Source organism: Melospiza georgiana, chromosome 3 (genome assembly GCF_028018845.1).
Source record: "Melospiza georgiana isolate bMelGeo1 chromosome 3, bMelGeo1.pri, whole genome shotgun sequence".
NCBI lineage: Eukaryota > Metazoa > Chordata > Aves > Passeriformes > Passerellidae > Melospiza > Melospiza georgiana.
Genome location: NC_080432.1, coordinates 34,338,007 through 34,482,185, shown reverse-complemented (window position 1 = coordinate 34,482,185; position 144,179 = coordinate 34,338,007). Strand labels below are relative to the sequence as shown.

The window sequence follows — 144,179 nt, the reverse complement described above, 5'->3', positions numbered from 1 at the left end:
AAGAAGGAGCAGCTCAGTCTGATACGGTGCTGCATGTGCCCAAGGGAAGCAGTGGGGAAAAAGCAGAGCATTGAAGATTTTCTACAGATACTCCACAAAATAGTATAGGCTCACATCATGGAAGCCAGACCTAGAAAAGCCAGACCCAACACAGCAAAGAAAGCAAACAAGTCCCTGCTCATTTTGCATTAAGGATGGGTTGCAAGAACACAAATTCTACATACACAGAATTCTACCTAGTTTATGAAGAAATCTTGCACTGCTGACAAATTAATTTATCTCAGACAAGTAACAGGGTAAATTTTACAGCTAACAGGTAAAATTCAGCAGCTGAAAGGGCCAAGTCTCAATTTCCAAAATCACATACGTACACAGAGGTCAGACTGACACAGACTCATAGGAAATCCAGAGGATTTCAGCCGCTACCTGCCCAGTGGTATGGTTTTCAACCCAATGATGTTTCTAACTCCCATTACAATCAAGGAAAAGCTGGTACCTTAATTCACAAGTCTGATCATGGAGACTAAACTTCAATCCTCATTTTTAACTTACTTTCATCCTAGTGAAACTATTTGTCTATATGTAAAAGGTCCAGCAATAATTTTAACCCTAATTTAAATAGACTGTCTTCAGTTAAAAGACTGATTTTGATTCATCTTAAACCTACTCCTTGTTAATGTGAAGCAAGCCAGTAGCACTGCAATGTGCATACATAATCTTCTCCACAAGATAAATCTTATCACTTTAAACCCACACATGAAATTCCATGCTTCTTAAGCAGATAAGTCAACTGGCATTCAGGAACCTGGTGCTCAGTAGCTTTATACTCCAAAGGGTTGTCTGGCAGCAGAAGTTGTTTAATTGTGAACTTGGATTTGCCTGATTTGATTTGACAGTTGTAAAGGAAATACCTCCTGAGACATGATCCTGAATGTCAAAGGACACACCAAGTGTCATCAGAACTGGAAAAATCAATACCATTCTTTCTTTGGTTTCAAGGCAACGTTGTAATTTGGGGGAGGAACCAGGGGTGTCTGTTTCTTAAACAATGAAACCTTTTATTTTGTCCTCATATACATATTTCAGAATAACTTTTGGTTTCAAAGGCATTTCTGCAAGTTCACAAACCATATGTTTACACCTTGAAGAAAATCTAAGGGCAGAGGATTTAATCAGGTTTTAGACCTTTATTGATGACACCTGAAAACCTGGCTGTTTCTTTCTGAGAGTGCACTTTCAACTGGTTCTGAAATTCAGGCCCCACACTGGGAGCTTAGTTTTTAACAAAATCACCTGTCTGGAATGGCCTTCTTAAAGATAAAAGGATGCAGGTAACAGAGAGCATTAGGCAGAGAAAACAAAAAGGAAAGATTTCTGAGAAAACAAAGGCTGGAAAGATTTTGAGCAGTGCTTTTTTTTCTTTTTTTTTTCTTTTTTTTTCTTTTTTTTTTTTTTTTTCTATCAGATTCTCTGCCACCTTAGACATAAAATAAAAATGCTATTATATAAATGGGAGCAGAGTAAACTTAATTACTTTTCCTCTGTGCTCATATTTCTAATTGTCATGGGTCCCTAAGTTAATAAAATCATCAAAAGGTCAGGGTTTTTTTTTTGGTCTTTTGAAAACATCCTTCTGTAGTCACAACAGGATATGGGCAAAGAAAGTTACTGCTCTCAAATCCAAGGTAACACATCAAAATATTTGTGTTTTTTTAATGCTATTTGTTTAGTTGTATTTCTTAAGTATTTTTAGTAATGTTTTGGAAAATAGTGGAACTTAATCATGGCTTCATATATACTCGCTAAAGATTTAAAAACAAATTAGTCCAGCTACATCTCATGTATTACTACTAATAATTTTGATTCTTTATTTTGAAATATAAAATATCTCTGGCTTAATATTTTACCTCTTTTGACTTTCTTTTTAATGTCAAACATCTTTGAAAAGCATGAAAGACAGAAGGATATTAAATTGAAAAGAGGTCTTATCCATGTCCAACTTTAGAACAAAGTAATTCTTTATCTTCTTGTGTCAAATCCTACCACTTCAGCTCAACAATGACTCTACAATTATTTGAAGCAGAAAAACATCAGTGGGAAACTGCTCTGAGTGAGGACAGATAAAATGGAAGAAGCATGTATCAAAAATTGTAACTCTTTGGCAAAAGTACATTTAATTTAATAAGTGCATGCTACATGTAACCCATGATTCAGGCACTGAAAAGATGTGATGGAACAAAGTCACAGTAATGGCAGACCTTTAATTAACCAGTCCCTTGCAGGAGCATTTTCAGCAGTTGACTCATAGTAGAATGTTACTGCTGTTGTTTGAACTCTGGTGACTTCCTGAAGTCTCAATCAGATCGCTGTCCCAGGCTCTGTACAAACAGTCAGGCACTCATTAACAGACCCAAGAAGTTTATAACTGAAGTTTGCAAACAAGATAAATAGCAGTTCGGGGGAAGAAAAAGTATTGTCTTTGTTGTGGAGGCTGAAAAAGCTGGCTTTGTTCATTATAACGAGAGGAAGAGATTTAATGGAAAAGAAACACAACTTGATTTTCTGAGTATCAGACCTGTGAATAAACCTCAGGACATCTACTTTTAACTTTGTCAAAATATGCAGAATTTTCATTCTAATGAGAAGAAACACTGCATAGATTCTGTAGCTGCAGCCATGTTCGATTTAGGGAGCCCTACAGTCTCCACGGAATGGTGTGTTTCCCAATAGAAAGCCATGAAAAAAGGAAATATTTTTGGCAACAAGTATTTTGAAAACTGATCAGATGATAGTTCAGGTTCTGAAGATCCATTGGGATGATCAATACCACGCATGGAGGCAGAGCAAAGGCAAGGTGATGCCACTGGCAACATCCTCCAGTTAAGTGCAAGATCAGACCTTAGATGATGAACAGCCTTTTCCAGAGCAAAACGTCTGATAGTGTAACAAGGGAACTGTCTGGCAGAGCTTCTGAATGTGAAAGGCTCAGCCTCTTAACAACAGTTATTTGTCAATGTTCCTTACAAGCCAAAGTCCTGTGGGCTTTACACACAGACTTTGTAAAACCATGCCTTAGCACTATCTTCAAAATAGTTCAGCACCTATTCAGATGCTATTATTTCTGCCTTTTCTTAGAATGAAAAGAAGTAGTCTGCAGCATTTGAAAAGATGGTGTTAATTTTTGTGAAGTTTTTAATTCAAGCCACAGCAGACTGAGAGAGAGCAAAGCTTCTCCCTCACCTCTGCTTAAAATCAGGTACAGCAACAGAAAATGATGTGTTTTGGGATAGTTTCAGAATGGAGGAATTATTTAATCCATCATGACCACCTCTGTTAAATCTGTGTAAGACACAGTAGGGAATCTATACCACACACTCAATACTTACTTACCCAACTATAAATTAAGCCCTGATCTTTGCAGTCATTAGGTGAGGGAACAAGACCCAGATATAGCAGGGGCTCATTTCTATTTAATGATTTGTTTTGTTGTCAACACAGTCACTTCAATTTCTTTGTGTTTTCTGCATTTCAGTAGCACCTTAATCTTTCTCCCTACAGAAACACTGCAGCAGTAACTTTCATCTGTGCCAAACTGCTTTAATTTTACTGGATTATAATAAACCAGTGTAATTGGTTAGCATTATACTTTGCTATTTTACATCCATGCACAGTTCTTTCAAGAGAAGACACAGACTGTAAATTATATATAAAAAATCAGGTCTTTTTATAGCAGACAGATGCTAAAATGCTTTACCTATTGGTTTGTATTCTATAGCAATCATACCTATTGAATATAAAGCACAGCACACCTAAAAAAGTGACAGTAAAAGTGCTGAATGGAAGTTAGAAGAAAAAGAGATGCTTTTTTTTCACATTTTCAATAATTACAATGCACAGATAAGAAATTACCTTGCTATTGATATTCACAGAAAACATAAGACCAACTCTTTTTGAACGTATTAAATAATCTACAATGAAATAGATTCAAACTTACAGCTAAGCATTTGCTGCTGTGAGAGGATCATTCTCCAGAACCAAGGGATTTGATTCCAAAGCTTTGTACTTTCCTCCAGTAAGCTGCTGAGCAGCATCAGTTCCTGGATTTGAGGGCTCTGTGTGTTGAAAAATTTGGCTCTCAGTACAAAAGTTAGTGACAAGTGCAGTTTTTAAGAAGGTTCCAAACATCAGTCTAGTCTCCTGTGCTATTATTCTCTATTGACAAAATATCTTCTTTCACATAGTGGTACTTTAGGATTCATCTCCACATACTACAGCGGGTTAGAAATTTGGGTATATATGAGGTCATTCCCACTGATGAGAATGTGCAAAGTTTAGAATAGTTCTGAAACAGAAACAGATTTGATCACATCCATTAAGCAATGGCATTTGTTCTTGAAATCAGGGTTTTCTATTGATAGAGAAAGTTAGGGTAAAAAGGAGTGGACCTTTACCCACAGGGATATACTCTCACCTGAGTCTATACTCTCACCCTACAGGATAAAGAATGACTCCTATTGGGCTTCTCTTGGGCCAGAGCTCATCTGCAAATTGTTATCACTTACACAGCATCCAAATGAAGGAACTTGACAGCAAGGAGCCTATTCATTAATATATAAACTGTAGTTGATGAAGCACAAATTACATGATTGCCTGATGAGCTACAGAGCTACAATGTCTAAGATTTGCATTTGGCATTCAGGCCTGACCAATACACATGCATTATTTTTCAGCATCCTAAAACCCACATTAATTTCCTAGTGGACTGGGATTAGTCTGGATCCATCTAGGCTTCTGCAGGTCTCAATACCTGCAGAAGCCTAGATCCTTTGTCAGGCATCAGCTATGGAAGCAGCATTTACAAACTTTATCCAGACATTAAAACAAACCCAGTTTGACTATTATTTGTGCAGGACTTTAAAGCTGATCCAAAGATTTCCAGAAAAATAGGATTTTTTGTTGCACTGTTTGTTGGTTTGTCAAAACATAAATATTTTTTGCAGAGAAAGAAGAGGGTTTCTCTAAATTCATAACTATGCTCTGCTAGGAATCCTGCCAGCTGCAGGGGAGCAGAGGCTCCCAAGACTGTCACACCACATGGTCTCCCCTCTGTTGGGTGCACAGCCAGTCCAACATTTGTTGTTTCCAGGCCCACCAGCTTTGTGGAAGTAGCAGGACCATCCTCTCTTGTGTACCCCAAAACTACATGTGGCCTTCCTGCTGAGCAGCATGAAACCTTTGAGAGATCAGCTTATGCCCAATCTCTGAGTCTTGAAGCCCTGAGAGACCCTCCCCTGGGCTTCTTGGGACTCACTCTGATACAAATTGCTAAAAAATGTGAAAATTTGAAAGCTCTTTAACCTGGAAATCGAGATAGACCCTCCAGATTCAACCAATTAAAAAAGAAAAAAGAATGTAAAGGCACAAGCAGAGGGGTTCTAATATTTATTCTAATAAGGCACCATTTATTTTTCTTAGTTTTGGAACTTCCTGTGGAACAGTCCTGTCACTCAACTGCCTCTACTAAAGCTTATCATACTTGTAGGGGATGAACAGGGTGATATTTGTATATTGTGGTATTTATTTATCTGATATCATAAACCACATGATTAACTGTTAAGAGCTGGAGGCACATTAAGCAACTGTGACAGTTACATAAGTGATACCCTAGCAAGCCCCTGTGAAGATGTGCATGAACCCAAACCCAGGCCACCCTCCCAATGATCATGAGATCCAATTTTAGCAGCGTGCCTGTCAGCTGCAAGGCCCCTCAACAGAGCAAAGACACTCCTTTTCAAATGCCTTTGCTGTCACTGGGTGGTATCCACCCAGCTACAGAGAAAACATGGAAAAGCAATGAGAGGCAGATGAAAGCAAGAAAGATCAAGGCAGTCCTTCATCAAATTTCTTTGATGTGTGAGGGAGGTGCTACAGTTTGGGTGTCTATACACCAGAAAAATAAGAGCAGGAGGCAAATAATAAGAAAACCATAAAAGCATGTGGAAAAATTATTACTCTGCTCTTTCTTTTCTATCTCTTGTCATTAGCAAAAGAGAACATGGCGATGCATATTAGGAGGATGTCTTTCTTTTTCTAAGTGCTCAGACATTTTCACCCCTACATGTCATTTCTGCATACAGATCAATTATTTCTTCTCATCCAGGACAGATACATAATTTCCTAGTAATGCTTTCAAGATTCTGAAATAAATAGAAAGAGCACCTTAATTGTATCAGTCCTTTTATCTCAATTAAACATCTGTGGGCTGCTCAAGTACTGATTAGCCTCTACTCTCACCCTGCAGGATAAAGAATGACTCCTATTGGGCTTCTCTTGGGCCAGAGCTCATCTGCAAATTGTTATCATTTACACAGCATCCAAATGAAGGAACTTGACAGCAAGGAGCCTATTCATTAATATATAAACTGTAGTTGATGAAGCACAAATTACATGATTGCCCAAGAAAGTAACTGAGCTACCTCTCCAGTTCACAGCCATGCTGTGGAAGCTCATGGATTTCAGTGTAACACAGTCAAGTACTTATTTTAATAGAGGCAGGAACACTTTTTTGGGTTTCTAAAATAAGCACAATATAAGTGAAACACTTCACATTTATCAACAAGAAAAATGGCCCCTTCCTGGGCAGGTAAAATCAAGATATAAATAAATTTATGCTGTCTCCGCTGAGGGATATGAACTTGCAGCTGGCACTTCGCTTCAGTTATTTTAGACTCCTTTGAAAATTCAAGTCCTGAAATCACATGTACCCCCATCTCCCCTGTTTCTTCCAAAAATCTGTTTTTCTTCTTAGCAGAGAGAACGTTGACTTGAGAACAGTGACTGCAACACAGTCTGTCCCTTCTAGCAATGCCCCAGACTCACCTTGGACACGGTCTAGACCTTGGAGTATCCCTTTCTCTACTGCCTGAGAGGTTTGTGGCAGCATCCAGCCAAGAATGTGCAGCCTACTCCATCAGCATGCTCTGCTCTCCCCCAGAGCAAGCAAATGTTTTCTCTCTATTCCCTGTGAAGAAGGTCGAGTGCAGTGGCAATGGAAATTTCCTTGAGCTTCAAATTGCTATGAAGGGTTTTGCTGTCATGACTGTGCAGCAATGTACTATCTGTCAGATTTTAGGAATGTGTTTATAATTAGTGCCTAACTTAAAGAATCAAAGACCATGATGTGTGCCTTTTCCCCTTCCAATCTGTTTTGCCTAGCTAAACCAGAGGTTTAATGTTTCCTAGTGCAATGGTTGTCCTTCACTCTGTGCAGACATGTGCCTCACAAAATGATCTTGATCTGCCACATGTAAGCCCTAGCCCAGCACAGCCAGCAAGTCACGAGAAACAATTTAAGTACAAATAAGCACTGAAACATGAGATGGTGCAGTTGGAAAACCCTGAGGTTTATGTGTACATCACACTGGTCAGCCAAAGATTGAAGGCCATTTTCCCCAAAAAGGCTGAGAAAGGAAAAAGGGAAAGTATTGTGTTCTTGTCGTGTTCTTTGCCTTTCCCAGACATCTACTTATGGCCAGTACTGGAGACATATCTGACCAAATGAACTTCTAGTCAGGCCACACTGGTAAATTGTTTTGTCACTTTACAGCCGTCCCATAAATGACATTATTTACAGTGTAAGTTATAAATGAGAAAAAGCTATTCAGACTTAGTTTCTTCTGTCATTGTAGCTTGGCTGATAACTCGTCTCCATTGTTTTAACCAATATAAAGTCACAGGCTGCATCAGAGCCATTGACCTACAAGCAGAAGAAACCTCACCTCTAGTAGTCTTGTATGTTTTATTTACTAGTTGCTCTCCTTCTGCCTATAAAGGCTGAAACTGGAAATAATGCCTAGTAGGAAAAAAAACCTACCACAGAGCAGAGCAAATTCATTGTTAATTAACAGGCCTTCATACAACCTATTCCATTAATTTTATCCTAGTGTTTACAGGCCAAGTATAGCAGGACATGTGCAAACTACATTAATTTAGAATTAAGAATGTACCTTAAAAAAGAAATTAAATCAAAAGGTTGAAAGGGAGCACAGAAAGAAATATTTAACTAGAGCAGCTGGTAATTGCTGTCTCTTCTCCCTTGAGTTTTAGATTTTTTTTCCATTACTTGACTGGATTTCCTCTGCTCATGCACATGCTTTGACTTTTTCTACATGACATGACATTGGAATGTTACTGCCTGACAAAGCAAGAAATTTTGAAGCCAACTTCTGTTCTATACAGTGACAAATTGCTAAATTTTCCTTCTTTTTGTCAGGTATAAAGCATTGTAAGATAAAACCAGTGTTCAGAACAGTTGCCAAAACTACAATATTGCATGAATTAAATACATCAATAAGTCTATCATTTATTTTGTTAGGATTTCAACAGGAAAATAATTTCATCCCTTTAAATTGTCGTGCTGTTTAGTATTATAGTATTATTTCTATTTTCCATTTTTCAACCTCCAGAACTGTAAACCATCCCTGATGTGCCATGTGGTAGTTCAAAGGTGACCATCTTGAACATAAGATCTTCACAAGGAACTGCAGTTCCCATTTGAAACCTGCTGGCTCACAGCAGTGAGCTACAAGTTTCTGCAGTTCACAGAGGTACTACGGCCTCTTCCTGCAGCAGCTGCACCAGATAGAAATAACAGACTGACGGCTCAAGAGGGGAAAGAAAAAACTGGGAACTCCTTATTTTCTTTATGTCACATCAGGGGCCTGCTGTGCACTTGGCAGGGTGGCCAGGAAGCTCAGTCCAGCACCTTTGGTGCTGGTGAGGCATAAGCAGTGTCAGGTGTCACAAAGCAAAGTCACCCTCAGCCACAAGTGTGGCCACAGCAGTGACACTGGAGGGTGAGCACTGGCAACTCCAGCAAACTGGAAATTTCTTCAGAATATGCAAAAAGCTCCTGGTGGCCAAAAGCCAATAAAACAGCTCTGCTCCATCGAGTCATAAAGTCTCTAGCACAAGGATAGCAGGAACAGTGATGCTTCTGTTCCTAAATGCCAAGGAAAAAAACCCATATCAGGCTGTATGAAGCACGATTCAGGGGATAACTGCAGAGCCAGTACAAGGCACTGAGGGTACAAGCACTGCCTGTTCAAGAAGCTGAGCTTTCTGTGACATATGTCAATAAAATAATGTTCCTTTGCATCAGAACTGCAGTCCATCTAGTTCAGCACCCTACCACCAGGATACTGCCTTTGAAGTACCTGAAAAAACCCCTTCAGCAAGTGAATACATAACTCAGTCTGTTCTTGTCCTCATACTACATCTTCTAACACCAGAAGTTACCTTCTGAATACAAGAAGAGATTAATTATTCTTCCCAGTAAATCTATCAGAATTTGTTATGGAGTAGTTGATACATCAGTTTGCATCATCTTTAAACACAATTAAAAGGATGAGAAAAAAGAACTCAACATTTATCAATACACTTTTTGTACAAGCAAACACTTCTGCAGCTGCTTTGAAAGAGTTTCAATTCCTCTGAACTGGCAAATAGTATTAACTCAGCAGTTTAAAATTTTCCAAATACTCCTGTGAACTGTATACTGTGACACTTCAACTAATGAGGCCAAATTAACAACTTCAAAGTTTTAAATTAAATAACTAAAGACAGCCACTGGTGTCTAAATGTGCTGAGATAAAATTAAACCCGTGATTTACAGACAAATTATCTAAAGATGCACTGTCACAAAGTTAATGTGGAATTGAAAGACAGGGGAAAATATATTATCAGCTATTAATGATAAACTCAGCCAAGGCTGAGACCAGCAAAGTTTTGGGAGAATAATAGGTGGTAAAGTTATCATCATATGTTTGTGAGATTTGGACTTAGTCAGCTCTTGCAGGTTGAAAAGGATGGTATTTTTATATGTCTTTACTGAGTGACAAACGTCAAAACTTTCAATAGGAATTCACTTCCCATGCAGAATGGGGCCAAAGAGTTGTTAATTACTAAAAGAGTTAAGACTTTCTCATTATCCTAATGGATCAGGCTGCCAGCACCAGCCAGATCTCGAAGTCTCTATTTGCCTAGCTGTACCTGTATATTCCTTGGTGTGTCTTAAAAAAGATCTTTGGACTCTGCATTTTTGGGCAGCTACAGCTCTTCATGTATGAATGAGCATGTCTCTACAACTTCATAGCCATTTCATTTACTTAGATTGGAACTTCTTTATATTGTTGGAATTTCTTAATATTTTCATATTATGCTAGTCTGGAAGAATCAGGATATCTTTTTTGCATATTTTTATTTATTTATAATTAATTTAGAAAAAAACAGTAGGGAGAAAAAACACCTCATAAAACCTGTTTCCCATTTTTATCCTTTACAAGTGGCCCAATAAAGAACTTAAAAAATTTATAATGATTGTAAATGGCCAAGTGCATTTTACTTGTGATTTTTAATCACAATTGTAAATTTGGTTCCTACTCCAGCCCCCACTAAAGTCCACAATGATGCTGACATTGACTTCAATAAAGTCACAATTTGATCCTCTAGAAGCTCAGTAGTGTTTCCAAGCAGAAGGTATGAAGAAATGTGAAAGCAACAGAGAGACCACACCTCTATCTTGTATTCCAAAACTGTGTACCCAAGTAGCTTCTTCAAATAACATGAGGGCTTGGCTGTAGCTCTGTTGACTGCTAAAGCCTTAACAAAATGAACTCTTCAAAATGTGCAGCTGTACTGGACCTTTGCAACTAAATTAATTTTCTGAAAAAAGGCACTTTCTGCTATCAGATAATTAAAAAAAAAAACCCACAAAACCAACCAAAATATCTGATTACAATGAATCCCTATGAAGAAGGTCTGAGTATCCTCACATGTATGAACATTTGCAAGGTGGTCCTGACTGATTGCTACAGCAAAATGCTGGCTGGCTTCATCATGGAGATCAGCTCTTTTTCTCAGTAAATGACCTACAGTGGTGTGGGAAAATTTTTCTGATTCTTATGTGCTCTCTGATCTTCTCAAATGGTGCAAGGCACAGGTTAGATCCGAAAGCAAGAGAGCATTCAGTAGGACAGAACAGCATTGTTTAAAACTGCAGCACTATAAAGCTAACAGGCTTTACTGGCACGGGATTTTTATTTCTTTTTATTATTATTTTCACTGTGCAAGCAAGAGCATTCCTGTTAGAAGGCGAAATTAGTTAACAGAGCAAGATCATACAGCGTAGTAGGGGAGCCCTGCTGTTGCTTGCAGAAAGAACGTCAGCAGTGGAAGGAGGAGGTATTAGATGCGATTCCCTGCTGCTCGCTCTCTCAAGGCACCGGCAGCTCTCCACTGGAGGCCTGCTGGCTGCAATCAAAGCTTGCCCTGAGAGACCTTCACCACAAAGCCAGAAGCACCAGCAAACATGCCAGACTAGAAAGCTCTTATAAAATTGTAGCACGGTCCTGGAAGCCTTACGTGAAGGAGAATCCTCAGTTCTGCTTTTTCTGAGCGAGGCTCTATGGGATTTCACAGAGCACTGGAAGTGGGAAGGGACCTCTGGATGTTTGTTGATCCAGCCTTTGCTCAGGCAGGGCCGCCCAGAGCAGGAGGCCCAGAGCCGTGCCCGGGCGGTTCCAGTGTCTCCTAGGAGGGCGGACAGCTCAGCGGGCAGCTGTACCTGTGCTCTGTCAGCCTCACAGCGGGCAGGCATTGCCGGTGCTCGTTCGGGGAGTGCCCGCTGTGTCCCCGGGCTGCCCATGCTGTCACTGGGCTCCTCTTGGAAGGGCTCCGCTCCTGGCCCGCGCCCCGCGCTGCCCTCCCGCAGGCCGAGAGAGGCAGGGGAGGAGGGAAGGAGGGAGGGAAGGAGGAGGGAGCCCGCCGAGGTACCCCGGCTCCGCACAGCAGCACCCGCGGATCCGCCCGGGGAGGAGCGCCGTGCCCTGCCCCGGCCGTGCCCGCCCCTGCTCGCTGCCCCGCGGTCATCCACGCCCTCACATCCATCCATCCATCCATCTATCCATCCATCCATCCATCCATCCATCCATCCATCCATCCATCCATCCATCCATCCATCCATCCATCCATCCATCCATCCTTCCTCCCTGGCCTCCCCTTCCCCTCGGGGCCCTTCCCTCGGGCGCTCCCCTCCCGCAGCAGCAGCAGCAGCAGCCGGAGCAGCGTTGGCAGGGGCACTCCGGAGCCTCTCCAGGCGCTGCTATTTATAGCTCAGCCGCGCTATTTTTAGAGGCGAGCGCGGTTCTGGCTCGGCAGCCGGGGCTGGCGAAGCGTGTGCGGCTGGGGCGGCGCGGCCCGCAGCGCTGGAACACGGGCGGCCGGCCGCAGGGACACACGGCAGGGACCGCCTGGCACAGTGAACATGGAACCCCTCCAGCGCGGGGTTCGGCCTCTGGGGAGCCCCAGAGGGCACCTGCACCAAAATTCTGAGGTGCGTGCAAAGCCAAAGTGCCCAGAAGGCGGCCAGCAGGCCCTGGGAGGGCTTGCCTCAGTGCCTTTCTGAACTGGGCATCTCTTCGAAGGTGGCACAAAACAACTAGGCCTGAAAGCAGGAATGCCGCCCACACATCTGATGTTCAGAGTGATGTTAATGATGTAAAGAGCTGTTGGCTGAGATGAACACTTGAAGCATAAGTATCAGTCGTAAAAGTGCTTAGTTATCAATATTCAGTCTTTGGAGCTATCTTAGAAGCAGGCATTGTGGGAGTTCCTTTGCTGTTTTGAGAGCGTGCACTCACCCTGAAGGGTATGTCCTCTCTTTGCTTGGTACGTTAAATTCACATTAAACTTAAAGGGAGCCACGTGTGTGTAATGAACCAGCGTATAGCCCAGGGCACACACTCTCTATCACCGGCCTCCATTATCTGCATTAAGTGACCAGAGGATAAATTAGACCTCGAGTCAGCACTACCCTGATATTTCCTGCAGTTTTTAAAAATGTGTTTTTTCAGAACTCTGCGTCCACTCCCTGTCAGATCATGCAGCTCCCCAGGAAGCTGTTGAGAAGCTGTGTGGCAGTGCAGAGCTGGAACCGAAGAAACCTCAGTGGAAGAATACAGGTCATACGATTAGGCAAAAACTTTATACTGAAGGAAAGCATAGGCTCATGTAAATATGAAGCAAATTCTTCATGGGATTGCTAGCAGGGATAAAATCAAGCATTTTCAGAGCCCAGATAGTGTTTTAGCACTTCAACTTAAGGAGTATTTTAATTAACTCTTACTTATTGTGCCTGAGCCACTGCAGAGGAGCAGCTTTGTTTTAGCCAGTGGGTTTCACCCATTATGGAATAAGAGATGAGGAAGGGCACTCTGAGTAGAACATACTGATCATTGATGCCCCTTGTGTATACCTAAACAAGTTTAAACATCAATACCGTGCTCCAGAAAAGAGTATAAGTTGTAGTACATAAATTGTTGCAGTGCCTTGCCAATTTTTATGTAGAGAGTGACCTACCTGCTGTTCCAGAGTCATCTTAGAAGTCCCCTCTCAGAAAGCCATCTTCAGCCCAAGTGGCATACAGGGCAAGAATGGATCTAGAAGGAAGCAGTAGTTGTACAGCAGAGAGGTTAAACTTCCAGCTTCAAAGAATCGTTCAATGTTTTCAGTCACTTCTAAAAACTTGCCCATGTGGCAAGTGGAAGACATACTCTCTATGTAGAAGTCTCCAGATTAATTAAATTGGGCAACTAAACATTTTTATATGCGAACTTCTTGTCTTCTAGCAGATCACTACAAGTCAGAAATGTTCTGAAGAGCAAGCTATGTTTTAAATTTCACCTAGGCAGTTAATTTGCATAGAAATAACTGAGTAGTCCTTTAATTATCCCATAGTTCTGTTGAAGATAGACAAGAGCTATAGCTCATACTCTCTCAGTTATGTTGGTGTATCAAGAATGTCAAGTAGCTAGAAAAAAAGCATTTTTGTTATTGAAGTCAGGACACGCATGTCTGGATTCACACAGAGAACAGATGTCACAAGTAAGAAGACACCATCTATCCACACTCGCCGTTTGGGGTTGAACCAGGAGAAAGTTGCGTACATCACACGCCTGCAATGAAGAAAAGTTTCTCTTAATGTGCTGTTTCTTTTACAACCAAGACTAGGCTCAAAACACCTGCTTTTCTCCCACCAGTCATTGTTTTGATTAAAGAGGAGGAAAACCAAAACAAACATCTTATGTAGAAGACACAGAGCTGTTTTGAAGAGCTTCCTTTACAAGCGCTCCTCTTGAGACCCTGTCTCTCTCATAGAGTGGATCTCCAGTCTGAGCTACCTTTCTCTGTGAACAGGTATGTTTGTGTGCTTTTATTGCCTTTTCATGTAGGGCAGGTCTGTGGCTTGTATCTAATTGGCATATCTTATGCTGGCACTCTTGAAAATGAAAAAAAAGGTTACTTGAAAGAAAACTATTAAAGAAATTCAGAATGCTGCAAGAGAGAAAGATCATCAAACAGCAAATTGCTATTTATCCTCATAAAGAGAAAATAAGCTGTCTGCAGTTCTTCCTTTTCTTTAATTAGACTTAGCAGCTTCTCTTCATCCTGACCATGAGAGAGTTTTGCTCACAGCCTTACTTTTGTTAAACTCAGTAACAAGATTTTTTTGAAGACCTGATTTTGCAAGAAGAAGGCAGTCTCAGTCTTACTTTAAATAACTTCTGATTTGATATGTTTCTGGACAATGTTTGTCTCATACCTAAAGAAAGAAATATAACTCTTTCAAAGTGATTTGGTCAAGTTATACTCAGTGTTTGGGTTTGCAAACATTTAAGATTAAGCAACTTTTTTATTTTAATTCACAAGTGGGAATAAGAAGCTTTGAACTTTAAACTTGATTATTGTGACATGTCAGTTATGTTGTTATTTTCAGGTTTTCTGATACAATTTGGTCAGGAGACAACATAAAATGAGTAATAATAAATATTGGTCTGGTTCTGTAACCTTTTATTTGAGTGAGTAATAGCACTGAGACTGGAGGGACTGCTACTTCTACAGGTAGAAGAACAGTGATGGGAACATTTTGTTTCTTAAAGATTTAATTCATTAATAAAGTACAAGAAGGATGTATAAAAATTTGGTGTTGCTGGACTTTTCAAGAGGCACAGCAACTAAACAAACAGCTGAATGATGTAGCAGCAGCAGGAGACCTGCTAATGCAAATACTTAGTGGTGTGACTCATAGAAAACAAGCTGAAAGAAAAACATTAACCAGCTTGCCCTTTCTCCCTCTGTCCTTCCCTCCCTCCTTTCCTCCTATCTTCTTCCCTCATCTTCTATCTTAAAAGCACAAGCAGATCAACACCACAGAATTTTTCCCTACTTGCGGGTTGTATATCCAAAAGAATTAGTAGGGAAGGCAAAAGTGTGATGTCATTCCATTTTAAATTGTAAACCAATCTATGCCACTCTCCCTCTTGCTGAATCCCCAAAAGAGGTCTGAAGAGCTTTTCTATCTGTTTTACTGCATTTGTTAGTGACCATCTTGATGGATAAGACTAATCCAAACATGGAGAACAGTCCTGGAGTAAAAAAAAGCCATCAAGTCTAAGACTTCAAATGAAGTGGTGCTGCAAAATCTCCTTAGAGGCTTTAGAACCTAATTTTCAGAACCATAACTATCAGACATAACTGTATAATCCCAACCTTCAGCAGTCTTAATCCATCTGGGATTTTCATGTGAATTAATGTTATCCTTTGTTTCTCTGCTTTCTTTCTCTCTGTGTTTCTTTCGGTGGATACTGTTAAAAGCTGGATGTACTGTGATATGTTTGGAGTTTTCTCTGCAGTTGTCTGTGGCTTTATTATTCTAAACTTTCTTTCCAGGAAGCTGCAGTCACATGAGTTTAACCAACATACCTCTCTCACATTGCAAAGTGGTCACATTAGCACAGGGTCACGTTTGAGTCAATGTGAGATTCAAATTATTAGAATTGAAAAGTATTTATTGATTGTAGCTGCCATATTCAATTATCACTCAGGGAGGAGGCCATTCTCTTAAGGGGCTCCCTAAAGCACAGGTCTCACTTCTTTAGAGAAATTACCAACTGTCAATACTGTGAACATCAGGAAAGACTGTGCATATTGCAATGCCAAGCACACCATAAAGACTGCAGAATTAAGATGCTGCTGAGATTTTTCCAGCATCTGTTTTTTTTAATATGGAATGTAAAAAAATCTGCATTCTCACTCACCACCAAGCTCAGCTGATGGGTACTTAGAAATGCACTTACATCTGCTCATTTTTCTCCAGATTACATTTTAATGACACAGTTATAAGTTACTCTTGGTTTTGCTGAAATTTAAAAAGTAAAATCTATCCTTACTGTTTCTCATCTAATATATAAATAGCCTGATTTGTCTCTTGGAAACCTGAATTCTCACTGAAATAAACTGGTAGAGGAACAAGTTTCTAAAATACATGTTTCCAACCACTGGGAGGAAGTCTATCTTACTGATATATTTATCATTAATCTGCAGTAGTGATCCAGAAACTCAAACCAGCAGGAAGGATAAAAAAATAAAGGCAAGCCTTAAATAACCTGTTGACAGAGAAGATTTAGAAGTAAATTTAACCTTCATCTCAGCTACAGTGACCACTTGCCACTCTGGTTTTGCATAGCATTTTATTCTGTGCTCTTTACTGGTTCATCAAATATCTGTAGAGCAGACACTGTGCCTTGAGCCTTCAAAGAAAGCTCCACAGCTGAATTCAGCACCATGAGAGAAGGCAGGATTTGGGAATGGTGCAAGAAGTCTATTCCCTCAGCCTGTTTGAGGGTACACCATCAGTACCTTCAGATCGTGATATGGATTTTGTAGGTAGGGCTGGTTGATTCTACAGGTCCTGAAGTCATGGAGCTAATTAGGCATTACAGTGATGAAGTTCCTCAGCCTGGATGAACCCATCCACGAGCCATATGGAGCACTGCAGGAATTCTGTGTCTGGAGTGACACTCAAGATAGAAATGTTCAGTCTGATGAAGGAGAGTGTCTTGAGGCCATGTGTCAAGTTAGGCTTGGAGTGGAGGAGTTAATCTCTTCACCTGAGACTCTGCTGAGTATTGCTTTTCTGTGTTTGCTGCAGAAGATGCATCTGCACAGTGAAAGGAAAGACGAACACAGATTCAGTCTGTTTTAAAAAAAACCAAGATCAAATATAGGTTTGCAGACTGAGCTTCATTTTTCCAAAATAAAACTGATAATCCAGTGATTCCAAGCCCTTCACATTCAAAGGAAAAACAATATAACTGCTGATGGATGTGCATGATATTTAATTTATGGTATTAGTAAGAATTCAAATTATTACTGTCGTTGTTAGTAATGCAATTATTTCATTAACAAGTTTAAAAATAATTAGATGAATTTGTTTTATAATATTTTTAACAGATCTCAGTCTGGATGTAGATGGATGATCTTTGTTGAAATGCAGGGATATCTGCTGAAATATTTAATATTTGTTACAAGGGCACATTCCATGGCATTGCCATGTCATGTGTTACCTTGGCTGTAACATTATATTGCCTAAATCACTATGAAAGCACAGTTCAATGCATTGTGCAAGAGACCTGGTGACTGCTTCCCAGCAATGATGAGAATGAGTTATGAGCCTCTCTGCTTCTTCCTAAAATAACAGGGAATGAATTTCATGTGGGCAAACACTTGACTCATTCTTCTTGGAACTGATAGCTTACCACACAGGACTTGGAGGCTGCTCAGTGAACCAGTCCACGGTTCACAGGAAGAAGAAGCCTCCAGAGGAGCTCAGACACTCAAAGAATAGCATTCTTGGCCAAAAATAACTCTGAGCACTGAAAACAAATTGGAAAAAAAGTGTTGGTCTACTTGTAAATCTGTTGCAGCAACATGTACCTCCAGTCATATTTGAGAGATGAATGGTACATCCATCTTTGTCTCTTCGCTCTTCTGTTTCCAACCAAAGTTCCTTCCCAACCTGACCAGCACTACATAGGATACACATAGGCTTGTGACCATGAGTCACAGGATCTGTGTCAGCTGCTGCTGGTGAGGACCCTGGTGCAAGATGTGAAGGTAAGAACGGCTGCCTTGGGGCAATTGCAATGATACAGAGATATCTGCACAGGGGCTGAGGACAGGCTGGAACTGTAGCAATGGCAGTATGAGAGAGGGACAGTCCCACATGGGATGCTGTGCAAGCAGGATGGATAGGCATCATTCTTGGAGTGTCCTGAATGAATGTGCAAAGGATGGAATGCACCACATCGTGTTGGGGGTTTCAGCAATGTTTCGTATGGATGTGTGTGAACGTGGGTGTTGGGGTGAGATGTACCCAGAATAGCAGAATCAATACATCTCTCCTATCTGTTCACACCCGCTGGTGAACTGCAGGTCACCTTTCCTCCTGTATCCTTCACAGATGCTGTCTGGCTTGCTTTCGGGTCTGTAGCAGACTGTGAGGAATGGCATGGCCAAGTTTTTGAGTCTATGTGTTTTGTCTTGACTGACAGACTTCTGCAGACACTTTGGCGCAAAGTAGAAAATGGCTCACTGACAGCAGAAGGAATATGTCCTTCTTGGAGATGTGAATTCTTCCTTGGATGGAGGAGCTGCTGTGTACTGCCAGCCAGCATTCTTGCTGAATGTTAAGTTTCCAAATTAAAAAAAATGATTTAACTGTACACAATGCAATATGTGCTATGAAATGCTGCAGTGCCATTAATCTTTAGGGACTATTGTGTAGATAGGGAACCAAGCCCAAACCTACCTACGTACCTTCTTTCCTGCATTTGTGTTCACTTCATTACTCCCTGTGTAACCACTCCTTCATGACAGTAATAAAACATTCATTCCTTGATCACGAGTTTAAATAGGGGGATAAAGAGAGTGATAAACCTGACAAGAGCGGGGAAAAGGGTCTGGAAATGTTTGGTGATAGTAGGAAGGAGAAAAATGGGTCATTTTACAAAGTGTGGTCACTCCTCATTCCCTTGCTTCTGAAAATATGTAATTCCAGTACTGGTATCAGGGAAAATGTAATCTTTGCTATCCCTGGGAAAATTTCAGGTATGTCTGCTCCAAGAAGTATACTTGACATCCTTGTTTCTATGCTGACAAATCAGCCTTCATTCCAGAAATGGCACGCGTCTCCAAGGACAGAATAACTTTTCTCTTCCAGAGTACTCCTGGCCTGAGGCTCATCATTGTAAGCTGTCTACAACTGAGGTTTCTCTGCACTGGGAAATTATATTCATGTTGGAACAGGAATGCAGGAAATTAATGTGGTAACAAACACTGTGCTAAACACAACCATCTATATTTGGACACTCCTTTGTGCTAAATCCTGCCTACCTATACAGGAAGCTATAAAAGGATCTTGAAGTGGACACAATTATAAGAATCACAGCTTTTAAACAATACACGGAATATAGTAATTTGAAAGACGAGTTTAAACATAACTTGCTGGTGTAAAGAGAGCATAAAAAAGTAATCTAAAGGAGACTTATCATTGTCTAAATTGGTCATAGCAGCTTCATGCTGAAGTTGCGTTTGTACTGGATAACAGAGATAAGTAAAATAAAAAACCCTGTGAATATCTTTAGAGACTCAATGAGGATCATGTTTTTATTTTAGTATGCTGGAAGAAATATGATTGACATGGTTGTGTTCTCCTGAAGACACACGTGTCAAAAAAACCTAGGAAGCATCCAACACCATTTGCCCATTCTTGCAGAGGGTTAAGAGGTATCATTTAAAAGTGGCAGGCCCAGATTGACATGAAAATCCTATTTGTTAAATGTCTTTTAGGACCAAACTGCCTCTGTTCTGTTCAGTTGCTGGTTTTGTTCGGACCTGTGCATCACTAGGAGTGCTCCCTGTTAAAATATGTTAGTTTTGAACAAAGATAGGTTTCTCTTTCCATATGTAAGTACATGTAATGGGTTTGAACAAATCATAATAAGACTGGAAACATTAGACAGTAACTACTTAATCCTGCAATGATTTTGTTAATCTTGTCTTTGTTGCAAAGGTAGTAAAAGTAATTGAAATGTTAATCTAGAATATTTACTAGGGCATTATGTCTACTCTGAATTCAATTCATGTTGCAGTGCTGTGGGTTGAAGACAGAATCACTATTAGAAAAAATATGATGTTCTTGGATCTCTGCACTTTTGACTTAAGGGATTGAGCTGCATTAATTGTACTTGTTTTCTGCCCACAGGGTGTGAAGTGATGATCAAACAGTTGGCAAGCCTTATATGGCTTTGATATTGTTGTATCCTTACAACAATGGATCTGCAAAAGTGGGAATTTCTCCAGAAGTCAGCCTATAGGGTAACTATTTTTGCAGGCAGTGTAGTGCAGGTGTAAAAAAGCTAGTGAGGGTGTGACCTTGGGGAGTTCTATACTTGGTGTGTTCAGATTCAGATCATGGGTTTTGTTGAGCTTGGATAGTTACACGAAATGTTTTTAAAATTGAGGGATATACATAGTACAAGGTGGAAAATGCTGGTGTTATTTTAAGTCTGTTTTCATGCAACATAGAAAGTGACACAGCGTTTTGGATATTGTCCTGCAAAGAAAAGCCAAGAAATTCTGTTTCTAAATCCTGATACTGACACTTACTCATAGCCAGAAAAAATGAGGTAGCTCCTGAGGCACAGTTACCCTACTTTTTCTGGAGGATTGCAAATTCCCCTGTAGTTACTGTAGTTTCAAAATGTAGAAACAATTCTTGTATTATGAAGGTTAAACAGATTGTATATGACAAATTGCATTGAAGACTGAGTATTGAAGAAATTACATACTTTTAAATAGGGCTCAGTATTTAATAACCTATCAGATATCTGGCTCCTGCTCCCTCTCCCTTGCAACAATTTTGCAATTTGTTTTAATGACAGTAGAATGACCTCCAGAGTTTCTACAGTTTTCATCCACATTGTATTTGAAGACTGCAATGTCTGTTCTAAATGACTCTTTGTGTTGTCTTCAATTCCAGCTCCATGTAGCACTTTTAGTCCTGTGATGATTCAGGAGACAAAACAGCTACTTAACCCACAAGATCCCTTACCATTTGAGATATTTTATCGTGTATCCAAATTCCAACATTTTGTCAGATGCAGATTTTCTCTACTTTCATTGCTCATTATCCACTATTCAAAAAGAAAGCCAGTGGTTCCATCAGCTGAGTACTTCAGTGATCAAAGTGAAATCATGACAAATAAACAGCATAAGAAAAGCATAATTGTACAATTGCAGGCAGAAGAATTAAGCCTGCAACCACTTACTCTATTTGGACTGGAGAGAACTATTGTTTTATAAGAATAATTTCCTGGCTATGGGAAAATAAAATTTCTGGCATATCTCTTAATCTGAAAATGTAGGGGATTTTAGAGCTGCATGTGAAATTTTTGGTTAAGACCCAGCTCTGGGGAAAGAAGAAGTGTTGATGAAGTAAGTCATGGTAAAATGATGACAGATAAGTCTGTGAGATAAAAGGTGTGATAAATCTGTGAGGGTCTTCCAAGTGAGATGATTTTTGTTTATGCTGTTCTGGTAATCTGTTCTGTGTGTATATGTGTGTCAATTCTCAGAGAGGTGCTCAGGTGCTGAGCTGCCTGTCTCATTAGTCTGGGTGGAAATGGGGGTTATTGGAAGTTGCACCAGTTCCCCTGTGCTTATGGGAATAGGCAATGCTGTATGCCACTCTTCCACATCCTTGACCTGATGGCTTCACTTCAGGAGAGGGGAACAGCAGGGGTGGCCTCAGGTACTTGTAGCCTGGTCCTGAGCCCCTGGCCTCGTGCCATTGGCATTTTGGGGGATTTGTAGCTCTTGCTCACTCTTGTCTACTCCCCAGCTCATTCCAAACAGCATGGTTGGATTCTGGCTTTACACTCTTACACAAGAGTTTTTCTCAAACCTCAGCTGTTGGGAGAATGAAGAGAGAACGTGGTCCAGGTTTCTTAACATGCCAGAGCCCCACACATGAGGTAGGCAGAACATTATATCACCAGGGTATATCTCTCCTCCCAGTGCAGATACCCAGATACATTTCAGTGGGAATTCCTCACTGTTGCCACAGAAACTTATAGGGCTATGGTAGTACTTGAAAATTCAGGGTTGCTCAAACCTCTGGAACAGAATTTGGTCTGTGTTAAGTAAATAGTATTGACTTTAGAATCTGTTGTTGACTTCCAGTTAAATCAACAATTATGAATGAGAAACAATTAAATACATTGCTTGCTAACTGCACAGAAGATGCATTTGTTCTATTACATCTCATTCTGTTATTTTTGTCCTTTGGTTAATAAATATAATAAACATGCCCAACCTAAATACATTACTGCAGGATGCTAATATACTGAGGATATTGAACATAATAGTTGTCCTGGAGAAATCGTCCAACAGAACAAATAAGAAAGTACACAAACAATTTTATATGATTTGATGTGATTATTCTGTCTTAAATTTCTAAGGACAAAAATTATCACTTTAATTACTTTCTCGGAAGTCCTAAATAGCAAGATAGAGGAACAAAGGATAACCACCAGAGTCATAGACCAGTAACAGACTTAGACCATCTATACTGAATTTCACTCTAGTTTATTTTAAAGAGTTGATTGTGCAGCATATGCATACCTAAGGGAGTCTTACCTAAGAGAAGTAAAAATAGTAATGAATAACATATTAGTGCTTTATAAAGGTATATATTCATGACCATAATTTATCTGACCTTGGTCAAGCTTTGTTTATGTCAGAAGACTTCTCATCTTTTATGAAAAATGTATTTTCTGAGAAATAAATTATTTCAGAGCAAGCCAGCTACATTTTTTTCAGTGAAACAAACAAAATTCCCAGATTCAGAGCTTTCAAGCACACAAGAATGTTAAACTAATCACTCAGTATTATTTTGTGTTCTTTTGTAAAGGTTTCAACACTGTAATTTAAATCAGCAGGCTACCTGTTCAACATGATTTTCAGAGAGATTCCAGCTGAGCCCTGATCTGTAAAAGTATATACTTTAAAAAGGTTCTCATTTTTGTAGTGCAAGTACTCAAGGATTCAATGAAAGAGTGAAATCAAGGTGTGTGTGAAGGCCTATTTTTAGTTTTGCATTTTCCATAGCTGGGTTGGTTACAAATAGGATGTGTGAACTCTGGAGTAAGAATTGAAATGCAGAGCACAACCATGTATTTCTTGAAATAGCACATGGTTAAATGGATATTGATACTTTTACTTCTGCATGAACAATGCTCCATGGATTTCTTCAATAAATAAATACCCCAGAAAATTGATGCTTTGAGCCTTCAGAGTCTTCACACATCCTTGCAAGACCAATGCAAGAAATCCACTTACTCTTTCTGTCATTTTTCTGTTATCAATCATGTAATTCATATCAAAGAAGTTGAATCAGAGCCTCTTATACATATACATGGAGCAGATAGCTCTGAAAACAGCTGCCTTGAAATACAAAGTTGTTCTTTGCAGGGAGCAGCTCTAGTCTTGTCTGTGTTGAAGATATTCCCACATAAGTAGTATTTCCTGAGTTTTCCAGTGGTTTTCCTTAAACTTGACAGGCTCGGTTGGTTTGGGGTTTTAGGCTGTCATTGTGTTCCATTTCCAAAATGTGACTGAAAGAGGCCTGTGCTTTAATCTCCATGTGACTACTGGATTTATATGTTCCAAACACCCACCATCCCAACTTCATACATCTAAAATATATTCTATAGCTTCCTGCAAATCTCCATAGATGTTCACAAATATTAGTCATTTTGAGGAACAATGCTCTTTTTAATACCAACAACCATTATGTGCCAAATAACTTTGTGACTCCTTACCTGTGCACTTGTATTGGTAAAAAATTGTATCATGCAGAATTGCAGAGCAGTGTGGATGAGTCCTTGTATGGCCTCATATCACTTTAAGTTTACTGCTTGAAGGCTGTGCATCAAAGCATTTTGTGCATCATTAGCTTGTTCCTTGCCAGATGACGTGGTACCCACAGAAATATTACCATCTGGTAACTTCTGCTTAAAGCAGCTGTTGTCAGAATATTCCAGAATTTTAATCAGTTTCTAGATTTCTACATGCCCAAGTCAAGATACCTTAGATCTCCCTGCAGGAGGAAGAGCTTCTTGGATGACAGAGCTGCACTGTAACTGCTGATCTCCTCCTTGAGCTGTATCCATGCACAAAAGGGCCACGTTCCAGGTGCAAGTCCTTAGATGACAATTGACTTGCTCTAGGATAACTTCCTATGGGAACATCTTCCAGGTCATACTGAAAGAACTAAGGACTACAGAATGCATGAGAACAAGAGTTGTCCACCAAATTGTGATGGTCTAAAAGTTGCTTTGTCTCTTGAGTTTTAAGGTAGGATACAACAGAAAGTATGCTGTTTATTTTTGTGTGATGCTTCTTAATGAATGTGCATTGATAAAAACAGCTACTTTTAGGTTTTGGGATATTTGGGTCAGATAAAAATAAAACACTGAAACAGCCTGGGCTAAAAAGGAAAGGAGTCTTCTATACAGCTTTGCAAATGGGAAAATCCTAAAGAGCAAATATTCAATGTGTGTTTTTTCACAGGGATCTATGTATAATTTCAGAAGGACACAGTAGTGGAAAGATATTGATCAAAAAACTGGCAAAAATAGGTCTTGGATTGCTAACATATAACAGTTGTGAAGTCATCCTCCATTTCCTTGAGTCACCAGAAAGTTTACATTTTAAGACACAGGAATTACTTGTAGACATTTCTGTGTAATATAGTAGCAAGGATTAGTATTGATTTAGTTACAGACACTGGATGTAATTATTTGTTTACCAACACAAAAGTGGATTTTTGTCTGGTGAATTTTGTTTTCCAAGCAGTGGACTTTGGTCATTAAAGCATCATGTAATTAGTATGACCCATAGTTGTAACTGTAGAAAACAATTATGTGTTGCTGAAAATTATGATTCCTTCTCAGAATTTTTGCAGGAGAGAAAACTGGGAGAATTATCACTATAACAGAGGGTAAAATGAAGTCCTCTATAGAAGAATTTAATTGTGATGGGATTGCTGTGAAATAGCAGAATGTAGGTAAAAAGTCAATGGGTACTTTCTTTAAAAGTTTAGCACAAAAGAGTTCAAATATAAATTCTCCTTCATCTGATTTTACTAGTTACCAAGACAAACAAACAACTAAAACCCTGCTCCCCACCCACCCTCCATAATTCTGTAATATTTTATTTCCCTGAACATTAAAAATCTGTGTACTGTTGTTTTTCACATCCCCTTCTTATACTGGTCAAAATTTGTGTTCATATTTTTCATGCAGGCCTTAAAAAAACACCAGCTGCAAAGACTGGGCTACTCTTCTAGAAAGTGCAGATGCTAATGTTGTTCCTGGGGAATGCTCTGTGGAAGTGTTTTCCAGTCTAGACACTGGTGTATACAGATATTACAAATAGAGAGGATAAGTGTTTTACTGTGGTTCTTATGTTCTGCAGATTCTCAAAGCTCTCCTTTCCTGCTGAATTCTTATTAAATTTTTTCCACATTTGTGGCAGCTGGAGTAGTGCGGGATTGATGTCTGTCTGTCCCCTGGAGTCCAGGAAAAGGTGAAGTACTTGCCTCAGCAATGCCACAGAGTCGCAGACAGGGGATTGGTGCCTTCTGCCATTGGCACTGCACGTTTTCTGCTATTTGTGGAGAACTCCCTGCTCAGTTCTGGCAGAGTGGCTGGATACCCTTTCACCTGACAATGCCACTTCTCAGGTGATTAAGGGACTGTATCTCCTAGTTTTTCATAGTCATTGTCACTGGTTTACTTCATGTCAGAGCACAAGTCAAGAGCAAGCCACATATTTTCTGTGTTAAATGGCTGCACAGAAATAGCGCAGGGGATTAATTTGGATGAATATGATGAAACCGAGTATATATGAGGACATATACTTCCTGCATTCCATTCACTCATGTTTAATGCATATTCTTTATTTTGTATGCATATCAGTCCAGGCAAGAGAGTGGGTTTCTGCAGAGCACTTTGTTTTTCCTTTTCCCTGGCTTCTCTGAAGGCAGAGACACGCTTGAGGCACCCACACTCTTTCATGCGTATCTACTGCTGTTCATCTATCAGAGAGCCACAGTCAGATCATCAAGGCACTTTGCAACCTTTGTCATGTGCAGTTGCTGGTGGCTTTTTTCCCCTTCCAGCATATAATTGTTCAGTCCCTACTTTATTATAGATTTAATAAGATGTTTTTCTCAACCATTCAAGTGCTGTAGTTAAAGTACAATTATAGCAATTATATTAAGGAAAGTTTTGAGCTGAAAAAATGTACAAAGACTTATTTTGAAATGAGGTAATATTAGCAACAAAAAATGACATGAAGCTTGGAATTTGACCAAGATACAGCAGATTAAAGAAGACTAGCTTTTGTACCGTGATATTTTTTGAAGATCATAGATGTGTTGAAAGAACTGGGAGTATCACAACAACGCTGATTTGGAAAAAAAAAAAAAGGAATTAAATTGTTTTGTTCTCACACTTGACTAGATCAAGAGTGATTCCATTCAAGCAAATATAATTCTGCCAATAGAAAACCAAATTAAATAGGAGGAGAACTGACTTAGAGAATCCTCTGAAAGCATTATGCACAACTCAACTCCGACATTTTCTAATTACTCTCTTGAAAAAATCAAAAAATCAAAACAAAAATTACTCGTCTTTGTTTGCTTTTGTGGCCTAAACAACACAGGAAAGTGTAGATGACAAATGTAATTTCAGTATGAATTACATATATGCATGCACTCTACTGGTACAGAAATCATGGCACTTTGCAGGGCATTCTGTTGCCTCCTACTCCTCCAGTTTGACAGATTAAACTTCAGAATAAATAGTCATCAGGAAAAAGAGAGCCTGCAAAGCCATAGCATTTCATCTGTACTTGGCTTCTCTTAACAAAACTCTCCATAGGCAGAACACAAACAACAAGCTGTACATCTTGAGAACCATCTGATATGATTGAATTTCTGCTTGGTACACCAGCAGTGGTCTGCCTTGTGCATTCAGAACAGACCATGACAGTAGTCTGATTTTATCAAGCCTCCTTGTGCAACACTCATGTCTTTCTATGAGTTTTAGAGGTTGTAGGGACATATGACTTTCTGAATAATTTTTGACTATTGACTGATCAGGTCAGATATTCTGCTTTCTACAATGGCCATGACCTAACACTTTACACTTGCAAATAGGCACTACTCAGATGTTGCCAGTTTAAAGACAGAAAGAAACTTCTGTCTGCTTCTGTCACAGCTTCAAGAATTTAAATGAATTATCCATATTCCTTAATCAATAGCTAACATTCTTTTAAAGCCAGCTCCGTGTACTGCCTGATCTTATGTACTTCTGTTATCACAACAAAATAATGTTATAGAAGAGTCTCTTCTTGTAAAGCAAAGAGGCATCTATTGTCTTTGAACTCCAAGTTAGAAAAATGTAAGTCCTTTTCTCCCCCTCTCTTATATAAGCATGATAATAAGATCTTAACTGCATGAATCTCAAAAATGAGAGAAGGAGAAACTGCAGCTTGCTCTGCAACACTACTGATGGAACTATTTCTGGTATGAAATTTTGTTCAGTTGTAAATCTGTGTTGGCTTGAGCCCTCAGCCACCAGCTATGGATTTAATCAATGTTTGGAGCTGGATGAATAATTCAGTATGATCTATTCTCTTTCAGCTTGTGAAATCCATCTTCAGGTTTCATCTCTCATGTATTTTTCCAGCTACTACCTGCATCCTTTGAAAGCTGTTCTTGTCTCCCTTTAGGATAATGGTTCAAATAACATGAGCAGTCTCTCAAGTGCTGCAAGGACTTCTGCTTAAACAGCAACGAATAAAAAATTTTGTGCAAGAGCAAACCTGCAAAATTCAGCCCTGATGTTTTAGTCTCTGAGTTAAATGGGAACATAGGTGATCTAACATGGGTGAAGTCAATGGCACAGTTCCCATGGACTTGTAAAAGAGACTGGTTTCAGATTAGGTCCCAGTTCCTGCACATGAGAATGTGAAATTCAGAGCTGTGAACACAGTTTTGAAATGTGTTTTCCATGATCAGCTCTATGGAATGTCTTGTTGGTTTAAAGAAAGAGAATACAAAGATAACTGCAATTGTTGAATTGTAAAAATTTGTATGAATGCTTATTCAAACTCCTTTATATAAGTTTTATGCCAAAAAATTCAGGTTGGCATGATTGAAATATGGCATTCTTACATTAAAGATGTCAGATTAGGTTTTCTATTTTGAATAACCTGGTGTAAAATAATAACAGAGGATTCATTCCCCCTTCCAAAAGCATGGCCGGACTTCATAAATGCAATATAAACTTGGTGGAAAATGCTGAGATTTAGGGGTGGGGATAGTAATTTGCAAGTTTAGAATGTCTTTCCTGGAGAAGCTGTTCTATAGCAGTCCTATGCCTGGACTAAATGACCATCCTGCATCTGGTTGTCTTTGTATTTCGGGCTTCTGGTTTTGCTAGACCTTCATGGCATTATCTGTGTGAGTTGATGTACCTCATGTCTTTCATCCCCCATTAGTAGAAGCCAAGGTGCAGTACTCAATACAACTTATTTCTAACAGCTAAGTAATGTTTCCTTCTTTTTTTTTCCCCTGTTTCTATGTACATTCCACCCAGAACCCACTTTTTTCAGTGAACACTTTTAGCTATGACATCAAGGAAACAAACTTATACATTTTTAAAACAATCAAGGTGTGACAGTTAATGGTGTTATGCTGAAATAGGCATAATGTGGTGATATCATGGGCAGCAGTTTGATGTTCTTAATTATTCATTTTCATGCTTTTAGGTGCTTGGATTTTTAATGTAATGTAATTGGTATCATTTTATCACACTGTTACATTTAGTGCCTTCAGCTGGATTTAGGGATATGTCTGATGATTTGTTTTTTTCTTCTGGTAACTGGGAACATTCAGATGAAATGCAGAAACAACATGTAAAATGACAGGTTGGTGAGAAGAAAGGTCACAGATATAATTCCCACATCACAGGGAAGATATAGGCTAAACAAGGTTGTCAAACAGTTTTTCTCTTGCCACTTGTGTTGTGACAGAGCTGCTGCAAAGATTTCCAGCAATGTGGGAAGGAAAATTTATTTCTGTTGCAAAAGTTAATGGTTGAGGCTAAGACTGGAATTGGGTTAACTGCTCCTTGTCATGATTATAAATGGTGGCAAGGAAATTGAGTTTGGTTACTTACATTGCCCTGTTGACTTATTCCTCAGCTTTCCCTGGGACAGTTGAAACCACCTTAGCTTATAAAGGATTTGGAAGGAACAAAAGGTGTGAAAACTTCTGCACTTTCCCTGTTCCTGTCTTTGACTTGCTTTTTCAAGTTGCTACAGTCCACACAGTGGAGAGTCCTCTCCTGTATTCATCCTAGCCTGTATTTTTCCCCCTATCTAGTATGATTGTTGCTGGCCTTGAAATGTAAATTTATTTGTCTCCCACAGGAGTGGGAGAACACCTCTGTATCCCTGTAAGACTTTTTCTTGACTGTGGAACTAACACTACAGGAGGAAGTAGGAACAGGATCCATTTTTGGTATGACTCTTCCCTCACCTGGTGAATTGGCAAAGAGTAAATTCTTTTCCTCAAGCACTCCAGTTAGCAGCATGTCCCTGTATTGCTGCAGGAGGAAATGCATGCTTTCAACTATCCATGTGTAGAACCCAAATATCTGTAAGTCCATGGAAGAACAATACAGTTTCTTGTTATGAAGTACAGCAACTTTGGAGTCCCTTGTCCTTTGGAATAGTTTGGGTACAGATTTAAACTGATTCACTTTTTAGCTGTGATTCTCTATGCTTTGTATAGAAATGGCTGGAAATATTTCTGTTTACTCCTTTTGCCTGCTGGTCAGGAGATAATATTATGTTTCAGATCATGACCTGAAAATATCTAATGCCCTTTGCTTCAGTGCAATGGAGAACACTTTGATTTTCATGGATGCTAGTTTGGATTTAGCAGCTCAGTACTTATTCATCTTTCAGACCATTAAATCTGACATATGTACTCCATGGGAAATAGAAATCATTTTGTTCCTCGTGGTTATGAAATCGTTAGAATGGATGAGGTACATCTGTAATGGAGGTCCATTAATATAATTATTGTATTTAATAGGCAACCTGCAGGCTTGGATTTTCTTAACGCTGTTACTGAGAGAATTACTAATACTGACCTTTTCAAAGGACCATGGAGCTTTTGCCTTCCTTCAGATGAAGGCAAAGGGAGATGTTCACAGCACCCCCACCATCTGAAATATACTGCTCAGCAGCACTGAAAGAGAAATATAGCTATTAGACAGGCTCCTGGTTCAACCCAGTTATCTGTTGATGTTTCTTGGTAAGATTTTTCACCTCTCTACTATAGCAATGTAGATTTGAGACTTATACCAGAAGTTCTGAGTGGGTGGTGGGGATGTGAACAACTTAGGAAGCCAGTCTTGCTCCAGAGATGCTACTTGGATGGCAGTCAGACTCATCAGAAGGGCTCATTACAATTTCCTAATGTCACATTGCCATCATCCAACACAACAGCTTAATTGAATGCAAACGACATGTGTGAAATGTTTGACTGTCTGGCATCACCTATTTTATGTATAAATATTTAAATACTATCTTACAGGGTATTGTTTTTCTAACATGGAGCTCTGTTTTTCTAAGACAGAGCAGCCATCCATCTGCCTCAAATATACAAAAGCACCCATTTTTTCTATAACTGAAATGTACTCTCATATAATTGAAACAAAGTTTTAGTCAGTTTCTGAAAACTGACAGTAAATAACTCCATTTTCATGCTAGGGATATGGATTTATGCTGTCTAGTCTCTGTCTCTGTCTAGTGATACAGTCTCACAGTCTTCAAATTAATCCTGGCTCCACAGATCTGCTGGGCATAGCAAGTAACTGCAGATCTAGCTGCAGACAGCATCCATCTGATTCTGTTCATCCAGCAGGAACAGAATCCAGCTTTCAAAATCTATCCTTGGCTGGGCTGAAATTGGGAGTTTGTGAGCATGTTTGAAGAGATCATCTGCTTAAGGGAAGGCTGTTTCTCTCTTCTTTGGAAGAGGATGATCTTACAAGAAAAAAAGAATGCAGTAAATAGTTGAAAGCTGTGCCAGATTAAAACAGGGCAGAATTGGATTGTTGGTTACCCAGATTTCTTTTTTCGTACTCCATTCTCTCCTCCAAATTGGCAGCTTTTTCATGAGCACTCATTCCTTCTCCTAACTGTTGGCTGAGGCCATATCTAAGGCTGCTGCAATAGCATTCATGATGAGAGTGCTTTTCTTAGAAACAGAAGTTGTCATACTCCTATCCTTTCCCCTAAAAGCCAAATACATTCTCATGCCACACTGTTCCATGCAAAATGGCTGAAATAGTTCATTTTTCCTTCCCAGACTTTAATGGCCAAAACATAAATATTAATTTACCAGCAATCTGGTGACTGCCATTAACTTACCTCACGGTACAAAAATTTTTTCCATGGAGACATGGGGTGTCTTATTCTTGGGGGGAACTCCAGCTTAGTAAGGTGAGTAGAATGATGTTAATTGTACAGTTTTCCTTATTTCGTTAGACTTCAACCTTTCTGAGTCATCTGTTGTTTCCTTTTTCCCTTGTGGAGTAAGCAGTCTGTATTTTCCTTTGTTTTTCACTGAATTATGAAGTATTAATTGAACCTCCCCTTGGTTGCTTTTTTTTGGTATCAATCGTTGCTTTTAAAACTCATTTTGTTTCTTAGTTTTTCTGATTCTGTTATTGTATTCTAATGCTATTTCCTCACATTCATTCTTGTGCTTTGTTTCCATATCCATCTTTTGAACTGTATCTTTCTTACATGTTTTGCATGATTTATAATCTTAAATATTAATAAATATTTAAATTAAGAAAGAGAAATTTTATTAAGATGATATTAATTTCTTCTGCACCTTTCATGACAAGTACATAAATCTGGATCTACTTCTACATTAAAAATAATCACATAAATACTTGCAGTCATTTGGATCTTTTAAATTATTGTCACACTGAGTGAAAATAAATTTCTCTTTATTTTGGGTTCATCACCTTTTGCTTTCACTGCAGCTGTGGTTTTGGGTCAGTATAATGTGTACCATGAAAACACAAAAAATTCTTATTGTTTAATAATACTTTTTGTGCCAACAGGTGCATATAGATGTCTATGCCTTTAAAAATATGATTTTGCATCTAAAATCCACAATTTGGTTCCTGTGGATCTGTTCCTTATTCCTTAGATGAAAACAAAATCATCATTGCGCATACTTTAATTATACCCGAAATAAATGGTGCTGATACTGCAGTTTTACCTGGGGTGCTACTGAAGGTGCATAGGTTCAAACCCTTATCCTCCAACAGTTTCAGCAGATCAGAATTTTGTAGGCATTGCATGACTTTTCTGTAATTGCAGTGTAAATGAGGGACTGAAGGATTATGCAGGAGCAGTTTTTAACCTTAATTCTTCCAGGTCTGGCACAGTCAAAGTACCTTATTTTGTCCAATTATTTGTATTTCTATAGTAGAATACAGTCAATATTTCCTCAGTGAAATGTAATTGTATGCAGAAGCATTATTAGAGAACCTGTATATAGAGGACTGGTTATTTAGGGTCCATATGTCTTTGGCAGAGGACAAATTTTTATTTAGAAAATTAATTTACATTTCCAACTCTAAAGAGTTGTATGTGGGAATTTTCTAAAATGCTCTTTTTAATTGATTTCTAAAGGAATTCCATTCATCTCATAAGATTTGATAAGAAAAATACTCGCTTTGAATATTTTATTCATGACATAATAATATCACTCTTTGACTGGTGCAGTTTATCCCTATAAATGGCTTATCTGGTATGAATATATAAAACAATACACGTTTAGGAAAGTTGTATCTTCACAGGGCTGATGTCTTTATTTAAATAAGGAAAGCATTCGTCATTTCAATGAAGACAGTCACAGATTCAATAAAAGAGTGCACTCCTGGTTTATTTGCCCACTCTTATTTAGGGTTTGCTTGCTGAAATGCTAAACTTGCACATTTCAAGGGTTAGCAGGTTTACAGCCTACCTGTGGGACAATTTTCAGGCATTGTGGCTGATGTGAGAGGTAATAGCTAGAAGCTAATAGGCAGCAAACAACAGCTCACTAAAAGCTGATTACTGTAAGGCAATATATGAGTCACACAAACTGTGAGTTTGGTTAAAATCAACACCTGCAAGTCCTGAAACTCAGCTGGTTTTGGTCAAGAGGAAAGGACCTAACTTCAGATACCAGAGAGAGAGGAAGATGTTGATGTTTAGGAAGATGTTGAGGTCTGATTATTGAGTTTTCATCCCCTTCACAAGAACTAAATGTGCTCATGGGATGAAACTTTGAGGGAGCAACTTTCCCATGTGCTCAGGTGTCTCTGTGCACTGGCTTTGTTCTGGGCTATGTTTGGAATTGGCCCATTTTTCTCGGATACCAGGCACTGAGGCCAGTTACTCCAGATGATGAAGTGGATATCTTTAGCTTAGTAGTTTTAGTAACTGGACGGTGTGAATTGTCTTGTGGGACATTCAAGTGTTTCCTCTGTCTTTTTTGATAAGTTTTCCATAGCTTAGGTGTGAGGAAAGCATTTGAACTTCGCTGAACTTTGTCAGCAGTAAAGTCTTTTACTACCTTCTTCAGAGAAGGGCAATTTGAGCAATTGGTTTTATTAGTTACAATACGTCAACAGGTTTACACATGATGGTAGAAGGCAGAAACTTTGAATGCTTTCTGTCTTTTATTAGCTGATACAGCACAGTAAAAGTTTCTCTGGGACATTAGAGAAAATGGTTCTGGGGTCAGTTCCAAGGTTGGGTGTAGGCACACAGTTTGTGCTCATTGGGAGTGGGACTGCAGCTGAACCTCTTTCCTAATGGGCTCCAGCGGTGAGCAGCAGGTGAGCAGCATTGAAAGCAATGAGACCTGGAGTGCCCATGTGTGCTGACTAACCACCAAAGGCAACAGAGGGCACACAGGTGCAATGCATGAGCATGAGGGGTGTAAAAGGCTGGGCTAAACAAGGAAGAGAGTAGATGCTTACCGCCTTCTGGTGTGGTATTATTTTGTAGGTAGGTGAAAAATTTTGTAATGTAGGTGTCTGAGGTCATACATCATGTTGCAAATTGTAGGATAGCTCATAATATGAACCGTGCAATGGGGAAGAGGGTAAGAGAGTAGAAGTCTATTTTTAGGCTGATAGGGATTTTGAAGTTTATAATGAGTTCTCATTCTCAGAAGGTGAGGCTTTCTGTTTCAGAGTGGATGTAGATTGCTATTGGGATTAGGCTGATTAAGAAGGAGGTTTTGACTGTGTTTGTAATTGTGTTGGGGGTGTTCTTGAGGTTGTTGGATAGAAGTGGAATAGGATTGGGGTGGAGAGGGTTACTAGGGTTGAGACTATGAATGTGTTTAGGACTAGTGAGAGGACCATTACTTTCACTTGGGCTCTGTATTGGTTGATGCTTTCTGAAATTGTATGATGATGCTGCGTGTATTGCAGCTGTCTCGGCTGTGACATATGCTGTGACAGTGAGGTGTATTCTGCTGCTGTGCTCCAAAGCCTAGGTTGCTGTGTGTGTGCATTGTGTGTGGTTGTGGTCTACCAGTCACAACTGTGTGTTTTCATGTGCTGGAATTCTGCCAAGAGGAACTTGGAATTCATTCATGGAGTTTTTGATGGAAAAAGAGAGACAGGTAAAGTGATTTTAAGGGGTCAAGAATGTTCTTGAACTCCACTGAAATGCGTAATTTGGACTGTAGGGGGAATATATTCACAGCTGCAAATTGCAATTGCCACTGGAAAAAAATATAGAAAAATGGACAAAATTGCAGAATAAATACAAAAAAAAAGGCAAAAGTCTTTTTATAAAGCAGATAAACTTAAGGAACCAATTTTTGTGTGTTTTCTAAACCTAATTTTCTCTATCTGAGGTGAAAATCTTCTGGACCATCTAAGTGAATTCTACAGATGAGATTAAAGAGATCCTGAAAAAATGTTTTTGGTGACAGGGTTGGAGAGAAAAGAGTAGGGAAAAGAAAGGGAGGAAATAGACTGTAAGGACAAGATTGAAATTAATATAGGATATATTACTAGCTGAAATATTTTTTTCTGTTTCTAGAAAATGCAAATTACTAAAATTGAAGATCGTGAAGAGACTTGATTTCAGAGTTATGGCTACATAGTCTTAGACTATGAATGAGATTTGCAGTATTTAATCAAAGAAAAGATAATTTCATCTGCCCTAATTCTCAGTGGAAAGCCCAGCAGAGATCCCATTCCCTTAGGAATTCCAAGAAAACTCATCAATTAGTCTCTTATTCATAGAGCCTAACTCTTCTCCTACTCTAGATTTACACGTGAAGATTTTCATTAACTGTCTCATATGAAGTGAATGTAATTCATACTTTCCTAATTATCGTCAGTCCAAAAGTGCAGGCACACATGATTTACAGGGAATTGTGGCAGTTGCTCACAGAACTGAGATACACAATTTAGCAGAAATGACACCAGGCAATTTGTGTGCTTCTGTAATAACCAAATGATCAAAAACAGCTTCAGTAAAGAGAATCGATCATCTGAAAGCATTTTCATAAACCTGCACCCCAGACAAATGAGTTTGCCTGTAGAAAAAAAAAGGCCAAACAATCAGAATCAGAGCAGAAACACACATTATTTGGAAAATCTGTAATGATCATTTATGCTTTTAGGCTTGCTTTGACCGCCTTTAGTGGTTCTTGCAGTTCTAAGAATTTTGTGTTTGTTTTTTTTACCGAAGATTCCTTGGGCTTGGTTTTCTGTGGTATTGATTTTGGTTGGTTCTTAGGTGGTAGCACATACAGGTTTATTTTCACAGAGAGACTGACGGGTGGATCAAAAGATTTGTATCACTTCAAATTAAATGGGAGCAGAGGAGTATTGTCTATCAGAACAGTTGAGTTACTTACAGAGTAGATGAGATCCTATACTATAAATGCCTAAAAGTAGAAAGTATTCTCTAATTTAAAGTTCTTACACTAGTGATTAGTAACAACATACAGATAAGTCTTGCTGCAAGGCAGATTTTCCTTGAATTTGCGTGTCCATCACCATAGCTATCTGGCTCTTGGTAAGAACAAAGTTTCAAAGTCAACAAAAAATACTACTGTGTTCCTGTTTTGTTTGATCTTTGTCAACTACAACTCATACTTCCAACGTTTAACTGCAAAAAAGATACAACAAAGAACAATCAAAGATAAAAAACAAAACTCTGGTGGTCTACGATGTTTGCCTGACTTCAGGGCTTTAAGCAAAATATCAGAGCTCCTAATAGGTGGAAAGTTGTAAAATTTAGGTGTGTGAAATGATTGCAGTATCTACCACAGAGACTCACACTTGGTGCTTCTCTCTATTAAGAAGTTCTATGAAAACCTTAAGGAATGACATCATATGACTGTGCATGAGCACAATGTTTTAATTCTATTGCTTGTGGTTCTGTTTCTGGAGTCTGGGTCCAGATTAGCAACCTGTGGAATTTATGAGAAAAAGTTCATTTTTCATTGAATAAGAGTGGGAATGAATTCTCTGTGATGCAGACTTCAGAAACAGGTGCTGTTGTTTTCTGATTGTATTATTTTGAGTTCATCTCTTGGCCAAAAAGACTTGGATATTAAAAAGTGGCTTGAAAATGAAGGATGCATAGTTGTTTGGCTACATTTTAGAATCCCAGAGGTCAAGCTAGACTTTCTTTTGCTGATGAAGATATTCCTTTGCTTGTGCCTGCATATATTTACAAATGGATTATATAGCATGTTTAAGAGAGAGAGGGAAAGGTGATTACAGTCATTCTCTTAATCCCTCATGACATCTTCAAGTATTTAAAATAATGTGTGAGAAGTTTAAGAATAAGGCTATATGACTGCCATATTATCGTATTACTTAAAATGCTATTCTTTGTCTGCTTTGTTACGTGATTCTAGTGGCAATTATATTTTCACAAATATTGTGACTAACAGACCAGATTTTCTATGTAAGATTGCTCTGTGTTACGCTTTTCTAGAACGTGGAGTAATTGCAACACATTATTTTCTTTTCAGGAATTCAATGAAAAGATAAGAAATATGCCTGAAATTAATGACATCTGAAATTGGCAAGTCTGTGGACAACTGAAGGTAAGGACCTATATGAATCAGGATCCTTTTTCAAAATGTGTTTCTGACATATTCGTAATATTGCAGCACATGGGAGGGGATGTGAAAGACAAATTAAAAAAAATAAAAGGAAACCAAATTCTAAAGATTGTTACTCCCTTTTTAAAACCACTAACTCTTGTAAGTGTCCTGATCAGTAACTGTTGATACTGTTGAGAAAAGATGCTTAACAGCCTATTTTGTGAATGCTCCTTAGGAAAATCATAAATAAGAAAAGGAATTGCAGCAATGCCCATCTTCCTTCAATAAACAATGAAACAAATTTTCTACTTGGAGTCACACCTGACATCCTGGGGACGTTTAGCAACAATTAGACTGAATGCTGCATATGGTTCATGTGAATGATGCTTAAGAAAGGAAGAATTATTGGGAATGCTAGTTTTCATTTAGTAATTTAATGAAGGTATGTTCTTTCAAACCTTCTGGAACATTTCAGGTACAATTATTCAATTGTTTGAGACCCAAGTAATTTTTGTTCAGGTCTGTAGGCACTTCCTAACATGTTGTATCAGTGACCATCTGCAAAGTACTGTGAAGATTTACAACCTTATATAAATGCCATGTGTCCTAATTACTAATTTACCACTTTACCTTTATTTGTACATTTACTATTTTGGACAGGAAATACAGAGAGAGGCAATAAATGTGCTTCAAAAGAGAATATGTTATGAAGAGATGACTTGTTTAGAAAACTTCTTAAACACAGCAATAAAGAAAATGCTTTATCTTAGAACAAAAGCATGGTGACTCCAGAATATTGCATCACCAAATGAGGAACCCACAAGCAAGACATAATTTTTACTGTAAGTACTGCTATAAAGACAAATACATTGTTTAGTTAAGCTTTAACAGTTCTAATCAGTCTCCATTACAGATTTTCTGGACTTCACCTTAATTTTTTAATGACCATGTATTCTTTCTGGAGTGTTTGTTGAACTCTGTCCTTGATTTCAAGATTTCATTCCCTTACCTGAAAGGAAGAATTTCCTTTCAGGAAAGGGAATGAAAACCAGCAATTTCAATGAGGAAATGAGGATCAATTGGGCAAGCTTTGGTCGATAGTCCTGCACTTCAGGTCATCCCTTTGGCTTTTCCAGTTTATCTGTCCTATTGGTTTTTTTCTTTTTTTTAAAGCCTCAATTCTTCTGTTTAACATCTGTCTTGTTGTTTCCATTCCTTCCCATATTTTAGGGATTTCAATTTGAGTGATTTTGACAAGTTTTGGTTCTTCTCACTTCACCACATTTCATCTCAGTACCCTTAGCTGTAGTCACACCACTTCAATATTCAGGGTGTTTCAATTTTATTTTTGAATTACCGTATCACCTTTCTGAAGTGCTTATTCAACTCTGTCTTCCCATTTCAAGATTTCATTCCCTGAAAAGAAAATTCTTCCTTCCAGAAAAGGGAATGAAATCTTGTGATTTCGATGAGGATCAATTGGGCAAGCTTTGGTCTGTATTCCTACGCTTCAGGTCTTCCGATTGGCTTTTTCTGTTTATCTGTCCTATTGTTTTTTGGTTTTTTTTTTTAATTTCTGGCTTTTTTTTTTTTTTGTTTTGTTTTGTTTCTCATCTGTCTCTTTGTTTCCCTTTCTTCCCAGAGTTTAGGGATTTCAGCTGAATTAATTTTGGCAAGTTTTGGTCCTCACTTCACCACGTTTCATCTCAATACCATTGGTTGTAGTCGCTTTCATGCCAAATTTTCGGAATTTTTCAATTTTATTTTTGAATGACCATATCTCTTCTCTGGAGTGTTTGTTAAACTCTCTCTTTTGATTTCAAGATTTCCTTCCCTTTCCTGGAAGGAAGGATTTCATTTCAGGGGAGGGAATGAAATCTTGAAATTTCAATGAGGATCAATTGGGCAAGCTTTGGTCCATATTCCTGCACTTCAGGTCATCCCATTGGTTTTTACTGTTTATCTGTCCTACTGTCCTATCTTTTTTTTCTTTTTTTTTTTTTTTTTAATTTCAATTCTTTTTGTTTCACATCTGTCTCTGTTTCCCTTTCTTTCCAGAATTTAGGGATTTCAGCTGGATTAATTTTGGCAAGTTTTGGTCCTTCTCGCTGCACCACATTTCATCCCTGAACCACTGGTTGTAGTTACTCAGTTTCAAATTTTCTGTATTTTTCAGTTTCCTTTTTGAATGACACTGTCCTTTTTGGAGTGTTTGTTCAACTCTGTCCTCTGATTTCAATGTGGATGAATTGGTCAAGCTTTGGTACACATTCTTGGCCTTCACGTCATCCCTTTGGCTTTTCTTATTTTCATGTTGTTTCTGTTTGGTTTTTAAAATATTTCAGTTCTTCTGTTTCCCTTCTGTCTATTTCTTTGCTTTTCTTCCCTGATTTTAAGGGTTTCAAATGGAAGAATTTTGGCATGTTTTTGGCTATTTCCCAATACCCAATTTCATCTCAGTAATTGCTGAGTAGATGTTGAACTATCTTTACGTGGTGAACTAGAATGCAGAACTAGATAACTGATTAAGAATTAAATTTTAGGAAATGCTGGAATGACATACATAGCCATTTTAAATAGGTGTGTCCTATTTTTGTTGATGGGTTTCCTTTGAAATGTCAGTTTTGTGGGAAGGTCTTTTTTGTCACTACCCTTGTGTATTTATTTTATGTTTCCTATATCTGCATGGTATTTAGGAAAATTAGACCAGTTATCCAATATATTGTTCTTGAGTGCTTACTTGAGAAGCTGGAGAGATCTGTAACTTTACCCGGATCACAAATATCACTTTTATACTGTGTGTATGTTACATGTAGCAGTGTGATGATTAATCTGAAGCTTGGAAATTAGGAAACTGATAAATAGAGTGATCTTTTTCTAGAAAATGACACTTTAAACAATGCTTTCATTTAAATGCCTTAATATTGAATAGTTACTATTGCAGGCAGATATTGGAAATCTGTGTTTTTATGTGGGAATTATCAGCAGGTATGTAAGTTTGGACAGCAAAGTTTTCTCAGGCCCTGAGGAAATCTCAGTCAAAATCTTAGAATTAATACTTCAGTTCTTAGACCACATGAAACAGGAAAACCTGTTTGCAGATTTGTCAGATAAGGGACAGTAATTTGTACTGTAGTTTCTGAATTAGAGATGAGTCTTATGAGCTACTAGAAGAAGGAGGTGGGTTCAGAATATTTCCCTTACTTTTCCAAGGATTTTTTTTTGCCTTTTTTCTTCCCAAAAATTTAGAAAATGTCTGCTTCTTCCAGTGTAATGTAAGTGGGTTTTTTTGTAAGCAGGAATTTTCTCCTCCTGCTTGTCTTCAGTCCTCACACAAGGGTAAATAGTCTTGGATTGGGCATAAAGAGCTTAGTACCTTCACAGTGGAACCTTTAGTGCTGTGCAACAGAACTCTATTTTCTGACGTAGTTCTGATGATTGCAGAGTTTGTGTCTTCTTTTGCATCACTGTCTGCTGTTCAAAATTTTTGCAAGTGAACTAGAATTTTTCTTTCTTTTGGATGTTTAATCATGCTGAAGTGATGCCTTCCAAAATACTTAACCCTCTTAACTGAAGGGTCACTTCTCCTTGAAATAATAGAACTGTGACCTTAGACTAATTTTACTGTGTTAATGTGTGTACCACAGAGATGGATATTCAGTTTGGAGTTACTGATTAAAAAGTCCCAGCCTGCTGGTGATTTCTCCTTATTACGCTTCCTTTCCTCCATTGAGTTATCAGTGATTATGTACTTTTCTCTAGATTTAGTTTAACCCTGCTTTCTCAAGCAATGTCAGAGGCTTAAGATAACTTGTCAATCATGAACATTAAAGCTGAAGAATGAGCAGTTTTACTTCTTTAGGAAGATAATGCACTCAGTTGTTCCTTTTTAAATACTGAAAACAGATGTTTTCGATCAGGTTTTTTCCTATGGTCAGTTTTTTTTCCCCCATGATTCTAGAAAGCATGGAAAACAGCTGAGGTAAGTTATACTGAAGTACCAAGATTGCTGTAGTATGCAAGTATAGCTGTTCCACTGCTTGAGGCACTGCTATAAAATCATGACAAATGAAGAGTACATTTGCAAAGTCTAAAGGAGACCCTCAGGCAGGTTGAATGTAATTACATAGCTAGAATTCAAGTAAGGCCCCAGGACCACCTGGGAAGGAATGTGTTGCTCACTGTTAGTAGGGTGCCAGGCAGGAATTGTGTTTATTTACTAGATAGAGTAACCTACAGTGCAGCCATAATTTAGAATGATAGAGTACTAAAGAGAAAAACATACTGTGTGAGTAATTTCCAACCTAGTAATGAAGCATAATGGAATAGAGCCATCATGCTGTATTATGCAATCTGCATTTTATAGAATGTGTGAATATAAATTCGCCTATTAGGAGAAATTGCACCAGCTTAATGTTCAAAACCAAAAAGTATTTTTCAAAAGTAAAGGGAAGGAAGTAGCACATCTGTCTTCTCTGAAATGGAAGTTTCATATAGGAGCTTGGATTAGTGGAACACAAACCTTTATCTTATGTGTGGAACTAAATCTATTCGAAAATATTGGAATATATCTCAAAAGAAAGTTGCTGCACCATAGGAATGTGGAAGTAAATACCATAAAACCCTTTAAACACTAAAAAGAAAGCATAATGCAAACAAGTCAACAGGATCAGATAGGATTTGAAGGTTGTGTGTAATGAACATTTAATATGTGTATATCCTTAGGATTATTGATGATTTTTTGGTATTTTCATGATAGTTGCTTCCAGAAAAGACATATTCTAAAATGAGAAACATGAAGCAAGAATAGAAATAAGGAAAAATCATAAACAGTCTAACAGCACAAAATACAACTCAATGTCTTTCTCTGAGGATGGAGAAGCTGAGGTAAAAGTCTTTTAGGAGAATGGAAAGAAAAAATATTTCTGGTACTTGTAAATGCCTTAGAAATAGGTATTATGTTGTAAAGTGGAGGAGAAAGAATAAAAGACTGCCCCAGAATGGGGGTTCTCATTTTTCACCTTGCAAATATTTTTTAGAACATTCTAGATCATGCTCCAGACAAATTAATGATGTTTTATTCCTGTAGCTTCTGTTTCATTGGCCTTCAACCCTTCTAGTTTTCTAGATTAGTTAAGGAGCTGCACCAATACATACAGCCATGCATTTGTCAGCCCCCTACAGCTGTACTTAGTTTTCAAAGATTATTTAAATTTATGTATGCTTACTTTGTGTGTTTGATGTTTCTCCTGGACCTTGGTGAGAATTCCACTTGGTCAAGATCTTGAATTTGGAAGTATACCAAGGGCAGGAACAAGGGAAAGCTGAAAAATGTCTCGAAGAAGATAACGTGTCAGGATTTGGAAAAGATTGAGCAAAAAAACCAGATGGAAATTAATTCCCAATACTTTTCAAGTATGAAGTCAAAAAGATCTGCACTACTGACAAAGCATGTTTGAGGATTTGAGAGGCATCATGTTGAGATTAAGCAGACTTTTCATACTTTTATTTTAATATGATTGATTGACATAGACAAAATAGATGGTAGTTTAACTTTCTTGCTTGTATAACCACTTCCCATCTAAACTAATCTGCAATTAAAAGAGTGGATTTACTTCCTATATCCACTTTTGGAAGAGAAAGGAATCACTCTCTGCTGGCAGGCAAATTGACATAACATTCAACACAGTATAATGCTGAAGTCTTCAGTATGATGTGGTAAGCCACAAAATAACATGAAGACAAATACATTTTTGGCTTCCTTCCACTGTTTTATTTATTACATCCTTCTTTATTTTTCACTGTTGGAGAGGAAAAAGAAGTACATGATTTAAAGTAGTTATGACCACTTTTAAGCAGTTTCAAGTTTTGAGACAATACTGTCTACATGAAACATTACTGTAAATGCATAGAGTTGTCCATCTATAATTTTCTGACTTACTCAAAGAGAACTTGTATTTCTAAAGGGAGGTCAGAGTGAGCTGGGAGAAGGATATTTTTATTGCTGCAGTATTTCCTGTAAAGGCAAAATGCATGTTCAAGGTGCAATGTAATAAACTGTAGTCCAGGTTTCCACAGCACAGTTTTGCTTGGATTTTTTTTCTGCTTCCTCTTTCATAGCCCCAAGAGTTTAGGCCAGGAGCTAAGAACTCTTTTCCTAACTGTTCTGCCGGCTCATGTTGGCTAATAAAACCCAAAAAATTTGGGAAGGATCTGTTTCCTGTTGATATAAACAATCCAAAATTTTTGGGTGAAATTGTCCAATGTGATTTTTTCAGAATAAGTACTGAGTAAAAATTGCCTGTGACTTTTGAGATTTGGCCTTCAAAATCATTGCTGCATTAGCACTCTCCTAAACCAAAATCAGTGGTAACCAGCCTACCTTCAGTGTTCAGCTTCAGGTCCAGTGCTTTGGAAGGAGATGGAGTTTGGCTTTATTTGGCCACTGTTTGTTGTTTCAAATGACATGAGCAGGACTGAGTGGACTAAGTGGATGCTCTGTTCTCCATAAAAGACTGTAACTGAGATAGACAAAGCGCTGCCCTGCAGGTGTGTGAGGATACAGCATCAAAGCAAGGGGTTCTGGTGGTGGGAACAAGGTGTTCCAATGAACCAGCAGTGGCTGTGGTGTTCCTTATAAATTCTCATCAGGCTGAACAAAGACATTGGATCACATGTCTGGGGGCTCCTGTACTTTGTTGTGCAGTCACCATAACTCCACCACCCAGCCCATGTGTAGACACAAAAGCTGTTGGCTCACTAGCTCTTAAATTCTACAGTAGACTTCCACAAGCCCTTGTATTTTGTTCAGTACATTTCAATAAGTTCTCAAGCCCCACAGCAACCTTCTCAAAGGTCCTGGCTCACAAGCCACCACATGCTGCCACAATCTCCCCACTCCCACAACAAACTTGAGTATGGAGCCTGGGGTAGAACATGACAGCCATGTGTGGCCCAGGCAAAGCAAAGGAGGAGAGAAATAAAAGAAAAGGGAGAAAGAACAAAGAATATCAGCAGTCCTTAGGTCCAAAGTTGATCTTGGCGTGCGAATGGTCCAGAGCTGGGGGTGTGAGGCAGAAGTGAAAGAGAGCAAGGGGGGCCAATCTCCTTTTTTTGCCCACCTTGTTTGCAGACCAGATAATTCATGCATTTTATTCGCCTGTACAAAGCCAGCCCTTAGAGCCCTCCTCTAGGAAGTGAGTTGAGGGGGGTGGACTGAGCAAGGGCCTCAAGATGAGCAGTCTCAGGGCAGGGCACACCACCTCTGTGGGACCCCCTCCTCCCATTACATCTTTCCTGCCACAACAGTCAGAAGGTTTGACCCAAAACACACTTATTTCTGGCTCTTTCCACAAGGTGGGTGGCCCAGACCAGTGGTGACAAGGCTGTGACACCTAGTGCTCAGTCTGTATGCTCTGGAGAAAAAGAGAGAAGAATGGAGTGCTTATCTAGGCAAACTAATCTGTGTTGTCAAAAAGGGACAGAGCTTTCTGCAGGGAGAAACTCCTTCAACTCCTGCCTCTGTCAAACCGCACCAAACTGACCTTTGTACAACTCTCTAACTTTTGACTCCTGTATACTTTCTGTGCTTAAAGTAAATCAATCCCACTTCAGTAAAATAGGAAAAAAATCTGGCAGAAAAAGTCTGGATTTTTTTACTTTAATATTTTTCTGGATCTTTACTTTCATCTTTTTTGCTGAAATGCTGATAATTTACAGAGCATCATTAACACTAAGCCTTTTTACTTTATTAAGGTTTAGTGAAACCATCATTCTGAAAGGAAAACTGTATTTTAATTCTTGAAATAAATCCATTGCATTGCAGGGACACTGCAATCTAAATAATCAATGGTTTTTATTTTATTTTTTTAAAAAAGACTCATGTGTTCTATGTAACACTGAAAGAGGTTTTAGTAATTGCCGTCTAAAATATGCTTCAACACACATCCTGCCAGAATCTGGGCTCAGAACAATAAAGACAGGCTGTTCTTACACATAAAAGCAAAATTCCTTTGCCAGTCAATAATGTTTCAAGCAGAAATCCATTTTCATGACTACATTTACTTCAGAAAAGATATGAAATTAAAAAGAGAACTCAGGATGCACAAAACAGAAAAAAAACATTGAATTGCCAACTAGTGAGCTTGAAACAACAAATTTTGCAAATTTCAAGTTAAAGTAAGTTTAAAAAAATCCCCAATATGTTTTTAAAAGAAAAAGAACATCACTCCTTTGCTCCACAATGTTTAAAATGCTATAACTAATGTTGAATTAAAAGGAAGATGTTTTTACCCCTACCTAGCATACATAATAAATACCAAGGTACATAGAGTACCTCTTTTTTCCTTGAATTAAAGCTCAGACTGCAGAGGTCCTTTATTTTCCTGAAAGAATAGTCCTTTTGTAGCAGACAACTTCACATTTTGTGGCCACAAAGTTGAATTTCCACGCAGCTTTCTTGTTTTAAGTGTGGAGTCACATCTTCAATTCTGGCTTGGGAAATGGATATACAAACAAGTGACAATGGCAAAAGTCTGCTTTGAAGTCTGCTTCCAGCAGGCAGGAAACTGTGCTCTGGAAATGTGTTCTCTGTGTAGGGCTGTGCTCTAGAAGTGTGCTGTCTATGTGTTCAAATGTGAGGCCACAGGGCTGGTAAATCTCTAGTGCCAGGAAGTGTAAACAGTAAAACTGTGTCCATGTAAAGTTGGTTCATATGCTCTGCCTGTTTTCAGTAAAAAATAGGATATTTTAAGTTTTGATTTTAAACAAATTATTTAATGCATTTATAGACCCACAAACATCACTTTCCAGCTAATGGAAACTCCTTTGAAATGTGCTAAAATTTGTCACAAAGAATCAAAGGTTGGTTTCATTGCTACAGGGAATTTGTGTTTTGAAACAATACCCAAAATAATTCTGATGCCTGGAAATTAGATATATGTTATAAAATGTTATCAAAACCTGGAGGTTTGGGTTTGAGGTCAAATTAAAGGCTATTATCATCATTTGGAATGTCCTTGATAAAGGGATTTTCTGGAACATCAGTAGATCCCACACAAGTTGTTTAAACATTAACCTGACTCTGTCAGATGAAGAATGCCTATTGCTGGTTACATGTAACAAAACCCCCATAATTTCCATTTAATTTTGAGCTTGGCTATGAAGCAATTTAAAAGCCCCAAATATATCCTAACATCTCTTTGCATCTTGATTAAGTTTTTGTCCTAATCTTGGACTCTTCACAGGTTAAAACAGTCACTTATTTAAAAGCTTGATGGCTAAACTAGGAAAGTATTTTATTTACTTTGGAATCAGAATTCAGATTAAAATATAATGTTTTTTACTGATGGCATGTGGTGAGAAGAGAAGCCCAGAGAAGAACAACGTTTTTTCCACAAAATAAATTGGTAGTTTTAGTTGTTGTTGTTGTACTGGGACAATGTATTGGACGCAAATAGATCAGCTGCAAAACAACTTAGGGAAGCTCATATGTTTTTCTTGTATGTTTATACTAAAAAAAAATGGTATGTGTAGGTTATTAAAGAGAAATATTATTTTGTCTCATTCTCTCCCTCACAGATTTGAAGTAATATATGCTGTATCATATTATAAACTGTCTGTTAATACCAGAAAAAAAAAATTCTTAACAATCATTTGAATAATGGAGTGTTGCTAGCTGAACTGATCGTTTGAAAATTCATTGAGTTGCACAGTAATCACCAAATCTCCAGTTTTATTATCCTTTATGTCACTGAAAAATGCTTGCTGTTGTGTTGTTCTCTTTTCATTTTCATGATGCTCCAAACCAGAAATGTATCACTGTCTGAAAGGTTGTTGGTAGCTAATAGAGAAAGGCAAGTGAAAGGTCAAATCTCTTACAAACTGGTGAAATTAATAACTTAAATCTAAATAGAAACCACATTGCATGACCAGAGATATAGACTATATGGGTTGTAATATGATTTATAAAATTAAGAATGTTATCATTAAGGATGCTTGGAACTATAGCAGTCATGAATAAGACAAAATTCCCACTGACTTGGCTTTAGATTTGTGCTGGATTCTTGGTTGGTTGAGTTTTGGATTTCGTCTGCTCTAATATCTCCTTCATTTGTTCCCACTCTGAACAAAAATACATGTACAAAACAAAAACTCACAGCGACACGTGCCTACATAATGATTTTGTCTTGCTAATATTGCCATTATTCCCTCAAATAGATCTTTCAATTTCCCACCTCCCATTTGCTTTATATTTGCTCACAAAACAAGTTATCATATTGTGAGCACTCATGTACACAAGGGAAAGTAGGTAGAATGGTAAAACAAATGTTGGCACCACACTTGGTTTCCTCAGGCTTGTAACTCTACCTCTAAAGAACTCTCTGGAGGCTGCTGCAGGATCCCTCCAAAGTCTTGTTCTGCCCCAATTCCTTGGTTGACAAGGATACATTCAGGGAAGGTAGAACCACCCCTGAAGAGGCAGGAGGGATGCAGGGCCTGTACCAGAGGTTGTGCAGGTTGATCTTTGTCACACAGAAGACAAGAGCTCAGATCATATCCCCAGCCATAAACACAAGGCCTGAGGTTGTGCAGCCTCAATAGCTGTGAGGGTTGAATCTTCACCCCCTTTGGGAGAGCTCTCATGAGTCAATGAGGCAGTGGCAACTGCTTGTACCTGTGAACCCATCCATGGGGCAGAACAGATCTGCCTTCGCTCCAGTGTTCCTCTCATGTGAACAAGGCAGAGCCCTGAACTCATGGTCACATATTTGTATGAGATTATATTTGCTTATCGCAACGCCACAGCTGCCCAAACTGCCTCTGGCCAGCTCTCCAGAAGAAAGGCAGGCAGATCAGCAGAGTCCATCTGAAACATGCATGTTACTGCCTGAGCCTTTTGATCTCTCCCAGAATAAGTATTTGCTTCTGAAGAAGTCTAGGCAGGCAGAAATGAAACCCTGGAGCTGAGCGCAATAATTTGAAAATCACTATTAACTTATATTACAAAATTTTTGTAAAGATGTACTTCCAGAGTAACTTTGGCTATTACAAAGAACAAAATAGAGTTTGCAGATTTAGGGAGGTGATTCTGTCCCTCAACTACTCTCAGCTGAGACTCCACCTGGAGTGTTGCACCCAGTTCTGGGGTCCCCAGCATAGGAAGGACATGGACCTGTTGGAGCACGTCCAGAGGAGGCCACCAAGATGATAAGAGGGATGGGGCACCTGCAAGGAAAGTCTGAGAGAACTTGTTTTTTTCAGCCTGGAAAAGGCTTTGGAGTGACCTGATTACAACCTGCACCTGAAGGGCATCCACAAGAAAGATGAGAGTCTTTTTACAGCAGTATGTAGAGACAGGAGAGGGAGGAATGGCTTCAAATTGAGAGAGAATAGGTTTAGATTACATGATAGGAAGAAATTCTTTACTATGAGGGTGGTGAGGCTCTGGCACAGGTTGCCCAGAGAAGCTGTGGATGCCCTGTCCCTGGAAGTGCTCAAGGCCAGGCTGGATGGGGCTCTGAGCAGCCTGGTCTAGTGGAAGGTGTCCTGCCCATGGCAGGGGGGTTGGAACTCTGTGGTCTTTAAGGTCCCTTCCAATGCAAACCAGTCTATGATTCTATGAAGTGAATTCTACTACTACTAAACTTTTCCTGAGGCCTTTTGTAGGATGCTCTGGTGCTTCAGATAAGACATTGACTACTTTCAAATGTCGTTGTAATAATTTTAAGGAATTTTGAAAGCCATCAGTCATGAAGAGTATAAAAACCCCACAATTTCATATATAATCTGAAGTGGAAAGGTGTACATATAGAAATAATGTGGTGAAGAATGATGAGCATTTTCACAGTTTTGCCACAACTAGGTATCTTCAGACCATCAGCAAACACGGGCAGGACACTCAGGAGATATCACATTCTACTGCTTCCCTTGTTCTTTGTATGTGCTGCTTGTAGTTGAGTCCTTTTTAAGCCTGTGAAGTTGCTACCTGAAGGGACAGCTGTGGGTTTACAGTGGTTCTGTGAGGTACTGAGAAAGGGCCACTCTCAGCCTGTGAAATAAAGGCCACAAAACCAAAGGAGAAAGTGACAATATTTATCCTTTTCAAGGTGGGGCAGAATTATTGCATTTGCCAAAATATATGATACAATAGTAAAATTAATTGTAAAACTCACTTGAGATCAGTGCTGAAGCTCATTGAAACCAGTATTTCACTGCAGATGCTTAACAAGACAGTTCTGGGCTCTGCACATGACCTGTGATCCCATTTGCCTGTACAGCAAGTGTTCTGGGAATCTTGCTTACAACTGCTGCAAGAGCATTGGTCCTTTTGCTGAATGAATACTGCCTGATATTTAAAATCCAAAAGAAGGTGATATATAACCTCTGCCTTTTTGCCAAAGGTAATAAAAGATTAATTTAAGGAAAAAGGAATTTGTAGCAATCAGTACATTTCTGGTATTCATCAACAATACGTGATATATTTAAAAAATGCATCTGAAAACACTATTCATTATATGAATAAGAAGAAAAAAACTGTTTTAGCATAAGTAAAATCCTCAGCGAGAAGAAACCATATGTTATCCACTTTGCAAAATACACATCTTTGGTCTTTTATGTGCTTCATTCCATTAATCTTGCCTTTATGCAGCCTGTAAGGAGGCTGGGATACTTATATTCAAGAATCTAATTCAGGTTTCTATTCAACTGAGATGAGTACCCAGCTGAAGGGGACAGCCCCATGAAAAGCTCACCCAGACTGCTATTGTGTGGTAAAAAGAAGGCACACAGACGAGGAATGAAGTCCTGTATAGAAGTCTTCTATAAGTCACAGATGCTACTGCTTCCACAGAAAGCTGAACCCTTGTGCAAGGACAAGAACATCCCCTTCACAAGTATAACGGCATGGAGTAGGATGGCTTAAAAGATTGTATTTAAAACAGGTGGTTCTAAAATGTCTCTCAATAGAGATATAGTGACAGGAAAGGAAAATGCTTCTATATCTGGGAAATATTCTCATCAACAAGCTTTGCTAAAGTATTTGGGATTCCTAGAAAAAACTCTCCAGAAATTCTGGGTTGAGGTGTGGGTGGAGAACAGCTTCTCCACAAAAACTCAAGTGTATTCAAAGGTATAAGCAGACAGAACTGTGGATGCCTCCAGCTGTATGACTGGAGAGTGTTGTAAAGCAGCCTCTATGACATCTCCAGGCAAAAAATCACCAGCTCTTCAGCAGAGGAACTTAACCTTCCTTGCACAGGTTATGAATGGGGGAAAAGTCTATTTTTTTTTTTACTTAACTCTCAAACATTCTTTCAAAATACTACAGCTAGGTAGGCTTTTATCTGGGAACCTCTGTTTTGGTTTCTCAAAAATGTATTTACTCATCTATTGGGCATTACTCATCTATTGGGCACTGTGCGCTTTTAAGCAAACATTAAAATGGGCATCAGAAATCTGTTTCCTATAATCTGTGGGAAAAACGATGGGATGGGAACTTTGCTTTTACTGAGCATATTCAACCTTTCAGAGAGCCTTAGCCATGCACAGTTTTTCTGCATGGATGCAATTATACCCTGTAATTTAGCTATAGGTGTCTATTTGCATCTCTGCAGAGAGAGCACCTAGGGATTTACGACACTCATGAAAGATCAATGCCCTCATCCAGGTTGGTGGCAGACAGAGCAAGGCATCAGGAAGGCACATCTGGCAGAGTGGGAACAAGGCTCTGCTTCTATTCTTTGCTGCCTTGAGTTGGAGATGGTGAGAAGTTTTTTTGAGGTGTATTAAAATGTCTTTGATGACAGAAGCCAGTTCTCCAAGAAAAAAAACTTTGCTCACAGAAAAACACTGGTCTAACTGAAGCTTCCCATGGGATCCTACATTTCAGCTCCACCTTGGAGATAATAGGGCAAGACTTGATACTGCCAGGCTAGCTAAGGTGCTGGATCAAGCAGAGTAAAACTGCTCAATATTCCAGGTGAGGGCCCTGACCTGCAGTAATCCATCTTCTGACCACCTGACTACCTGTGCAGTCAGTGCACAAACTTCCTTCTTTACTGCCAGCAGTTGCCTTCCTTTTTCCCCTCTTCATCAGCATTGGCCTCTGATGCCCTTTGGTGAAAGAAGAAAAGGGTATTGTTTATCCAAAGTGAGAAAAATAACTCTTAACAACAGAGAAAATGGAGATGGAAGAGTCCTGAAAATAAAATATTTAGATAACCAAGCAACTTGCAGTCAGCCTATACCCACTTTCCTGATTCATTTTCCTTACTCTATCCATAAACATCTATTTTATTCCCTGTGGCTGCCCCAGAAAGGGTTTTCCTTCTATTCCCAATGATATTTTTTTCCATTTTCACATAGGACAAAGCACAACCTCTTCTGTATTTTACAAGCACATACTATAAAAACAGAAATATATTGTAGCAGAAAGTAACCTTGCTAACATATGCAGATAGCAGAGAAGAATGTGAGGATGAGATTAGAAAGGGTAAAAATGGTTTAGTAATATGAAGAAGTAGCAAAAGCAGAAAAAGGGTGTTCCCTCTGCTTTTAAAATCTGTCTTTAAATTATTTACTTGGCACTTTGACAGCTCACAATTTAAATTATTTCATTCATCTTAATATTTAAACACAGTTTTTAATTATACTAGTAACTTGAGGCTACTTTTTAATTCAGCAATAGCTTCATCTTCTATTAATAAATGGCACATACCCTTAGCCTTGACACTTACTTGCTGTGAGTGTTTCAGCTTTGGTAGAACATGCAGTTCAGGACACTGTTATTGCATTCTAAAGCTCAAATCTTCTTAAATTATCAGTACAGCATTTAACCCTGATGATAATAATTTAGCATAAAAATGTTCAGTCTTCACTGTAGTTCTTAATGCTACTGTTGCTAAAATTGCAGAAGATCAGAGAACAAGTACTTATAAAAAATCTTACTCTGAAAAATATTCTTCCAGATGATTTTTCTTCTCAGTCTGGAGAAGAGACAGTCTGGTACCTGAGAGCTGTGGGCTGGAAGAATATTACATCTCTATGTGTGGCTGGCAGGGTTTGGGATGAAGGACTTGGGGTTTTTTTTGAGCTGCATGCCAGATGAACTCCCTTGCTGGGGTTGCAACTCTCGTGTGGCACTGGGCTGCACTGGTTTGGAGGCTGCTGGGGAACAGGGGCCATCCAGCCCAAACCCACCAGGGAACACTAAAAGATCTGGGGCTTGCTGAGCTATGTCTCTCCCCACAGCTCTCTGACGTCTGTGTGGTTCTGTGATGACCAGGCAACGTGATTTATGGGTTCAAGAAACCTTTCCCCTGAGCCTCTGAGACCAAACTCCTGTTTTTGCAGGCAGCACGTCAGATAAATATTTTTCCTATAAATTGGCCACCCTCTATTTTACAATGTTAAGTTTTTGTTCTAATCCTCCTTATTGAGAGCTTGCTCCAAAAGTTGGCTCTTCTCTTGCTTTTTTGTGATTCCCAGCCAAAATTTATTCACAGAATAAATTCCAGTTTTGTTGCCAACATGGTTCCTTAGCTCAAAAAAGACTCTGTGATTGATCTACGCACAGCAATCAAAGCCTTCTCAGCATTCATTTTGCCAGACTAAGAGAGCTGAGCTCTTCCAGTTTCTTCTGACATGATTCATCTAGAAACCTTTACTGTTCCTCTTTGGGTTAATTTTTGTGGATCACAAATGATTAGAATTAAGTGCATTTTCCCTCTGACACTTCACCAGGGCTGGCACACAGCACTCTGAAAGCACTTGCTGGCCAAATCTCACCTCCTATGTACTGTTGATACTAACAAAAATAATCAGTATGAGCAAAAGTGTGGATTTAACAGAACCTCTAATAAAATTGCTTAAATCAGGCTACAAGGGCTGAGATTATTATGTGGCATATCTTTGTATTTATACAGTGGCAACACGAGGATCAGGAACCAGGACACAGTGGCCCACATGGGCAGTGCTATTTGTAGGTCATCTGAAAGGATCAGTACCACAAATGTGTGATGTCTGGTGGCTTTTTGCTCAGGGAGCTGGCCACTTTGGGTTCTCTTCACAATGTACTGAGTCTCCCCATCCACTTATTGGAGACTTACTGCCCCTGTAAAAATTTCCTTCCTGCCACCTGTAGCCACAAAGATTATCTTAGACTCAGGCTGAAGCAAAGATTTAAGCTCAGCTAGATCCTGAATAGCCTAAGTCAGAAGTGTAACATTCCTTGTGCAATGTGTTGCTTTGAACCAGAACAGATCAACACCAAGAGGAAAAAGAGAAGCATCAGCTTCCATTTCTTCCAAGCTCCAGTGTTAAACATTCTGCTAAATATTTGTTAGTTTACCTGTTAACCACTAGAAAGGTTCATCAGGTTTATAAGATCCAACCCAGGCACTTGCAGTAATTACCACTAAGAGCACGCTATGGTATCTGAAGAAGAAGCAGGAAAAATAACATACATTTGGTGTCAGAACAGCAAAAGAAAACGTGAGGGATGAAGGAGTTGGAATAGCAGGTAACGACTACAGCTATTGCCTCTGGATTTTTTATGAAGTTGATCAGACAGGGATTAAAGAAGTGGTTTTTGCCCTTCAAAAAGAAAAGTTTCTAAAGAGTGAGGTAGGAAAAAGCTAGCTACTCTTCTTTTTCCATTAACCTCAGGCCAGAGGCAGCAGATCTAATTTAATAACCTACAATTAAAGAAGAGCAGTCTAATTACCAGTTTGTGATAAAAAAACATGTCAGGAGAATCACACTCTTTGAAAGAATGAAACTCTGAGAGGATTAATTGCAAGTGAAATACCCCAAAGAGAAATTTATTTAATATTGTAAAAAAACCCCTGAATTTTGCTGTTTATGGGATCCTAATTTTGAGATCAGATTGCAGTAGGGAGATCAAAATTGAGAGAGAAATATGGAATGAAATTCTGACTCACATTTAGAAGCAGCTGTGTTAGTATGCCAGTCTGGAGAACACTTTTGCATGAGAATGCAAGTTTTGGAAAGAAAACAGGTGATGCTACAGATTAGGCTGACAAATCTTAGTTTAAAAAAAGGGTTGACAAAATAATTAAAAACCTCTTCAACGATTAACTTCTCATATGGAGCAAATTTCTAAGAAGTAATGTGAAAGTTTCAACTTGTCAGAACAAATGGGAACAAAGCAATGCCCAGTCTTTGATTGAGCTACTATTTTGCAAGAAACAAAGCTATCTATGGGAAGCTGTACCTAAAAGGAAAATAAGTAAAAGTATTCTGCACAGCAAAGAAGCTTTTCCCATGGAGATTGCTTAGACTGAGCTCTATATGAGATGACTGAAATATGCCCTTGAACATGAGTGGTATTGTTGCTTACAAACTGGATATTGATAGTCAGATCAATATGAAACTTTAAATCAATTTAGATACAGAGAAAAAAGCCCAGGTTGTACAGTGACAAAGTCAGTTCAATAACAGCTGTATACAAACTAAATGTAATTTCAAGGCCATGAAAACAGAATTTTACTTATTAAGAAAGATAGAAGCTAAAATATGTGTGGTGCTTCTTCTCCTACGGAGAATGTATAAGCTAGAAAGCCAGAGGAATCTGGAGATAGAAAGAAAAACATATTTGAAAACTCTAAAATAAATTGTGATATAGGCAGCAAAGGAAAAATTAGGAGGGAAATTTCACATACACACACACAAAAAAGAAAATTAAAATTGTCATTATGGTTGCAAAAGAACACTGAGAAAAATGTAGAATGGAAATTGTAAATATTTAAAGATGTGCATGATGAAAGAAATTTTCTATCCATGATGATGATATCCTTTATATGTTTTGGAGATATTAGAAACAAATGTCTGTTGCAAAGGGAAAAAATGGCTCAGTTCTCTCAGAGAACTGAAATGAGAGAACATTTACACACAAAGAGATGAAACCCCAAGCTGTCAAAGGAAATCCCTTATATAGTGCTCTCTTGTCACTGTTTTCTAGATCCCCTTGATAAAAATGGACATAACAGTACTTTTTCACCTCAAAGAATTAGTGAAACAGAGAGCACTTCACAATGTTTAGCATATATATCCTATTGTAATGAGGCCAGTGCACACATCTTACTACCTAAACCTGGTAGTCTGTACTCGGGAGAAAACTTATATTAAGGAATAAATTAATAACTCACTTTGAATAATTGGCATTCTAATTTAATATGTGACTGTGTTTTGGCTTGATTCATACACTGATTTTAAAAGTGAAGGGTAAATGGTTTCTGTCCTAGTTCTGCTTTATCCAAACCCAAGATGCATACACTTTTTTCAGGCACAGTTTATATTAGTGTTTGCTTTTTGTACTTTCCTGCAGTGAGTATTTTCTAAGACCTGTGCTCTGCTGAACACCCATGGAAACTTCTTCAGTGGGCAGGTTTCTCCTGTGCCATGGTGTGTGTGAGTGCTTCCCGTTTCCTGGTGGTCAGAAGCAGGTGCAGGCTGACTGGCACTGCTGTACTGGGGCAAGACCCAAGGGTGCACCCATGCTTTGTCCCTGAATCCTGCAGACCCAGCTCCCATGGCAAGGGAAGCCCAGGCCCAGCTGGAGGATGAGCCGCAGCACGCTGCAGCTGGGCGTTGGTCTGCAGGATCTGTGCAGCAGGACCCTGGGGCGTGCCAAGGCATGCAGGGCAGACTAAGCACAGGCTCTGACTCTCAGAATGTGAGAAACGACTGCTCCAACTTTCCAGGCTTCCTTTGAAGTCGATGGGAACTCGCCTGAGTAAGGTACACATGAAAATGGAATAGAAGCATACGGTTTTGGCCTGTTAGGACATGGGTGTCAATAGAAAATACTTCATTGCTGAAATCATAAACAGTTTGCTAAATATTTGGGGCTTAAGAATACTCCACCCAACGGCTTGCTGATTAGAATGTTCACAGGGAGGTGAGCGTAGATCTCCTGTCTCCTGAGTGGATATTTCAGCCACTGACTTGCACTAAGTGGTGATTTTGTTCTCTCCCTTTTTCCTCCATTTCTTTCCAGTTTTTACTCTGTCCTTGTTAAGCACTTAAAAAAAGCCCACCAAAACAACACCTGGAATCTGAAGTGTGGACACTTCCTCCCTTAAATCCCAAAGCCTGACAGGGTTTAGTGCCTTCCTTTCCTTGGTGTTGCTCAGTGCCTAGCTGCTAGCAGCTCCTGGAAGACCACTGTGAGTTCCTCTCGTGGGTGACTGACTTTCCCCACACAGGGGACACAGGAACTCAGGAACTTTGGTCTGCATCTGCTGCGTGTAACTAAAACTAAATGCATCAGTGCAGAGCATGGTGACTCTTAAATTACTGTGTTGACTAAGCCTGAAGCCCAGAAGAGCTGAAGTGAAATCACAAGAGAAAATGACCATAAGAGAGAGATAATGACGGCTGATCTTATTTTAGTGATGTAAATAAAATGTGCTGCATCAATACACAGTAGCTGATGAGATGTGAGTCTGGACTGGAAGAAAGACAGGGTCAGTTACCCTTGTCCTCCCTTATTGAAGGCAACTAGACCATGTAATTCCTTTCACAAGCTGGTGATCCTCCAGCCTGACATTATACATTCTGTATAAGTAATAACTAGAGCTTATAGCTCGGGTGCAAGTGCAGTTACATGTAGATAACTATCTAGGTAAAACAGATGTCTTGTATGTGAAAGTGGTATATTGAGCATGCATTGCAGTTAAGACATCAGTAATTGTTACATGCAGATTCAGTGTTACTTCGTTTGAGAGAAACATGGCTGGCTTGGACTCTTGAAGTCTAAGTTGTGTTTTTCCATATATAGCTTCCTGTTAAATATTCTACACAGCAGCCACTATGCTTAGGTTCTTCCCTAAGCGGTCATTTTGAATGGCAAGCGGCTCAGCACTTATTGACAGGTTGCTTTCTTGTTTAAAAATAGAAGAATGTGTGGATCCTTGTACACAGCAGGTAGCCAAGCAATAACGAAAGTGATTGATGATAAAAAGCTTGCTTTCTACTCTCCTGTCATCAACAACCTATTGGGATCAAGAGAACACTAGAATAGAAATTAATCTTCCTTGAGTTATTCTAAACAGTCAACTGATAGGAGATTTCTTTGATCTCATTCAATTGAAATTGATTAATTCTGTTAATTACTCTGTTTGAACTGAGTTAGCAGGAATTTTCTGCGTGTTGCAGCATCCTTGATGGTTTGCCTTCTTGCATGCCAAACAAGAAAACTTGGTAAAGAATGTGAAAGCAGATGATGTCAACCTAGTGTTTGCTGACCTAGACTGATAATGACTAGCAGTGTGAATATCTGTAGAAATGATCAGATGTTATTTGTTCCTGTACTTTGATTTTTTACTAAAACTGTCATTGTTTAAACTACATAAACAGTCCTTGGGGCAGGAACTCATGAATTCTTCTGCCAAGGAAATGCATAATCACTAAGGTAGGAATATTTTCTCTCTTTCTCCCTCTGTCCATTTCATACCTCATGAATCTTTAATCCTATAGGAAGAACTGGGATTACATTAGAGTTCTTTAATTCCTGCTGGACTATGGGATTGTTGTAAATCTAGGGTGTTTCCCCAAGTTTTATGCCATCTCGTTATTCCTGATGCCTGCTGGGAAGGTTCAGATTAACATTAATAGTGCAGGACTAACCTCTTACCTGGAATCTTTTTTTTTCTGGTTGGCAAACTGAATCTTATGAGCTAGAGGAGATATTTGGAGTGCTTGGAAATGTACAAATAGACTGATATACACTGAAGGATTTGCCACATACCGAGGACACGGCTGCTTCAGGTTTGTCAGCCATCCTGAAATCTGTTTTTGCTCTATCTAGCCTTCAGTCAAAAAGAAAACTAATTCATTGTGCTAAAATGTTATTATTAAAAAAAATTATCAGTGAGTATTTCTGGAGAGAGGTATGAGAAATGAAACAATAAAACATGTTGTAGGTACATCTTATTCTAGCTAAGCTTCAAAGTGGTTTGTCTTTCCAACGTAGCTTGAAGGGGCTTGAGCCAAAATAATTTCCAAAATACTTGCCACAGTTCTCTGGTGCTGGGATCCAGTTCTCTTGCATCCTGCCTGATACAGGTAATTCTCTGCTCTGTAAAGATGCCTTTGGAGTGCCTTTCTGTGACACTGTAGCTCAGCTGGAAGTCAGCAGCTAATTGACTCTGAAGAAACCCTTTATGCAACAGGAAGGCAAAACATCCTGACAAGCTCAGTACTTGCTGACGTAAGTAAGCAAACAGGTAAACAGGTCATTTACCTGTTTTCAGTAAAATTCTTTCTGCTGATGGCAAGGGAGGTGAAACTTGCTAAGCGCCCACGTGAGTGTATTGCTATTTATAAAACTCAAGTGTAAAACCTCTTGTGCACAAACATGTAAGTGAGAACAACAAATATAGCTCAGTAATATTTCCTAGAGATCAGATAAAATCACAGGGCAGTGCTCTGGAGTCCAGTAAAGAACTAGGATCAGTGATCTCTGAGTGTGACTTGCTTGAACTGGGCGTACTTGAACACTGGAATGATAGGCTCTGTACAGGAAGGTTAAAGATGTGGATTTAAATGCCTTAATGCAGAAGAAATGCCTTTATGCAGAAGAAATAATTAGAGTTCTTTTTGCTTATCCTGAGAAAGTCTTGCAATCACTGCACTATTATGTAAAATCTGGAGACTTCTGTTTATGTTTTCAAAGAAAGCAGTAACCATATCTACTGTTTGCATAAAGTTTGTTCTGCTTGCCTTCCAAACAAGCCAAGTGAAGAGCTATTTTCTGGACCAATTGGGCATAAGAATTGGGCATAATGCTGAGCAGCATGGTGGGAAGTGTGTTTGTGTCCAGAAGCAGAAAGCTTCTTCAAGAACACCAGTGGTGAAAACTGAGCCACACAGAAATGAAAATAAATTGCTTTCTTCGGGGATCGCTATTTTGCTTCTAGACACCTCTGTCCACGTCAGATGTTACATCTTTCACCTGCAAAATGACATAAAACTCCCAAAGTAGCTGACAAAAAGCTAACTCCAGAGCTGGAGGCAACACTTACATGCAATGGAAGTACCATAATTAAGGGAGTTTGCCATGTTGAGGAGTCAGGACTCCCAGTTTGAGTGTGCTGCTGGGAAGATCATTCCTGCCCTGCCATCAGAAGCTGGAAATACTTTTTTTGTTATGTTATGCACAATCCTTTCCATGCAGGAACTGCCTCTGAATTCCCACATAGCTCCTTGTGTGGGGTTCTGCTCTGATGTACAGCAGATATATCCGAAATCCATCACGTGTGGATTGTATGTATTTTTATGGATTTGCTAGCAGGATGAAGGACCTGCTCCCTGTGACCCTGCAAGTTAGGAATAAGGGATGGGGTTTTTTCCCCACAAATATACTTTACTAGTTATAATATTGTGATCAGAGCTCACTTTTCAAAATATTTTAGGCAATTTTTATGAGTTAGTAAAAATCACCAGATCTTCTCTCTAAAATAAAGAAATTGCCAATAAGTCCCCAAGAATCTGGTGCAAATAGTCAGCCTGAGGCTTCTTTACTCACTGCTTTTGTTGTATGTCTTTCATTGAGATACTCTTACTGGATAAAGCCTTAGGTAAATTTTTTGAGTCATAATCCCCTTAATATCCGAAGCTGTTATGGGAGAGAACATGAAAAGCTAAGAAAGCAATAATTTCAGAAATTGGTTTCTTTATGGATTTTCTATTAACTTTTCCCTGGCAATCATGCTCATTAATTTGGTAGGCTCCCCTTTTTAACACACAACACACACAAAATCACAGAAAGTTTATATAAATTGTTATAGGGGGTCACTTACGCTGTGTTTGTTGCCAATATAAATAATTTAGAAAAATAATTATTTTTATTGAAGAGTACATTTTACACTAACATAATGATTTTTTTTACAATTTTACTCTCCTTTTTTTGTGATGAGGCAATTAATCTTTTTGGGCAAATGATTACAAAAATATTAATCTGCTGAGAATTTTAGAAATAGAACAGCTTTTATGTCCAGGCTGCTAAAATGTAATGGAAATTTCATAATATTAATTTTAGCTGTTTTATGTGAAGGGATCATACAAAATAACTTTCTCACCAGGCCAAGCCCTAAGCGCATCTGGTTCTGTTTGGTGCCTGGGGTATTACATCTGGGGTATATTTATATTTGCTGTGCAAAGAGGAAAATATGGGCCAGTCTTGCCCTGTATTTTCTACCTATATTTTCCTTGGAGCAAGAGTCCAACTTTTAATGTTCCCTCTACCAAGAGAAAATAAAACATAAGACTGTACAAGCCCATGGCTGAGTTTCTTTGCATGCTTAACATCAGTGGCAGGACACAATAGAAACACCTTTCTTCCAGCAAAAGTACGTGGATTAGAAGCCACTTCAAAGCTGAAGAGGTGAGCATGAGTAGCCTGTTCTCCTGCCAACACAGTCCATAACTGCCAGTCAAAGATTAAAACACTAAGCCCTCAATTTCAAGATCACACTTTAAAGAAAACAGAAGGAAGTGCCTTCAAGGATGAAAGTGCTGAGCAATGCCAATGCATGATGCATCTGAATGGCAGGAATTTATGTTTCTTGCTGCCCAAATACCTTATGAGAACTGGGCTCTGCTCACCCAGCTTTCTGCCTGTATGGTGTTAGTGACATCTTTGTCACAGCAGAAAGAACAAGCACTAGAACAATCTACTGAATTAAAAAAAAAAAAAAAAAAAAGAAAGAGAAGACTACCAAAAGTTATCTTTCTTTAAAATACTGTAGCATCCTTTCCAGACATACCTCTATATAGCTGAACATAGAGTTTGCCAAAAAATATTCTCTTGTGCATATTTGAAAATAATTCATGGATTTCATTACACTTTTATGCTTTTATGGCTAAAGCCAGATAGAGTAGAGTCTGGTCGTTTTAAAACATAGATACCTAATGTTCTCCTTTTTCATCACCTCATTTGTATTCTTTATTTCTGCTAGCAAGTTCTTTCATTAGCCCTGCATGATACTTATTTAGTATTGCCAGGGCTATTTTCTCTTGTTTTCTCTTTGTCTGTTTTGTTTTGTTTCTTCCAAATTTGATTTGTGAATTACTTGAAAAGAAAAGCACTAATGCTATTTTAGGTGATTTCCAGTGTCCCCTGTCTGTATTTTATTTTATTTTCAGATTGCTGTGTCATAACTCTGTGCCACTAATTCTAGAGTTCCCTAAAATGTGGATATAGTACTTTACAAATACAAAAAGTCCTCCTCTCCTCAAGGCATGATTTAAAAGTAAGCTTACTGACTCAAGGAAAATTCCTTTTAGAGTCAGCACAAACTTTGGCAATTCTCATCAGGGCTGAGGTGTGCAGTCATACATATGTTTTTTTCTTTCAAAATATGCCCTGCTCTTTTCCAATCTGCAAAGACAATATGGAGATTAGGTTTCCATCTCATCTCATCCAGTAGCACCATGAAAATGAGTTGCATGGTTGGTACTATTGGGTGTGGACAGACAGATATGAAATCTAGATATTCCCACTGTCAGCCTCCTTATTTGAAGAGACTACAATGGCAAAAATGGAAAACAAATTACAAACCAGTAATTTTGCAGAACATTTTGGTGATTACAGAAAAGCATTTTGTAATCATCCCAAGGCACTACTAGCTGTCCATCAAGGACATCAGTAATTCAAAGCAGTCGTAAGATTTTTCTGTGCATAAATAATAAATAAATAAAGATTTTTCTGTGCATAAATAATGATGGTGACATACGGCAATTCCCATTTATCATTGATGAAAATGGCACTGAAAGTTAGTTATAATCATTGCTTCTGAAGCACTCCAAGCATAATAGATTTGTGGAAACAAATATGAAAAAAACAGTGCCAGAACATGTGATAAATAAATCCCATTAGGTCTGATAATACGACACAGGCAGGGAGGAAACCCACTGGGAGATCTGCAAGTCAGTAAAGAAAAATACACATTCACAATATTAATTACAACAGTCAGTGCTTTACAGGTTCTAAAACAACTTCCCTCTTGCCGCAAGTGGATAGATAGATAAGGCTTGCTAGCAATGGAATGAATTAGAACGTAATTAAGACTGACAACTGAGCTGTATAAAAATAGATGAGCACATGTAAACATTTTTTCTAGTAATTGATGAGGTGAGAAACAATGGCTTTTCTGCTGAATAAATAATTTGTCACACTGTAGGACAGACGCTCCTGTAGGTGTAATAACTTGTTAGTGAGGTAGAACTCATAAATATTGTGTGGCGCAGTCGACACGCTGGAGGGAAGGGATGCCATCCAGAGGGACCCTGACATGCTTGGAAGGTGTCACTCAACATGAGCTGGAAATGTGCATCACAGCCCAGAAAGCCAACCAAATCCTGGGCTGCATCCAAGGGAACATGGCCAGCAGGTCAAAGGAGGTGATTCTCCCCCTCTGCTCTGCTCTGGTGAGTCCTCACCTGCAGTGCTGCATCCAGATCTGGGGACCCCAACATAAGAAGGACATAGAACAGCTGGAGCAAGTCCAGAGAGGTAATGAAGTTGAAAATAGGACTGGAGAACCTGCCCTACAAAGACAGGCTGGAAAATTTGGGGCTGTTCAACTCAGAGATGAGAAGGCTGCATGGAGAGCTCATAGCAACCTTCCATTATCTGAGGGGCCCTACAGGGAAGCAGGAGAGGGACTCTTTGTCAGGAACTGCAGTGACAGGACAAGAGGGAAGGGGTATAACTTAGAAAGAGGGGAATTTTAATTTAGATATTAGGAAGAAATCATTTACACTTGGGGTGGTGAGGCACTGGAACAGGTGGCCCAGAGAGGTTGTGTATGCCAAACCCTGGAGCTGTTCAAGGCCAGGTTGGATACAGCTTTGAGCAACCTGGTCTAGTAGGAGGTGTCCCTGCTCATGGCAGGTGGGTTGGGACCAGATGGTCTTTAGGGTTGCTGCCAACACTTAACATTCTATGATTCTGTGATTTGCAATACATATTCTAGTTGCCCTATGTATGCTTAACTAATTTCAAAATGTGAATTAGATGAGATCACATATTTTTCAATGTGTCTGTTTTAGGGCTTTACCATTTTCAGAGGCAGAGGAGGGCTGAGTGCCACTCAGCTGCAAGTGTCTCCTGCCTATTGCCTTCTTCCCAGTGCTGGGAGGGTGTGTTTTCAGCACAGTCACTCAAGCAGCCTGGCATCCTTGCTGCCTGTGAAGAACATGGTCTGCCTTCTCCTTTGCTCCACAGAGAAGCAGGCTGTGTGCCATTAGTATCTCATTTAGTTTAAATTCCCATAGCAGGATACAGCTAATGGTTTATGGTGAAATACAGTGGCATGGCATGGCCTTAATGTCATAATTATCCATAAAGAACTGACAGAGATCTTTTAATGTCTCCAAAGAAGTCAAGGGACAAGTAATTTGTAAGTTCTGCTGAACAAGTAAAATGAACTTTAAAATTAACTTACTATGTAAGTCCAGTAGTGTTTCTGCAAATCTTTCTGCTAATAAAACCTAGCAGTAACAGAGGTTTATCCTTGACTTTAACTGGGTGTACAGTTTGGCCAAATTCTGAAGAGAGGCAGAGGTTTCCTGCTATTATGTGATGAGGAAGAGAGGATGCCGTGTTCAGGAGGTCCCAAAGCCTATAGCAATCCACTGTTTGATCAGAGGCACAGGTTCCCTGTGGCCAATCAATCAGGTGCCCACATGAATAAGCTGCTGTTGAAGTCAGCGAGGCAAATGTCCTCACTGGAACCCTTGTCGTAGCAGTCCCCTGGGAGTACAGAAATTCTCAGCAGCTAAATAAGTTTGAGGAAGGCTGGAACCTGTGGTGCCTCCCATTACACAGCTGCTTGAAGGAGAAGAGCATTTATTGCTCACCGAGGTGGGGGCTTAGCAGAAGCCTCTTGTTCTGGGTGCAAAGCAAGTGTTCTTCATGACCTCCCAGGGAGGGGATAGCTCCTGAATTAGGAAGAGGAAAAGAAAGTGTTACAGGTAAGAGTACCTTTTACTTGAGACTTTCAAATTGGTCTTTATAGGGTAATACTTCTCTGGAATAACTGTTTCTCTGCAAGTGATCTTGTGTCCTATCAAAAGCTATGTTTAGGTCATCTGCAGCTGTTATTTCCATGAATATGGGATTGCTGTGTCTATCATGCAGCTTCAACTTCCTCTGCACGCTGTATGCCTGTCTCTTTTGGCTGAGCCTACTGTTAACATTTCAAAGAGTTGAGCAGCTTCCAGTACCCACCCGCCTGTGAGTATTGTGGTCATCCCAAATTATGCCAGTACATTTTTAGACAGCATTTGACAGTCCTGTACATTGTGAATTTTTCTCATGTTAGCATGAAATACACAAACCTGCTTACACTTAATCTTAGAAAATTTTTTCCCAGTTTGTTCAGATAAATGTCTTTGGCTCAGCAGCAAATCCATTTGCTTGCAAGGCTGGAGCTCTGTGTTTTAGCCCCTTTTATTACTAAATTTTGTGTGTGTTGGTTAGTGGGAAGTTTTGTCAGCACTGCATTTAAGTGTGTTTGGTTAGCAAAGCTCAGGCCTGATGCGTCAAGCTGGTCGAATGTCAGTTCCAAATTTGAGGGCAAAGTGGTCACACACAATATTCAAACAATGTGTGGTGTACATTGCAAAAAAAAAATTGATGGGCACGACTCCATAAAGGCTAGTGCTGTAAAAGGCCTCCAGAAAATAGGAGTTGCTGTACACAATGGTTTTTATTGTAGACTACACAAAGAATTACTGGTTTTCTTGCTGAATTTGAAGATCGATGCTGTATGTGGAGTGTTTATATCCCTGCTAGAAATGAGAATGCACAGCTCAAGTCCACTCAAAGTAAGTGTACGATGAGGATCCAGCTGAGGATTGCATCTGGGATCAAATAGGTGGAAAATATCAACCAACTGAAAGTAGACATTGGAGATGTTTACTAGGTAATTATTGGAAATAACTGCTTCCCCAGAGATAGCTCTTCAGGTCTTAAGGTTAAGGCACCAATGCAGTCATTCCTGGAGCAGATCTCAAAATGGTTTCTTCCCATTGGGTGGAATCACTAAATTTAAGACCTGCTCCAAACCCTCCCGAAGCTATTGGAAGGCTTCCCATGGATTTCAATTTGTAGGCAATAAATATGAGCCTTTTAAAGCTTTTAATAATAACTCCTTCACTCAAAGAAAAACAAAATCTCATTCCAAATATTTAGATTGCTAAAGAAAGGCATGTAGTATTTTCCACAGTATTTTATGGAGACACAGGTCAGCATGGAGGAAAATGTTCACGCCTATTTTTCCATAGGATGTTCAAAGAAATCCTGCGAAATCACTCTTTTCCATGAGATAGGAACAGCCAGTGTTTACATAGGCTAATGATTAAGAAATCTGCTGGAAAGAACGGAGAAAATATTATTTTTTGGGGGGGACAGTATTTTATATTAAAAATATTCAGGTGTGAGAATCTTACATCTTTGAGAATTCCTTGAATGAGGGAGTATCAGCAGTCAGAAGCAGACATTTCTTTTATGTTTGAGTATTAGGTCTATGTTGATGAAGCCAACCCTGTGACTGAAGATCTGCTTGCAAGGGGCTGTTGGATTGGGCCCAGAGGCTCTCAATACTCGACAAGTGCTCTGATGGTTCCCAGGGATGGGCAGCGATGAGCTACAGCTCGCTCTGAAATAGCAGGGGCAGCTTCCTGCCCTGTGCTGCATCTTCTGGAGACTTGTGGACACGCAGCGTGAGAGTGGTGTGATTGATGTTGCTGAAATGGGAGTCCTGAGGAACTCAATATTACACTCATTTGTATTATGTCACATTGATATGGAGAAGCGTTAAAATAAGTGACTTCTAAAGTGTTTGCTGATGGTGCTGCTGATTTAAGTGGGATTATAGCCCATTAAACACCCGATGTATGACTGTCTTTGGCCATTTTACAGATACAGCCTCTGGCTTTAAATGCTTGAGACTTATACCCATTTGTTACGGTGAGTAATTTTTTTAGACTTTTTAGAGAGTGGCTGTGGGAGCAGTTTTTGGTTTCTCTCGGTAAATCCTTTTCTAGGATTTGTCTTCATGCTCTTCACCTCAGTGTGAACAACTGACCCATGGATAGTGTCACAGGTGACAGATGACTGGGAAATAGGGGAGTTAGCCCACGGCAAAGATAGCAAGGATAATTTCAGGCTTTTTAGTGGCAGAAAGCACAGTTGAAGCAGCATTTCTGATGTATCTATCAGACAGAAATGGAAGAAGGCGGTGCGCAGGCGGCGCGTGCGATAGGAGAGCAGCTAGCATCCCTGCCTCCCAGATCCCACCTAGTTAACTCCTTGCAGCAGCACACCCGGGCTGCCGAGCACCGGGTTAAAGTCAGGCCGAGCCGGGGAGGACGGAACCGCCTGGCCCTTCAGCCCCGCGCCGTTCCCCGGCGAGGGCCGAGGTGTCCCCGCTTGTCCCCCATCTCCTGCTAATTCGGTGACATTTCGGACAGTTCAAAAGTTCACGGGGAGTCTCGAGCGAGGCGACCGGGTTGTGGGGCCGGAGCGGGGACCGCCGGCAGGTCCAGCCTCGCCGGCGGGGTTGGCCGGTGCCTTCTCCTCCTCCCTCTGTCCCTCCCCTCTCCTCGCTTGTTTCCAGGCGAGACCTTGCTCTCCTGGAGAGAAGAGCAGGTACCGCTCTGCCTCCCCCGGCTCCCCTTCCACCTTCCCGCGGGCGCCCAGCAGCATCTGCCCAGCGGGCGGCGGGCGCGGAGGGGGCGCAGCCCCGGCGGGCCGGGAGCGGCGCGGAGCTGCTGCCCCCCCGCCGGCGGGGGGCGCGGAAGGGGCGCGGAAGGGCGGGGGGGGCGAGCAGCGGTGCGGCTGCTCCTCGCCCCACAAAAGGCACCGCGGGGCTCGGGCTGCTCCGCACGCCCGGCGCACCGGAGCGCGCACGGACACGCACACACACACACACACACACGGGCGCTCAGGCACACACGGACACACGGACACACTCGCACGCACTCGCACACACGGAGCGCCGCGATGTGCGATGCGCGATGCGCGACGTGAGGCACCTCGCACGCCGCGGGGCCGGGGAGAGCCGGCGGGATCCGCGTTGCCAGCCCGCCCGCCCCTGCCGCTCCCTCTCCTCCAGACCCATCCATCAGCCTCTTCCTATCGGTCTGCTCCTGCCTTTCTTTTCTTTTCCTTTTTTTTTTTTTTAATTCTTTTTTTTTTTTTTGAATTTGCTCTAACTGTATCTATCCAAGCATAGAAAAAATGCCTGCTCGTGGAGCGAGGAGAGGGCACCGGGTCGGTAAATAAGAAGTGAGTACGAGCACAATGGCGTGCCTCCCCGCTCCCAGCCCTGCGGATGCTGCATGCGCCCCTGCTTCCCCCGCACCGGACACCGGGATGCTCCCCGCGGCGGCCCGGGGCTCCTTTGTACCTTGCCTGGCTCCTCTCCCCTCCCTTCCCGGCCCCGCTCCCGCCGCGCCCCGGCTCCGCCGCCGGCCGCCTCGCCCCCGCGCCGCTCCCCGCGGCGGAGCATCCCAGCTGGCGGCAGCTCCGCGGGGGCTACCGGGGCTGCACCCCGCGGGGGCGGCGGCGGCCCCGGCGCGTTGCACCGGCCGCGGGGCGGGGGCGGCGGAGCGGCGGTGCCGGTGCCCGCTCCTTTGTTCGCCGCCGGCGGCCGCGGCGGGTCGGTGCTGCTCCGGGCGGGCTCGGCGGCCCCGGCCGCGCCGAGAGCGCTCCCCGGCACCGGCCCTGGGGATCGGGAGGGCTCGGGGGCTGCCGCAGGAGAGGAGGCGGCGGTGGGAAAGGGGCTCCCCCGGCAAGGTGCGGGACGGGGGGGCCGTGCCCGAGCCGCCGGTGCCCGTGGGGCGGGGGCCGGAGCCGTGGGAGGCGTGACCGCGGCGCGCCTGGAGCGCCCGGCGCCCACCCCGCGCGATGCCAGGGGTGCCCCGGGTCCCCGCCCGGCCCCCCGGGGCTGCCGCGCTGCCCCTGAGCCCTTCTCCCGGAGCAGCGGCGTGTGCCCGAGCCCGGCGGGTTCCCGGGCGGCGACTCTGCCAAGTACCACCGCCTTCCCTGCAGGGACGCATCCCATCTCCGCCGTCCTGTGGGAGACTTTCCTCTCGATTTAGATCTGAGCTTTTCCCACCAGCGGGTGGAAGAGCTGTCGTGGTCATTTAAAACGTACTGGTCATTCAAAACAATTTAAATATAGCTTGTGTGGTTACTGCCGTGACCATCTTCCTGCAGGAGACCTTTATCTGGACTTGATGTGGAGGATTTTTTTTTTAGTGCCCATGTAGTTACTGGTAGTCACATGAGTTATCCAAGTACTTGATTAACACACTCAGCCACTCTTTTCCTAACCCGGTGGGGTTTTTGTAGCTGTAAATAGAAGTACCTGCTGTAACAAATGCACGACTCTTCCAGTAAGCACACATGTGTTGTGTCGCTGTTTTCTGAAAGGTGTAATCAATAAACAATTAGCCTGTTAAGACCAGTATGATGAGCAATGTCTTATTTTTACGATTGTGTCTGGGGAGTTTAGAAGTGATCACACAGCTGTTCTCCGAGAGCATTTGTTGGAGCATAGGATAAAATAGCTGAAGGAGTTGAGGTTTTGTATTTTCCTGATACTTCTGTAGTGCTGAGGTAGAACACAGCTGGAAGGCTGCTCAGCAGTGCTTGAGAGAACAGTGGACATAAAAAATCTCTGCAGCAAAATACTACCTTAGAGTAATTTAATGAAATGCAAGGATGTAGGGGAAGTATGCTTTTGGAAACTATTCCATATCATACGGTGACAGATGTAGAAAATGTTCCAAATGTGCTTATACATGTAGGATGGACACTACTACTCAGAGCAACACATCTGAGTAAGATTTGAGTTGTAAGGTGTTATGGGATTAAGAGAAAGATGAAGCAGTTTAAGAATTCCATTTAGAAGCAACAGAATTTGTGTAATCTCTTGACAAGAGGTTTAGTTAGTGAAATCTGAGTGGCACTGTGAACATTAACTTTCTTTTTCTATTTTTGCCAGTGGCGGCACCTGACTTGCTGGATCCCAAATCGGCCACTCAGAACTCCAAACCAAGATTATCATTTTCCACCAAGCCTACCGTGCTCGCTTCACGGGAGGAAAACGATTCAGCCATTAATGTTATGAAATGGAAGACAGTCTCAACAATTTTTCTGGTGGTAGTCGTGTATTTAATAATTGGAGCAACAGTATTTAAAGCCCTGGAGCAGCCTCATGAGACCTCCCAGAGAACCACCATTGTGATTCAGAAGCAGACGTTTGTATCTCAGCATTCCTGTGTGAATGCAACAGAGCTTGATGAACTGATTCAGGTAATCCATACCAAACCCCTCATCACCTTGCCTTAGAGGAACAAATGATGCATGGCAGTGCTGCAGTGTTAAGGGGCAAACCTCTATTGGCAGGGCTCTGTATTGGCCGAGCGATGTAAAAAGTGTTAGACCAGAAGCTGAGCATTTGCATTTTCATGCAAAGCATCATGGTTGAAAAGCTATTGCTATTTTTAAGTCCAGTATGCTTGGTAGAGGGCCTTTTCACTGAAGCCTCCCATTATGCTAATTAAATGATTATTCATCAGCAATATATATAATTAATAGTTCACAAAGGAATTGGTATATTGATTGTGCTTTACAAGTTCTGTCAATATTTGAAGTGCCTAATTCTGAGGAAGAAGCTACACCATCCATTGCCTTAAAGAACTCCTAATTTACTGTGATTTTATCAAGCTAGCGTTCCTTCCAGCTGTATGTTTCTTTATATTGATTTTGTTTTAAGTACAGGAAAGCACCATGGACTTCCTACTTTGATCTTAAATCTCAATTTTCTCTGCTTCTTAAAGGCACATCCACAAATGATGTACATTGGTTTGTTCCTATTAACATGACTTTACCCTTGCAGGTCCCCTGCCTCAGAACCATGGTAGATACTTATTTGCAGTAGCACAGAACTAGATCTGGAGCCCCATAAATCCCCTTCCAACTTAACTCCCATGTTCTTAGGAATATCCAGTGGCACTAGAGGGAATAGCAGAGGGCTGCCAAATCACATCAGTTCTGGGCATGGGACAACGAAATGGGAGACTCGAGTGAACAGTCAAGAGTTGGCAAGGATTGACTCCTTCCTTAGCAGTGGCCATGGGGCTATCTGACTCTACAGAGCCCTAGATGGGACAGGGAGAGCAGGAGAGGATGTTGGGCACCCAGACTATGGCGAGCAGGAACTCTGGATCATGCCAGATGCATGGGCAGAAAAAAATTCTGGAAGTGTTGTTTGTCAGCAGATACGGCTGGGAGTTTAGAAGCTGGTTTTACCTCTCCAGACCAATCTGCATTGAGCATTAGCATGGACACGTTTTCTTTTTTCAGTTTTAAATATAGAGTTCTGATGTGCTGAGTTATTTTTATGGTACACTACTTCTGAATTTTAAAGGTAAGCTGGGAAAATGTCTTGTATTTTGTGATTTCTCCCCTACCTTGTTGCTAAAACATATTCCAAAACTGCTACCCTTAAAATGCCTGTCAGACAGCTCCTCTCTCCACGAGTCCAACGAGGCATGCCTGAGGAGATGCTGCTGATAGTGATTTAGATGCTGTGTAATAACTGTGTTCCAGTGGTTTGACCAGCAGAATGTGAGATAATCTTTCAGGGAAATACACAAGCACATTCTGATGAAAAATAACTCTTGTAGCTACTATAAATATCCTCCTATGAAATTTTTAGGTCAGATACTGTACTTGTGAAGATAAAAAAAGAAATTTTGAAGCAATATTATCTTACATCATCTGTGAGATGGACCTTAAGGCAAAAACTGTTGAAGTTTGCTCTGGAGTACTTAGATATTTTAGCATTTATGATTCTCTGCCCAGAAGCACAGATTGATAATAAAAAACCACTTCATCAGCATTCAACTTCCATTTGATGTTCTGTGTAAAATAAATGAGTTTCAGTACAATCATCAGAGAACAGATAACCATATCAGCATCAGCTTCCATCTCCACTAATGATCTTGCCACAACCAGAAAAACACAGGTGTGTGAAGCATGGGGAGGTGACACAGCCTCCCACAGCACATGGATGAGAGAGAATTGTGGAAAGAGTTTGCTCTGCTTGCTGGTGGGGTAAATGGAAAACTTAATTTGCCCTTGATCCCCTCTGCTTCTCTGTAAAGAGCACCATGATGTGGAGGTAGGAATGGGCTGTTCCACTCCTTCCACAGGAGCAGAGCTGGGGCACAGGGAGCATCTTTGGGTGCCTTGCTTTATGCAAAGTGTGAGTCAATGACATCAAGTCAATAACATTACGGGTTGGGAAATTTTGCGTTCCCAAAGTAAAATGAAAAAGCAATGGTAAAAGAGAGTCTCAAATTCATTTTTCCAGGTCTAGGCTACTATCTTACTCACTGGGCTTATATTTCTTCCCTAGTTGCCACTTTGCCACAAAAACTAAATTAGTGAAATACATTTTGTCTCCCTGGGATTGTGCCTGACTGCTATTACAATATAATGCAGTGTTTCTTCAGATTTTGTTGGATGTCTGTATGAATAAAAACAAATAGTGCGTGCAAGGAAAAAGTAAATGTTATTTAAGAATTCACTGAAAGCTATAAAACTGAAAATTAATATGTACTAGAGTAGAAGGGAGCTGGAATGATTAGTTTGTGTGAAGAAAATTACAGAGCTTATAGACTGTAATGTCTTCTTTAATCAAGAATTTACTTTGAGTCGAACTATAATGAAATTAATTGCAACTTTTCTTTTTGAACTTTGCGTTCTGGGAATCCAGATACTGTTTTGGCTCTTTCATGCTAGTCATTGCTGAAGTCGTACCAAGCTTTTTCAATCTTCACAAACTTCTGCTCGCAATATGTGGTAGCTCATTCAGGTGAGCACCTCAGAGACCCTAGTTGGAGACAACAAATTCAGCTAAAAAAAAAAACCAAAAAAACAAACACAAGTGGAATGACAGTCCAGTTTCCAGCACCCAGGAGCTGTGGAGTTTCCAGGACCTTGGCTAAAATCTTCCTTTTGTCACAAAGCTGTTTAAAACAGTGTTGTGTGTTTCTATATATACATATAGGATAGGGATTTTTCCCTTCCTGTTTACCCAACCTTATTTTATCTCACCAATCCCCAGAACCTGTCCTGCTACAACAGTATATACTGTTGCCAACTCTTCAGCAGGCACAGGTTTATTCCCTGGGTTTTGAATTCCTGAAACTTTGTATTGTCACATTGATTGTGTGGCTCCTCTGGGTGTACTAGGTGAGAATTATACTTTTACAGACATCATATATTTTATATAGATGTAAAATATGGGGCAACAGAGAGCTGCTATGCAGCCTAGAAAATGTGCAAAGGTATTGGAATAGAGCGCTTTGAGGATGGCAGTGGGGTAAATTCAGCTGCCTCAGAAAAAGGACCTGTGTTTTCCTCATAACTTTTCAGCCCCATCCAGCAGCTTTATTCCTGTGCTGACAAAAAAACCCCCCAAAAAACCGCATGATCTTTATGACTTCTTCTGTCTCAGACTTCCATGGTCCAGCATTGCAAATCTTTCAGTCTAAAGCACTTCAGTTGTTGCCTCACTGTCACAGAATATACCTGAAATAAACAACAGCAATGCATGACCTTGAGAGGTATATCCAGGTACATAACGTGATATTTTGTGAGCACTTCCATTTAGTACCATATTAAAAATGTGCACAAGTCATGCACAGCATATCTGTACACCCAAGAGACCAGTTTTTCCAGGCAATTCCAGCTCCTTTTGCTGTAGCCTGAAGCCAGCATTAACAACAGCATTAAGTGGATCACTGGATGCTGTCCCCAGTGGTGCTGAGGTGGGCAGTGCACAGCACTCAGGGGTGGTATATCTAAATTTACAACTAGAGAAATACCCCAGGAGGGAGGCTTGTAAAAGTACAAACACTACCTGGATGAGTAATGAGAATACAACAGAGCAGCAAGCTGTGCATGGTTTGATGTTAGACTTCACTTTTAAAAAGTTGCAGTTCGAAGGTCTTGCAAGGATCTCATTTGGTAACAGATGAGAAAGCATTGGATTGGTTATTTGTGATATCTAATATATTATAAAACAGCAGAAAGGAATGTGGCCAGGTTCTTTCCTACTTTTTCTTCTTTTGGAGAAGAGTTCTCTACAATTCATCATGAATGGTGATTTGGTTTCTCTGTCTGTGCCTGCTCTCAACTTGGCCCTGCCGTGCAATGCAAAGTGACTGTCAGGTGACAGAATAAAAGAGTAAATGTAGTTTAGACTGTGTGGATTTAATGAATGTGTGATGAAGTATATAAACCTGATCTTCATTTACACTAAGGATTTTTTATGTCAATTTTTCTCTCTCCACTGAGCTTTTTGTTGATAGAAGCTGATAGAAACCTGGGAGTAATCCAGCTATACACACAAATAACAATAAGCATTAAAGAATGAAATAATTCTCTAACTGGAGCTCTTGTATCTAATTATTTCAATCTAATTCTGTTTTTCTTTAGTTTGTTGACTGTTTCCTATAGCAAGCTTGCCACTAAGCATTTAAAATGTTAGAGAAATCCTCCAAACTCAGATGCACAAAATGTAATGCCAATAACTTTGAAAAAATTCCTGCTATGTTTATGGACCTGTGAATGGTAGCAAATGGTAAAGACACCTTAGGTTATGTTCTGGTGGCACTCATGTCCTCATGCAGTGCTGTGCAGCCATGAGACACTTGTGTCTTCCTTCATGGCATCTCCTGGGGTTGTCTCTGGGAACAGGTGAGCCTGACTGAATTTGATGCTCAGCAATGTCACAAAATTGTCATTACTGTAATTTCATACACCTCATTCTTTCTAGAGGATCCCAAATATCCTATGGAGGAAATAAGGTGCATGAAAAAACAGTCAATTTGCTTTCTCCTTGCCCAGAACTCATGTTGTGCCTAGGACATAGGGATGTGGCCAATATTTTGTGTTGTGGGATGTCTTGGCAACTAGAAGCAACTGTTTGTCCCCCTGCCAAAGAAAAAGATTATTAGGAAAAAAAAAGAGAAGAACTTTTTATGTAAATACCACCTAATTATATAATACTCAGTAGTTATTTGTTCACATTGACCTTTTTAAACCAAAATGGAAAAAAAAAATTCCTTTTAATATCCAAGCAAGTTGGATATTCTTTTAATATCCAAGCAAGTTGTTTAATGCATTATAAAAAATAAAAATAAGAAAAATTTTAGTTCTATTATTTTATATAACTAAAATGTCCCAGCAAGCTGGTGTGAATTATTATAATTATTTTAGTGAGTTAATTCTGAAAATTAATAAAGTGTTTTCAAGTAAAGGTACAATGGAACATAAGTTAAGAATAGAATATCGTTAATTTCCTGTTCCTTTAGCAGAAATATCCTTCAAATATATTTATTCTGAAACCCTAACAAGTGGAAAAAATAGTCTTACACTAAAAAGCACAATCTTTTAATGTGTTCCAAGTGCTATGTGTGGTAATTCTTGTCTTTATAAAACCTTCATTTTGAAATCTGAACAAGTTTGCAGAGTGCTGCACCAAGCTGTCTCAGCAGTAATACTTTTGTAGAGTTTTAAATCCAGCCCCTTTCAGAGCATGTGGCTTCTTCTGAAAACTGAATGCCCACAAAAATGTGCTTGCATTTAAAATAAACAAACACACCAAAAGAATAAGTGAGCCACCAGGATGAGCTGAACTGACGTGGATCCCACAATCTGATCTCCCTGGGTTCTGTGCAGACTTGTGGCTGGCATGGGGAGAGCAGCCCTCTGTGCAGGGATCCAGAGTTGTGTGCCATTCCTGTTTTCATCTCACATTTGTGTCAGCTGCACTGCCCCTTTTCTTTCCATTCATCTCTTAGATTATGAATGAGACCAAGAGTGGGGTTTTTTAAAAAAATCTCCCTTGAGGACAAATGCTTTTTTTTCCTCTTTATCTCTCTTGAGGGAAGCCTGACATAATTATGAATGACATGGGAGCAGTGTTTTTTTCTTCAAACTGGCATCACCAGAAAGCCATCATGGCTTCTTCTGGGATTAATTTCTTGTAAAAATATTTTACTTTAAAGTGTGCATTTGCTGCGTTTCCATTTTTATAGCTGAAGGTAGGTAACTACATTAAGTTGCACCTCCATCAATAACTGATTCTGTCTCTTTCACAGGCTTCTTTACAATTTGCCATGTAGCCACAAGAAAATTATATTTGCCTGAAAACAGTTTTTCAGGTATATATTTAATTTCAGTCAGATAAGCTCTTTGATCCCTGATTATATAGAAAACTGCTAAAATAAAGAAGTGTAAATCCTTTTTCTTCAAGTGATTGTAGGGTATTTGAGTATGCTGTATAATTTTTTAAGATAGGAAAACACAGAGATGCAAAGATCTCGTTTTCAGACAAATACTACATTTCCTTAGACAAGATTAACATTTATTAACTAAATCTATTAAGCTTGAAACAAATTTTGTTAATTCTTTTAATCGCAGCATTTGTAGATGTTTTCAGTCCTGTGAGCTGTAGCTTACAAGTACTCTAAGCAGGAACTTTTGAGATAATTTGAATGTATCAGTTTAAACCCTAAATATTCTTAGTCTCTCCTTTTGCAATTCCTTCTAGACTCTCCAAAAGAAAGCAGAAACTATCCCCTGTCATGATCCTAGCCTGGAAGCAGCACTTATGCTCTGTAAAACTTAAAGCCTTGAAAAGACAGATAGACCAGCATAGAAGAAATTGAGGCTGCATTCTATTTTATTTATTTATCTGAGGATCCAAAACAAGATTGCATCAGTTTTTTTAATGTGCCATCTGCATTTCAGTTATGAAGCTAATGAAAAATTGCAAATATCAGTAGCAGAGCTGCCTGTTGATGTTTTCAAAGCAATGAAAGAAGAAATGAAGGACTTGCAAAGCAGTTAAAACACGGGGCACAGGAGCTGTAGTTTGAGTTATTGTGCATGTGTCTGTCCTTGGTAAGATGTCTGCCCATCAGAGCACTTGGGCTTTATGTAGTCCGAGTGTCCTGGCAGTCCTAACTTGTACAGTAACATCCTGTGTCTCTTTTTCTCTTGCTGTGTCTGTGTCTCCTTTCTGCTTCACTCTGTCAGAAATAAATGTTCAAATGCACTTTGAACCCCTCCCCTTTCAGTTCTACCTGAATCTCCAGAGCAGAGAAATATTTATTAAATGAAAGATTTCTGTGAAAGACCTTTGACCACACCCTTAGCCAGACCTGTGCTTCACACAGACACCCACCTGCTGTGGCTGGGTGTGGATGTGTTGCAGCAGCCCCTGGACTGTGTGCACTCCTTGCTTCGCCTCCTGCTCTTCTCCCTCTTTTGGTTCTGTACTCAACTTCTGGAAGGAGGGATTTTGTTTTGGCCAAACTTTCTCTTACCTGGGAGCATTTTCTCCAGGGACAGGACAGCTCCCTAAGCCAAAAGGATTTTTTATAGTGGTTTTTATCCTTCGCAAGCATTATTTGGGAGGAGAATAACAAATAAATTCTAACTGCCCTTGTCACTTTGTTCAAGCAGATTGGTCTCAAACTTTTATTGCTGTTTCCGGTGTTGAGACCCGTAAAGATTCCATTTCCTTCAGATGAACAGTTTTATGGACCCAGAACTTAGCTTAGCCTGATTGCATCTGAATGCCAGCTTTTGTCTTAGAAAGGGTGGCAGATATGACTCATTAGTAAGTCAGTTCTGCAGAACAGCTGTTTGCATAATTCTTCCAGTCTGTAATATCTAGGAGCAAAGAAAAACCTTCTTCTCTGAACGTGCATGTGTAGATACATGCATATATATGTGTATGTACACAAAGAGAACTTATACACATAGAAACCCATGGGGTTTGTGATGCATATTTATAATAGAAATGTTGTTCATTATGTTTCTGCATGTTTTTAGTTTAAGTAGCTGTGAAAGAGTGAAAAGAATCCTTCAGTACTTCAGTATGTGGGGTACTAAGTCCCCAGTGTAGAACACACTCATATGTTATACAAACTGAAAAGAAAAACAAGAAGTCACAGAATTATAATACAAATATTATTGCAATCTCTTTCAACATCAAGGCCCAAAACCATGTGTTTTGAGGCTGAAGAGTTGTTTGTTAAGTGTTAAAAGCATCCTGGTGTGCCTTTGAACTGAGAACTAGGATTTCCATGGCTTGTAAACCAAAGCTGAAATAAAAACACAGGACTTGTGCAGTAGCTGGGCCATATGAGGTGCATCTTTACACTGTAAAGGGAGAGTGCCCTTGTCAAATGGAAGCAGAACTATAGCAGTGAAGGAAGAAATCCAGGCTGAGAAATGGTTTTCAGAAACTTTGAGGCACATCTGACTTTTTTGACACCACTTGTCAAATGGCTGCCAGGAAGCACAAGCTAACTCCTGACAAGCTGGGTAATGAAAAAAAGCACACTCTGGATCTCATCAGAAGCATAATTTGAGGTGATTCTATTTTAATCTTAAGTAGGAGAGCTGAGAGTAATGAACTGTTGTGTTACATCATTTCATATAAGTGAAGTGACTGGAAGATGGTACAAAAACATGTATTCAGAGCCTGGTGTGGAACAAGGAGATGAGCATTGGAGTGACTGGTTTGACACATACTTATTTCTGCCTGATTTCCATGTGAGACAACAGTTGACTACCAGAGGCCAGCCTTCATACTTTATAAACTCTCCCTGTTTTCCTGTGTCTCTGCATCCACTTAGTGGATGTGGCTCTCTGGCCAGCAGGCTGCCTTTTCTCAGTCAATGCCATTGACTCCTTGCAGGGTCAGAGCACCAGAAGATGAAATCCCTGACCTAGAATTGTCTTCTGTTCTCAGAAAATGACTGTGCTGTTCAAAAGATTGCTTTATCTCTTGTTTTGACAGAAGAAAAGCCACAGTATTCTATGTCTTAATCTGCAAAGTAAAGTTCAGCATGGCCTCTACAGAGAGATGCCTGCATGACCACAGGAATAACACAAAGCTGCAGAATGAATTTATTAGAAAGTGTTTCTAAATTATATAGGAAATGAAATGCTGACATTGAATTAAAATGTGATTTGTGTTCTCATGCTCCTTTTCCCCGTGTTCTGATTTCAAGCAAAAAATGCGTGGTGTGAAAATAATGTTAATGTGCTTTTGGAGCTCTGCTCATGCCTGGCCTGTCCACTCTGGGCTCAATCATCTCTGCCTCTTTTCTCTGATACTCTGCTAAAGCTTTTTCCCAAAAGTGGCTGCAAAGCCAGCTAGCTGTGATGTGTGGGTGTAGTGCAAGTGAGGACTTGGTCTCAGACACACTTCATGCCTATCCTAAGATACAGTACAGGGGAAGCCTAAGAATTCACCTAACTCAAAAATGGGAATTTTCTAAAATTTTAAAATGTGTCAAAATTTTATCTCGACTCTCTTCACTATCAAGAAAAAGGGCCTGTTTTTTTTTTCACCATTATAAAGATAATTAAAGAAGAAAAACACATTACTGTGAGTGTAACTTATATACTGTAATTTTAGAAAACATTGTGCATAGAGGCCTTGATTGGGTGCCATGGGCTGGGTGACCCACCCTCTGCTCAGTCCTCACTCACCCCATATGAAACAAGTACTAGACAAAGACTCTGGAAGATTGTAAGACAAGTGAAATAGTCTGCATAATTTATGAATTTAATCTGTCCACATTCCTGTTCTAATGCTGACCAATTCTGTAGTGTTGAAACAAGACTGATTTTTAAAACCATTTATTTTGTATATGGAAAAAATACTAGAAAAATTGCCACTGAGGAGGTCAGTTAACTTTAATAATGGAAAATAATTTTTAGAAATCAAGAAGTTCCCATGTTAAAATCACACAAAGTGTTTAAAGGCTGCAGCACATCATAACTGTACAGATTATAGAGTTTCCATGATTCTGCTTTTGGATTCAAAATGCACAGAGTTACTGTCACTAGTATTTCAGTTTGGAGAAACCAAAGGTATCAAGAAATTAGGGATGGAGGGAGAGAAGGAAGGAAAGGAAGGAAAGGAAGGAAAGGAAGGAAAGGAAGGAAAGGAAGGAAAGGAAGGAAAGGAAGGAAGGAAGGAAAGGAAGGAAAGGAAGGAAGGAAGGAAAGGAAGGAAAGGAAGGAAAGGAAGGAAAGGAAGGAAAGGAAGGAAAGGAAGGAAGGAAGGAAAGGAAGGAAAGGAAGGAAGGAAGGAAGGAAGGAAGGAAGGAAGGAAGGAAGGAAGGAAGGAAGGAAGGAAGGAAGGAAGGAAGGAAGGAAGGAAGGAAGGAAGGAAGGAAGGAAGGAAGGAAGGAAGGAAGGAAGGAAGGAAGGAAGGAAGGAAGGAAGGAAGGAAGGAAGGAAGGAAGGAAGGAAGGAAGGAAGGAAGGAAGGAAGGAAGGAAGGAAGGAAGGAAGGAAGGAAGGAAGGAAGGAAGGAAGGAAGGAAGTCAAATTCATGACAAGTGAAGTTTGCAGTAGTAGTAAGACATCAGTCAACAAATAGGCTGAAGGACCATAAGTTAAGGTGGCAAACAGCTCTGACAGTGAATAACAAGCCTGTTATTTGAAGGCTAAGGCTGAGATCCTGTCCCTTAGTGAAGTTAGTGGAGCCCAGGTTTTCATTCAGGGCTAGAGAAGTGCTAATATCCAATCCCCCGGGTAGGTTTGTGTGGTGGACATGTCACAAAGATGCTGCCCTGAAATTATTGCCCTGAAATGCAAAAGTGTTAGGAGTTATGCAATATATTATTTTCTTCTTAAATTTTTCTTGGGAATAGTCTTAGATGATGACCTTCTTATGATTGCTGACCAGACTAGTAAGAAGTCATCCTCTGATCCGAAGAACTGAAAATGCAGCCATCCTTCCTGAAAAAGCTGCAGGCAACATTCAAGACTTTATGAGACAGCAGTGTTGACCTCAGCAGACCAGTAACCTTGCCCACCTCTTGCCCCTGTTAGTCAGGAACATTCTCACAGATGACTCTGAAGGAATGAAATGCAGCAGCTTTGTTGGTATCTAGTCTAGCTTCTCCAAGCATGGTCACAGCCCAGAAGAAAGCATAACGTGTGTTTGGAAACAACAGCTCAGGGATGATGAAGGCATCATCTGGCCCTTTATGACTAAAACTATGCTGAAAACAATCGACAAATTTACAAATGTGAATCAGTAAATGTACAAAGAAAGTCAATGAGAAATACTGGCAGTTAAAAAAAAACCTATTTAAAAACTTATATATATAATTTTATTCTTAAATTGTATATGATGTACAACAGGTTTGTTTAAATAGGTGAATATATTATTTAATAAAAAAGAGTGTTCAGTTTGGAAAGAAAGAGGAAGCTGAGTGGTCTGTAAGATCATTAATTTCTTGAAGGAGACAGATCAGAAGTTGCTTTTCAAGTGTTCCTCATAACATAAGAACTTAAAAAATTATTTTGAAGTACATGCAAACTCTCAAAAGGGAAATATGCTTTAAATGATCCACAAGTAATTTGAAGATCTTACTGCCACAGAACGACTTGGCTCCGAAAAATCAAGTGAGCTCCAAAAGTAATTAGATAAATAAATGGCAAAGCAATTCACCCAAGCCAATCTGAACACCACGATGCAGATGCAGCCTCCTACTCAGAAAGTCCCTAAAAGTGTGCATAGTCAGAACTTAGGAGGCTGTATGAAAAGGAAGCATCTCTGAAAGCAGCCCTGATTATTTTTCTGATTAGCAGTTGGATAAAATCAGAGACATAATAATAGTGGCTAATTGTCTTTTGTAGGCATCTGTTGTGCCTTGGGCACTTTTGGGTTAAGCTGTATTTTTTTTTTTCCAGGAAAAATGTAGGTGTGGTAGATGAAGTCAGGAAATGCATAGCTGTAGTGGGTTGTTGAGCAGTTTAGATTGGAACACCTTTCATATAAAAGGCCTTGAGGTACATATGGCTTCAAAAATGTGCAGTGATGGTAAAAGCCCTGAATTTTACAAATCCATTTTACATCTGGATTTGTATAAAACTTGGTCTTGCTGGACTGTCTGAACAGGTGCATTGCTCGGGGAGCACCTTCATCCAGTACAAGAAACGGTAATGAAACAAGAATGGTTCCAAAATTGACATTGATCCAGTGCTATATGATAGAATGTTCTCACTGGAGAGTGCTCCCATGTGCAGGTACCAGGATTTGTGATGGCAGCTCTTAGTGCCCTGAAATGTAACAGCACTCAGTGAGCCCTGTGCAGCACAGCACACTGATTCACTCTTCCTTGTAAATCAAAGGAATAGCTGTGTTGTGTAAATTATAAAATCAATTTTCACATGCCTCTTAGTCTGGTGTGTCCCATCCCACATGGATGGAAACACCTGTCAGTGTCAGTGCTGCTGCATTTGCTCCTGCCAAGCTGGACATCATGCACTAATGTGGAAGATTTATCCTTCCAACACAAAGGAGAATTAAACTCTCATCCCCCTCACTTTCCCCATGCTTACTCCTTCCTCAGTAGGATTGAAAATTCCACTTCTTTGATGTCTGTCTCTCTGTTATTTAAAAAAGAAAAGTTTAAAAAAAGAAGTTAAAAGTTTGTGTAGGGTACCCCAGCTGGTTTTCTGTTGACAACCCTGGATGGTGGAAATGGTTTAGGTTTGGCAGGAGGATCCCTGTGGCTGCAGAGGTGCAGCAGTGGGATCAGAATGGTTCCTTTTGTGCATCTGAGCTTTGAAAGGGGCAAACTGGAAATGTTGGATTTAAGTCCCATAATAAAAAATAGATATCCTAGTTAATCCCACATTGTTACTTCATCATCTCTGTCCAGATCAAGTGACTTCTGTGGACAGTTGAGTAACAGAAGGGTTTTAATTTCCAAATAATCAATGTATTTTGGAAGTGAAAAAATTCTTACTACTGTACAACACTGTTCCTCTGCAACAGACTGCCTGAAGGGAAGATGGCTCTGGTCTTTCCTATCACTGAATATATTTATGTACCTAATTATTGTTGTACGTCTTGCCAAGCAGGAACTACTAGTCAGTTGAAATGCTCATTTTCACTTTGTGATATTGCTTCCTCTGTTTTTCTTTTGTTAGGCACCAATTATCACAAGTATCATAATTAGAAATAAATCCTGTTTTAAAGTTTGAGAATAAAATGAAAACTTATACTTTTAAAAATATTTATCACAATTTTAAAAATACTTTTTCTTTAACTCAAATACCAGTGTATATCTGCAATTGTGATACAACAAAACAGGAATATATTTTGTAATAAGAATTCACAGTAGTTGAAACTGCTGAAAGAAAAAAAGGCCAATTTCTTGAGACTATGGATGTCACTAGTGGCAAGCTCGTTGATTTTATTAGTTGGACTGAATTTTTCAAGAACATTTCTGAAATATATAGTTGCATAGAGATACATGTTTGAATTTGACTGAATTTTTGCTGCTATAGTGAAAGTTGTATAATTGTATGTATGATTGCTTTAATTATTGAAATGTCTGTTTTATAAGAGTGTTTCATTCTTTGGAATTAATTTGATACAGAACAATGCATGGGCATTTTTTCTTGGTGTTTAAAATGACTGTTTTTAAGAAGTCCATTTGCTTGCCTAACACAGCACAGGAACATTGTGGGAATCTCATTATAAGTTTTGTCTAATGCATGTTTTCTTCACCAAATAGTTACAGCAGTAAAAATAATTGTGTTTGTCTTCTAACTAAGATAGAAATATCACAGATTTTTCATTCTCCCCAATGGTCTGGACTTTACAGCTCTTCTGAATTGCCTGGGGTGGTTGCTGAAGAATGAATTGTAGCCTGATGGAGTGAAAAAGCTCGAGTAAAGCAACACAGATCCTTTTCTGGTTTAGTGCGTGCATCAAATAAATTATTTAATCAATTTATTGTTTAATATATATATATATATATGAATACAATTGTTTCATGAATATTGACAAAATCTTTTTAAACTTGCAGCAAGTAGTGGCAGCAATAAATGCAGGAATCATACCTTTAGGAAACACATCTGCTCAGAACAGTCACTGGGACTTGGGAAGTTCCTTCTTCTTTGCTGGCACTGTTATTACCACCATAGGTAGGACACAGCTTATTATCTTTTTATATTCAATGAGCTGAAACTCTTGATTTCCAGTGTGTGCATATATCTGTTAATGGTAAATCTTCCAAATCTTCTGTCTTAAGTAGAGAGTTATTTTCTAGCTGCAGGGGCAGAAATAATAGCTGTCTGTAAAGGAGCCCTAGCTGAGTGATTTTTCTGTAGGAAAAAAATGTTGCTGTACATTTCTCTCAAGTAACTGGAAGAGGTTGTGGAAATATTTTCTGGGGAAAATTTGGTCAACTGTACAGTCACAAGTGTTAAATAGGGCATGATTTAAAGCACATGTGCATTAAACCATGACTGAGATGTATGGAATTAAAAGCCTGTATTCTCCCATTTGATGTTTTTACTTTATGTAAATTCTGAAAGAGTCACTGTCCCTCTGAGCAGGTGTAAAAAGAAACAGTGTTTGGTATTTAAGTTTCTTCCCTTTGACTATTGTACACATGGTATGGAGTTAAAAAAATTAATGCAGCTCATAGCTCACAAAAGGGTATTCACAAAGAGATGGAAATTTGGAGATGAAATCATGAGAAAAAAATCGAGAGTAATATATAAGGAGTTGTAGCATCTTCACAATAATTATCCCTACATAATATTTATATGCATATTGTGGTGGAAGAGGATGTTCTTTTCAAGTGTTGTCTGCACCTTTTTTCTTTCTTTATGTAGAAGTGCATAAATACCATATTTTTTGTGTGTTTGAGTATAAACATGTCTATATTTATTTGTATGAATATTGTGCCTATGTGATATTTTTCCACATCTAGAGTAACTGAAACACAGGTTTAGTGAAACCAGAGAAATTCTTACCTCCTTGATTTGCAGCAAACTTGCTGATTTTATAGTAACGCCTCCTCATGCTGATAAAAACCCTCAAGTATTGAAAAATCTAATTAAATAAAGATTATAACCAAAAAGAGCAAGAACTTTGAAAGGACAGGTTTGTGATCAGTCTTATGTTATCCTCTTTGGGCAGAACTAAACTTTATGTTGTGAGCATCCCTGGTCCTATAGAAAATGCAGAATAGTTGTTTCACTTCCTAACAAGGATAAAAGTTAACATATGAAAGGTGTTCAAGGAATTAAAAGTTCAAAAATTATTTTAAAGCAGTGGGACATTTTGTCTCACCATCTTTTTTTCTAAGTAAAAGTAAGGATTTTATAAATCAAAATGTTTTCTGATTTAATTTACTGACCTGATTCTACCAAACCATGTGTAAGTCCAACTTGGAAGAGAGCAGAGATCTGCAAAGGCATCCAGGCCTGTGATCCACTGTTCCCAAGAGGAAAGATATCCCAATAGGAAATACATTTGAAAATTAATATTTCAGGTAGTTTCTGCAGACCAGAGTTGACAGAAGCAGGTCAAACTGGGCAACAGTAAATATTTGTTTCAAGTTTTGTGATAGCAGCCTGAGAAAAAGAAATGGGGAGAAAAAAGTCTCCCATAAAATATTTTGGCTTTGGAGTGTCTGGGTTTCTTTCATCATGGACCCTTTCTGGTGGGAAGCTCCCAGCCAATCAAGGTACTTTTGAGCTTTTCTCAGGATCCAAGGGAAGCAGGATTATATGGAAGCTGCAGTGTATTGGTGTTGTCTTTATGCTGTGACCTACCTCACCCCTGGCTCCCAGGGCTCGTGGTGTGACAGGAGGTGGTGCTGGGGTGGAAAGCACTTGGAAAAGTGAATGACCTGGGAAAAGGGTGGTGAGCAGAACAGCTGGGTGTGCTTTCCCTTCATCTTTGGGTTATTTTGTGCCAGCAAGTGATTTTGTGTTCAGAACAGTACCTTTGAGTATATGAGTAACTTTTTGAAAATGAAGGCATTCCTTCCAGCTAGAAGGCATATGGTAATAATAACTTGATTTCTCAAGAGAATCAAAATGTGGTTTATGAGCATCTCCAGAGAGCTGCCATAGGTTTCAGACAAACACTACAGATATTCTCTGTGGACAAAGACAGGTCTATGTAGATTCATAGAATAACTTTACAGAAATAATTTGTGAAAGACATTTGATAAGTATGAATAAAGTTTGTAAATATTACATCCTTTAGTCTGTATACCTTAAGAAGTACTTGCAGATGAGAAAAAGGATTACTAGCATTTAGAGACAATGATGGCTTTCCAGCAGGTTCTGTTGCAGCAGATTTTGTAGCTTTCCACACCACGTATTACTATTAATTTTACCATATCACTTAGCCCACACTCTTCCTGGTGATATGTAAGAATCTAAGACATTCAAATGGAACCAGTAGTCTATGAATAGAATTTCTCAAACCTTCCTTTAATGAAAGCAAAGCCTTTCCTTACTGGCAGTAGCACTTGCATCCCACAAATATTTGGTTTCTGGGGAGAGGATAATAAATAAAGCCTTTAGCATCTGCCTAAGCAATAAATAACTGCTTTGCAGTTACTGCTCTTGTTGTATCCCTGTAGTGAGCACTGATGTGAAAAATATTGGCTATCTGTGGCTGCTGGAGCAGACTAGAACCATCTTCTGGATCTGCTGTAGGTTTCTAAAAGGTTCCATTATGTCTCTAGAGTTCCAAAGCCAGCTCACACAAACAGAGGCAACACTTCAGAAAACGTGGCTTAGTATTTATGTAGCATTTTTTGAAATCTGTTATAATCCTTCATGCAACTCAGTAAATGTTACAGTGCCTAATACAAAATTAGCAAAATGAGGTTGAATAGAATATGATGTGATACTGCTACTAGATCTTTTCCAAAAAGTGGATTTAGTTGACAGTCTTAATCAAACAGTTTCACAAGGCTTTCTTTAGAACAGGTCCTTGGTTTTAGCTTTGCATTTACTACTGTGATGCATCACAGAACTTGTTTCAGGAAGCATTATAGCTTTGGCTGGCTTAGTTGGGTGTTTTTGCTTGTGAATATGTTTCCAGAACAAATATACCTCATCTCAACAAAGAGATGTGAAATTGCATGATTATTAGTCTGTGCATATGGAATGGTTTCAGACAGTCTCTTAGAGGGAAAAGGGTAACAGAGGTAAATAGGAATATGAAATTATCTATGAAAAATATTGTTGCATTGTTCCCTGGGATACTGTGCATGCTGCAAAGTACAAAAGAACCTCTTTTTGTCTACCTGAAAATGTCATTATCCAGTCAGTCCTTCTCCAAGACCACATGACCAAAGAAAAGAAAAAAGAGGGTTGAGGAGAAAAGCAAGAAAAATGGTAACTTAATCATAAAGCTGGAGATAGTGCTGAGGAGGAAGGGAAAATAACCTGTATGCCTTTTTTTTTCCTTGCCTGTCTTTTTGTTCTGAGTTCATTGCTGGTAGTGTGCATGGTTTGTAACCTCTGGTTCATTTCCTTCAATAGGTAGCTGAACTTAGAAATGGACATACAGACACAACCTGTACACACCCCAATTTTCCCCAGATTTATGTTTAGGGGTGAGGAAAGTTTTATATTGCAGCAGAGTAAAAAAACCAGACCTGTCATTTTGAAGCTTGAGACTGTTTTTTCATTTTACTGTGTCCAGTAAAATGAAAAAACTAAGAAGACTTGTCAAGGCCTTGAGTTCAGCAACTTGTTTTCCCAAATGTCTGGTGTCTCAGCACGTAAAAAATGCAGTGTCCTCTGTAATACAAGAAACTTCATTGTGAGAACCTCTGCTAGCCTGCTATGGATCTTCATCTAAAAGAGCTGCATTATTTCCACTCTTATTCCAGACAGCCTTATTCCAGTCATGAGTTTTTCTGCAAGGTAGGCATATGGGAAGAGTGTTCATTCAGGCTCCTGGAAGCTGGAGTGCCTTGGATGGCAGCTGAGAGCGCGGTGGCAGTGCCAGCAGCCTCGCTGGTAGCTGTGGTTTGCCGGAGTGCATCCTTCCAAACCGAGCTCCTTTAGTACCTGAGCACTCGAGGATGCATCACAGTCCCATGGATGGCCAAATCCAACTGTTGCCAAAAACTGCCTCCAACAAATCCAAAAAGGAAGAGCACATCATTTCTTCTTGTCCTTTTCAAATGTCCTGGCAACTTTCGTTGCCACCAGCCCTTGACTTTTGAACCCAACATCTCGTGTTCCCTGGAAACTGAACCTCTTGAGAAGTTTACTTATGACTAATGTCTTTAATTTTGGGTCATGAAGTTAGCTATGGGAATATGGGCTTTTGGGGTCCAAAAGTGTAAGAACCATTATAAAAACCAATACCAGAAAAACCCCCGAAAAACCCCACCAAACCAAAAAACAAACAAACCAAAACAAACCACAAAAAGAAATAGAAAAAGAAAATAAATTTGTAAATATTTGCATTTTAGGGAACTGATGTGAATAGCAAGCAGCTAAGATACTGAAAAATATATTTATGTTTTTGACTAGAAATTTCAACCTGATTTGTCATTTTTAAAGCTGCAATTAGTTATGTAGCTTCAAATGCAATTTCACTTTAAGGAACCAATCCTTCTGTCATTTTCCCACTGGCTGGACAAAAGATTTGTTTGTGAAGGCAGGGTATTTTAGAAAGTCTTATTACATTGCTTTTTGATTTGAAACAATAATAAAATCCTGCTGCTAAAACTGTCCCTTCTGGCACCATTCCACTGCATTTTTGAAATACAAGGTAACAGAATAATGTGCTGACAACTAAAATATACAAAACACTTTCGACGTTAGAAAAAGACAAATATTTTTTATAAGGAGATGTTACCCATTATGTCAGATAATCATAAAGCTAAAAATGTGCAAATGACATTGAAAAATTTCTTCTCCTAGTTCAGAAAAGTAAGAAACATCACATGCTCATCTTAGAACATGTTACTTTTTTAATTTGTTTGTGCCACCAAAGAAGAAACAAGGATTTTGAGGATGAGCATAAAAGCTTCATTTTACAAGATTGCAGCTTATCAGAGTGTAAACACTGGGATTTCTGTTAATGTAATTGTAAGGGAAGAGAGAAGAAGCAAGTAAAAGAAAGTGAAGTGCAAATGCTGAGGTAATTGAGGAGGGGATTGGAGAAAAACTCCTGAAATTAAAAAAATATAAATACATTTGCCTGAAAAATATTCCTATATGTGATTTTTCTCCGTCATGTCAGTAATTAAGTCTGCATTTGTGTCCATTACTTAAATGAGCTTAACTCTTGATGGACATTTGAGTATAGGGCTTCCAAGGACCTGTTTCTTTCAGGGCTCCTCTACTAGAAATAATCTTCATCAAGGCCAGATGGAGGATCTCAGCCTCTACTGATAGCCTGGCTGCACAGGTCCAGGCTTCACAGAGCTTCTTCAGGAGTTTGTGTGTGGCAAGGCTGAGTATAACCAGCTGATAAAACCAACTGCAGAGCAATGCAGGAAAAAAAAGTGGTTAAAATTTATGGTCTGTGAAAATGTGGTAGTAAGAGACATGCTACAGAGGTCACTGGGGAATGAAGTGGAAATGCTCCTTCCCTCTCTTGCTCTGCAGAGGACTCCACTGAAAACTCCTGCTGCTCTCCTGAGAGCCACGTTGACTCTCAAAGTCTGTTAAACATGTATATCTCATCTGATAAGATGTCAACAGAAAGAATTTTTAGGTTTAGAAAAAATCCCCCTGAGATCTTTTCAGAACTCAGTCTTTCCTCCAGGTTAGTGTTGTGCTTACCTTCCTGTCCCTGTGCTGCTGTCCTTAATAGTTGTTGGAACTAAATTAGGGTTTTAGTCTCTCTTTGCTCCATTCTAATTTATTTCCTTTGCTTCTTTTGTTGCACTTTTGAAGAAGTGTCTGAATTTGACCCAGTTATTGGCTGTTGACAAATAGTGCTTCAATTGTGCTCTGGAGAGACCTGTTAGGGTTTGGCAACACAATCCTCCAAATATTTCATCTGAACTGAGCATACTCTCTCCCAGGGCAGTAGTGACTAAACAAGATTTCCTCTGTAATTATTTCTCCCAGGAAGAGTGAGTTGAAAGTGTATTACCACTATGCCCTCAATTTTCTCCTGCATTTGCTCAGGCAGTGGGAAAGAGAGCTTATCTGACTTGAATGCCAAAGAAATAATATGTGGGCTGTACAAGATACAAGGAGCAATAATTAGGATAAGACTGCTGAGAGCTAGGGAACCTGGGACAGTGGTGGAGAAAGGATGATGTTGAAGAGCTGAAAGGAAATTATATTAGGTAAAGAGCTCAGTTAGAGACATTGAGGGCTTGTATATCAGAAAAATTGAATTAAATTGAACGAGTAAATCACAGAAAGCAAATTGAGCCTCACCGACCAAAATAACTGGGATTAAGAAAATACTGAAAATTGCCAAGGGCAGCTCTGAAATTGAAAAAGTGCAAGTTTATGGAATGACACACAGCTTTAATTATACAGAGAAGTGACTTTTTTTCCCCCCCTACCAGCCCTGGTTTGATGTGCAGGAATCTGATGTGCAGGCATATGGCAAATTGCAAGCACTTGCATGTCCTGTGGGCCATATTCAGGGGCTGATGTTTCTGGTGATATTGTTACTTTAAGTTATCAGCTATATTAGAACAGGTGAGGGTGATGTAGCCTCTTAGTTGTGAATGTACAAGGGAGCTTTTTTTATCTGTTAAGTAATGAATCCTGGACAAGAAATTTGGCAATGGATAGTATGAAAGGATGCTGTCTTTAGGAAGGTGGTGGCATCAGTGACATTTCATATATTTGTTGACCTGATCTTTCTCTTCACAAATTTTTATTCTTTCAGAATTTAGATTCAGAGCTAACTACTTTCTTTGCTTGTAACACTGAGTTTCTGACTACATTTGTGTTCTGGAATATTTTTTCTGACCACCTGGAATGTTCTTCTACACTGATGTGACTTCATTAAAATAAGTTTTTCATTAAAAAAGCCTTTTAAATGTCTTTGATAAGCTTCCTGCTAGGCAGCACTGACAGTTTTGTTTTGGTGTGGTGTATATTTATTGCTGGATCTTGCCAAGCAAGAAGGCAGACATACCATTTTTGCAGTTTGATGTACTCGCACTTTTTGAGCTTTTATCTTCCTTTTTTTTTTTTTTTTTTCCCTCAAAACCTGAAAATAGTTGTGTTAAAATAAATTGCCAGGTTTGCAGCTTTCCATCACTCCATAGCCTTTGGTAATTTCCTAAACAACAGGCTATGCTTAAAGCAGTTCTGCTTAGAACTTCAAGTCATGTTGTGGAGTGAAAATGTCAATTTGTCAGTTGTGACAGTCCCCGATTCACACTGCAAATGAGCAGTGAAGTTTTCATAGGTTTCTCTGTTAATTCCAGTGTGCTAATGAAATTGAATTTTGTTTTCTTTATTCAGATTTCTCATCACTGGCTGATTAGAAAAGGGTTTCTGAGTCTCCTGATCATGTCCATTTCCATTCCCAGGTTACAAAAGCTTGTTGCTATCAATAAAGGAAAGGATGCAAGGAAGAATTGCCAAGTAGGGTTACACTGTGTGCAGAATGCTAGGATGAATGGCATTATTTCCTGCTCCCTTTTTGTTTATTTTTGTAATTGAATAAGGAGTGGTGCAACCAACCATGAGAACATCAAATCCTATAAGCAAACAGTAGCACAGGATTTTGGAAAACACTGAAAAAGCCAGAATGTTTTGTGCTTTGCCTCTACATCAGGGTCATTGAGTGGGTAAGGTTTAGAGGCCAACATAAAAGCACCTGTTCACAGTGTGTGTCCCCTCAGGATGGTCTGTTGGTAACTTTTGACCATATTAAGATGTTTATCTTTATGTGCTGCTTCATTCACATCTGTTTCCAGTTTGTGTAGTTGAGCTGCTGAGCAGAAGTGGCTTTTAAAGAGGGAAAGGCAGCTGTAATCCATCACAGATTTGTTAGTTTGTTTTTTTGTTTGTTGGATTTTTTGGGCCTTTTTTTTGGGTGGGGACTCGTGACATAAGACTAGCATGGGGGCACATAAGTTGTCCTGAAAGCAAAGTTCACTATCAGCTGGAATTTCTGCCTACTGATCACCATAGAAAGTAGACACTTTTTAGGTACTTCTAGCATGGTTCTGGATGTTGAGCAGTTTTTGCAGATGTGGCTGAATTGCACGTGCTTTTTATACCAGGTGAGTACCTGCCTAATATAAATCACACTCTGTTTGCCTATTGTGTTAATCTGAATGTAGGATGAGGTGGTTTATCTCCCTGGGAACTAAGATCTGAAGAAGGTTGCTTGTGTTGTGTTGAGGCTTTGGTTGATGTACACATCACCTGTACAATTCCCCAGTGCCAGGAATGTCCCTTGGCATTCTGGCTGGTCACAGCAGGGTAGGCACTGGTGCTCTTGGGGCATAGCTGGGCCTGGATATTCCAGTGGTGTGCTGAATTGGAGAGCTAAGATGTGCTTGAGGAAGGGGCTAGGTAGACCCTTTAACCCATATTCACCCAAATGTTTTCATGCAAACTTGGCTGTACCATTCCCAACAGCTGGTCAGGGTTACCAGCTGATTCTGTTTCAATGATTCAGAAAGATAACCTTTTTCCCCCCTCCCAAGAATATAGAAAGGATGTAGTACTGATAGTGTAAAAGACCTGAAAGGTTTCTTGAACTGCCCCCAGTATAAAATGTGCTGCCTTGTGCCAACAGCATTATGGAGTAAAATATCATTCAAGTATCACTACAGCAAATAGGAATACCCATTAGCATTTCATGAAAGTGTTTCCTTTTTATACAATGAGAGCTCTCTATACTTTATAGATTTCTCATTACTGTCATCAGCTTGATTCCATTAAAAAAACCTTGAAAACCAGAAGGGAAGCTGGGTAGAAATACAGCAGGCAAAGGGGAAATTAACAAAATCCATTAACATTTTTTCAGTGATTTTTGTCTGTGTTGAATCCTCTTGTGCTTTGGAGAATCTCCCCCTCTGGTGTGATCGTTTTGCAAGAGCTTTATGAGTTGGTATAACTGCAAGCAAAGTTGTCGTTTGCATCTCAGTGTGTGTTAAAAATCCATATTTTTCAAGAGTAAAAGTTGATTTCTACAACAACAGACATTATATATGCAGATATATCAGAAGATAAAGAGGATAAAAATTGATACATTTTGATTTATCTGATTAGAACTGCTAGTGCAAATATAATTGTTCAGTATAACATTACAGTCTGATGACTCCAATTTTTCATTTGGCAGGAGCAGATGGTTACAGAAGGCATGTTAATTGCAAATTAAAAGTAAGCTAGGTAGCAGGGAAGACTTGAGGGATGCATAATTTAGGTGATGATGTAGACAAGTCCTGTATGTGCCTACATACCTTCTGGTCATGCTGAGCTTTACCAATGTATAGATGCTTTTCCAGGTGTGAAAAAATGCAGTGTAAGCTAAAGGGAGGATAATTGTCTACTCCATAACAGCTAAAATCAAATAAATTGTGTGGTAGTACAGCTATTAGCCTGTAAAAGATATGATGAGTTATTCTCTTGCTCAAGGTGTTCATATATTGAGTATTACTGGTTGAAATTTTAGTCTGGGCTTGCACAGCAGGATTGGGGAGAACATCTTTGTCCTTCTAGATAATGTACTTTGTGAAAATCATCCTCCTCTAGGTGAGACAGTTTCTGAGGTTTTTTTTTATTTGTTTTTGTTTGGTTGGTTTTTTTTTAATGCAGTTAGAAATACTTTGTTTGTAAGAAAATAGGATCTTAAGTGTTTCAATTTTTGCTTCTGTGGGGACAAATCTGCAGATTGTTGCTCTTTCATGGCCTCACTTGGAGGTGTGATTTCCTCCCTTTCCTGCACTTGTGTGGGATTCTGATGAGTTTTGCTGAACCAGTTACCAGAGCAGGGAGGAAGTCAAGTGTAATTAAAGACAAAGCACTACTTGATTTGGACGTCTTTGCTGTGGTTGCTTCACAGCAACAAGAAAAACTGCGAAAGTTCAAGTCTCCCTGGACAGAAATTGGTTCATGTTTTCAGTTAGCCTGCCTTACCTGCAGGCATCCTTACTCAAAACCAGTTTTCTGTCTGAAATCAGTAATTAAATATGCTCATATACTGTGGGTATGGGAGTATCACTCTAATATTTTGAGGGATAATAACAAAAGTATTTAGCAGGGAAAAGAACTGCAATCTTGAAAACTTAAATGCTTTACAAAATTCTGCTATGCTGAGGTAGCATTTAATGCTTTGAATGTAAGCACTGTTTCCATTCCCCAGAACTTGGTATTCTTTACAAATTTTGTGTTTTAAGTTCTAGAATCCAGTTTTAAACCTATATCTGGTTAAAGAGGATCTGGTTTGAAAACACTGGTGGTGTTTTGTACCTGCTAGAATGTCATGAGGATTTCTGAGGTTGTAACCAAAAGGAATTAACTCGATATGTTGGCTTAGCTCTTCCTTGTTTCTCATAGCCAGGCTCCAACTGTGACTTCTGAATAATTGCTTCCTTGCTGTCATCCCATGTTGCTGTACAGATTTTTCATCTCATTTCCTTTCTCCAGGCTTATAATCTGAATTAAATACCTCTCCAGAATCAATAGACAACACTTGTTACTTGTGGGCCTAACAAATAAAATCTTCTGTCACTGGCATTAGTTGTGGAGTTTATTTTAGTTCAGGAAGGATTTTTCTTTTTGGTAAAGATAGATACTTGAAGGATCAGGTTGCTTTTAGTATTTGTTAGCATTTTGTCAGCCTGTGAAAACTTCTTCTGCCTGAAGAGGCTCTGCATAGGAAGTCAATTCTCCTCTTTTCTACTTTTCCAAATTCAGAATATTTTAGTTGTCTTTTTTGACTTCTCAACCACCATCATTAGCCATAGTGAGGATTAATCATTCACCTGTGAATTTTGTAGACTTTGATTCTGAAGTCATGTTATTGGGTCATGTATCAGTGGGGACTTGATCAGTTTAGCTGAATTCTTTGGAGAGTGTGGCACCAAACTGGTACTGGGGAAAACATGGATGGATGGATGACTTTGGCTTTCTTGCTGTGTGATGCGTGGTGCTTGCCATCTGCTGTGCTGGTCTCTGTGCTGTTGTTTTCTGTCTTGTTTATTTTGATAACAAACTCTTGGAAGCAATTATTTTGGGTCATAAAGGTAACCATAGAGCCAAGCATCCCAAGTGTCTGGGTTGCTTAGTTTAACTGATGATGTGTTAGAGAGGTATCTTGGATTTTACAGTTAAAACTGCTAATTTTTATCTCCTAGCTTGGAAAAAAAAATATTTTGGCATCAAAGTTCTCTCAGATTAAGGAGCTGTACTACTTTTAATTTACATAATCTATTTTTGTGATATTTCAATACTATTTTAAAAAATCCACAACAAACTGACTTAGAAAGACTGGAACTTTTTTTCTACTGTAGTGGCAAATCTTTCATTCTTACTCTATAATCTTTTAGTTAAATAAGATAAAGTAATGTCAGGGGCTATTAAAGCTTCTCATTTCAATTTTTAAGTAGGCAACATCCTTTATAGGCAAAAACTCCCTTTATTTTAATTGCTTAAAAAGGTCTTTGATTATACATTTTTGGCACCCACTCTAAAGTTCTGTTGGCAGTCTGAATATAGTCTTAGGTTTGGACATAAATATAGAATCATATAATTATAGAACAGTTAAGGTTGGAAGAAATGCAGTTCAAGTGTTAACCAACTAAACCATGTCCTCAAGTGCCACATTTATGTGTTTTTTAAACACTTCCAGGGACAGTAATTCCCCTGGGTGGCCTGTTCCAGTTCTTGACTGGAATATGCTGAAATCCTCAAATGCTGATATCATCAAATGCTTTTAGAAATCTGCCCTCATCATTGCTGGCTTAAACTGTTTCTTCTCTTCAGACTGGCCTGCAGATACCAATTCATGCATTTATTGCACCACAGATTGATGAATTCCCTCTGGTCAAAAAATCACAGATTACTTGCAAAAAGCCCAGCATTTGAGATTGTTGAACAGCCATGGTTGCTGCTTGGAGAAATGGGTGCCTGAAAATACATCTCCTGGACTCTGGCATGTGTTAGGGCACCAAGAGTCATGACAGGGAGCCTTGTGAAGGCCAAGAAACTTTTTTCGCTCTGTCTTGCTGTGGTGTTTTCCCGTTGGAAGAAAGGATGATAGATATGAAAGAACATGTACTGGGGACTGTTAACTTTGCTCCATGCTTTGGACAGCACAATTGGAAAGTGAAATACAACAGCCTGAGAAAGAACTTCTCTGACCATATATCTGTCTACTGTCCAGTTAAAAACTGGCCAGAGAAAATATTCTTACCAGAACAAGAATCCATTATCTGATTCACTGCTCCATTATAGATCATCCAGACTGAGAAATTTTTAATTTTTGTCTCCTTATGGGATTTACTGAGCTTCATCTGAGCCCTGAAGTGATGTTTTCTTAGGCTAGATAAAAGTGTAATTTAGGTTTGCACTTGCCTAAAATGCCTTATTTTGCTATGAGATGGTTTGTAGATCATCTGTGTGAAGAGCCTTCTATAAATTTGTAATGACTTCTGATGAATATATTTTTCACCTTAGTCAATAGCTTTCAAATCTGTACTTGAGAGCATTTCATGCCCTTGTCTGAACTTTTGACTGCTAATTAGTCATTGTTGTTAAATTGTTCAGAATTTTCATGTATACAGACAAATATGAAAGGTAGATTTGATTGTTGAGCTAAACCCATAGACCCTTTGTCCACTCTAGGTCAGTGAAGACTTGGAGAGGTTGTTATTTGGTACCCTTTGGTGTGTGGTTTTATCTTGCCATTTTCAAGCTGTGCTGTAGCTATGACTGGGGTAAAAGGAGCAGTAGCCAGTGTGGTTCTGCAGCAGTAATTAGAGAAGAAATGAGTCAGTGCTATCAGAAGTGCACACATGTTATAACTGAGCAATTGCTGCAAGTAGAATATTAAGACTAAGATAGTTGTCAGATGGGAGGGAAGATACTGAAATGTAAGAATTAAAGATTTCATTGCTAGAGTCTTGTTAAATACATGGATTCACAGGTAACTCTGAAGCTGCATAGAGGTTTTTTTGGTAGGTCTCACAGGAAAATAATGCTGGCATCCCTGCTGGTTTTGGGTTAGTGTACAGGGTAAGATGACAAGTTTTTCTTCTTTATTTTACTTTTCTTTGAATTATTTTAGGAGGGAGCAATGTTTGCATAGAGTACCCCACTGCTGTGGTGAGAAAGCTTAATTGCTTTGATGTCTAAGTGCACACTATCAGTTTCTCTGGAGCTTGGTGCAGAAGGGTTTTTTTCTATTAAAGATCATCAGTGTGCTGCATAAACCAAGGAATGTGCTCTGTATTTTATGTTGTATTCTGCCCCTGTGGTAGTGAGCTTGATGAACCTGCATGATAATTTAAGATGGAGAATATTCAATCCTATACAGAGAGAGATTTACAGAGTTTAAAACACCTTTGGATATCAATGGCAACAATAGCGAAGGAGAGATAGGCAGGAAAGAAATTGGTAATTTAAAACATTAATTTAAAATTAATTTTTTAAATTATCTATAAAATTAAAAGACTTTTCAGACGAGTCCAGTGAAGGTAGTTCATAAGTGCGGGAATGGTTGTATGCAGGAGTAGATTGCAGTAGGGTAAGATCACTATTACTCTGTGATGTATTAAGAGTTTGGAAGAATGTGTTTTTTAGGGATTTGTTCTTTTATGAGCAAGTCTTGCTACATACTGATAAAAACCATAGCAAATTATGATTGAGAAAAATGGCTGTAATATGACTTGAATTCACTAACAGGTGATTATTTTGTCAGAAGAGGTATGATTTGTAGAAAAGGACTATCTTTTACTACAGCCACTCAAAACAGCTGGAAGAAAAGATAACCTTTTGGGCTTTGCTGAGGAAGGCCTAATTTACACAAAATACTGTTGTTTTTCTAATTGTATCCAATGTTCTACTCAAAGACACTTTGCTCGCCTATCATTTTACTCCACTTATGTTCTTCTACTATCCTGATAATAAGAGGGCTCCCTAAGAATTGTTTGAACCATCTTGCAGGTATTGAGAGGCTTATGCTTCCACTCTTACAACAAAACATTTTAAAAGATGTATTGTTCTCACTTAATTTTTAAAATCAGATTTCCATAATGACATGATACTGCATCATCATAAAAATAGCAAGTACAGAACTGACAGTGGAAGTGTAAAGACCCATCTGTGCTACTCATTTTTTTCTCCCACCATGTTTTATATTTAATATTTAGAGCACCTCAACCTTATATATTAATTGTCTAATACTTCTCTGAGTGGTTACTCATGGACACTAATTAAAAGCAATCATCCTTTCTGTAATTTGCTGAAAGTAAGAGATCAGATTAAGAATAAATTAATTTGGAGATATGATGGCTAATGAAGCATTCATAATTACTTGTCAGTCAAGACTATATTTTGTAGTACTTTGGTTTCATTTTAGAGATATCCCCTCTCCAGGCTCCATCTGACTGAACAAGTCCTGTCCTGTGCTCTGCAGCCTTGAGAGAGCAACAGAGGTGGGAATCAAAGAAATGCAGAGACATTTCCCTAGAACTAGAATTAGATGTTGATGGCAGGATGAGAGCCATATTCAGCTCTCATTAGCATTGAGAAATTTTGTATCTGACTTTTAGAGAAACCAACCCCTCATGAGTTGGTGGGAGTGGGAGGCTTTACACGGCGGTGCTCTGTAAACCCTACGTTTGACAGACATCCGAATGCATGTGCATGGATATGGATATAAAAAGTTATCCAGCATGGAAGTGGCCTGTCAGTGCCAGGCATGGTGTGCTCCCTGCCAGCAGAGGTGCTTGCAGCAGTGAGCAGCATGTCTCTGCTGTGCTGTGTTTCAGACGAGTGACAAATATGTCACAGCATTGTTCCCGTCTCTCACAACTCCTGTGTTTGTAAGATGGTTCATTCACTGGAAGCAAAGATTGAACTGCTTCATTCTCCCCCTCCAGTGAGTTCAAGGTTTTCCAAAAGATATTTTTTTTGTGATCTACTTAAAGCACCTGTTTAATGATGGGCCAGAGGAAGGCAGTACTGAAAGCTGTTGGAAGACGTGAAGGATTGCCAGATGCCTGCTAGAACAGTGTGTTGCTAAGTAGTCACACAGAGAGATGATGGAAACTTCAACTGCAGCCCTCCCTGAAAATGCTCCCCCAGAGATCTGCTTATTAACTAACACCAAAAATTCATAACAAGGGAAGTTGAGAAAGCAGCTGGGATGGTGAATGCTTCACTGACAAGGTACCACTGGACACAGAGTAGTGCAAAGTGAGTTCTGTCTCTGGGGGTGCTGTGCCTCTGCCTGGCATACGGCTTCTGGAGAAATTGTAAAGGGGATACACATACAAAAGTGGGATGTTCCTCTGAGTTATCTGGAAACACAAATCGGTGTTCATCATCCTGTGTTGGCTGCTTATTCCAGCCTCTTTCCTCCTCTCCTCATCTTTTGATAACATCATTTTTATGTTGGTTCAGCTACACCCACCTTTTCTGTCTGCCCCTCCTCTGAACTTACCTGGAAAAATGACCACAGAACCACCTTACCAGGGAAGGCTGCAGCCTACATCTGAATGGGGAAGGAAACCTGGAGACAGCAGGGCCACCATCTGGGGATGCTTCATTTTATCACTTTTATCACCTACTTTTTGGGCTGGTCCAGTGGTAAGCGCCTAGTAGTAAATCTGTCACATAATGCACTGCATATGGCACTATCATTAAATATAGCTAGATATTAAATCAGAAAGAGATTTCTAGAGGAATTATAATCTAAACATTCCAGAGAGAAAAGCAGCTTTAACATCTGACAGTATTGATACATGCAGCTAGTAAATCTAAACATGAGTCAGATAGAATCATAGCCAACCATGGAAATTTAAAAATAATGCCTGTGTGACATGTGGTGTAGTTAAAATGCTGGGTCTTGAGCCTACAAACATCTGTGTGTATGCCTGGTTTGAGAGGCATGAGGGAGTTCTCTGTGAGTCACAGCCTTGGAGGACTCCTGTGGAAAAGGGGTGATTTTGAGGCTAGAAGACAACATGTGCATGGAAATATACCTGGATTCAGTATTTATGAGTTCAGTGATGCCTAACCCCAGAGTTTTTCACTCTCCTGTTTTGATGTGTGGTAGAGACATATGCTTCTCAAGGCTTTCTGTAGTCATGACATTTTGTTCTTGCTGTGAGGCACTCCGGGAATATTAATACAAATTAATTCAAATAGGCTGGAAAAAATAGTATCCTTTTTTTTCCTTTAATCTGGGAAATACCACCAGGGTCGAGAGTAAATTGAAACTACTTCTAGGTTTCTTGGATATATATTTTCTTAATTTCTTCAAATCTATACCACTCTAGCTTTCTGTTGTTTATACTTTAAATTTTCATTATTTTATTTTGATGCTGCTAAAATATTCTCTGACAATCTGTCCTTTCATGTAGAAAGATTTCAAGTCCAATGCAATATCTCTGAGGGAGTTTTCAAATCCAACCCAAAGCTTCCTCAGAGCTACTGAGGAATTAGAACAACTTAAATGGAACAGTGAAAGACCTTCAGAAAATGTCTTTGTATATAAGAATATGAAGACTTCTGGTATTTGGCTACAATGAGATAGCTCAGCTATGCCATGGGAAGAACAGTAGGATGCAATCTGTGTACAACAAAATTCTTCATTTTCTGATGGCACAAATAATGTATATTTAAAGGTTCAAACATATGTTTATACATATGTGTTTGCATTAAGGTGTTTTAAATATATGTATGTGTTGGCGTCTCTCCAAGAAATATATGGCTTTACCTTTTAATGGTCACTTACTGTACCCACCTCCAGACAAATAAGTGTATGTTAACAGCTTCTGTTCAAACAGAAATTTCTCTTCAAATTGATTGCTCTCCTGCAAACAGGAAAGAGGCTGAACAGTTGTGAAAAATCAGAGCTCTCTTACATGCATTTCGTGCCTAAGATTATGTTCTGGATGATGTTTTGTGTGTTAGTTTACAGGCACCTGGTACACCTTGTATAAAGTCTATTGACTGTATTTGTCTCTGGGATGCAAAGACAAAAGTGATCCCCTCAGCTGGTGTATATATAAGTAGAGACACATTTGAAACCTCTGGTACCTGAAGTTCCAGTCTGACAGTCTGAACTGGGGTGACTGATGATTTCACAGCCAAATGTCTGCACCAATGCTGACCTGAGACTTGCGGTGTTGATGTGGTGACATTTTGGTCTTCTCTTTACCCTGCTATTTCCCTGAGTGGTGGCAGGGTGAAAGCACTTCATGCTCTGCAGTTTTGACTTCTGTAGCTCTTGGCTGACACGTGAGCTGGAGTTTCTGATTTGTAGTTTGAGTGATAGCACGGTGATCTTGGATGCGTGTCATCGGTCCCTTTGAGAACAGTGAAGTGTTATGCAATGTCTCTGAGGGATTTTTCATGAGTCTTGGGAGGCCTAGCCAGGATCTAGTTTATGCAGGTCTAATCTCTGGTAGAAAAAACAAATGTATGCATCTTCTAGAAGAGAATGTCTTAGCAACTTTGCTGAGGCGGTCAGTGCCTTTGGCTGCTTTGGCTGAGCCCTGGATCCTGGTCTTGGTTTTGGTCAGAGAGATTTTTGTGGAGCTAAATTCTGTGGGGTTCAACAGTTTGTCAGACTTCTCTGCAGGGGGTGTTACAGAAGAAGTGTGGGAGAAGAGAAAAGAAAATTAACTCAGCAACTGTAGATGAAAAAGAATTTTCTGCCTTTTTTTTCTTGCTCATCATGTTCTGAGGTTTCAAGGCTCTTCAGCTGGGACATCTCATGTCACTTCTATAAAAGATGCAATTCCTCATCCATTTTATGGAAGATAACAAGCAGCACAGGGGTAGCTGGTAGCTGATGCCAGAAACAGTTGTGGGGAGTAACATCTGAGGATGGTGAGTGAGCAGATGTAGCCTTTGTGCCAGCTGAGAAATGCAGTGGGGCAGAAGGACACCACTTGTGGCTTCCCTGAAAAAGAGGAATTGAGTTAGCAGCATGTCTGGCTTACTTTTTGTCACAAAGAACCTGGAGAAATTTTGAATAGCTGATTATGTTCATCAGGGAGCTCTTACAGGAAGAAGTTGTGTTATAATTTATATTCTTAATTTTATTACATGACAATCCAAAGGCCAGGGTATACATTCAGTTTCAAGGTCTGTATTTTTCATATGCATGACATTAACTTTGCAGGGTGACATTTGTTCTTGAGTCTGCTTAAGAGTGCTAGGATTTTAAAATGAGTGATAGTAAAAGGGAAACATGAGCTGCTTAAAGAAGTGCGTAGCTTTTAGTTCCATCCTAAAAATTGATTTGAAGTTCCTTCTCTCTCAAGCTGGTTTGAGAGCAAAGTTTCTCTTAGTCTTGCACCATTGTTACAGGCAAGCCTGCATCCAAGAATATTGATGCCAAGTAAGAAATTAATTTTTTGTTGGCTAAATGCTACCATGTTGTCATGGTTTACCTCTGGCACAAAGCCAGTGCTCTTGTGAGAATACTCTTTCTCTGGTGTCTGCTGTGAGATGTGACTAGGAATAAGCAAAGCAGGCTTAAGTAGTGACCACAGCATCCCAGAAATCCCATTTCCAGTCCAACCACCACACATGTGCAAAGATTATGTACTCAATAGAGAAAACTTTGGGTGTGGGGATATTTTATGTGGAAACCTCCATTTCCTAATCTAAATTGTGTGGTAATCTGTAGATTCTCAGTTGACCAAAATGATGGTTAACAGTGGGAAGCAGCAGGGAAGACTGGCAGTGTCCTGGATGTTTATTAGGACTCTGCAGTGTGTACCAAGGCTTTATGAGCACAGGGCTGAGCCATGCAGCTGAGGCACTCCATGGAGTTTTCAGCTGAAGAGGGCTCCATGGAAAGCTCAATTCCGGCCTCTGTATTTCTCCACTGCAGACATCACAGTATCACAGTTATGATATATATTTTTTTCCCCTCCAGTTCTACTGATATATGAAAATGAGCATCTGGAGGCTATTGTTCAGGATAGAGGAGGTAGCATCAAGTGGCTTAGTCATATCCAGTAGCCTTTTTAAAGATGTGCAGGGAAATAATTTTGGTATATAGAGCCAGTTACTCCCTCTCTCGAACTGCACACACTTATTTTCAGGTCACTGTGTTCTTTGCTTGAATTGGAAGAAGCATTGCCTATTTAGAAACAGAAAAATATATAATTTAAATTTTTTCTTTTTTTTTTTTTTTTTTGGTCAATACTTACCGGAAAATATATTTAACCTCAAAGGCAGATAATTTTTTTAGAGATATTTGTTGAAAATGGTTATATTATTCTGGTAGCTGATTTACATTTTAATTGGCAAAAGTCTTCTCAAGATAAGGAAGGTGGTTTGTGTTTCATCGTCAACATATTGTGATGCCCCAGTTCTGAGGCATCTTATCAGCACAGGCAACCTGAAATTTCACTTTCAGAAGTGTGTCCAGTACATGTTGGTGGTTTTTTGAGGAGTTTTATATACCATTGAAGATTCTGATCTTTAAATTTGATTCCTCTTTTTCACTTCAAAAGATAGGAGACTGACTCCTTTTTATGGAGACTCATGATTTGGTCTGTTTTCATTATAGTGTGCATGTATTTGTAACCTGTATAGGTGAATACTGAGGGCAAGAGTGCTCAAAGCTTAGTCTTACTATCTTTTTGGAAGGACGTTTCTTGTTTGCTTCAATAAATGCAGCAATATGGATTCATAAGAGCTACTGTTCCTGTATTTCTGGAACACTTTGATTTAGCTTGAGCTAATTTCTGAAGCAATTTTCTTGACACAAGTAACAAGGAGAGGCACATCTGTTGCACCTAATTAATTTTTGTGTGTGGACACTACATTAGTATAATTGAAGACATGAAAAGAATATGATACTATTATGTAGAATCTTTTCATGTCCTCTCTGTTTCCTGAGTGTGGTTGTATCCAAGTCCTATGTCTACTTGTTCTCATAATGGCTATTTCAATTAGAGGCAGCTTTGGATCATTCAGCTTTACCTGCATACCCTCCTCTAGAAGACATCCTTACCCATTTCATTCTGCTGAAGGATGAATTTGAGAGTAGTATTTCTTTTGAGAATAGGTTCCATTTGTAGGTATTTCATTAAGAATCTATTTAGGCTCCAAAGTTTTTATCTATATTGATCCTTCTAAATCATAGAGCTATGTATAAATTAAAGTAGAATTGTTTAGAAAAAATATTTCTAGTCTGATTGTTCATAATTTTAATGTATGTAGTGCTCTAGGGTTCAGGTATCAAGGAACCCAAATTACCAGCTGTCCCTTCTGGAATAAGTGTTATGGCCATTCATGCATTTATAATTCTTATAGTGTGGGATGTTATCCTCTTTGTTTTCTTTCTTTTGTTATGATTTGAATACAAAAACACTACTTTAGAATGATTTTAGGAACTACAGGTTTTTGGAAAACCTTTAGGTCCCGGGGATTCTTCCTTTTGATTGGGGCTAGCATATGTTGGACTACAGATACAGAGGACAGTAGTTTTTCAGTCTTATTTCGGGGAGAAAAATTTGTTAAATTCTTAAATGCTTAAATTATTCTAACTTAAATACCTAGGATGCAGTAGGGGTTTGATTAATGTCTTGGTAGCCAGCTGAGAGCATCGAGATATTTTGATTTTGGTGTGGCAAAATTTAAAATGTGAGATGATAAACACCATAATGTCTGTACGTGATCATTTAAAGAAAGGAATCAGAAGAGTTACACTGTTGAATCCCACTTTGGCAATATGAATAGACATGTAATTTATAGACTCATAGAATGGCCTGGGTTGGAAAGGACCTTAAAGATCATCTGATTCCTTCCAACACCACCGCCATGGGCAGGGACACTTCCAAGGATCCACAGCTTCCCTGGACATCCTGTTCCAGTGCCTCACCACCTTCACAGGAAAAAACATCTTCTTAATACCCAATCTAAACCTGCCCTTTGTTAGCTTAAACCCATTCTCCCTTGTCTCATTCCTGCAAGCCCTTGTAAAAGGTCCCTCTCAGCTCTCTTGTAGCCCCCTTCAGGTACCAGAAGGTGCTGTAAGGTCTCCTCAGGCCTTCTCTTCTCCAAGCTGAACACTCCCAGTTCTCTCAGCCTGTTTACATTTTTGAGGTGCTCCAGCCCTCTGATCATGGCCTCCTTAGCCTTGCACCAGCACTTTCACATCCCCCTTTTGGAGACCCCCAGCTGGATGCAGGACTCCAGGTGAGGTCTCACCAGAGCAGAGTAGAGGAGGAGGATCACGCTGGTGCTGGTCACACTTCTTTTGATGCAGCCCAGGATATGGTTGGCTTTCTGGGCTGCCAGCACATATTGCTTGGTCATTTACCTTCCATCTGTTGGTGTGTAAACATAAATAATTCACTTGATGGCTCTTTTCCTGCCAAGGGTCACAGAACCACACTGAAAAAGCAAAATGGCAAAAAACAATCCCCTCTCCTGCTGCGTTTTTGTGTTGACAGATTAAGCTGCACGATATACCTAACTAACTGACAAAATGCTTTCACAAATATTTCTGGTCCCCCAAAAAACTCCAGGTTAAAGTGAGATAAAAAATTTTAGGCTTCAGTTTGATATCTTAATTCCTTGCTGGAAAATTAATTCTTATAATCTGAGGATTACGGTGTTCTCTTGATGAATAGTCTCCAGTAGAATCAGACAATTGCAGCATAAATAAATGTATGTAGGCATTGGGTGGGATATTTTTAAAACAATAACTGGTTTTCCCAGTTACACCAGTTAGGTTCCATTCTGGCTGCTTGAGGAAAATGAGATCCCATAAGCAAAAGCCACTGTAGTTGCAAAATATTTTGAGTAATATCTTTCCATGCTAATTCCATTTAGGAGTCGTATTTAAAATAGGAGACAATTTTGTTCTCATATTTGGACACTAGATAGTAACTCTAACTTCCTTGTTCAAGCTGAATATAGAGCAAGTAATATTGGGGAAGTATATATTGCAGTTGTTAAGCAGGCTTTTGCAAAATCAGCTGTTGCTATTTGCCCAAAAAATTGAAGGAACTAATTTTCAGCATTTGACTTCTTAGATACCCTTTAGTATAGAGATTCTTGCTTATGTAGATTTTCAGGATCACACGTTCCTAAACAAATGAGAATCTTTGGAATCTTTGGAGGGAGAAGATGACATCTAAATTTTTTTTTCTGGCAAATAGCTTCTGCATTTAAAGAAAATGAGTGCAGATTTCTTTCTCTATATAGATTTTTTCCCTGAAATATATAATGGGAAATGTTATATTCTATACATTTTCTTTTCCAAACTGACCCTATCTGGAATTCACAGTAGCTAAAATGTTGATAAAGCTTCCCCTATAATTAAGGATGAGCCTGATCTACTATTTGCTAATTCTGGTAGTAATAGAGTAGTAGTGACCTTCAGTGGGTCTAATTGGCAGATGTTATTTTCTGAAACACATTTCAGAGTGTGATAATAACAATAGAAAAATTAACATCAATATATGCTATCTGCTGAAAATGCTATTAATGCTCTTATTAGAATATATAAAAATATTACTGTTCTTACCTCCCTTTTTTAATCCACCTTAAAAAGAGCACAGGGTATGCTTTAATTAATGTGTCTTCTCGGTGCAGGGACAATTCTATTTAAAAGTCATTAAGATTTATTGTCCTTAGCTTGAATAATTGCTGTGCTGTCTGTATCTCCATATGTACTTTCAAGTTTTAGGGGAAGAGAAACAATATTATTTTATATTCAGGAAAATGTTTAACTTGTTTTTCAGTTCAAAGAGATATTGTGCTTTTGATGAAAAGGGAGCTGTGGCTTTCAGAACATGTACTGACACTTAAGGAGAGACAGAAAAAAGTAAATGGAGGCTTTTGTGATTTCAAATTGGCAAAACTATTTATTCAAAGTAGGAGCTAGATCAAACCTTCATCCATTAAACTTAAAACTTTTATACTGAAGTACATCAATATGTACTCCTCAAAGGCCATTCCTTCTCCTTTTCTGCCTTCACTTTGCTGTCTGGCAGTGGTGATGCAATCCAGGACTTCATTAGCTTCTGGTGTCTTCCCTGGGTCATCATTTGCTCTCAGGTGTGCTCTCAGACTCTGCACTGGATGAAATGCCCTCAAGGAATTTAGATTTAAATAGGACAGAAGGCTGATAGTCTGCCCTGGGATCTGAAGTTGGGGTTGGAGGAATACCTAGGGGTCTTTTGGGAAGACCAGGGAAGAGGTAGGCTGTACCTTGTGCCTCACAGCCCCAAGGGTGAGAATCATTAAATATGTGAGCTGGTGACCTGAGGTCAGATGCTCCAGTTGTTTGCCTTTTGATTTCACTTTGCTCAATATTTCTTTTATTTTTTTTCTCTAAGTTGGTGTGATTGGTCTGAGACCATACTCCACACTGGTCTAGAGGAGGGTGAATACATATCCCATAGTCCAAACAAGCCCCAGAGCTGTGCTTGTAGAGGCAGATGGCTCAGTCCACACTAGCTTAGCTATTTATATTCCACCTGAGGGCTTTGGAGAGTAGGAAAAGAAGTGGAATAATGCTTGTAAAGTATCTTTACATGTAGGCAACTTTTATATATTTTTGTTTTAGTGTTTCTTTCCCTCATAAACTGGAATACAAGATTTTATAAATATGAGATCTTTAGCTGAAAGCCTTCTTCTCTGTCTCATGAAGCATTCTATCCCCATTTGAACTACTTTCATATGTGCAGGTGAGGTGATTAGAGACTTCTAAAGATTCCACTTGCTTTGTAAAAGAAAAATCACAGCCTATATACTTTTTAAAAAGGTGTGAAGGTAATAATTGCTCACAATTTTGCTATGTGCTGAAATTCCTGTAAATTGTACTGGCTGTTTTCAAAAGCAAGCAGGGAATATAAACAAAATGCTTCAGTGTACCAAAAGCAAAAACATTTGGAATTTATTTTGCACTGCCTGACAATAATAATTTAAATGGCTTCACAAAATGCACAGAGAAAATTTTACGTTCAATTGCTTTTCTGTTAGGAACTCCTGTTTAGAATCATAAACTTTTATAAGAAACTTCTTTTCTGTAGATCCCTGTCTTTAGAGTGCTCTTTGCCAAAGAATCAGTGAGAATGTCTCGAGTGGCAGCTCACTAAGTGTCTGGATGGAGGCGAGGAAGAGGCATGGCAAGACCATTTCAGTGAAAAAGGCATTGCTGGGGTGCTGGTGAGGCACAGAGGGCTCATCCTCCTCTGCCAAGGAAAATCCCACACACCTGCATCGTTTAAAGTCACTGAAAACTGAAAGCTCTGGAAGCAGAAATTAATTCTTGTTCCTGGGAATATTTCTGCAGTCTTGTAATTGCACTTTCTTGAATTGCTTGGAGAATGACATTTTATCAAAAATATTTTGTTACATGTTGTGGAATTCTGTGAAATTAAAGAGCTGGTGACAGTGTGATTTCTATCATGGCAACGTTGAAAAATCAGTTGAAAATTTGCAAAGAATTTCTTTTGATGTGCTTGTTCAGTTTTGCAGATGTATATGCTAAAAGAATTAGTATGCTCACGCTCAGTTATTTAACCTCAATAGAGAAAAATTTAAACATTTTAAAAGTTAAACATGTTACTTGCTTTGCTGAATCAGGCATGTAACACATAAGTAGTTGGAAGTCAAAGGGGAAATTCAGAGGAAGTTAGTTATGCATGGTACTTCATTCTTTTCTGTTAGTAAGATTCTGTATTAGTCTTAATTTGAAAGATTAGTGGAGGAGAAAAAAGAGAATAACAAGGAATAAGAGGCTACTTCACACCTTCATGCACCTGATGAACCTCACTGGCAAAATATTAATTTTCTTTTTAAAGAAAATAATAATATTAATAAAAATCTTCAGAGCCTTTTATTTTAGAAACTTGGTACTATTCCTTCTTTTTTAACCTTAACCTTTTTTTTTTGTTTTATAATATGCTGATAGAACTGCATAGAGAAGCATTTTTACTAGTATTAATAAAATACTCAGCTATTTGACATTATACACAAAATAATGTGTATATATATTTTCTCTTGAAGACATATTCTCTTTCTTATTATTCATCTTATAAATATTAAGCAGTATATTTGCACATATATTGAATATGTGCAAAAGAGGAATTTTTCCATCCTGATATAGATATCTCTATAGGTATTTCTGTCACTGCTGCCCATCTCCCCTGGACTGCTGTTTTTGCCAGGATTTTCCTGGATACATGGGCTGTGTATGTGCAGCTTATAAGGAAGGATAGATACAGCAAGAAAAAACTGATGAAGTAAAATAATGGCATTTTTGAACACTGACTTGGGGAAAGGCCTCTTGAAGTGAAACAGGGTGTGTGAAAAGTTTAAAAGCAGGAGGAGGATTGTAGTTTACCTTACAGGTCTATTACCTGCAGTCATTTTCACCGCTTGTATCAGCTTGTCATGGTCTGATCCAAGGCTGCTGAGTGCAGGATTATGGGATTTGCAATTCTTGTTTTAAATCTGTGACTTCACTGACCCCAAGGTGTGTTCAGAGTTTGTTGCTTAATTTGTCAGTGCTTCTACCACATTTTATTTTTTGTAGGGAAGATAGAAATGTGTACAGGCAGGGTGGTTTTCTGTTCTGCAGGAAAACATATGGATTGCCTTGTGCCTAGGATGGAGAGGCCAGCAAGAGCCTGTTTTACCCAGCACCCACTGAGAATTGATTTAGTTGTAAACAAAAATGCAAACTTGTTTCTAGGAAACAAAGCGATTGTAAGAAAGCCATCAAACACTAGAAAAAAGTTATTTAGGATCTCCATTAAAGTTGTGGCATCAGGTTGTTTTTGTCACTACATGTAAAATTCACCATATATATTTCTTTGTGTAACACCTGGAACAATGTATTTTATCTATACCTCAGTATATTGCTAATGAAGTTTTTTTGCAGAATGAATGTTACTTTGTCATATTTGATATGTGTTTACACTTGATAAGCATATGTGGCTAGTAAAAGTTTCATGAAAGGGTGGAATATAAACTTTTCACTTTAAAGTGCATCATGTTTTTGCTAGCTGTGTTAGCCTGGAATCCTGCTCCCATGAAGCTATCTCACTCAGAGATAAGCAAGTGGGAATTCTGGTTTATGGAGCTAATTCAATTTTGTTAGAATAAGAATTAGAGGTAAAAATTAATGCAAACAATAACAACAACAACAAAAACGAAATATTTGAAAAAGCACAGAAGTTTTACAACTGATGAGATGCAGATACTGTTTACTGGGCAAAGTGACAGCTGAATGAAATGCAGAATCTGTGCTGGGAGGCAGAGCCATCTGAGTTGATGTTTAAGCTTCCAAGAATATTTTAATAATCATTACCCAGTTACTTTAGAAATTGCCTTAGCAACTCAGTGTGAGCTATTGAATACTGCCATATCCATACAGAGACCTTTCTTGGAATACTCCTTCACCTCTCCAGTACAGCACTTTGACTTGAAGGAAACTTACTTTCTATGAATATTTATAGCCTGTTCTTTTACAAGAAGTTTTATTGATTTGATTAGTGCTCCCACAGAACACAGATGAAAAGAAATCTCTGAAAGGAGATCAACCTCTGTCTTGTCAGTTCCTGAATATTGCACACTTTATTAATGTCAGTCTAGGCTTTCCTGTTATTATTCCTAGTTATAAGAGAAGTATTAGTAATGTCTTTTTTTTCAGACAAATTAAAAATCAGTATTTTTAATGTATTTTATTTTTAAGACTGAACATCAACACCCTCTAAATAATCTATTTGCAGTTTTGTGACACAGAATTATGGACTAGTGCTAAAAATCAGAATCTTGTAGTTTGGGATCCAGAGAATACCAAACACTCAATAAACAGCAGCAATTTGTGACAACATGGTTCCCAAATCCCTGACTAAAACTGTGAGAATTGGCTTCTAGAAGCTGGAGTGGGTGAGTGAAGTGGTTGAGTCACCAACCCTGGAGGCATATAAATGATGTGTAGAAGTGGCACCTAGGGACATGGTTTTAGGGTGGACTTGGTGGTGTTAGCTTAATGGTTGGACTCAATCTTTAAAGGTCTTTCCCATCCTAAACAATTCTATGAAGAAATTACACCAAACTTCTGTAAAGCAAAGATTTTTTGATTTCTTAGCAGACCATGGTCTGAAATAGAGAGAACTTCATCTCTATTCATTGCACAGGGCTCTTCCATCAGGAGGATTCATGCAGGAATTTCTTAAATTGAAAAGTGAAATTCTTTTCTGTACATGCAATTGATGAATTAACTTGGAGGAGCACTATCTGCATATTCATGATGGGATTCCACAGGCAGCAGCTTGTGAGCAAGGGCTGTAACACACAGTATGTTCATGAGTGAAAGAATTCATGTGTATATATAGCACAGAAGTGTACTTGCAAAGCAAAAGTATTTGTATTCAATTCATTTGGGGTTTAGATTTTAAAGTAATCCTTGTTCTTGTTCAACCTTCATATTCTCTTGCTCTGTGTTCAGGAATGTGTGTGCATGCACATGTGTTGGCCCTGACAGGAGGGGAGCCCAGAGCTTTTAGCTATTGGCAGCACCTATCTCTGTGTATCTCTAGCTTGAGCAAGCCTGAGGGTCTTTGAGGGCTTCAGATGACAAACTTTCACTAATTAATGGTCAGTGTAATTCATAGTGCTCAGCTACTGATTTGGTGTGAGTTATGGGCCCAATTGATATAGAGAATTTTGGACTTACCTCTCTTCTGTGCGTCAGTTACCTACCTGTAAAAAGGGGAATAGGAATTTTCTACCTACTTTGCAATGTTGGGAGGGAAGTCACACGGAGAACTGGAAAAGCCCTTATACTTGAACTATCCAAAGCCATAAAACCTCATGGAATGTGTGTTTGTAAATATGCAAATATATAGCACAGGCATGTCAGACTGGAAGTGTAGGAAAGAGTCAAGAGAAGGAAAGGAAAATGAATCAGTGTAAAAATGGAGATTGTTTTCCACACAATGAGCATAAACATGGAAGTTTTGCTGTTTCTGCAGTGTATGCAGGGATTTCCCCATAGTCAGTATGGGTACAAACATTGTCTTGTAGTTTAATGATTATGTCTAGACCATTTTTTATTCTAAAAGGAATATCTTATTCATCTGTGATTAAGTGCATATCTCTGCTTTGGCACTGGGCAGGGATATATTTAATGCTAATCTCCTGAGCCCAAGCGCTGATCCAAAGGGAAAAAAGCATTTTATCTTCTAGAAATTCAATGAGGTACCTTTTATAAAGATTTTACTAGATAGCTCCTCAGGGCCTGGAAAAAGCATCCTTTGATCTCTTAAAATCAATTTGACATTCAGTATCAAACCCCACGTGTGCCCTTTGAGAAGGGCAGTCACTGTAATTGAGCGGGGTGGTCAGGCTGGATGTGAACCATGGAAACACCACTGACAGTGGCACACAGAGTTTGGTGGCTGAGGCCAAGGCCATGGCAGCTGCTTCCCCTGCTCCAGCCTCCTGGGAGTCAGCAGTCAGCAGCTCTGCCTTTTCTCTGACTCTATGAAACCTCAGTATCAACTTTCTGTAACCCACTTCTGTGTAATTAAGAGTGTGCCTGTTCACCAAATGATTTATCCTCAGTATTGAGCTCTTCCATCAATGGACTGCATATCCAAACCTACTGCTGGGAGTAGTTGCTCATACCTTAAAATATACAGCATTAACTTGGGATAATTTAAACTTTATTTCTTTTTGATATCTCATGAATGATGTCTTGTTTAATCTGAGGTTTGTCATAAACATGGAGAAAACATTTGCTCATACTTGAATTTGCATTTCCTTGTATAGAAAGAAAATGTTTCAGAACTTCCCCATAACTTTCAGTTCTACCTGAGGTACTTGAAATAAATGAATCATAGGTGGTAGCACTCTCTTCCAGTCAATTTAGCAAGTAAAATCTAGTCTTAGAATTCTCAAAAGCACCTATAATCTCTCACATGAGAAATTACTTAATAGCTAGATAGTTTCAGTAGATGCCCTGCTTTGTATAGGAATTTTATGTAAAAATCATGCTCATTTTGGAGTCTCTATATTTCTAACTCCACTTTGAAAATGTGTATCCACAAGAGTTTTCTGAAGATATTGGTTAACTAGAAAGCAAAGGAATTGCTCTCTCTAGTTAAAACAGAAAAAAACCCATTGGTTTTCAGTCTTCCTTTTCAAGAAGGTTTGAACACAAGGATGCTTGCCATCTGAACAAAAGTGTAATGTCAGTTGTATGACAATTCATAGCATTTCAAGCTTTTTCATATTTGCAATATAATCTATTGTTTGTCATGGGGGAAGACTCAACCAAAATTTGAAACTTCAAACGTTGTTCTGTTCAAAAGCAGAAATATATAGTTATTAAAGTTACTTATATCTGCCTAACAGCGAATCTGCTTCTCGTGGGAAAGTTACAGATGCTTTCATTCTCCCAGAAATATGTCAAAAAGACTATATGAAAGTAAAGAATCCTAAAAAAATTTTCTTTCTTTGGATTTTTTTTGTTTTTTGGTTTCTTAAAAATTCTTTTCATTTTTCATACCTCTGCTTCCACCTCTATAGCTGACCAAAGGGATACAGATTTCCTTTGAACCTGATTTGAATCTCAGGGATTCCTTGGAGTTTGGAGCTGAAACCCTGGAATATGTTACTTTTTTGAGTGGAGCAATTAGTTACAATCTACTTACAATGGGCTTTTATTCTTAATTCACACAGAATCAAAGAATCAGAATTGACTCAAGGGTTACTGGAAGCTCCTTGTAAAATGCATTTCTTGCCCACAGTTGCTTGTCAGAGACAAGTCCTTTGTTCATTAAAAGCATACTGAGAATTTAGCAGGACATGAAAGGGATTTGGTGAAATGAGGAGGCAAATCATCCTCCTGGTTATGAAAGTGAAGTGGGGAGGGTGCATTGGGGAAGGACAGTCTGAAAAGGATGCTGACAGTATTTTGGATGAAACAGATCCCATTTAGCAAGTTAAATTTTGTACTCTGTACTGCTCATGGCAGATAGCATTGATTAAAAGCTTTGAGAGAAGCTTTCCAATTAATTTAGAAGTTTAGATCCAGCAACTTGTTAATTTCCACAATCAAACCCAAGTATATTGGGTTGAGGTGGGGAATGGACCAGTTCTAGGAATTTCCCCCTCAGAAACAGGGGAAGGGATGAGCAGCACAGGACTGAGAATGTGAAGAATAAGCAAGGCACTGAGGCTGCCTGTGCAGTGGGCACGTCCTGTCCCATTCCATCCAAGCAAGGAACTCTGGGGCAGGGAAGAGCCAGCAGACTGTGTTGTCATGTGGCTGATTCCCCAAGGTCTGCCTGTGAGCAAGGCAGACTTTATGCTGCCTCGTGAGTGGAAAGGGGAGCTCTGAAGTGAAATATGGCAGGGAGCTACTGCATTGCTACTGGGGTCAGACATTCCTGCCCTCCCCATGCAGGAGCTCTGTGGTACTCAGGGATATGCAGCAGAATTCCTAGGGCCACGTTCTCTTCTCCCAGCCAAAATTACGGTTTCCTTGGTTTTTACCTAGCAACAGAATTCTTCTTTTTTTGTCTTTATTATAATTATTTAAAGAAAGAAATAATACTTTTCTTCTGACACAAACCCCTTGGGAATTACATCAGCCATATGAAATATAAATACATTTTCTCTCCTGTTGTATAAATAATGGATTAGGTTTTCACTGGAGAAGCTGAGAGTAGGATTTAAGGACAACTTGTGTAACTCTCAAAGTAGGCTGTGGTGTACAGCAGCAGACTGTTATAAAACATGACACAGTAGGAAATGTGATTAATGTGTGATGGAAACCCCTTGGTAGATCAGGTCACTAAAGTATGTACCCTACCCATGGTTTGTGTAATGCTCAGTGAGCATCTGGGCAGAAATGAGCTGCTACCTGGTGGAGTGCTATTTTATCCAATAATGTGTGATTGAATCATACAATTATCACACAATACCTTTTCTGTGTTTATGGAAGAAAAGCATTTGGCAGTTTTTAGGATAAAAAACATGAGTTTGAGCATAAAAGTGAACTAGGGTCCTTCCTTCAAGGAAGACATAAGTCTGGTTTAGGGAGAGCACCCAGAGCTGAATGTGAACTTGGTGTCCTCATACCAATGAGCAGCAGATGAGCAGCATGCTGCAGAGCAGCAGCCTCTGTGAGAGCTCTGGGATGCTCACAGAGTGCCTGCTTGTGTTATGGGGCCAGCCAAGCAAAACTGCCTGCTTGGCATGTGCTCCACTGGGCTGGTGTTTAGTCACCATTGCAAGACATTGCTTTTGTAGAGAAGTAAATAAAACGTGACTGCCAAATCCCCTAGCATGAGTTTTCTAAATCTGGTGCATCCAGACCCCTGATTCTGAATTGCATTAAGACCTCCCAGGAATTATAACCTGGAACAATTTTAGCTTCTGTTGATGCATAAACAGACATGTTTATGAAAACAGAGTAGCTTGGATCTGCTTGTCCCTTTTTGATTGGTGATGAGCTAATTTTATTTTAAAACTTTACTTCTTTGTGCACGAAGGGACAGAGTGAACTCAGTGGAGCTGAAATTTCCTGAATTATAATTTTAACCCTGACTCTGGTTTAAGGAAGCATATTGGGTTGGTCTAAGTTGCTGTGACTTTTTCCCAGTTTTCTGAGTCAGGCTTTCTCTCATATATTAGTGAGGGAACATTTACGAGATTGTAGGACTCTGCAACCTGTAATTGGTATTTCCTGTGATTTTGTTCCTTTTTTTTTTTTTCTTTTTTTTTTTTTTTTTGAGGTTTATGAGCCAAGATTTAGGGAAAATTTAAATATCAACTTTCTTATCTCTGACTGAATTCTGTCAATATTGCATTTGTTGTTTACAGAAGTGCAGTCTGAAAGAGAATTATCTAGGAGTAAAATATATTCCCATTGTCATTTAATTTTATGGTAATGAATCATAAAATGGCCTGGGTTGGAAGGGATCTTAAAAGATCATCCAGTTCTTGCTTCCCTGCCATGGGCAGGGACACCTTACACTAAACCACATTGCTCAGAGCTCCATCCAACCTGGCCTTGAACACTTCCAGGGATGGAGCACCCACAGCTTCTCTGGGCAACTCATTCCAAGTTAAGTGAGGGACATTTTGTCTTGCGTGTTCTGAAGGGAAAAAGTAGTTTTAGCAACAGAGCTTTGGTGTAGCTTACCTATATGAGAACAGAACCAGAAATTAAGATAATAAGTTTCATAAAGAAAATCTACCATCATGCTCAGAATCCTTAAATAAAAATACTGTTTAAATACAATAGGTAAGGCATTCATTAAATGCAGTCTATATTGCAGGAATTTTGTCAGGTTGTGAAAAAAATGTTAAGCTACTTTAAAAATAAAATTGTTCAGATTGTTTCCAGAAAAATGGATTTTCTTTGGGGGATTTCTGTGCCTATGATGTTTTTCTTATGAAAAATTTAAGACACTAAGACAAATTTCTCAACTACATGCCGAACCACTTTGCTTTTTATTTGCAAGTTATTTTTCTAACAAGAAGGTAATGTTAAAAGAAGCTTTTGTCTGATTTCTGAAGATAAGCCTTTTTATGTCAAGTTTTCCCTTTTGCCTCCTTTGAAGGGCATGTTGTTCTGCTAAAAAGTGAAATAATGTCAGAAATTCTGGGGTGTTACTGCTACTGCTCCCTCAAAACATGACTGATCCTTTGGAGGAGAAAAACGTTTGAATTAAAACCCAGGACTTGAGCTCTTGAAACTTTATTGTAGGGTTCTGCCTGTGTGACCTTGTCCAAATCATTAAATACTGATCCTGGGAGATGTACTGAGGGCATTCCACAGGTGCTGCACCCTGTGCTCTTTGTATTTCACTTTCTCTGTTCTGAGTGGACCAGCAGCAATGGAGCCATCACATGAATTTGGGCTGCTCTTTTACACAAGCCTCTGAAGACAAAATGATTTCCACTTTCAAATGGACAGAGCCATGAGCTGTATCTCTAAGCTTTGTTTGAAGGAACCAAGGCCTTTAATAATGAAGAATCTAGGCAGTCCCATTTATGGTAGAAATCCCAGTTTTGCTCATCCAAGTGGTTTGGGCTTTTTAAAAGCCGCTTCACTTTGAAGCTTGGCACATGTGAAGGAAAATTGTGTTGCTTACAGGTGCTGTGTTGTGCTTAAACCTGTGTAATTTACAGGTGCTGCAGCAGACACTGTCAGTCTAAGGCATAGATCAATCAATTTCTATTAACTACATGTAGTAGATAATAAGAGAGTAGCTCAGAGAGGATTGTACAACATACATTTTCACTTAATTTCTCTCAATGTTTGCTGTGTCATGTGGTTAACCTGGTTAGCCTGTTTTTAACTGTTCTGTTCCCACAGTTCTTTTAAAACTTATAATGTATTATGTGTAACCTATTAAACATCTCAAGTTGTTTGTTTGCAATTTAGGCTTTGGAAACATCTCCCCACGCACACAAGGTGGAAAGATATTCTGTATCATCTATGCCTTATTGGGAATTCCTCTGTTTGGTTTTCTGTTGGCTGGTGTTGGAGATCAACTAGGGACAATCTTTGGAAAAGGAATTGCCAAAGTAGAAGATACCTTTGTTGTGAGTATGCTGACTGCCTCATTTTGTTCTTTTGCTGCTTATTCTGAATCTCACAGGTGAAATGAAAAGTCTGAAAAACCAGGTATAGCTCATTGTTGCAATCAGATGTGCAGGAAAAGGTAGGAAGGACTTGGCACAGTCTGAACTTGCTAATGAACACCTCTGAGAATTGAGTGAAGACATATTCCCTACTATTGTTACGGCTGGGAAGTGGAACAATTCCCAAATAATTTTGGTTTTGCTCTTTCCTTGTTACTCATAAGCCTGCTGTGATGCTTACCCTTAAAGGTTTTTATCTAGATTGTGATAGGAAATGTATTCACTGAGATTTTTGAAGCAATGAATGCTTAGTAACCAAGTTTTTAGCTGTTTGCATCAGCACTGCAAGTGTTAGGACTGGTTTTCCACACCAAGCCCTACCTTTGCTTGCAGGACACCTTTTCTTTATGGAAAAGGTCTGACATGGCTTTGTTTTTGATACAGAGCAAACTGGGCCTGTGCTAAGAAGTCTTATGTAACAGGCAAACACAAGCTTGAAAGCTTTTTAAGAAAAGGTATTTTTGGCTTTGAAACCTCAGTTCGTGTCCAGACAAGGTACTGGTGGATAACATAGATTTCCATTGAGATTTGTCTGAAAAAGGCAGGAATATTCCATAGGAACATTTTATAATTTCTGGGTTTTCATAGCTGATTTTTTTTTCTTAAAGGTATAGAAGTTCTGAGATCAATTTGTGCCTCTCTTTTGCTTGTAGAGATAATGATTTTCCTTTTTTTAATTCTGGGTGTATCCCTACAAGAAGAATGCCCCAGGATAAAAAGCAGTATCATTCCCTCTTTTGGCAATATCTGAGTGAAAACACTGAGCTTGATGTTGCAGTCTGGAACACTCTCTAATTCTGTTTATTAGCTTGCCTAAAGAACTGGGAGATGCTGAGGGGTCAGAGCAGGTGTAACAGCTTGTGTTATTTTGCCATAACACAAGCAATTACTCTGTTTTGGGTTACAAAAGCTTGACCTTGGTCATGCTGACTGTAAACACAGTCCCCACTGAAGCTTAAAAACAAGAAAACATCCATTGTGAACAACATGATTTCATTTTCAGTCGATTTCTGTGGAAGTTTCTTGTATAATCCCGTCTTTTAGGTTGAACTGACACGCATTGGATGGATGAAAAATGTCAAACTGGCTGGGCATGCAAAATGGAATTTTGCAGGGGTCTGTTCTAGCTGAAGTGCAGTTTAGAAAAATGTTAATAGCATACATCACAGCTAAATGATGTGGTTCATTAAATCTGCAGATGGTCTCAAGCTGGGGAGACAACTAAACTTGGAGGATCAAAATGATCTTAAAATTTTTGAAAAGCAGTCTGACTAGATAGGATTAAATTTAAGCAGGACAAATTCAAAGTAATGCATGAAGGAATAATAAAATATGCAGCTGCATATCAGGAAACAGCTGTCTAGGTGCAATTTTATGGAAATGTTCTGTGGACTCTAGAAGTTAACATGCTAACATGGGTTAATGTTATACTGCCATGGAAAATAGGCAAAGCATAAGAAAGGCTCATTCCATTCCATTTTGTACTATTTTTTCGTATCTACTTTTGAGTACAACACTTAATGAAACGTGGGCTAGTTTGCTGGTGCCAAGGGATTGCAAGAAAATTAGGAAAGGGAGGAAAAGGAAATAAATAAATTTGGTTTAGAAAGAGAACACCCGTGAAAGTTTGCTGGAAAGAGAAAATTAACAATTTCTGTATTTGTCTTGGATAAGACCATAAACAGTACACTTAAACAGAAGGAGTTGAGATGTAGGTTAAGAATTAGGAAAATTATCAGGCGACAAGAGTATGATCACAGGTTTCCTGACCAGTGGCTTAGGCAGGTTTATTTTGTCCTTGGACAGGTTTGGCTCTCTTACATCCTCTCCAGCTCTGCTTTGTAGGATATGGTTTAGCTGATTATCTGATTGCAGAGAACTGTATGATTAAAATTCACCTTATTTAGTGGATGTACAAAATGAGAGAAATTGCAGGTGCATGCATGTAAATCACTCAAATATCTAGACAGCCCTCAAAACTTATACATCATCAGCTGTTGGTATTTCTGAATGCTACCCATGAAGAGTCCAGCCCTGCTCTGCATTTACTGCTGGCAAATGTTTCCTAGAGTAGTCATGCTTGCTTTGAAACCCTTTTCAGAATAAAATCCTGCTCGAGTTTTCCTGTTTGTTTGAGAATTATAATGCAGTCCTCTAAAGCTGTGTAGTGCACACTGGGGGGTGATGGGTGCTGATGTGCATGGGTGCAGTTTTATTATCAATGGGTTTCCTCTCTTTCCCCTTTCCTTTCCAGAAATGGAATGTGAGTCAGACAAAGATTCGCATCATTTCAACAATAATATTCATTCTGTTTGGCTGCGTGCTGTTTGTTGCCCTTCCTGCAGTTATCTTCAAGCACATAGAAGGCTGGAACACGTTAGATGCAATTTACTTTGTGGTCATCACTTTAACTACCATTGGATTTGGTGACTATGTTGCAGGTAAGAGTTTTTTCATAACTCTTTGTCTTATAATGTTTTGCACAGTGATATTTTTTCTGCATTTTTTTTCTTAGTTTTGGGACAGATGTAACTCTCTTGTGGTACCCCTCTCCCAGTTTTATCCTTCTTCATTCATGTGGTGGGGCCTGTCCTTGTTGTGGTTGATGTGGCAGCGTAGAGACAGGAGGTGGGACAGTGAAATTTATGGTGCATTTCTCTGCCTACTGTATTTTTCTCTTCCTATCCTATTAAAAATTAAGTCGACTATCATTCAGGTCAGGAGTTTGTTTTATTTTTCTTACAGGTTGCAAAGTTCAAGCACTAACAGAGCATTTTAATCTGAATACATTTTTCAGCTGGACTTGTTTGAAATGCCTTACCCTGTGAAGTGATAAAAGTTTTGTGTGCATCCTTTACTTTCAAAATATTCCAGAGCTCTCTTTCTGCCATTGAAATGCCCATGTTCTGTAGGATCTGCTGCATCCTACTCTGTGACTCTGTCAGTACACATTTGCCCATGTGTTTTTTGTAATGTCAGGAGAAGTTTTAGCACAACCTGTAGATAACATGTCCAATTCTTATGGTTCCATTAAGCTGAATTAGTTGTAAATAACTTTGATATACTGAGCTAAAAAAAAAAGTCTGGGCCAGTTCTCTGTGTTAACTTTTTTCTTGAAAAGATGTCAGTGGTGTTAGTTCACCTCTTAGATTTGTGTAAGTATATGCTGTTTGTGCACACTGATCCAAGTCAGTGATGTGTAGAGGTGAGGATGAGGAACTCAGAGCTTTGTGATCCAAACCTGAGACTTGCTTTCCTTGGCCTCATCTGATGCTTCTGCTGATACAGAACCCTCATTTCTCTCATGAAATGCCTCTCCCCACCTCTGAACTCAGTGCAAGGCAGAGGTGGCTCACAAGGCCTTTTGTGCTGCGCTGCTCTCAGTGAGAGACTCTACTGGAGGGAATTGATTTTGGTAGACACTCCCAGGCTCTGGGCTCCTCCTGTGTCTTGTGTGAGCCCGTGGCTGTTGTGTGAGTCCAGGTGTGCCAAGCTGAGGTTCTCAGGTTGGGTAACTCCTCTTATAGATGTGCCTGAAATTTTGCCTTGATGGCAGAAAAGGGTCTTGTCACTGGCAGAGGTTTTTCAGGTTGGTGAGGTGCAAACAAGGACCTCTAAAGTGTTGCAACTGCTTGACATATTTATAAGTGATGTGGGAAAAATGGGGGTAAAATTAGTTGTTGAAGATACTAAGCTACTCAGGCAGCCTGCATTTTTAGACTGCTTGCAAACTTGCCAAAGACTCTTGTAAATTATAGAACTGAACTGTAAAATAGCAAAGCAAATTTCTTTTGACTTTTACATAGTTATTCGTGATGTTTCCAAATGTCTTTGTATGTGTCTTGACTTCTGCCTTCCATTTTCTTTCCTGTATTCTTTTTCTTATTTTCACTTTGTCTTCAGAATTTGTGATTCTGGTCAGATAACAAGTAGGATGAAATGAAATAAAAAATTTATGCTGTTTCTAAGTCAAGAATCTGGGTGTTTTAGACTTTCATTCCTAAAGGGTATGTATGACAGGGAATAAAAATGATAGTGTATAAAGGCCTGGTTGTATTTACTGTAAAGCATTATGTGAAATGGCCCACTTGGCTCTAACTAGAACACTGAGTACATTCATCATTACTCCCATTATAAATTTCCATAGACTTTTCTATTTGTAGACCATTTGATATCATAATTTTTTTCCTACATTGTCTGCTTTTTAATGCTACCAGGAAACACTTTCTACAGAATGTCCTTGAATTGTGTTGTTCTATAGCTGATGGCCTTTTATGGTTCACTTGAAAGATGTTCTTTATTTAATTTCAAATCCTACTGTACTCATTATTTCAAAGCATCAGAAATGTTGTCTGGTTTCTTTGAGCCACATGCATAAGACTTGCATTTGAACTGCAATATGTTATTGACTTAAAGGGGCAATGGGATTTGTACTTGCAGGGACAGTGCTCAAGAGAGCAGGGTTAAGAGGCTGTCTCCATCACAACTGGGAGGTTGACATTCCCATGGGACTATATTCTGACAGGGATGAAGTCAGTAGTATCTTTGGGTGAACTAAAATACTCTGGTTTTGACCAGTGACTTGAAGGATTTTTAAAAAATTTGTTTTCTTTGCAGTACATAATTGGCCAGTTAAATAAAAATTTTGAAAAAGAGGTGAGGTATTAATTGATTGAGCTTTGCATTGTTGAAGTTTTCAGTCATTGGTTTGTACATAATTAAAAAACTATTTGAGGGAAACTGACATTGCAATTCTCAATAGAGCTGATAGAATTTGTCCCAAGACCTAGGCTTCCTTATTAATTTTGAGGAAGTAGGTAGAATTTTTTGCACCCCAACAAATCAGTACCTTTCCTTAATGATTTTTTGGTTGGTTTGTTTGTTTCTCTTTTAGTTAAGTCAAAATACAGAGTGGACACTAAGGCCACTGATATTTTTGTGGTAGGCTTTGTCTGGAGAACTCTCCTTGAACTCTCCTTTAGGAAAAGTGGGTGTCACAAACAAGGGAGAAACATGAAGAGTTAAGAGCTGTAATTCTGTATAAGGCTGTATAAGAGGTGGTCATGATAGAATGTTGTGGTTCTAGAGCATGCTGGTCTTGGTTCTGGTTTGCCATGGTGAGGCAAAAACCAGCAGAAGGAATGATGCTTCAGTCTGTTTAATGCCTAGATGCAGCACATTTTGAAAAACTCCTCACACTGATATTAATTTATTTGTTTTTCTGACTTTTTTTCCTTAAACAATACTTACAATGAAAATTACCTTCTTCCAGTTAGCATTATAGTCAAACTTAAAGCATAATGGTGGGCAGTGATGGTCTGACTGGCAATTATATCAGAGTGTACTTCTTGCAATAAAAGTCAAATTGATAATTCTTTTAGCACTCTGGAGGCCCACATGATAATCCATATATGTGTGTCAGTTTCGGCCCATAAAGTTTCCTGAAAACCCTCAAAATCCTATATATTTGAAAGCTTTCAAATCTTTTTTTCGGGGAACTGCCATCTCAGAGGAAAAAAACCCATAATTTTACAAGCCCCACGTAATCCCGTGGTTGTGTTAACATTTGTGTTGGTGTGTGGGGAAAATTTTCTGAAATACCCATCATTTTTCACTGACATGAAACTTTCTGCTTTCTGGTGCCACTGCAAATAAGAGCTGTAAAAAAGCCCTGAAGAACTTTCAGGAGGTAAAGAACAGAGTGTTACTCAACAGCTGTACCAGGAGGGAACCAAGAGCTGAACACAGGATTCAGGAATGTAATGGTATCACTGACTGTAGTACAGGCTGTCATATTAGAAATTCTTTTAGTTCTCCAGGAATTTCTTTAGAACTTTCTTTTTTGTCCTGCAGTCTATTTGCAGAAACCAGAATGAGGAAATGTTCCCTTTGTTAGTCAGAGTCTAAGGAGTTATTGGAGCCTGTGGAAATTTCAGCTGGGGTTTCCATCAGCAAGAAAAGCCTTAAGGAAAATATAATAAACTGATCACTCCTGGAGCATGCAAGGAAGGAAAAGATGAAAAGTCCTTGCAATTCATGTTCAGGAAAATATATGAACAATATTCCAAAAAAATTTACTGCTTCTCTGTCTTATGAAATTACTTGATTTTTCAAATTTTTAGAAGGGTTTCACTTTTTTGGAGGGAGAGAAATACTTTTTTTTATTTGAAGAAATATTATTGTACCTTTTTGCAAAAAAAGAAGAAAAATGGTACTACAGCCTGCACTGCCTTATGAATATCAGGACATAGTCAAACATCCCCTTTTCTGGTTTTCAAGAGAAAACATTGACTTTAACATGACAGAAGAAAACCCTACCAAAACTATTTATTTTCTCTTGTGAAAGAGAAAAATAAATCTTTTCATGTTGAATGTGTCATGATTTCAGTACAATGAAATATATTTCTGGGCACTAAGGTTTGCACTGAGGCACATGAATATATCTGTATAATTGACAATATACTGTTCACATGTACAGATACATTCTTTAACTTGCAGTGCAGTTTGGAAAGTATATTCAAATATTTCTAATCTAACATGTTTCAAATCTAAATTAGGTAACATGTCCCAGACTTGACTAAATTAAGTAGAAGGCAAAAATATAAATAACATATCAGTAGTTTCACAGTGGAGCACAATGATGGTATAAGATTGTCTCAACTGGTTTGGTGAAACAGATCACAGAATTCTGAAAAGGTTACTTTAAAAATGTATTTGAACTCTTGTTGCTTTTGTAGGAGTTGTTTTTTTGTTTGTTTGTTTGTTTTTTGTTGTTGTTGGTTTTGCTTGGTTTATTTTCCATGATTAAACCCTGATTTTTAACTTACTGCTTTTTCACTGTTTCATTTTGTAATCAGCTCTGCTGTATAGCCAGTGTGATACACATACCTGCCTCTGCACTGTGTTTCTTGGCCTGAGACCCAGTTTGGAGAGAAATGGGATATTTCAGTCTCATGGAATGGCGCCGAACTGGGGCACTTGACCCGGTGGTCACAGCAGCCCAGTTGATCTGCTGGCACTGTGTGGTACCACGCACCAGCAGAGAGGAATTGCTGCCATGCTGAGCCAGGGGTGTGCCCAGCATGCTGGAGGAGAGCCCTGTGCCCTCCCAGAGACTCTGAGTCCCTTTTTGGCATTTGCAGGAGCTCTTTGCCCCCTCGGGACTTGGTGTCTGTAATAGGGGCTCTCTGCTGTGAGCTGTGCTTTAAGCTGAAGATGGAGCTCTGACTCGCCTGATGTCTGTGCAGGACAGCATGTCAGGAGCGTTTTAGAGCTGTGCTTTGTTTTCTGAAGTAGCTCTCCATTTTCCACTGAGTGGCATCAAGTGGCTTCTCTGGCCCACTTACATTCCATCTCTGACAGTGCATACTGTCTTGGCCCCAGCCTTCTGCATTTCCACGTTGCCACACGAGCTACTCTTTCTCTGTCCCCTCCTTTTTTTGCAGTCCTCAGAGGTAATTCCTTTCAAGCTGCAGGGCTGAACCTCCATGTGTCTTTGGAGTGGGACAAATTGCATCTCTGCATTAAACATGTTTGTCAGGTTTGTCCCAACAGGGATGGTTGACAGCTATTTGTTATTCTGAAGTTAAAACTGGATTATATAATTTTTCTATATCCAGAGTAATTTTTACTGCTGATGAAAAATTATAGACATTTCCTTGTTTGCAGTGCCAACTTTTGAATAACCCAGAAATTTTTTGCTGGTATGGAACTAAGATACTCAATATTGACAGCACTTTCTATTCTCTCCTCCTAATTTTGAAGTAAAAATGCCCAGCCAACCAACTTTATAGAAATAATTATATGTTTCTATTTTGAGCTAGTTACTGTAGAAAGAATGGGGAAAATGAGTGGCAGAAACGAAGACAATTATTTACTTTCAAAGGGCTTGTTTTACATAAATAAATAAGTTAAAAATATATACTTGAAACCCTGATTTCTTACCTGAGAACCAGAATCTGTCCTAAGGCATGCTTGAGATATTCACTAATGCCTTTCTTTACTGAAACAGAGTTCTTGACCTTAGTAAGGAATATGTTTGGGGCATAGGAAAACTTATGTTTTCCACAGTGCTGAAAATCCCAAATAAAATTCATTTGGCAGATGTGAGAATGATGGCAGCAGCAATACAGTAGCCTGTGATGTTGATGGATGGGAAAACTGTTTTTCTCATAGTCTTCAAGCAACCTTAGATCAAATCTTTACCAGAAAACACCTTGGCAGTAAACTGTGGCTGCTCTTGGTAACGGATTATGGCAGTGAGACTGCAAGATTTCTTCTTCATTGTGGTTTTAACCAGTTTTGGGTAGAGGCTAAAGAAAGCTGGGAAAAGCTTTGTCCCTCAGCCCACAAAACTGGGTTTGCCAAATAAGCAACAAACTTCATCTTCTGCCTTGTCAGCATTTTGCTTCCTAGAGGGCTGCATGAACCAATTTTCTTTGCAAAAGAAACATGATAGTGTATCATGTTGATGTTTTTTATGATGTTACCAATAAAATCATTAGATTATCTCATATACTTCAGTGAAAGTACATTTAGCTATGCATACTCATACCCAAATACATTCATATCCATTTAAGTGAGTTTGGTAGTTAATGAATTCTTGTCGTTTAAATTCAGTACAGTTGAGTTGTGATCCCATTTCTCTATGAAATCCTGTTAAAGGACATTCCCAGGTAACTTCATTATGGCAGTTTGAGCATCACAAGAGACAGCTATATCAGGACAAACATCCTCAGGTATGTCTGTCTCTCTCCCTTAAGATTTGATTAAATTGCAAAATCATCCAAGGAGTCCTTGAAATTCAGAAGCTCAACAGCTGATAAAGGTTCTAGCTTCAAAGCCTTATCCTAGAGTATTTCTTTGGATACCTGCTGTCCCTTCAGCTTCAGGAGAGCTGAGCTTCTTTGGGCATGGCTAGATGGAGCCATCTCCTGGCCAGACGGCACAGAAAACTTGGTTGGACATGAATTTGCCCTAACTCTTGCCCCAGTGATTAACTTTGTTGTAAATAAAATAATTACAAACTGTGAAGGAAGTGCTTCCTGCAGACTGGCAGAGTTAGTTTCCAGTTTCAGTTTATAAAAATAATATGCAAAAAATGAAAAGCCAACCTTATGGATGCTTTCTATGATACTTTTTTGTGCATTATATGAACAGCTGAAGAAGAGGATGAACAACCAAGAGTGGCCCATTACTATAAAAAAGACATAGTGGTAATCAACCATTTTTTGAATTACAGTGAATTTTGGGTGAATCATTCCTAAAATATTCTTTTGCTAGATTGACATGAGATGGATGTTGTTAACAAATGATTTGGTGTTTTGTTTGTCTTGTGCTGTGACAAACTCAGCCCCTTTGGTGGCTGGATGTCTTCTGTTCTAAACAGAGCTCTGTCTTCTACCTCTGCTTGGGACTACAAAGGCATCAGGGAATATCCACTTTCACAATGTGGATTCATCTCTTGGATAGCTGATCAAACCATTGCACCTCAATGCTTTTTAATTTTTTTTTTTTATGAAAAGGTGCAATTGACATGAAAATAAAATTTCTGTCTGGGAGGGTCCATATAAAGGTAGCCATCTAAAATTCTTTTTTATTTGCATGTAATCTCAGTCATAATAAAGCTAAATAAAAACATTATTCTCTATGAGAGTCAATCTCAGTACCACGACAAGGTGCTTGATATTTTGGGGGCAATTTTCCTTTGATTTGCTTCAGTATAGGCTGCAGATAGATAAAACAAAGTACTGTGTACCTGCACAGGCTACTTTAATGTGCCTGAGAAGGTTTTACTGCAAAGTCTCCTCAATTATGGGCAGATACACGCATCAAACTTCTTGCAGCAGCCCAAACTAGAAGTCTGGTTTTATTTGTTGTAACACAGCTGAATTACAAGTTTATGGCTTCTGTTTTATTGCATGGTGAGATGTGCAATGTGAGTCATTTGGTGTTGTCAGGAGCCCTGGATGAACATAACTTATCTTTGTGTGGAAATAAGACATCTGTTCCTTATAGCTGTATTATACCTGAAAGCTCTATTACAGACACCTCTGAAATTTATACTTTTTTATACTTTAACACTGAAAAGAAGTGACTGGTGCTAATCCCACTGGCAGTGGGATTCAAAAAACTTGCCTTCAGCACACTTCTTTTATCCAACTTTTTTTTGGGGGGGGGGAAGATGGGGGGCAGGGGAAACTCCAGATGTTACTTTTAAGAGTGAGCTAATTTATATAGTTTGTTCAAATTAAAAAAAATATATTTTGAATGGGTAAAAATACAGAAGGTGTAAGAAATTTAACTTTTTTTTCTAGGAAAATTAATTTTAAAACATCTTTGCATCTATAGCTATTAAGTGTGAATTAATTTTTACTGTATTGTTTTTCAGGGGGATCAGACATTGAATATCTAGATTTTTACAAACCAGTGGTGTGGTTCTGGATCCTTGTTGGGCTGGCTTACTTTGCAGCTGTCCTCAGCATGATTGGAGACTGGTTAAGGGTCATATCAAAAAAGACAAAGGAAGAGGTAAGAATATTTTGAAAAGGGAAGAAATATTCCTTTTTAAAAACTTTGAATACAAGCCAGGTGAGCTTATAGCTGCTTTTGCTCTTAGGGTGCACAGGTCAAAGCTGTTTGTGTATGAACTGTAATGCTGCAGCTCAAACTGCAGGAAACTAGGTAGCAGTGAATTTAAACACAGTGTTTTATTTTCATATGTCTGCAATGAAGATGAGATTAAATGTATTATTAAATTAAGTGTATATGAATAGTTGCACTTGATTTATGCGGAAAAAAGTCCTAAACCACTGTTCTAGATAGTAGAATGTAGGCCTTAATTTTTCAGGTAAAAATAATTCTGTTTTGTTTCTATAAGTGATGCAGATATGTAAAGAAAGTATTTCAGTGGTTATATTTGAGATACCATGTTCTATAGTGGTAAGAAAGTAAATTTTTTATATCATGCAAGGTATTAGAATTAATTGTTTAAGTATCCCTAGGTGTATTTTACAATATCTTCCACATAATTATTCAATATTTGTAGTCAAGTATATTGCTTTCAATTGAAATATGTTTTCATTTGTAAATTTCACTTGTCTTCTCTTTTTTTCACTTGTATTTATAGTCCCATGATACAACATTTTACCTGAAGCTTTGTCATTTAAGAAAATGTCCTGGTTTTGAAAATGTTTGAGTGTAAATAAAATTTCCTTCAATTGTAGCGTGCATAGTTCAGGTTTTACTGGAAGTCTCAGAAATTAGTTTTGTTTGAAGTAACATATTATTTCCCTCTAATTTAGCTTGAGTTTTCTTGCACGCTTCAGTTGATTTATGCTACTCAAACATAAAAACTCTAATTTGTTTTTGATGGAATGAATATGTTGGCTACTGTGCAGTGGCCTGCTACTTACATTGTTTTGAATAGTTTTCCTAGCTGCAGGGCATGGCATCACTGCCTGGATGTATTCCTGGCAATCCTGGAGTTCCCAAAGCCTTTGCTGAAGGGTGGCTTACCCCTCCTTGCTTTCAGTGGTTGCAGTCCCTCAGGGTGCCTGGCACCTTCTGAGCAGGAGCAGGGCAGCAGGCAGGAGGGTGGGAGCTGGGATCCTGGGCAGGACTAAGCTGGCTTTGTAAGGAATGTGGGGTGGGAAACCCTTTTCCACTGCCCTTGCTGTGCTCATGGTTAGAGACAGCACGGTGACAGGTCTGCTCTAAGTGCACTCTTAGCAGGCAATTCATAACCACTTAGCCCTGATGCAGAGGACAATGTTTATTCAAACAGTTTCAGTTCAAGAGTGCCATCTTTTGCCACATGCTGTACATTTGAAAGGGCATTTATGACTTCCCTTCCACAATGAGGTTTACTAGTGCCCTCCACATCTGGGGAGCAGCAGGTATCATCTGAGTGTTCTCAACAGCTGACAGGATCACAGTTCTGTTTTCTAGAAAAGCACTGAGGCTGCCTTTAACAGCCAGCCATACATGGCTGGCTCTGGCTGCAGGGAACCAGTGCATCCCCTCAAATGCCTGTAACCTGCATGGCTGTACTTGGTTATTTTGAAATTCAGAATTAGGTTGGTCTCGCCCATTTTCCTCTCTGCAATAGGAAGAAGTAGAGCACTGGCACAGGCTCCCCAGGGAGGAGGTCACAGCACTAAGCCTGCCAGAGTTCACAAAGCATTTGGGCAGTGCTCTCAGGCACACCTTGGAATCTTTGTGCAGGACCAAGAGTTGGATTTCAATTATCCTTGTGGGTCCCTTTGAACTCAGGATATTCCATGACTCTAAGAGTGCTCTTTCCTCTGGGCAGTCTCCTGGTGTCTAACTCTTGTCAGCTTGGGGCATTTCCTAAGTTGTCTTCAGTTTCCCTGGGTTACTTGTGCCTGGATGTTTTGGAAAAAATATGATGTGACTGTGGCACTATGACTTCAGACTATACAAAACTATTCTCCAGTCATGTTTTTGCTGTATTTTAGTTCTTCACACTACTTCCTAGAATTAATCTGATCTTTAACCTCAGTTTTCTCATATTCTTTTCTGTTATATAGACAGCATCTTATCCAGAGATCTTAGTATCTTGACTAAATAGTCGACTATATAACACACAGAGGTTTTTATCTTATAATGGTATTATTATATTAAGAATGTTTGAAATTTGTAGCTCTTTGTGAAGCTTTCAATATAGACTAATTCTGGAAAGGATTTAAAGACACATAAATTGAAGAAACCCAAGAATACCTCTAACACATCAAAAGCATTCCTATTTTTATCAGGGAAGACTCTTTGCCAGGTTATGCAGTGCAGTGCTGAGCTTTCTTTTCTCAGGCACTGGGAATGTGTAACCCAGTCCATCTTTTCATTCTTTCTCAGCTTTATAGCCTAAACAAGCTTATTCATTTTGTCTACAGCAAGGAAAGTTTCATTCTTCAGATATATCAGAGTTCTCTTGACTGGAGCAGGTATTGGGAATTCTGTATACAAGTCTCATGTGTGTTAGGTTAGATTAAAGACAGACATAACATAATTGGTGCCATTTGTTAAATTAATTATATCTCTGATAGTCAGAAATCTCCCTCCCTACTTCTTAAGCCATTGCCCAGGCATGTGTGAGAATTCATAGCAGGAATAAAATGCTTTAGTATTTTAAAATTCAATAGTTTTAACAATGACAGAGACCAGAGAGAATTGAATTATGATATACCTTGTGTAGTAGTTAGAAAGTACAAAAAAATATTCCATCTTCTATCCTGATGATGCTTTGTAGGAAGAACGTAATATAAATATATTGCATTTTGTTATAAGATTGGCTATAAGCATTTTACAAATATTCACTTTTCTACAGGTTTCATTTTATGATAAAACCTGCTTAGCCCAATCTTGCTATCTTCCTGGGAAAATCTTAGTGAAGATGCTGAAGGAGTTTAGTGGAAATGCAGCTATCAACTCTCTTCTGTGCCAGCAGAAGCCAGATGATACTGAATGTCTTGTCTTTTTAGTTAAACCTAAACTTACAGTGGGCTGTTCCAGCTTCTATGGATGCAGATTACAGCAGAAGAACCTCTCTAGAGTTCCAATATCCATGTATGTGTGCAATGAAAAAACCTAGTCCAAAGTATGGAGTCTATTTTTTAACTGTCAGTCCTTGGGGAAATAGCCCCTTATACCTAAAAGTAGCCTTAAAAATGAGAAACAATGCGATATATTAAAACCTATTGAGATAGAGAGCGCATGAAAAAAATCTACAGAACTGTGATCAGTGCACTCTGAAAGCTGAAGCAGTTTAATGTATTTCCTAGGAAATGGGATGCTGAAAACTTCCCTGAAAATTATAGGGATTGCTATGGGTATGAACAAATAAACAAGGTTTTGTATAGGACTTATATCCTGCTTTGCTAGTAAACAGTAACATGTTTTAGACACAGGAAGGAGCAGATCATTCTGTAGTGCTCAATTGGGCAGGTTTCAGCAGTTTAAGTAGCAAAATCTAGAGAATGTTACTTGAGTCCAGAGTGAGACAGAGAGGTTGCAAGTGTTGTTTTTACTTCCCTCCAACAACCAAAACTAGATATCATCAGAGGTATATCTCTTTTGGTAGGCAGATGTAATCTCTTTTTTGTCTTTTCCTTTAGTCTAAAGTAAAAAGTATCAATAAATATCAGCATATTTAGGACATGAAGGGAAATCCTCCTTATTCCATGGAGGAACCATGCTGTTAACGGATATCACCTAAAATCTGTAGTTCTCTTCATATATTTTAATGTAGTGGTGCTGTTATTAGAAGGAGTTTACATAAGACTTTGAGGTAATAATGCATTTCACGGTTTCAACAAAATAAAACATCTATATTCTTTTTAGTACACTAGCAGGAAAGTTTGCCATATGCAAGTGGATCTGAGACAAAAAAAATTCTGATCAGAACTGCACTAATGCACAGAACTGCTATATTTTGTTATTTAAATCCAGATAACCAGTATGTCAGTCAGCTGCTCTGGTGGCTTTTGTCTCCTGAAACACTCTGGAGAACTTTGAATGCATCAAATGGGGAGGGAAGTGAAAGACAAGTAGGGACAGAAGTGGGAGTTTTGGAAGGATAGATCTGGAAGCAGCTCATACAGTAAGATAGATGAAATGTCAGAAAGTCACTGGAACATGCTGTGAGCTGTAATCTTAAGTAGGCGATCTGTCTCTGAAGTTCAGCCTCAGCTATACTAGCTTGCCTTAAACTCCCTCCTCTTCATTATTCTCTACACTCTGATTACTCAGAGCACTTTTAAAGTCTTCTGATTTTAGTCTCTTCGATAGGTAAATTTTCAGCAGGATTTTTTCTCTTGTCATATTTTTTCTTTTACTTCTGTATTCAGAGCTTCTGAATTCCAGAATTTTCAGCAAAAAACGCCTACCCAACCAACAATCTCAGGCATTTGGGCTATAGATCCTGGAGGAGCCTGTTCCCTTTACTGTGTATCAAGAGTCCAGGTGACAGACTTATGTTAGACATCAGCTCAGTTTGGACAAATGATTTTTTCATGCTGCCTATATGTCTTTTGAATTGAACAACATGCAGCCAGCTTTAAAGACCAAGCCTAAAATTTTATGAGAAGTAGAACATTCACTTCTTGTGGAAATTCAAGAGGCAGCTGCTATATTTGATATTTATAAACAAATTCAACAAATTTGACTCATCTGACTCATCATTCAGTTTAATCTTCTTGGCACCAGTGACAGAGCTGTCACTCAAGTCTGTCAAAACAGAATTAGACTTGTCATGATGATGCTGTGGAGGTTATTGCACTCCCTATATTATTTCTTGCCTTTTTATTAGCTTTAGGCTGAAGGTGCTCACCCAGCATAAGGGACCCAGGAGAAAGAGAACTTGAGCTCATTTCTCATACCCCCAAAGAAAGATCCTAGATGTAGGCTTGTATGCATGAAAAAATGAAAATAATTAGTGGACTCAAGTGAGAAACAGTTTTGAAGGATTTTCACCCTCAGGCAAACAGGCTGTCCTCAGATGATGAGTAGTGAGGGTGTATGACCAAAGAGGAGGAAGAAGGTGTTCAGTTGTTCAATGAACTCTTGACCTGGCTCTCCCTGTTTCAAGAAAAAAAATCTGTTCACTTAGATATGAAGATGGTAGAGAATAACTCTTTAGCCTGGTGATCAGTGTCACCTGCTGGTCCATTTTACTCTTATTCAAGTGAGATGAGTCAGCTTCTGTTGAAGAAAACAACTATTTGGACTTTTCATATATCCATCCCCCCAACCATCCAACCCTCCCACCTCTTGGCAAAAGAAAACAGATAAACAATCCAAAACATAAAAGAAAAATAGGCAAAAACATAAAAAGCCCTCAAAATAAATCCCAACAAAACAAAAACCCAAAATCCAAAAAACCAAACCAAACTGCAGCAGTTTTGCAAATGCTATATCCACAAGTTCACTGAATTGGTCAGGCTGATGTGATGGAAGTCTGTTCCTAGAAAGCACAGAATTGGAAATATATATGGGAGACAAATGCAGTGTCAAAGCCATGGTGTGCAAAGTAATTTTGCAAGGTAGTGATTAATAAAGGTAACAATTCTAAGATGTGCAAGCAGGGATTAATCAAGTTTCTGTAGGAAAGTGGTGGTACTGCTGCAGATGTTGTTAAAAGGTATATAGTGGAAATGGTATACACTGGTATACTGGAAAACAGCCACTAGATTTTTGGTCTAAACTTCAGGAAGAATGCAGAGAGCTGCAAAAATGGCAAAGGAAGCACTTGAAGAGAAATCTGTCTTGCATTAAGTGTTGGTTTTTTTCCAGTACATCCAAGATGTGCAGAAAAGTCTATTTGGGAAGGAACAGCCATGTTTGAAAAGGTGATTGTTTTCAATGATGTCTATGAGATGGAGAGAAATATAATATCTTTCTACAGTCAAAACAACTGCATGTGTCCAGTCAAATTTGACTAGCAACAGGACAAAAAATTCAACCAAAACAAACCCAAAATAAAAGGTGGGAGTACAATCTCTCTAGCAGCCCAGAGTCTCAGGGATGCATAGAGTGGTTTTAGTGTAAGGAGGAGATGGAAATGACTGGCCTGGTTCTGAAAGCAATTTGTTCTCTTCCTTTCCATGAGTTTAGGTTATCCTGGTGATGTTCCTGAACGTGCCCTAGCAACAGTCTGAAATACTGAGTTCCTATATTGATCAGTCTTTAAAAGTCCGCTGTGGCAATGTGTGCAACAATGGATAGGAAGGAACATCTTGTTCTGAGAATTCCAGGAAAACTAAACAGCTGATGGCTTTTGACACTTTTTTGAGATATTTCCTCATAGTTTTGTGTACTTTGGACATGTGATGCTTGCTTCACTTCAGATTCAGCACACACACAGATAACATCTCCTCAGTTTCGCTGTGGTTATATTTATATTTGCATCATGCCTCTTAGCTGAGCATACCAGGCATTTAGAGACTGCTGTTTTGTTACTGCATATTGAGTACCAGGTCCTGCTGGGGTGCTGATTGCAGGAGATGTGCTGCCAAGGACGCTTCCATGAGGAGCAGCATGGCGCAGGGCATGGGGACACTGCCAGTGTCTCTCATGGCAGCCCCTGTGCCTGGCCCTGCTCTCCCACAGTGTTCAGGGAATAATTACTGCAGCGAAGGCTGCATGCAGCAAGGAAGCAAAGCCAAGAGCTATTGAATTTGCAAAAAATAAAACTAGAGCAAGAGACTTATACTTCATAATAAGAGAAATTGATTAAAGAGAGATCAGTTATAACAATGGCATTTCTTGGAGTTAATTACCCATGAAGATTCCCAGAATGTATGCTATGATGATCTACATTGAGAAATCTTAATTTTTGGAGATAAGATGTAATTGATCCTTTGTTACAGCAAAAAATATATCTGTGGTTTACTTTACTGTGGGCTGAAAATATTCCAGGTTAAATATCACTGATATCTTCATGATTAATATTCCTGAAAATCTTACTTGTTTTTTTTTTTAGGATAATCTCAGTGCTTGGATATTGTTAGGAGAATACTCCAGAATGTTACTAATGCTGACTGTATGAATCTGATAGCTGTCTTGAGGATGAGTTCCCAGACAAAGCAAGTTCAGCAGAATGCCCTTGCAAGTAGGTGTGTTGATGTTGAGGAAAATGCTCTGCAATTGCAGATAAAAGGGACCAAAAAAGCTACAGAGTACTGCCTTTCACAAGGGATAGGTGCAGTTGTAATACTAGTGCTGAACAGCCAAAGTGGAGCTTTAATGTTTCACACAAATATCACTCCAGATATTGAAACTAGAAAGTCAAGAAATAAACAGTTCTTTCTGGGACTTGACCAACTAATTAATATATTCATTCCTTATTACCAAGTAGAAATTAAAAGTCCTTTTTGTGTTTGTTCATTTTTAGCCTATGTTTATAAGCTAAAAAAAGTCCAGTGAGTTTATGAAACAATTGTTGTCTCTTTCCTCTGGGAGAAAGTTTAGGCAGTCTTTCAACTGCCTGTGGCTTGGGTTTCATTGTGCTTCTGGTACAGTTCTTAAAATGTTTGCTATTCCTGGCTGCAGCCAAGTGATTGGCTGCATAGCACAGGCAGAGGAGACACTCTGTTCCCCTGAACCAGCTCAGCTGGTAGAGCTTTATGCAAACCTAAGTAGCTTCCTGTGGCTAATACAGGTGCATGGCATTCACTCTTACCAGGTTGAAAGAGGGGTTGGGTGGCTCTCTGAGGCAGCTGAAACCAAATAGAACTGATTTTTAAAGGAAAATTTCAACTTTTTTTTAAAATCTTGATCATTGGAAGTTAATAATAAAACAGAACAATAGAGAGTGAAATAATCAGGCCCATAACTTGTCTACACTACTGAGACTACACACATGCAGATCTATAAAAAGACATATCTGATGGGCAATATTCAATAATAGCTCTGAGGAAATACCTAGCATGGAATTCTTCATATTTATGGAAAAAACAAAAGGTGAAAAAAAAAATAAGTGTGGTGACTCTTATTATATCTGCTTCTGTTTTGTAGGCATGACTTTATAGGCTGTTTTTATTTTGTTGAATCAAACCGTGATAGAGGAAAAGGCCATTTCTTGCATCTGCCATCTGTTACATCTCCACAAAACATATTCCCACAGCTGCCACCATAAATGTTCCTTCACAAATAAAATAATCAAAATTCATGGGGTCTCTGCATTCCCATTGGAGAATGTGGTTTATTTCATCCAAGACATCACATGTGTTTATGGAAGTTATGTGGGTGAAACCAGACAATCATTGCTCACCAGAATGAACTCACATCATTGCTTATTATGGGACTCAACAATGCAGTTTCTATCAGGAGAATATTGTTCCCAAAAATTTCTGACCACCATGGCTACAAAAATACAATTGTCTATGTAACTGAAGCCTTACCCCAGAAGATGACAATTCCACAAAAGAGAGTCTTTTCCCCTCTGATATTTATCTGAAAAACAGAGGGATGTGTATACCAGTGAGTGGAACCAAAAAAGGCATCACTTACTGCTTCATGTGTGCCATTAATCTTGAAATCAAGGTCTGGTACCTTGAAGACCTGGTGAAGGAGGTCTGCCTGCCACAGAACCGAGGTCCTGACAGGATGAAGGCGTGGAAGAAGGTGGTTCATCAGAGAACATGGCAAAGATCAGCATAGGTATCTCATAATGCCTGTGGTATTTCTTGCATTTGGTGGCTGTTTACCTTTAAAGACAAATAGAGCACATTCTTCTCTAAACACCTCTCCACAGGTATTTTGGATAGGTACTAATAACACTGTAATAGCAGAAATACTGACAGCCAGATCATTGGGTGGGGAATTTTAGGTGGAATATAAATGAGATTCCCTTCATGTGCAGCAAATGCACAGGTCTTACTAAAATTTTTTGTGAAGCTTCTCTTTCTGCACTCTGGTCTTCTCTAGCCTATAGAAACTGAGGTGGTGAATAGAAATTTGTGTCAAGAAGCAACTTGCATGGGAAAAGGCAGCATATGCCTGCCCAGAACGGCAGAAAAGTGAGATGGCAGGTAGGAAACTCCTCTGATGCATTCAGGGATAAACCCACCCAGCAGCTGAGTTGTTAAACCCATCACCCTTCTCTGTACCTAAATTTTTTAAAGGAGCTTTGTGAACAATTTCTGCGAATGCTGGCTGAATTTCCTGAGAGCTAAGACAAAATGTTATGCTCTGTGTTCTGCTGCCTGCATAATTTGACATGTAATGCACTTTCTAGTTTTGTCTGAGTAGCATATCATAGAGAGGTTAATTGGATGTGTTATTTTTAAGTAGCAGGATAAAGTACACTGGAGAGGAAAAATGAAGCTATGAAAATTTGGAGAATGCATAAGGGAAAAATGCGAGAAATTATATACCGGGCAACATCTAGACCATTAAGAATATCATATCTGTAAGGAAGGGCACCTGTTTTTCACCCTAAAATGTAGTCAAATGGGTACCTCCAGCTCATCTACTTGCTTTTTAAATTCAATTTTTTGGCTTGCACTAACATGCTCATCATAAAATGTATGCCAAATGTATGCCCTGTATGCCAAAGGGAAACAACATAATGCTCAGTTATGACAGAAAAAGCTGCACACATTACTTTGAAATATATGTTTTCATTTTCTTGCATGACATATATATAATGCTATTTTTTCTTATTTTCTACTCAGTGGTATACCTCCTCCTGAGTATATCATAGCTTTCATGTCATATATCTGAGCTCCATCCAAGCAGGATATATTTCTTCCCCCTCTGTGAGCAGAAGTAGATTAACTGATTTTACTGTGATGTTGGGGTTTTTCAAGAATATCCCTGTGACAGAGGAGCAAAACTAAGTCAAAGTTAAGTTAGGCAAGTGCATTTGTCTTGGTCTACTTAAGGATGTCCTTAATGATGCTTTTGATTGTTTGTTTTCCTGCTAGAGCACAGATGTGGCTTAATTCAAAGCACAGATTTCTTGTGTATGGCTACATGGCTTGTGCTTTCCAGACTCTTAATAGGATGAGTGGTTTTCTTGAATGGTGGGAAGTTTTGCATGCATTAGTACTTGGATAATTTTGTGAGTGTCCAGAAAGATTCTCAAACTCTTGACAAGTATAAGGAATTAGAGCAAATGTACTGAAGGATGAAGCAGGTGCTTCAGTATGGCCAAATGTTTTTTTAGTTTCAACAGTATCATCCCCTTGGACATTTTTACATTCTGGTTTATGCTGTTGGCCTTTACCCAAGTGCAGAGCTCGGCTGCACAGAAAGCTAAAACACAGTAGCAATGAAACTGCATAGGAACTTTTGACCCTACTAGAGATATTGACTGAGAGCCAGTTCTAGGACATTATTCATTTAGATGGATTTTGGCAGAAGTAGGTGAAGGATGGTGGCTTAATGTCTGTGGTTTTTTTCTAGTTCTGTCAAATTCAGTATATCTGTCTTGAAGTCACATTGGTGATCATGCAGCCTAGGAACTGTTTGGTCATTCAGGAAGTTCATGCAATACTTCACTGATGTCTGCTTGTTTTTCACTACAACCCCCCCCCCCCCAAAAAACCCACTAGTGACTTTAACAAAATGATTAGAACACTCTCCACAAACAGTTCAGAGGCAGTTTCTCATTATATCCTAAATGAGTAAATGTGCCATCTTCACCACAGGTAGACACATAAATTGGCACAGACATTTGGAGGAGTTACTGGAGTTACAAATACCTGTGGTATTTGAGACATCCTCATAGGGTTGTTGGATATGGTGCAGAACATATGGGATACCCTGACAGTGTTAACTGGAGGCCAGGTGACCTGGGCTGGGCAAGGAATTGGGTCAATGCTGTTCCTTTGTTGGAAAAGTTGTGGGTGTTGGGTTTTGGGGGTTGTTTTGGTTTTTTGGTGTCTTTTTATTTTTAAATTTTTTTGGTTTTGTTTCGTGGTGAAGTGTGCTGTGTGGAATACTTAGTTGTGTTACTATATACCGTAACTCTCGAGAACTTGTTATTGAGACCTGTCTTCCCTGAAATGATAAGGCAGCAGGGTGCTGCTTCCTGCTTCTTAAATACATAATGCAGTTACTTGATGTTGATGTTCAGCGTAGCTAGGTTGATACTCCTTGTGAAATATGTCTAACACCTTGCAGTCTAATTTGGATTTTGATGTGGAGGAAGTCAATTCAGGAGCTGGGATAGGGACCATGTCCCCATTACTAGTAGCATTTCTCTTCCCTGAAGGTTAAAGTGAGAAGCATCACCAAATTAGTGCTGCTTCTTGTATGGCTGAGTCAGGTGCTATCACTGTGACATGTTTTTCCTATTGCTTCTGAAATATTCTGTGACATTCAGCCTTATGTTAAATATGTAGTTGTCAATAATTTCTGTGACTAAGAGGCCTTGTCCTCATGTCACACTGCCCCCAACTATGACAGCTGCAGAGTCTACAGAGCTGTGCTGTAATGAGGCAAGAGATCTGGAGAAAAGTAAATTTTTGTTACAGTATGTAAGTATGCCAAGAATTTAATTTCTTTTCAGCAGCACAGGCAACTGGCATTTCAGTTGCTCTGCATGAGACATGTTTTGGTTGTCAGAGCCCAGATGAAGAGGAGCTGTAAAGCAGTGTGTTAAAATGTCATAACCTAAGGAAAGAAAGAACCTGAACACATTACAGATATGTCCCTATGGATCAAGGAGGGATAAAATGATATAAACAAGTTACTAATGTGCGCTGGTAGTTAAAATGACACAGTTCTTTTCTTATCATCCTTTTCTTCCAACCTTGCTTGAGTCTGTAAGTGCTATGGATTTTAGAGTTTTGTTTCAAAGAGGTAATATTTTGGAATGCATTTCAGTTCATAAAAAGTAGGGGCCAAAAGCAGTGATTTGGGGCAAGCATAGCTCAAACAGCCCTGAACTCCTGGTTCCTATTGTGTTCCAATTCTCTCTGTTTTTCTACTAATGCATCTTGATTCTACTTAGCAATAGCATTAATAACAGCATGTTTCAATGTGTATTTTTCTCCTACAATTTAAATATAAACCAACATCACAGCTTTGGTGTATGGGCAGATAGAATTGTGTCCACCATGCTAGTGTTCCACACCACCTTCATTGCAATGAGCCTATCTCCAAAGGCACATTTATTGATGCTCTTCAGCTGGCTGCATAAACTTGCTTCCCCAAAGAAATCTCACTAGAATTCAGACATCAGCTATTCCAACAACTACAATTTTAAGATTCTGCTGAAAAACTTGAATGCCCAAGAACAGCTTGCCCTGTGCAAGACAGGTTCATCATCAGGAACATCCTGAGCCTATCCTAGAGTTTATCACATAAACTTGCTTTCTTCAGAAGCAAGGCCAGTTGATTTTCTCTCCTGGACAAATATGAAATTACATGGGGACTTAAAAAGAAAAAAAAAATTGAAATATTAATTTTAAATCCTGATAGCATCTCTTGAATGTGACCACATACATGCAATGGCAGATATGTGTCCCTGAGCAAAATACCTAGTCTGTTAAATGCTTACACAACTGGTGAGGGGTACATATATATATACAATAAGGAGGAAACCTGTGTACTGGCTCTTTGCTCCCCTAGACAGAGCCATTCTCCAGGCCCTGGGTACCCTGCCTTTAGTAAGGCTTAGGAAAAGGAAAAAACTGCCCCAGGGTGTGCACTGATAGTATTTATCATATTTTTATTACTTGTTTGCTACAAGTAAAATAGCAGCGGAGATGTTTCAGCATTGCAGATTTCATTATTTTCAGATCTGAAGTTTTATGTGTCTGATCCTAGCTGCACAAATTAAATACTAATAATCATTCAGCTAGTTGAGTCCTCTGTGTATTGCAGATAAATACCCTTGTTTTAGAAAACAGACCTTTGTCCACATTTGTCACCTGTGTAATTCACTGAAGTGGAGATGAATGTAATAAAATGACCCTTGGGTAAAGAGATCATCTTGTTTTGTTTCTGGAGGGGGGGAAGTTTTCCTGACACTCTGTCACTCCTGGATGAGCTGATTAATTTTTGCCTTCATCATATTCCTGTTTTCCACTGCACTGCAAAGTAAGAATAACCTTGTGGCTTTTTCTCTAATGGTTTGCCCCCTATATTTCTCTGTGTAAATTATTTTTTCATTTCTGTGCTTACCAATTCAAAGTTTGCTTGCCAGTGATTGAAATTCTGGACTGAACAGTACCAATTAGACTATTAATGTGGGTTAAAGTCTTATGGAATGCTTCACTTTTGGAGTTATATTTAGGAGTAGTCTATATTCCCTGCACTGTACCTTCCCAATATTAAACTGTCGAAAGAGAAGAGATTTAAAGAGAAAAAATCTATTTCCTTTTGAGTTACAATGAGATAATATCAACAAAAGGTGCCTCCTTTAGTTGCCTACCTAACTTATTTAATGTAACAGTGGTTTGACTGAAATACATATGCCAAAATATAAATAATAAATAAATGACAGGCCACAGTTTACCTCAGACTAGATCTGCTTAGTCTACTTTATGCCATATCTGAGGACAAATAAGGATGATTTGGGATTCAGGCTGGGAAGCAGACATGCTATTGAGGTGACTTTTAACTGTTGCTGTGTTGATGCTATCTTTGAGCAAGTACAGGATAGAGGATGCAAACAGCCAATGGTTTCCTTTGAAAAATCTTTTCTGTCTAAATTTAGAAAATTCTTAGCCAAGTCTCCCAAGGATCTTTCCAGAGACAGTGAAAGTGCTCATAAATAGCCCCTCACCCTAGTAACAATACATAACACAGCCTGGATTGCTGGGATTTCAGCATCCCCTGACCAGCTGGGTATTGTGCAGCTGTCAAGCCTCTGCAGCTTCCCTGTATTGCTGACTGCCTATAATAACAATAATAAAAAAAAAAATCAGCAGAGAAGGTTTTTGTGTTTTTGGAACTGTTGTTAACTCTTACTAGTGCAGCATTTCTTCTTTAGCTGCTGTCAATAAAAGAGTGAGACTTTGGCATGAGAAATTTGTGCCAGTGGCAGCGGCATGTCTTTGGCAGCCCAGCACTCTCTCCATGCTCCTGAAGATAAACAGTGTCTGAAGTCCATAATGTTTCCTTTTTATTGCTGCTTTTTGCTGCAGGTCGGGGAGTTCAGAGCCCACGCTGCAGAGTGGACAGCCAATGTCACCGCCGAGTTCAAGGAGACTCGGAGGCGCCTGAGCGTGGAGATCTACGACAAGTTCCAGCGGGCCACCTCCATCAAAAGAAAGCTCTCTGCAGAACTTGCTGTCAACCACAACCAAGACCTGACCCCCTGCAAGAGAACACTGTCAGTGAACCACCTGACCAGCGAGAAGGACCTCTTGCCAGCTCTGACAAAGACGGACAGCATTTACATGAATGGTTTGACGCCGCACTGTGCAGCAGAAGAGATAGCCGTGATCGAGAACATTAAGTAGCCATGACTTTGGATCCCAGCCCTTGGGAAGCTCTTGGCTTAGACTAGCCATACACCTTTTTTTTTCCACCCTGTCGATGACCAGTGCTAGCAGCATTTTATATGTGTGCATGAGTTCCACAGAAAAACTCCAGTCCCGAGTTACCATCGCATCTCTTCAGAGACACATAGATGAATGGCACTGCTGTTTCCAAAAGATGCTGGAACAAGCAATGTTTTCTGCCTTTATCTGCCCAGACTGTTTTTCACTTCTAATGTGCCATATGGCCTCACGAATGAATCTCACTTGTTTATGGTAACAATGTAGCTTTGAGGGATCAGTCCTTAAAATTTCAGGGTCTACCTTACTGAGCCTAGGAATGGACAATTTCTGGACTACAACACATTTGTAAATGGCAAGAAATTCTTATGCAGCCTTTTACCTAAGAAATTTTGGTCAGTGCCTTATCTTTTGAAGAACCAGAACCTCTACAGTTCTTGTACAACTTTTGTTTGTTTGGGTTTTTTGCATGAGAAGTGTATTTCATTTAAGCCTTTTGTTCTTCTTGAAATGGTGGTGTTTCAAAGGTGTCTGTTGTGAAGATACCAACCAGCATGAATGAATGCCAAAACTCAACAATCATCAATTGATGTTGTTAGCTCCAAATTTAAAGGCACTGCAGTCTCAAAAGTTGCAAACCTGTCCCCTAGAAGCATTTTGTTTTACTCAGGTCCAGCTGATACTCATTCATGCTGACTTGTAGGATTTGCAGACCCTTTTCAGGTCTTAGTTTTCCAAGCAGTGTTCAGCAGTTGTTTTTTCTCTGCATCAGATGTACCAAAAAAATCTGCAGCTTATCTATCACTAAATTATTTGGTAGATGACAAGAGCAAGTAAAAATTACTGTTTTGATGAGAGGCAGGGGGAGGCTTTAAATTGCTGTGTTCTAATAATCACATCCAAAAAAAACAATGCAGAAGAATACAGCTATTTTTAATAAACATAAACATTCTGCCAGATATTTGGTATGAAAAGGATTCTTAATTTCCTTTTTAAGCCAAGTCACCCCAGAGGCTCCATGATATTTTACCCAGGAATCCTGGTGGAGTGCTTTCCTGAATGTCACGTGGGCTGCCTGTGCCAGAGCTGTGGCTAACGTGGGAATGCAATTGAAACTGGTATCACTGTGACTTTCTACATCTCAAATAGAAATGGCTCTGAATATCAATGCAGGCATGAAGAAGAGCTGATAAATAGCACAATCTGAATACCGATGATTGTTCAGACAGGATAGGCTGGCAAGAAGCAGCTCTAAACCAGACTGTGGGTTTTCTTTATTGGTTTTAAGAAAACACATTAATTTTGTACCTTCTGTTTTGCTTATAGGTTGTACATGAGATTCAGAAGAAATGCAGGATGGAATGGATAATTTTGCATTTTTTTCCTTATGTTTAGTCTATTGTAACCTGGCTGTACATAAAATGAATAGAACAGGCCTTAAAGAAAAATTTAGGCTCTGTAAATTAAAAAAGAATGGGACTTTGCTGATTGGGCATGATTCAAGTGGCAAATCTTACAGCATCTCTGACCATTAGACAACATACAAGATATGAATGTTCATGTTTTTTGGATGCTTAGCTTGTTTTCTAATAAATATAAGTTAATATGTACATTCAGTGTAAATATCAGTCAATTAACATTTACAGAGAGTACGCTTTTAAAACTAAGAAAGTTCCATGACACAGCACCGAGCAATGCTCTTATAACAAAGACCCTTGTCTCCCCAGCACAGTGTTCTGAATGTCCACATGGCAAGGGTTCCTCTTGCCATGTATAAACTGTGAATTGTAATGAAAAATAAAGTTTTTAATTAAAATAAGTTTTCCTGAATCTCCTGCTTGCTACAACTGGAATGCTAAGGAATAATTTGTGAAACTGATTTTTATGCTTTTGTTGGTTACAGAGTATAGCAGTTTGCCACCTGCTTTAATTTAAGCTGGTTTAGCAATAAAGGCTTGACTTACCCAGCACAGAAATTACTATTTTTTTTCCTTGATATTAAAAAATACGTTCTTTGGTTGCCATACCTTAAATTGTGTCTCTTGCTATTTTGTTTCAACAACTCATCAGGATTCCTTTTCTTCCACCATGTGCTCCAGAGCTCCTGGCAGTTGCTCCATCCGTGCCCTGGGGGAGGCGCAGGGGGCTCTGCCCCTCGGTGCTGCTGGCTCTGCTGTGGCTGCTGGTGCCCTTCTGCACTGGGTGTGAACAAGCACCTCTAAGGACAGCAGCCCTTCAAC

General features: G+C 39.2%; 1 protein-coding gene across 1 annotated transcript; it reads left to right on the top strand.

Moving 5' to 3' along the window:
- The first annotated feature begins 67,169 nt into the window (after positions 1-67,169).
- On the top strand, positions 67,170-143,924 carry KCNK2 (potassium two pore domain channel subfamily K member 2). Its single transcript, XM_058020203.1, has 7 exons — positions 67,170-67,520; positions 69,244-69,554; positions 83,179-83,296; positions 116,706-116,866; positions 119,220-119,406; positions 127,356-127,495; positions 141,583-143,924. Coding segments are annotated over exons 1-7 (1,236 nt in total). The 5' UTR covers positions 67,170-67,519; the 3' UTR covers positions 141,901-143,924.
- The last annotated feature ends 255 nt before the right edge of the window (positions 143,925-144,179 follow it).

What these genes read in the sequence shown, in the direction of transcription:
- KCNK2 (XM_058020203.1), top strand. An exon ending in AGCTTGATGAACTGATTCAG is followed by an intron (nt 69,555 to 83,178) that starts GTAATCCATACC and finishes TTAAACTTGCAG; the next exon opens with CAAGTAGTGGCAGCAATAAA. An exon ending in AAGTAGAAGATACCTTTGTT is followed by an intron (nt 116,867 to 119,219) that starts GTGAGTATGCTG and finishes TTTCCTTTCCAG; the next exon opens with AAATGGAATGTGAGTCAGAC.